General features: G+C 46.4%; 1 protein-coding gene across 1 annotated transcript; it reads right to left on the bottom strand.

Annotated features, from left to right (window-relative positions):
* Positions 1–29,087: 29,087 nt before the first annotated feature.
* Positions 29,088–104,228, bottom strand: LOC140189151 (neuroblast differentiation-associated protein AHNAK-like). The gene is made up of 5 exons (XM_072245849.1): positions 104,092–104,228; positions 66,453–66,561; positions 56,786–56,939; positions 53,503–53,693; positions 29,088–49,230 (listed from the first exon to the last, which is right to left on the bottom strand). Exons 3-5 carry the CDS (start codon positions 56,937–56,939, stop codon positions 30,445–30,447), a joined length of 19,131 nt encoding a protein of 6,376 aa, XP_072101950.1. The 5' UTR covers positions 66,453–66,561; positions 104,092–104,228; the 3' UTR covers positions 29,088–30,444.
* Positions 104,229–122,138: the final 17,910 nt, after the last annotated feature.

Below are 122,138 nucleotides of genomic sequence, written 5' to 3'. Positions count from 1 at the left end.
AGGCTAGGCAAACGCTTCTCCGAGCACCTGTCCCATATGGTCAAGAAGGCTCAGCCGCTCGGCATTCAGGATGAGGGAGTAAATTGGATTAGGCGTTGGCTTTGTGGGAGGAACCAGAGAGTCAGGTTCAGGTTTAAATTTGTTAACTTAGTGGCAGCAGTACAATGCAATACATGATAAATAGAAAAAATCAATTATGGAAAGTAAATATCTGTATATTAAATAGCTTAAAACAGTGCAGAAACAAAAATAATTTTAAAAAAAGTATTGGGGTAGTGCTCATGGGTTCGATGTCCGTTCAGGAATCGGATGGCAGAGGGGAAGAATCTGTTCCTGAATGGTTGAGTGTGTGTCTTCAGGCTCCTGTACCTCCCTCCTGATGGTAGCAATGAGAAGAGGGTGATGGGGGTCCTTAATGAAGGACGCCACCTTTTTGAGGCATCGCTCCTTGAAGTTGTCCTGGATACTACGGAGGCTGGTGCCCATGAGGGACCTGACTAAGTTTACAACTTTCTGCTGCTTATTTCGATCCTGTGCAGTAGCCCCCACCCCCCCCACCCTGTACCAGATGGTGATGCAGCCAGTTAGACAGTTAGAATGCTCTCCACAGTACATCTGCAGAAATTTGTAAGTGTTGTAGGTGACAAACCAAATCTCCTGAGTCTGCCAATGTAATATAGTCTTCTTTATATGTTGCGACCAGGTTAGGTCCTCAGAGATCTTGACATCCAGGAAATTCGTCACTCTCTCCACTTCTGATCCCTCTATGAGAATTGGTTCATGTTCCCTCGTCTTACCCTTTCTGAGGTCCACAATCGGCTCTTTGGTCTTACTGACAATGAGTACAAGGTTGTTGCTGCAACACCACTCAACCAGCTGGTACCTCTCGCTCCTGTACGCCCTCTCGTCTCCATCTGAGATACTGTCAACAATGGTTGTGTCGCCAGCAACTTTATAGATGGCATTTGCACTGTGCCTAGCCACACGGTCACAGACTGGCAGAAGATGGTTGCCTCTCTGATCGGAGGCCTGTGACTAGCGGAGTGCCACAGGGATCGGTACTGGGTCTGTTGTTGTTTGTCATCTGTATCAACGATCTGGGTGATAATGTGGTTAACTGGACTGGCAACTTTGTGGATGACACCAAGACTGGGGTGTAGAGGGCGACGAGGAAGATTATCATGGTTTACAGCTGGATCTGGACCAGCTGGAAAAATGGCAGATGGAATTTAATGCAGACAAGTGCGAGATGCTGCACTTCAGTAGGACCATCCAGGGTAGGTCTTACACAGTGGAGCACTGAGAGTGCAATAGAACAGAGAGATCTAGGGATACAGGTACATATTTCTTGAAAGTGGCAGCAAAGGTAGACAGGGTTGTAAAGAAGGCACATTGGCCTTCATAAATCAAACTATTGAGTACAGGAGATGCGATGTTATGTTGAAGTTGTATACGATGTTGGTAGGGCCTAATTTGGAGTATTGAGTGGTTACCTACCTACAGGAAAGATGTAAATAAGTTGGAAAAAGTACAGAGAAATTTTACAAGGATGTTGTCAGGTCTTGATCTGAGTTATAAGGAAATATTGAATGGGTTAGGCCTTTGGTATTCCTTGGAAAGTAGAAGATTGAGGGAAGATTTGATTGAGGTATATAAAACTATGAGGGGCGTAGACAGGGTAAATGCAAGCAGACTTTTTCCACTGAGGTGGGGTGGGACTACAACCAGAGGTCATGGGCTAAGGGTTAAAAGTGCAGAGGAAGATTGAAACATCAAGGCAAATGTGGAGGAGAGCGAGCGATTCTTGGAGAGGCCACTGGTTCGAGTCACTACCAACAGAGGGGCCGCTAGTTTGATTTGTTGCTATTGGAGGGGCTGCCGGGTCCTGATGCTCTTGGAGATGTTATCAAAATTTTGGGATTTATGGATTGGACTGTTGTTCATATTGACCTCTTTCAGTTATATTATTTTGTGTGTTCCCGCCCATTCTTTCTTGTTGCTGTTTGGGTGATCTGGTAGTTTTTGTGCAAGGGGGGGGTTGTGGGTGTTTGGGATTTGCGCGGTGTGGGGTGGGGAGGAATTGGCTATCTGGAGAATACAAATCTCAGTTGTATTCTGCATACAACATTTGATAATAAAATGAAGCTTTGAACATTTGAAGGGTGAAAGGTGAAAAGTTTAAGGGGAAAATGAGAGGAAACATCTTCACTCAGAGGATTGTGAGAGTGTGGAATGAGCTGTCATCCCCTCCCAGCCTCTCTTTCTCTATTCCCCTCCTCCATCTGGCCATCACCCCTCCTCACCTGGATCCACCCATCACCTCCCAGCCTCTGTCACTATTCCCACTCTTCCCTCCTCCATCTGCCCATCACCCCTCCTCACCCAGACCCACCCATCACCTCCCAGCCTCTGTCACTATTCCCACTCTCCCCTCCTCACCCGGATCCACCCATCACCTCCCAGCCCCAGTCACTATTCCCACTCTCCCCTCCTCCATCTGCCCATCATCCTCCTCACCTGGATCCACCCATCACCTCCCAGCCTCGGTCTCTATTCACACTCTCCCCTCCTCCATCTGCCCATCGCCCCTCCTCACCCGGATCCACCCATCACTTCCCAGCCCTTGCTCCACCCCCTTACCCTCACCATAAGCAGAATTAGGCTGTTTGGCCCATTGAGTCTGTTCTGCCACTCCATCATGGCTGATTTATTATCCCTCTCCTACCTTCTGCTCGTACCCTTTGATTACCTGACTAACCAAGAACCGACCAACCTCCCCTTTACACTTTTGAAGCGGGTAATAGTAAAAAGTTCTGTAGTTATTCTTTACTGACTGGATACTGTACTGTATATTTTCCGTAAGTTTAATTCTCATGATGAACAGAACACTGCAGGTGTATGTAGAGCAATATGATATGGATTACTGTTTCTGACATTCCAGACTTACAGACAGACAGAAACGTAACCCTTACTAGCCTGAGAGCTGTCCCTTATTGCTGAATCTTCTAAAGTGGCATCTCATCATCCATTCTCACAATCTAACTCACATTCTACCTCACTGTGGCCCTTGCTCCTGATTGCATACCTGCCTTGCACTTCCTCTATAACTGAACACTAAATTCTGCGTTCTGTTACTGTTTTTCCCTGTTCTACCTACATGATCAGTATGGATAGTCTGCAAGAGAAAGTTTTTCACTGTATCTCAGTACTTGTGACAATACCCTTTCAATTCTATCCTTACCTTACAAATTTCGGTGTGTGCAACCCCACCTTGACTATTTTCTGTGGAATAATTTGCGACCAGTCAAGAGGGTTTAATACATCCTGGAAGTGAAGGCACCTCTAACAATGTGGTGCTCTTTTCCCCAGTAGTGTTGCAAGGGCAGTTTCAGTTTCGTACTCGAGACTGTAGGCTCCTGCCGCTGGTTTGACCTCCCCCAGCAATGGCGGTATGGCCGGTCCCCCCTCCAAAAACTCCAGCCTGTGTGCACTTCCGAGCTGTATTTTTATTCACTGTTGAAAGTTTCAGAAACCTGCTGAAAAGCACAACTGCATATTTTTGAACTGTATTTCTTTCCTTCTGAATTCAGGTTTCTCTGGAACACAAAATCCTGCTTCACCCTCGTTACTTCGGGCCCAACTTCCTCAATACCGTCAAACAGAAGCTGTTCACAGAGGTGGAAGGAACCTGCACTGGGAAGTGAGTGGCCAACGGGTCCTGTTCAAAGCTGTATTTAAAACAGTACATGTCAAAAACAGCAGAAATCTCTCATGTTTGTCACAGTTTTTTCCATTGTGGTTACTGTGTTTGCAATTAGATTTAAAACTGCCTGCGTAAATTTCCCAGTTTGATATTTTATGTGTTTTCTTTCGATTTGTTTATCGATGTTCTGGCAGGCAGCCGTTCACTAGCGTTCCTAGATGTCCAAGTGAGGGTGTGAGTGGGCCACCAAATGAAATTGGTGCAGTTTGTGTTACAAAGATGCTGCTGTTTCTCTGGTAGCTGAAGACTTCCAGTTTATGCATGCGCCTCCTGTCCCATAAGAGCAGAATTAGGCCATTTGGCCCTTTGAGACTGCTCTGCCATTCCATCATGACTGATTTATTATCTCCTCAATCCCAGTCTCCTGCCTTCTCTCTGTAACCTGTCAGAGGAGGTAAGGAGGAGAAGATGGTGGTGTGACGGCAGCGCGCACGACCTCTCCGGTGAATGATATCAGTAATCTGTCAAGTAGGGGACCGTGCACAATTCTGATTTGCTGGAGACAGACGTGAGAGTATGGAGGAACATCTGGAGAAACTTCTGGAATGCCCGCTTCGCTGCTGCTGCTACTGTGTGGTAACCGGAATCTCTGGAGCAGAAGGCCCCGAATCTTCAGCTTTGCTTGTTTCAGCGGCCGGGGCGAGGTCGAAGGCGCTCGGCAGAGGATGGTGCTCGGGAGGCTGTATCGGAGGGACTGGTCGGAGGCTCGAAGTTTTCGGATGGACGGACTCAGTGTCGGCTGTGGTCGGCTGCTTCCAAGGCATCGGCAAGTTGACGGTGCCTGGAGGTTTATGGCAGGGAGTTTCTCCCTTTTGCCACCTGCTATCGGGGACTCGGGAGTCAATCGACTCAGGGACTTTGAGACTTTTTTTTTACTGTGCCCATGGTCTGTTCTTTATCAAATTATGGTATTGCTTTGCACTGCTGTAACTATATGTTACAATTATGTGGTTCTGTCAGTGTTGGTCTTTGGATTGTCCTGTTTTTCTGTGATATCACTTGGAGAAACATTGTATCATTCCTTAATGCATGTATGCATTTCTAAATGACAATAAAAGAGGACTGAGTGTTCTCATAATCTAATCTAACCTCCTTACTAATCAAGAACCTATCAACTTCTACTTTAAATATACCCAATGACTTGGCTTCCACAGTCAATAGCAGCAATGAATTCCATAGATTCCCCACCCTCTATCTAAAGAAATTCCTACTCATCTCTGATCTAAAAGGACATCCTTGTATTCTGAGGCTGTTTCCTCTGGTCCTAGACTCCTCCACTACAGGAAACATCCATGTCCACTTTATCTATGCCTTTCAATAGTCCATAGGTTTGAATGAGAACACCTCTCATCTTTCTAAACTCCTGAGAGTACAGGCCCAGAGCCATCAAGTATTAACCCTTTCATTGCTGGGGTCATTCTCATGTACCTCCTTTGGACCCTCTCCAATGCCAGAGTATCTTTCTTCGATAATGGACTGAAAATTGCTCACAAAACTCCCCAGCTCACCTCTTCACATGAGCTATCTACCCTCTGTCTTTCAGTCCAGATGAAGAATCATCTGTCCATTCCCCCGCCCACCACGCCACCCTCCCATAGATGCTCCCTGTGAGATGAGTTCCTTCCAGGGTTTGCACTTCCCTTCGGGCTCCTTGTGTCTCCGGGTTGTATCCTGATTGTTATGGAATTACAAGAATTAATGATTGATCATGCAGTCCTCCGTAACCCTGTGGTTAAGTGATGGGTTCACTCATGTGCCTGCTGGCCGAGATGGATAGTTATACTGATGTGTACACCATATGACACATAAACCGCTCCCACGTCATCTCGTTGTGGTGGAATCCAATGGTTGGAGTGGCTGAGATAATAAAACCCAACAGCAAAGTGCTTGTGACACCACCTACATAAGGGGGCCTTGGATATGCCATCGTTGTGATCTTCCTCAAGATACGGTACAGGTCTGATTGCATGAACTAGAATAGTCAACAGAAGAATTTGGCTAGGACTAAGTGCGTCATCTGCCGAGCAAAGGTCTGCTTTTCAGAGCAATGCACAAAATGCTGGATGAGCTCATCAGGTCAGGTAGCTTTTGTGGAGGCAGATAGACAATTGCCATTTTGGAGCAAAGGGTCTCGGCCCAAAATGTCGACTGTTTATTCCCCTCCGAGGATGCTGCCTGACCTGCTGAGCTCCTCCAGCATTTCGTGTACACATTCTTAAGGAACGGAGTCTCAAGAAGGCGGCGTCCATTATCAAAGACCTCCAGCACCCAGGGCATGCCTTTTTCTCATTGTTACCATCAGGTAAGAGATACAGAAACCTGAAGGCACACACTCAGCGATTCAGGAACAGCTTCTTCCCCTCTGCCAACCAATTCATAAATGGACTTTGAAGCTTTGGACACTACCTCACTTTTTTAAATATACAGTATTTCTGTTTTTGCACATTTTTAAATAATCTATTAAATATACGTAATTGATTTACTTTTTATTTATTATGTTTTATTTTATTTTATTTTTTTCTCTCTCTGCTATATTACGTATTGCATTGAACTGCTGCTGCTAAGTTAACAAATTTCACATCACATGCCGGTGATAATAAACCTGATTCTGATTCTGATTTCCAGTATCTGCAGAATCCCTTGTGTTTACAATTGGCTACTCAGGACTGATCTGCTCTACCATTCAACTACATCACAACCGATCTATCTCAACACCATTTCTTACCCAATTGTCACGTAGCAGTAATCCTCCATTATCTATTAAACCCTACAGCCCCCCAGGGCACAGAATTTCATATGTTCACCATCTTCAGAATAGGGGAATTTCCTCCTTTTCTCAGTCCTGAATGGCCAACCCTTGTTCCACAAATGGCCATAAGACATCGGAGCAGAATTAAGCCCCTCAGTCATTCTTCTAAACTCCAGTGAGTACAGCCCAGAGCCCTCAAACACTCCTCGTATGTTAACCCTTTCATTCCTAAAATCATTGTCATGAACCATTTCTAATGACAGCTCAAGCAACACACATCAAAGTTGCTGGTGAACGCAGCAGGCCAGGCAGCATCTCTAGGAAGAGGTACAGTCGACGTTTCAGGCCGAGACCCTTCGTCAGGACCCCAACCTCGTGTTTGCCTAATGACAGCTCATTGTTTTTTCTTAGATAAGATGCCTTATAAAGTCTTAGCATCACATTCTTGCTTTTTCATTCTTGTCCTCTTGAAATGAATGCTAACATTGCATTTGACTCCTTTACCACTGACTCAACCTGCAAGTTAATCTGTAGCGAATCCTACACAAAGATTCCCAAGCCCCTTTGCACCTCTGATTTTTGAAATTTCTCCCCATTTAAAAAATAATCTACAGCTTTATTCTTTCTACCAAAGAGCGTGACCATACATTTCCCTACCCTATATTGCATCTTTCACTTCTTTGCCCACTCTCCCAATCCATCTAAATCCTTCTGCAAACTCCCTGCTTCCTCAACACCACCTGCCCTTCCAACTGTCTGCAAACGTGGCCACAAAGCCTTCAATTCTGTCATCCAAATCATTGACATAGAACACAAAAAGAAGCATTCCTAATACCAAGTCCTGCAGAACATCACTGGCCTCCAGCAGTCAACCAGAATAGGACCCCTTTATTTCAAGTCTTTCCCTACTGCTGATAAACCAGTCATCTGCCCATGCCGGTATCTTACCTGTAATACCATGGGATCTTATCTTGTTAAGCAGCCTCATGTGAGGCACCTTGTCAAAGACCTTCAGAAAATCCTAGTAAACAATATCCACTGACTCTCCTTTGTCTATCCTGCTTGCTATTTCCTCAAAGAATTCCAACAGATTTGTCAGGCAAGATTTTCCCTTTAAGGAAGCCATGCTGACTTTGGCCTACTTTAACGTGCGTCCTGAAAACTCATCCTTAATAATGAATCCAACATCTTCCACACCCCTGAGATCAGGCTAATGGGCATATCATTTCCTTTCTTCTGCCTCCCTCCCTCCCTCCCTTAAAGAGTGGAGTGACATTTGCAATTTTACAGTCTTCCGTGACTATTCCGGAAACTAGTGACTGTTGAAGATCATTACTGATGCCTCCACGATCTCTTCAGTCTCTCAGAACTCTGGGGTGTAGCCCATCTGGTCCAGGTGACTTATCTACCTTCAAACTTTTCAGCATCCTAAGCACCTTATCCTTAGTAATAACAACCACGCTCACTTCTGCTCTCTGACGCTCTCGACTTTCTGGCATACTATCAGTGTCTTCCACAGTGAAGACTGACGCAAAATTCTTATTAAGTTCATCTGCCATTTCTTCGTCTCCCATTCCTAGAAGGAACCCTTGCGAGGCAGTGATTCAGTTTTATTGTCCAGAGTCAGAATCAAGTTTATTATCACGGCATGTGTTGTGAAATTTGTTAACTTAGCAGCAGTTCAATGCAATACATAACATAGAAGAAAAATAATAATAATAAATAAGTGAATCAATTACAGTATACATATATTGAATAGATTTAAAAATCATGCAAAAAACAGAAATAATATATATTTAAAAAGTGAGGAAGTGTTCAAAGGTTCAATGTCCATTTAGGAATTGAGTGGCAGAGGGGAAGAAGCTGTTCTCGAATCGCTGAGTGTGTGCCTTCAGGCTTCTGTACCTCCTACCTGATGGTAACAGTGAGAAAAGGGAATGCCCTGGCTGCTGGAGGTCTTTAATAATGAGATATGTAGGCTAGTACCCAAGATGGAACTGACTAAATTTACAACTCTCTGCAGCTTCTTTCGGTCCTGTGTAGTAGCAGTGCCCCCTCCCCATCCCCATACCAGATAGTGATGCAGCCTGTCAGAATGCTCTCCACGGTACATCTATAGAAGCTTTTGAGTGTATTTGTTGACGTGCCAAATCTCTTCAAACTCTTAATGAAGTATAGTCGCTGTCTTACCTTCTTTGTAACTGCATCGATATGTTGGGACCAGGTTAGGTCCTCAGAGATCTTGACACCCAGGAACTTGAAACTGCTCACTCTCGCCACTTCTGATTCCTCTATGAGGATTGGTATGTGTTCCTTTGTCTTACCCTTCCTGAAGTCCACAATCAGCTCTTTTGTCTTACTGACGTTGAGTGCCAGGTTGTTGCTGCAACACCACTCCACTAGTTGGCATATCTCACTCCTGTACGCCCTCTCGTCACCACCTGAGATTCTACCAACAGTGGTTGTATCGTCAGCAAATTTATAGATGGTATTTGAGCTATGCCTAGTCATGAGTATGTAGAGAGTAGAGCAGTGGGCTAAGCGCACACCTCTAAGATGCACAAGTGTTGATCGTCAGCGAGGAGAATATGTTATCATCAATCCACACAGATTGTGGTCTTCTGGTTAGGAAGCAGAGGATCCAATTGCAGAGGGAGGTACAAAGGCCCAGGTTCTGTAACTTCTCAATCAGGATTGTAGGAATGATGGTATTAAATGCTGAGCTATAGTCAATAGTCCAGTCGTCCAATATCCCCTCTTTTACTCTTTATATATCTGAAATAAACTTTTGCTATCCTCTTTGATATTTTTGATTAGCGTACCTTCATATTTCATCTTTTCTCTCCTTATAGTTTTTTTTAGTTGCCTTCAGTTGGTTTTTTAAAACTTTCCAATTCTCTAACTTCCCACTATTTTTGCTGTATTATATGTCCTCTCTTTGTCTTTTATGTTGGCTTTGACTTCTCTTGTCAGTCATGGTTGCCTCATCCTCCCTTCAGAATTTTTCTTCATCTATAGGATATATCTAATCTGTGTCTTCTGAATTGCCCCCAGAAACTCCATACATTGCTGTTCTGCTATTAACCCTGCTAATATCCTCTTCCAATTAACTTTGGCAAGCTCCTCTCTCATGCCTCTGTAATTCCTTTTACTCTACTGTAATACAGATACATCCAACTTTACCTTGTCCCTCTCAAACTGCAAGATGAATTCTATCATTTTATGATCACTGTCTCCCAAGGGTTCCTTTACCTTCAGCTCCCTAATCAAATCTGGTTCATTACACAGCACCCTATCCAGAATAACCTTTCTCCAAATGAGCTTAACTACAAGCTGCTCAAAAAAGCCACCTCGTAGGCATTCTATAAATTCCCTTTCTTGGGATCTAGCACCAACTTGATTTCCCCAATCTACCTGCATGTTGAAATCCTTCGTGACTATTGTAACATTGCCCTTTTGAAATGCTTTTTCTATCTCTCGTTGTAGTTTGTAGCTCACATCCTGGCTACTGTTTGGAGGCCTGCATGTAACTCCTATCTTTTTACCCTTGCTGTTTCTTAACTCTACCCACAATGATTCTACAAATTCCAATCCTATGTCACCTTTTCATAAAGATTTGATTTCTTTTTTTTGCCTGCCCTTTTGATACAACGCGTATTCGTGGATGTTACCCTGCCAAGTATGAACTTCTTTCAGCCACGACTCAGTGATGCCTATAACTTCATAACTACTGATCTTCAACAACGCTACAAGATCATCTACATTGTTCTGTATACTGTGTGCATTCAAGTATAGCACCTGCAGTCCTATATTCATCACCCTTTTCGATTTTGTCCCCATGATACACTTTAACTCAAACCACTGACTGTAAGTTTGCCCTATCATCTGCCTGTCCTTCCTCACAGTATCACTACACACTGCATCGACTTGTATATCAACTGCCCCGTCCTCAGCCCGATCACTCAGGTTCTTATCCCCCTGCCAAATTAGTGTCAACGCTCCCCAACAGCTTTAGCACACCTCGCAAGTATCCCACAAGGATATTGGTTCTCCTTGTGGTTCAGGTGTAATCCGTCTATTTTGTACAGGTCATACTTTCTCCAGAAGAGATCCAATGATCTGGAAGTCTGAAGTTCTGCACCAGTTTCTCAGCCGTATCAAACTATTTTTACACAATCCAGAATTGCCTTTCTCCTAATGGGCTCAAACTGCTGTTCTGAAAAGGCTTCTTGTAGATATTCTACAAATCCCCTCTTATGGGATTTTCCCAATCTACCTGCATATTGAAATCCCCCATGACTATCGTGACTTTGCCCTTATTAATGCATTTTCTATTTTCCATAGAAATTTATATCCCACATCCTGGCTACTGTATAGCTCTCCTCAGAGCCGATTTACTCTTGCAGTGTAGAAAATTCTTGCCTGACCTAACAATGGAAAGAGAATCATAGGGGGAGCAGCCGAAAACCCTGGGGCCAAGAACATACATTGTTCAGAGAAAATGTATGATAAATGTACTTCAATAGTTCAGAGTAATAGAACACTACAGCACATAAACAGACCCTTTGGCCCTTCCATTGACCTGCACTTGCACCAAAACCCTCTATAGCCCTCTCATCTGTGTACCTATCCAAATTTCTCTTAAATGTTTAAATCAACCCTTGTGCTGGCAGCTCGTTCCACACTCTCACCACACTCTGAGAACCCCCCCCCGATGTTTCCCTTAAACTTTTCACCTTTCACCCTTAACCTGTGACCTCTATTTGTAGTCTCACTCAACCTCAGAAGAAAAAGCCTGCGTGTGTTTACCCTATTTATGCCCCTCACAATTTTGTATACCTCTGTCAAATATCCCCTCAATCTTCTATTTTCCAGGAAATAAAGTCCTAACTTATTCAACCTTTCCCTATGCCTCATGCCCTCAAGTCCTGTCAACCTTATTTACATCTTTCCTGTAGGTAGGTGCACAAAACTGCACACAATACTCCAAATTAAGCCTCACCAACATGATATACAATTTCAACATAACATCCCAGCTCCTGTATTCAATACATTGATTTATGAAGGCTATTGTACCAAAAGCTCTCTTTACTATCGTATCTACCTGTGACACCACTTTCAAGGAGTTATGTACCTGTATTCCCAGATTCCTGTGCTCTTCCACACATCTCAACGCCCTGCTGCTCACTGTGTAAGACCTACCCTGCTTTGTCCTCCCAAAGTGCAACACCTCACACCTGTCTGCATTAAATTTCATCTGCCATTTTTCAGCTCATTACACCAGCTGGTCTATATCCCGCTGCAAGCTTTGATAGTCATCTGCAAATTTGTTGATCCATTTTACCACATTATCATCCAGTTCGTTGATATAGATAACAAAAAACAAAGGCTCAGTACCGATCCCTGCAGCATGCCACATCTTGAATGCCGAGCAACTGAATCTTCTTGACTAACCTCCCATGTGGGACCTTGTTAAAGTCCATGTAGACAACATCCATGGGTTTGCCTTCATCCACTTTCCTGATAGCTTCCTCAAAAAACTCTAGAAGTTTGGTTAGACACGACTTACCACACACAAAGCTATGTTGACTATTCCTAATCAGCCCCTGTCTATCGAAATACTTATATATCTGGTCCTTTACAATAGCTTCCAATAACTTTCCCACTACAGATGTCAAGTTCACCAGCCTGTAATTTCCTGTCTTATTCTTAGAGCCTTTCTTAAACAATGGAACAACTTTGGCTATCCTCCAATCTCCGGCACCTCACCCATGGCTAAAGATATATTAAATATCTCTGCTAGGTCCCTTGCAATTTCTGCCCTAACCTCACAGAGGGTTCAAGGGAAAACCTTGTCAGTCTCTGGAGCTTTATCCACCCTAATTTGCATCACTACCGCAAACAGCCCCTCTTCTATAAACCATGACCTCGCTGCTGTAGTGCCTCACATCTGTAGACTTTGTGTCCATCTCCTGAGTAAATACAGATGCAAAAATTCTGCTTAAGTTGTCCCTCACCTCTTTTGCCTCACACATAGATCATCACTCTGATCGTCCAGAGGACAAACTTTGTCCCTTGTAATCCTTTGGTTCTTAATATATCTTGATATATCAGCTCTCACCTGTGGCTCCCCGTAGCTGTTTGCATGTGACAGCGGCCACACCCCGGGCAATGGCTTCGACAAGCTGGCTAAACCAGGTGAGGGTAGCTGACGGGTCTCAAACCCTCGGTGAGATAGGAAGTTGTCTATCCCAGCATGTGAAGGCAGACTCCGGCAGATTGAGCGGTCGAGACCAATGGAAGGTCCAGTGGTGAAGAAAGCGGTCTCTGCAAGCGTCTTGGAACGTGTAGAGCACGACAAGACACAGAAGGCATTCTGGTCATCCACTGCGCCTGGTCCCATCTCCAGCCGTCTTAATTCTGTCTTGCCACTGGATCCAGATGGGAATTGGGAAGAGAGAGTGTGGCAACTCTCCCTCACTTAAATCCAAATCATGTGCTACTCCCTACACCATTCTAATGGTAGCAACGATGGACAAACACAAATATATCTGTAGAAGTCCTTGAGATTCTCCTTCATTGTGTCTGTTAGAGCAACCTCATGCCTTCTTTTAGCCCTCCTGATTTCCTTGTTGTGTTCTCTTTCATTTCTTACACTCCTGAAGGACCTCATTTGTTCCTGTTTGCCTATACCTGCTCTGCACCCCCTTCTTTTTCTTAACCAGGGCCTCAATATTTCTTGGAAACCAAGGTTCCATATACTTGTAATCCTTGCCTTTTATTCTGACAGGAAAATAGAAATCCTGTACTCTTAAAATTTCACTTTTGAAGCCTCCCAATTACCAAGTACATCATTGCCAGAAAACAACCCATCCCAATCTATACTTGCCAGATAATTTCTGATACCATCTAAATTGGCCATTCTCTAATTTGGAATCTCAACCTAAGGACCAGACGTGTCCTTCTCCATAATTATCTTGAAGCTAATGGCATTTCCTTGTCTCATTCCCTAATAGCAGATCTAGCATCACCCTCTCTCTAGTTGTACTGATTGAGGAAACTTTCCTGAACACATTTGACAAACTTTTCCCATCCAACCCTTTTACAGTAAGGGAGTCCCAGTCAATATGTGGGAAGTTAAAACCATCTCCTTTCACAACTTTATGTTTCTTGCAACAATCTGTGATCTCTCTGCAAATTTGCTCCTCTAAATCCCGCAGACTATTGGATGGTCTATAATATAATCTCATTAGTGTGGTCATACCTTTCTTAGTCCTCAGTTCTATCCACAAAATCTCATTAGACAAGCTCTCCAGTCTGTTCAGACTGAGCACTGCCATGACATTTTCCCTGACGAGTAATGCCACCCCTCCTCCTTTAATCCCTTCTACTCTATCATGTCTAAAACAACAGAAATCTGGAACATTGAGCTGCCAGTCCTGCCACTTCTGAAAACAGGTCTTACTAATGTCTCACAGTAATTCCACATGCTGGCCTATTTTCTAAACTCATCTGTCTTTCCTACAATGCTCCTTGCATTTAAATAAATGCAGATCGGAACATTAGTCCCACCACGCTCAACATTTTGATTCCTAGCCTTGTATGTAGGCTTAACAACACCTTTCCTCCACAACCATTCCACTACCTGTTCTGGAGCTCTGGTTCTTATCCCCCTGGAACTCTAGTTTAAATCTCCCCGTGCGGCTCTGGCAAACCTTCCTGCTAGGATATTAGTCCCCCTCCAGTTCAGGTGCCAACCGTCTCTTCTGTACAGATTTCACCTTTCCTGGAGAAGAGCCCAATGACCAAAAATCTGGAGCCACACCATCTCCTTAGCCACATGTTAAACTGTATAATCTTCCTAGTTCTGACCTCATTGGTATGTGACACGGGTATCAATCCTGAGATCACAACTTTGGGGGTTGTGTCCTTTAATTTAGCACCTAACACCCTGAGCTCATTTTGCAGGATCTCACCCTGCCTATGTCATTAGTACCTACACAGACCACGACCTCTGGCTACTCACCCTCCCACTTCAGAATGCTGTGGACTTGATCTGATAAACAGGAATTTTGTTTTCATCCACAGAACTTCCTTTTTGTTCCCCTAACCAAGGAATACCCTATCTCTACAGCTTACCTCTTCTCTCCACTTCCCTCCTGACCCACTCTCAGTTTGATGAGGGGCATATTTGCTTATTTACTTATTAGGATTCAGCACAGTATAGGCCCTTCGAGCCGCACCCCCTGATTTAATCCTAGCCTGATCACGGGACAATTTACAATGATCAGTTAACCTACCAACCAGTAGGTCTTTGGATTGTGGGAGGAAACCGGAGCACCAGGAGGTTACAGGGAGAACGTACAAACTCCTGACAGGCAGCGGCGGGAATTGAACCAGGGTTGCTAGTAAAGCGTCGTGCTAACCACTTCGCTACTGCGATGTCCAGAAGTCAGTTCCAGAGAGCAAGTCTCTGCTGAAGGGCTCTGAGCAAATGTTAGAAACCTGAAATGTAAACTCTGTTTCATTCCATAAGTACTGCCTGACATGTTGAATATTTCCCGAACATTCTGCTTTTATTTCAGATTTCTAGCATTTGCGTGTTTTGCTTTGATAGGAATGTAATGAGCATTGTTAGTTGGAGCAAATAATTAGGGCCAGAATTCAGTAAATGAAATCCCATTCTGCAGCAGTTTCCAACCTGCTCTCTCTCAATTGTCAAATGCGTTTGCATCACCACAATGTCTGCTTGATCACAATGACAGGATAAAGCACATTTACACGCTGACTTTGGCAACATGCATTGAAACGTCGATTAATCATTCCTCTAGTGTCTGTCTTTACTTGCTTGTGCCTTTCCTCCTGCCTTGTGCTTCTGCATGGGTGTTGCATAGATGGGAAAGGGGCTGATTTTACGGAACAGAAATTTTTTTTTGGGAGTGTTTCTTCCTCAGAATTTTTTTTTGTTTGACTTGAAGCTGAATACAAATATAATTTCAGACTACTTGTATCATGAAGGAACTTGGAGAAGTAAGACTCACAACATGCTGGAGGAACTCAGCAAGTCGTGCAGCATCCGTGGAAAAGATGGGTCGACGTTTCAGGCTGGAACCCTTCATCAGGACTGTAGAGGGAAGGGGCAGAGGTCCTATAAAGAAGGTGGGGGGCGGATGGGAAGGAGAAGGCAGGTAGGTTCTAGGTGAAAAACTCTGCCCCCTCCCCCAGCTGCCTATCACCTCCCTCATAGTTCCGCCTCCATCTACTACCCATTGTGTTTTCCCCTATTCTTTCTTCACCTTTCCTGCCCATCACCTCCCCGCCTCCTCTCCCCCACCCCCTTTATCTTTCCCCTTACTGGTTTTTCACCTGGAACCCACCAGCCTTCTCCTTCCCACCCTCCCCCCACCTTCTTTATAGGGCCTCTGCCCCTTCCCTCTACAGTCCTGACGAAGGGTTCCAGCCCGAAACGTTGACACATCGTTTCCATGGATGCTGCCCGACCTGCCGAGTTTCTCCAGCGTGTTGTGAGCATTGCTTTGATCCCAGCATCTGCAGATTATTTTGTGGGGAAGTAAGAAATGTTTTTCTGTCATAAATTCTTTGGGTTTTTCTCTCTGTTTTGTGGATGTCTCTGAAGAGTAAGAATTTCAGGTTGTACATTGTACACATTCTGTGATATTAAGTTGAACCATTGAACCAGTGAATATAATGTGTTTAATTGCATAGCGTGCTGACATATTGCAATATTTCAACTCAGCTAAAAATGTTTTGTTGATAAGTTTTGTTTATATTCAGTGTCTGAGGCTTCTTGCTTAAGAGTCCAACAATAATCAGCCATCATTGATGGATTCCAGTTGCTCTGGTACTATTTCTCCATGACGGCAATGCCCTGGTGAAACCTTTCACCATGCTCGTCACTGACAGCACCAGGGTTGGCAGGGAAGCAATCTAAGTGGGAATGCGGAAAATGAATCTTTAGTGGCATGTTGCACTTCATGGTTTTGTATCAGATGCTGCACAAAGGTCGCTTCTGTAAGTGTATTCTGGAAGATTTGCAAGATTAGAGCTGAACTCTGCCATGCTGGTTTATATTCGAGGTACATTTCTGAAAGTCCAAAGCAAATGTATTATCAAGGTATATATACATTACTACATACTACCCTGAGATTGATTTTCTTGCATGCATTTGCAGCAGAACAAGGAAATACAATATAATCAATGGAAATCTAGGTTTGTTAACATACTAAACATTTTGGCATGAATACCCATCAATAGTCTTTGGTGGATCTTCTCATCAAGATCCCTAATTGATTCGTAGGCACCAAAAACACTCTGTTATCTTGATAATTGATTCATGTTTACTCTTTTTTCCTTGTGCTTGACATGCAGTTTCTTTCTGTGAGATCTGTTAATATCAGATTGAATAGTGATGTGCCTTTGTCCCTCATGCCTCTTAACCACTTGAATCAGGTTTATTGTCACTGACATCTGTTGTGAAATTTATTGTTTTGTGGCAGCAGTACAGTGCATCAGACATAATAAATTACCACAAGTGTCAGGGAAACTAATGAACTCAAGTGCAGGAATCACAGAGACTTTGGCTATTCAAACAAAACAAAAGATTTATTACAGAATTTAACCAGCAAGACTAACATGAACTCAGGCAAGCTATGCAGAATCCTGAAGAACTGAAATCACTCACAATACACAGAAGAACTCGGTCAGAGTTTCACCAGATAAGGATCCACAACAACCAAGCAAAGAGCAGTTGGCAAGCCCCACTGAAATACACCTGGGAGCACATAGGAATTCAGGATCCATCAGACAGCCACGGTGCTGAGATGAAACAATAACAACCAAAGACTACAAGTACAGTACAAGCCATTGAAAATCCCGCGCTAATTCAATTACCCCAAATTGGGTAAAAGTGATAGAAAGAGAGTTTAATAATCCCATGACCCCATATGAGGCACCTGATAAACAATGTGAAAAACCCAGAGCTAGCCCAAAGACAAACAATTAGACCTAAAAGGTAAACTATCCAAGGACAAGGCATACCCACGAGGTGATACTGAGAAAATACAGCCCACATGCTGACTGGGAAATATAAAACGACCTCCAGTTGTGACAGGAAGTTACATTAAAACTAAAATAAATAGTGAGTGCAAAAGCGGAATAGTGAGGTAGCGTTCATGAGTTCATGGGCCATTCAGCCATCTGACGGCAGAGGGGATGAAGCTATTATGAAAGCATTGATTATGCGTCTTCAGGCTCCTGTACTCCCTTCCTGATGGTAGTAATGAGAAGAGGGCATCTCTTCACATAACAGTTATCTATGCTGTTTGGAAGTACAGGTGTCCCCTGCTTTTCGAACGTTCGCTTTACGAAACCTCACTGTTACGAAAGACCTACATTAGTTACCTGTTTTCATTAACAGAAGGTGTTTTCACTGTTACGAAGAAAAGCAGCGCGCAATAAAAAAAAGCAGCATGCACCCCGAGCAGCCGCTCTCCCCCGGATTCGAAATTGCATTCTCGCCGGCATTGCTTAAACACGTGCCTGTGAGCAGCCGTTTGCAAGATGAGTTCTAAGGTATCGGAAAAGCCTAACAGAGCTCATAAGGGTGTTACGCTTAGCGTAAAACTAAACATAATTAAGTGTTTTGATCGTGGTGAACAAAGTAAGGACAAAGTGAGTTTGGCTTGTGGAAGATGACGAAGATGATGTTGAAGAGGTTTTGGCATCCCATGACCAAGAACTGATAGATGAAGAGCTGATGCAATTGGAAGAAGAAAGGATAACAATCGAAACCGGATGAGTAATGATAAAGTACGACTTTAATTTTGAAAGGGTACGTCAGTTTGGGCATATTTGCAAGATGGTTTGAGTGCTTACAAAGAACTGTATGATAGAAGAATGCGCGAGGCTGAGCAGTCAAGCAAGCCTTCCTCATCAGCCACAGTAGACGACAAACCTCGACCTTCGACGTCGAGGCAGGCAGTCATAGGAGAAGATAACCTGCCTGCCCTGATCGACGATGAGGTGACACCCCAGTATTCCACCACCCCAGCTCCCGGGCCACGGACAGTTACCGATTCGCGGAGAATGCAGCAGTAGCCGGGAGGCACACAGCGCATCTTTAAGAAAAAAGCCGAAATAAACATGCTAATTAATTAGGTGCCGCCTGGCACATAGTCGGCGGCCCAGTTCAGAGGCGATTGCCGATTGCATCGCCTCTGATCTGGGCCGACATTTACATGCCGGGCAGCACCTAATTAATTAGCTTGTTTGTTTCGGTTTTTTTCTTAAAGATGTGCTGGATGCGTCCTGGCTGCCACTGTACCCCTGCATGCTTCGCGGATCGGTATCAGTTCACTGCCTGGGGGGGGGGGCGGGGGGTGCCACTGCACCACCCCAAGCTGCGACGACTCAGCCTAACACACCACCATCAGTGTGCTCTATGTCTTCCCGATTTCCGTAAGTGATACTACACTGTACATACATTATTTCTACTTTATATCAGCTTTGTATTTTTATGTGTTATTTGTTATGATTTGGCAGCTTCATAGCTTAAAGGTTACTGGAGAGCGCTTGCACCGTGTTTTTGCCGGGAGCGCTTACGTGAGATTTTCGCTACGGAGAACAGTTCAGGCAATGATTGTGGAAAAGTACTTCTATTTTATATAGGCTGTGTATTTATCGTATCATTCCTGCTTTTACTATATGTTACTGTTATTTTAGGTTTTATGTATTATTTGTCATGATTTGGTAGGTTATTTTTTGGGTCTGCGAATGCTCACAAATTTTTCCCATATAAATAAATGGTAATTGCTTCTTTGCTTTATGACATTCCGGCTTACGAACCGTTTCATAGGAACGCTCTGCCTTCGGATGGCGGAGGAAACCTGTAATGGCATGCAAACCTCTGCCACAGCTGTCATGCATCCAATTGCGTCTCTAATTTCACACATAGTTGCCTTTTTGCTTTTGTAATAGCCTTCCATAAGTTGAATCTAAACTTCTTGTAGGGTTCTGGTTCACTAGACTTTAATGCCATAGACCTAGCCCTCAACAGAGTGCAGATCTCTTGATTCATCAGGTTTGGGTATGTCCAGTATGTTTTGGAAGACACACACTCATCCACCCAAGTCTTGATGAAGTCGGTGATGACTGTGACGTATTCATTCCTAACCAAAGAATGATCCTTGAATGTGGTCCAGTCCACAGATTCAAAGCTATTTTGTAGGAGCTCTGTCAACTCTCTTGACCGTACCTTCACGGTGGGGTTTATGGGGTGTCAGGGAGGGGTAGCACCTCTGGTGGGGGAACATGTCGCATCCTTTTCAGGGCGATTAGTCCACCTTTGGTCCCCACCTGGCACTCAGCTCTCACCTGTGGCTCCCCGTAGCTGTTTGCATGCGACAGCGACCACACCCCGGGCAACGGCTTCGACAAGCCGGCTAAACCAGGTGAGGGTAGCCGACGGGTCTCAAACCCTCGGTGACATAGGGAGTTGTCTATCCCAGCATGTGAAGACAGACTCCGGCGGATTGAGCGGACCAGACCCATGGAAGGTCCAACGGTCAAGAAGGCGGTCTCTGCAAGCGTCGTGGAACGTGTAGAGCAGGACAAGACACAGAAGACGTCCTGGTCATCCACTGCGCCTAGTCCCATCTCCAGCCGTCTAGACTCTGTCTTGCCACTGGATCCAGATGGGAATTGGGAAGAGAGAGTGAGGCTGACGCTGCGCAACTCTCCCTCACTTAAATCCAAATCACGCGCCAGTCTCGACACCATCATAATGGTGTTGAGGTCCTCATCGACGTCTACGATGGACAAACAACAACACCTTCATGGTACACTCCACTGGTGCTGTGTTGGTCTATCTGACCAGGTGAGCTCTATGCCTCTTTGAAAGGAGATTGGCACAAGTGTGGGCTGTGTTCAGGGCATGAGAGATGTGAGAGCTACATATTTATATTCAGTGGTTTATAAATCATAAGGGATTATTTAATGGAATAAGCCCTTCCAGCCCTTCAAACCCACCACCCAGCAATCACCCGATTTAAATCTAGCCTAATCACGGGACAATTCACAATGACCAATTAACCCACCAACTGGAATGGAATGTGGGAGGAAACAGGAGTACCCGGAGGAAACCCACGCGGTCACAGGGAGAACGTACAGACTCCTTACAGGCAGCGTTATGAATTGAACCCGGGTCACCTGTACGGTAAAACGTTGCGCTAACTGCTGCACACCGTGCCACCCTTCTGAATGATGAATAAGTGGAATGTATGAGAATTATACCTGAGCGCACAGCAAACAAAAGAGCTGATCATGGAATTGGAACTGGTTTATTATTGCCACATGTACCAAGGTACAGTGAAAAACTTGTCTTGCCTACTGTCCGTACAAATCAATTTATTGCACTGCACTGGATAGCTGGACACTCCCCACAAACTAAAGGAAAGTTATACACAGGATGAGGCTACTTAGTCTATTGTGCCCTTCCATACCAGTAAAGAATAGACATTAGGGCAATTCCTACCTTCAAGTTCCTGATCCATACCCAATCAGATTATGTCTTTTCAAATCATCATTGTAGTACTAATTACATGTGAGGGTTTCTGCTATCCTGTCAGAATGAGATCTACTAATTGGAAAATAAAATAGCCCCTTCTCAGCTTCTCTCTTACCAATTGCTTTAAATCTGTCTCCCAGTGGCTGACTTCGTGAAATTCATCCTTTTTTATTTCTCCTTTTTAGATTTCTCATAACTTTATTGATTCTATTAGTCATAGTAGTAGTCATAGTCGATCCTGGGGGATCAATAAAGTCTCTCCCCAGTCTCCTTTGTTCCAGTGCAAGCACTTTCATTGTGGCCAGTCTCACCGTACAACTATAATTAAATTATGCCTTCCTGGAAGCTTCCTTGTAAATCTTCTTGACCCACTTTCTCCAAAATAAACATTATGCGTTCCTTTGGAAAAAAAACTGTTGAGTCTTTATCCATAACCTGGGATCTGGGGCATTTTATTACAGGAAAAGTACAATAGACAATAAGATATAGGATGCAGAATTAGGCCATTTGGCCCATCAAGTCTGTTCCATCATTTCACTGTGGCTGATCCATTTCCCGCTCAGCCCCATATCTCTTCATGCCCTGACTAATCAAGAATCTATCAACCTCTGCTTTAAATATACCCAATGACCTGGCCTCCCCAGCTGCCCGTGGCAATGAATTCCACAAATTCACTGTTCTCTGATTAAGGAAATTCCCCCTCATCTCTGTTCTAAGTGGACGTCCCTCTATTCTGAGACAGTGTCCTCTGGTCTTAGACTCACCCACCATAGGAAACATCCTCTCCACACATCCACTCTATTGAGACCTTTCAACATTCAACAGGTTTCAATAAGATCACCCCTCATTTTTGTGAACCTATGTTGTGAGATGTGAGTGTCTTGAGAGGGTATAGTAAAGGTTTAGTCGAGTTGTCTTGGGAGAGACTTTAGTGAACAGACTGCAGAAGCTGGGATTGTTTGCTTTGGAGGAAAGGAGAGTAGTTTCAGTCCTCCAAGAGGACCACAACCTTGTTGTAGGATTTGGAGGCTTGCATGCCTCAATGAACCAGAGAGCTATGTTGACCAGAGTCAGGGCTTTGTGCTTTGGCTCTTGGCAGGGTCACCCATGCCAAACAGGTACAGGGTAGAGGCCAGACTAGGCTGATCCACCGGTCCTCCAGGTTCAGGGCTAACAACCCTGACGGGTCAAAAACAAAAATGATATGGAAACAGCAATGAAGAATCCTTCTTTATCTGTGTGTGACTGTATGGACAGACAGAGATGGAGGTCCTTCACTGCTGCACTAAACGCCAGCGGTGCAACAGGCCGTAAGTATGTAAATTGGTCCAGGTGCAATTTAATAAAAGATTGAGACCAAGTGAATAAAGGGACAATGTTAGCATTGGAAGAAGTATCAAACAGCACAGTGGGTTTTAAATGATATAAAGGATTTAATTGAATCTTGTAACATTTTGAGAAACTTAGGAGGAATAAAAAGGATTGACTTGCTAACAAAGTGGGTGAAGAAAATGTTTAAACAGCAAACAGTCATTGTCTTGCACTCACATAGTGATGAAAACATTTAGTCGCTGCTTTTGAAGGGGAATTGGATATGTATTAGAGGGTAAGATGTTTTAAGGCTTCATCAGAAGAGTTGGGGAATGGATGTATCTGCTTTTCTCTTGTAGGCAGACAGTTTAACTTCCCAAGCAGTAAAGCTGATCGAAACCTCCACCCATCACCCCATCCCTCCACACTCTCAACTGCCACTACTTTATCATTGTCAGAGTGTTCGGATATAGCCCAAGTGCGGGGGTGGGAGGGAGGGAGAGAGAGAGAGAGAGAGAGAGAGAGAGAGAGAGAGAGAGACAGACAGACACAGACACATTGAAGCAGGTCAACAGTTCACTGGTTTTAATGAGAACTGTAGAACCTAAAGGAAAAGGAAAACAATAGCCAACACAGCCATTTACTAAATCTCTCAAACTGAAAGTTAAATACCACCATTGCCCCCGCACGGAGGCAATACCTAAATACTAAATGAGTACCGTTGCTTTCCGGCATCATTCAAAGTAATAGTCCTCTTTCCCAGGCAAGCAGGGAGCGTAATGTTGATGTGCTTTGGGAAAAGTCTCGACAAGAAGGGAGTTAAATACTGTCGTAATGAAATGGTAATTAGCTCAAACATGCATGCTCACGAGTGTAATTGCCGAACCTGTTGCACAGCTCTCCACCACCAGAGTCTGTGATTGTGACAATCTTTTCCTGTCAGTGCAGACACTCGTGTGCCTGTGTCACTTTATGGACATACAATCAATCTAGGTATATAAGTTAAGTATTTATATTTATTGTGCTTTTATTGTTCTTTTATCTTATTGTGGGTTTTTTTTGCATCGCTTCAAATCCAGAGCAACAATTATTTTGTTCTCCTGTACACTTGTGTATTGGAAGTGCCATTAAACAATCTTTTATGTATTGTTTGAGATGCAGTGTGGAATAGGCCCTTCTGGCCTTTGAGCAACACCACCCAGCAAACCCCCTGATTTTCTTCTAGGGCAATTTACAATGACTAATTAACCTACCAACTGGAAACAAGAGAAAATCTGCAGATGCTGGAAATCCAAACACATACAAAATGCTGGAAGAGCTCAGCAGGCCAGGCAGCATCTATGGAAAAAAAGTACAGTTGATGATTTGGGCCGAAACCCTCAGCAGGACCCTTCCTGTCGAAGGGTCTTGCTCAAAACATCGACTATACGTTTTTCCATAGATGCTGCCTGGCCTGCAGAGTTCGTCCAGCATTTTGTATTTGTAACCTACCAACCGATATGTCTTTAGACTGTGGGAGGAAACTGGGGCATCTGCAGAAGAGGGAGAACATACAAACTCCTTGCAGGCAGCGGCAGGAGTTGAACCTGCGTCGCCTGTTCTGTAAAATCATTGTGCTAGCCATTACACTAGGTGCCTGGTGGAATTAGTAGAATCTTGATTTCACTCATCAAGATTCATGATTCAAGATCTTGATTAGTGGAATGCTGTAAGCCTCCTCGGATACTTAAAAAAGGACAAATTACATCTGTAAGTTAGGTCCAAGGTGCTTTGTCAGAACTGGGAATGAGAGAAAAAAAATAAATTTCATTTGTAGAGATGGTTGGGGAGAATGGGTATAACAAAGGTAATTTCTCAGACGGAGTGGACAAAAAAAATGTAATGTGGCAGCTAGAAGCAAATAATGATTCTTTGTCTATGTCATAGCAAGCCCCACGGATAGTGTTGGGAAGGCCCCAGCAAACCATAGGAGAAAGAACATCTGGCCACAGTTACAAGTGAACGACCGGCTGAAATGCCTGTTTCTGATACAGACAGAAAGATAGAATGGGTTACTTAAGGTTGAAGAATTTGATATCGAGTCCAAAGGGATGAGCTGTGCCCAGGTGGAATTTGAGGTGCTGCTCCACAGATTTGAACCGAGGTTTATTGGAACAATGCAAGAGTCCACACAGTCAGATAGGTCAGAGTAGGATAAAGTATTAAATTCACGGGCAACCAGAAGGTTAAGGTCACTCCTGTGGACCACGAGATTCTCTTTAGAGCAGCCAGCAACCTGATTCGGCTACTTTGATGTGAAGTCTGAATAGACTACACTAGGTTGGAAGAAGTTCAAGTGACGAATCACTGCTTTGAGTGGAATGGCTCTCTCAATCCCTACACTTTCAACGACTCTACAACTCATGTTCCCGCCATGTAGCTATAATTGATTGATTGAATGATTGATTCATTTATTTACTAAGGATCTATCTATTATTTATTTATTTGTCTATTTTTTTGTATTTGCATAGTTTAACTTCTTTTGAACATTTGTCAGTCTCTGTTGATATGTAGTTTTTCATTGATTCTATTGTATTTCTTTGTTCTACTGTAAATTCCTGCAAGAAAATATATCTTTTTATATAATAAATTTACATTGAACTTTACATGGTGGGAAAGGAAGAGATGAAATGACAGGTTTGGCATCCTATGGTTTGTCAGGAATCTACCACAAGATGGGAATTGGTCGGTGGAGATAGAAGGGTGCACCAGAGAGCTGCAAGGGAGTGGCCCCTGTATGATGGAGAGGGGATTGTGTGGCTGGCGATGGAATCTTGTTGGGACTCCTGGAAATTGTGAAGGAAAATTGGTTGAATGTGGAGACTTGTAGAGGGAAGGTAAGCAGCAGGGGAACTCTGTTCTTGCTCCATCCAGGAGGAGAGGGGATGAGAAAAGAGGTGCAAGAAGTAGATGAGATGCAGTCCATTATGGCTGAGGGCAACCCCCATGGTTCAGGAAGAAGGAAGACATTTCAGAGGTCCCTGTGTGGATACACTCAATGTGGAGTAAATGTGCTGGAGATAAAGAACTGGGAAAATGGTATGAAGACTCTGATTCTCTCTCGACGAGGAAGTTTCACAGCCTGAGTTCCGCTATCCCAAATGGTCCATTCCTTAATCCTGAAACTATGCCACCCTAGTCCTAGATTCCACCATAAGGGAGAGAACCCTCAGCATCTATTAATTTGTTATTTGAATAAGACCATCTGTCATCTCAGGAAACAACCTAGTGAATGTTCTTCCATTAACTTTCAGTGCAAGCATATCCCTAATTGAATCAGAATCAGGTTTAACGTCACTGAAATTTGTTGTCTTTGTGGCAACAGAACAATGCAGTACACAATAATAGAGAAAAAACAGTGAATTAAATTTATTTATATATATTAAATAGTTAAATTAAGTAAGTAGTGTAAAAATAGAAATTAAATAAGTGTCCACTGAGTTCAGTGTCCATTCAGAAATTGGATGTCAGAGGGAAAGAAGCTGTTCTTGAATCATTGAGTGTGTGCCTTCAGGCTCCTGTACCTCCTTCCTAATGGTAGCAATGAGAACAAGGCATGTCCTGGGTGATGAGAGTCCCAAATGATGGACATCGCCCTTCTGAGGTACTGGTTCTTGAAGATGTCCTGAATACTACAGAGGCTAGTGCCCATGATGGAGCTGACTGAGTTTACAACCATAAATTGTTCATGGTAGCCCAGGTTTGGTATCACCTATTCCAGGTATAATTGTAGCAAAATATTCCTATTTTTATAGCAGAAAAAAAACCTGCTGGTCAGCAGCATATGGAATGGACAATCGATATTTCAGGTCAAACTCTTTATGCGGACCAGGTGACTTGGCCTATTTCATGTATAAGGAAACCATCTCTCCATACAGCAATGTGCTTCAGTTTTCTTCTATTTAAAAAATAATTTTGCCTCTCACTTACTTGCATTATTCTCAGGTACGCCAAATTTTAATCCGTTATAGAACTTCGCAGACTCTTTAATAAAAAACTTGGATTTCGTTATGTTTGTTAGTGCTGGTTGTGTTTTGTGTGTGCTCTTGGTGTCAAAGCAAGGGAGTTACTCAAAAAAAAAGATCAGGCTCCTGAACCAGTGTGGGTTACTCAACACACCTCAACTCCGAACTGATTTCACAATCTATGGACTCACTTTCAAGAATTCTACAACTCGTGTTCTCAGTATTATTTATTTACTGATTTTTTAGTATTTGCCCATTTTATCTTCTTTTGCCTATTAGTAGTTTGTCAGTCTTTGTGTGTAGTTTTGCACAGAACGTAGAACAGTATAGCACAGGAACAGGCCCTTAGGCCCATAATGTTGTACCAAACCAGATAAAGAGTAAATCAAAAGGCCTCAAAAACTGACGAAGGGTCTTGGCCTGAAATGTCAATTGTACCTCTTCCTAGAGATGCTGCCTGGCCTGCTGCATTCACCAGCAACTTTGATGTGTGTTGCTTGTTGTTTGCCTCAAAAACTAATCCCTCTTATCTACATGATGTCCATTTCCCTCATCTTCCTCACACCCATGTGCCTATCTAAACGTCTCTTAAAAGCCTCTACCACCACACCAGGCATTCACCACTCTCTGAGTAAAAAACTTTACCCCTCACATCCCCCCTCTCACCTTCAATGCATGCCTCTTGTATTAGACATTATCAACCCTGGAAAATAGATACTCCCTGTCCACTCTATCTATGCCTCTCATAATCTTATAAACCTCTATCAGATCTCCCCTCAGCCTCCAACGTTCCAGAGAAAACAACCCAAGTCTATCCAGCCTCTCATTATATCTCATGCCCTCTGAGCTGAGCATGATTTAGTGACAGGCATGCAAATACTTGTAAAGCTAAATCATTGGCTTTTGAATTTGAAATCCAGAGAGTAGGCACTTTGCTGTTGGGCTGGGTGACTGAATCTCTATATACTTTAAGTATACACACACTCAATGATTCAGGAACAGCTTCTTCCCCCTCTGCTGTCCGATTCCTAAATGGACATTGTTTTTTTATTTGTTTTTGCACTACTTATTTAACTATTTAATATACATATATATACTTACTGCTATTCAGTATTTTTTTTTACCGTATTTATCATGAATTGCATTGTACTGCTGCCGCAAAGACAACTAATTTCATGACATATGCCGGTGATATTAAACCTGATTCTGATTTACTGAAAACAAAAATGAAAATTCTGATTCACTTCTTTCCCTCATATGAATGCAATTCTTTCTTAATTTATTATTTCTATTTTCTTGTAATGTATCACAAGTGTTTGGGAAGCAGGTGAGAAGGTTCTTCATGGGGTAGTGTAATGGTTAATGGTGAGCCGAAGATTTTGGTCTCACCTTCCCTTACTGCTGTTAATTGTCTGATTCCTGCATTCCACACAAAAAGACAAACTGCTTCCATTACTCATTCCTGAATTGGATATGAGAGTGGAGAGTGAAATTGTCAGTGTAAAGTGGATATTTTGGGGAGGATGTGTTGAGGATTGACTTACTAGGTTTTATGACAATGTTAGATAATTCAGACTAGAATTGCAGTTTCTCTTTCTGCTACAAACATCAAAGTTGCTGGTGAACACAGCAGGCCAGGCAGCATCTCTAGGAAGAGGTAGTCGACGTTTCGGGCCGAGACCCTTAGTCCTGACTAAGAGATGCTGCCTGGCCTGCTGCATTCACCAGCAACTTTTATGTGTTGCTTGAAATTCCAGCATCTGCAGATTTCCTCGAGTTTGCGTTCTCCTTCTGCTCTCTATTTTTGATTTCACCGTTGGCATCAGGTGGGGTTTCAGCATACTCACTCCTGAAATCCCAACTGATTCTTGTGACCAGCTGAAAATGTATCTGTGTTGGGATATACCTGACAAGATGATATTTTATCCTCAGCACCCAACTTCCTGTGGTTCTCACATTTACATTCTGTGCCCTTATAGTGAAGATATCTTTATATTTGGTAACTCCCAACTCTTCATTTCTACTACCCACTGACGCTGTCGAGATTTTGAACAGGGCCAGATTTCAGAAGTTCAAACATGAGAAAACCTGCAGATGCTGGAAATCCAAAGCACCACACACAGAACTCAGCAGGCCAGGCAGCATCTATGGATCAGAGTAATCAGTCAACGTTTCGGGCTGAGACCCCCCTTCAGGACTGCTGAGTCCCTCTAGCATTTTGTGTGTGTTGTCAGAAGTTCTAATTGCGGAAAGGGGTTCCATGAATCTTGGGCCCCAGGTCTTGGAGGTTACTCAAGACATGAAAAATGCTCTGGTCAAACTAATTTCTTCCTCAAGTAATGAAAGTAAATGTTTCATTCCTTCCGCAGACTTTACAGAATATACAGAGGTTGATAGGTTCTAGATTATTAAGTACACTAATCCAAAGGTTAGAGGGAGAAAACAGGAGAATGAGGTTGAGAGGGATAATAAATTAGCAAAATGGAATGGCGGAGCAGACTTGATGGGCCAAATGGCCTAATTCTTCTCCTATGTCTTATGATTTTATATTCAGCAAGACTTCCTGCCTGAATTATTTTTTCCACACTTGAGCGTGAATAACAGCTGCTTGCTTCCTTAGCAAACACTACATCCTTTATCGCTCAACTTTGATAAAATAGAGGGAGACAAACCAGCTTTAAAGGTAATGAATGATTTATTTGATTTTTACAAGGAACACGCTTGTCTTACATTCCCGTCGTCTACTGTTTGCTGCAAAAGTGCAGACAGAATTATGGAAAAGAGTTCTATTAACATTTTGAGTGAAACAATGAAACGATAAGAAAAATAGGTCACAATTCTCGCCATTCATAACAAAAGAAAATTACTTATTATGTTACAAGGATAATAGGTGCTTCCTGTGAACTCAGCAAGGCGTTGCTTTACTGTGAGACTTCATAACACATGCAGGGAAGATGGGCTCTCATATTGTGCCTCATAATGCAAGGAATCAAATATTCCAGACTCCTGCATCAGCACACATACACAATCAGCTAACTTGGCTCAGACTGGCCAATCCAGCCTAAACATCCATAAGGCTGTGTTTTCACATGAGGCAGGGCTCTTTGACGATAGGGACAGAAGGTGAGTGGCTTTGAGAAGACCAGGACGAGATGGGAAACCTGGTTTACAATTTTGGTTATTGTTGAGTCGTGAGTAATTTTCTAATTTCATTCACACGTGTGGGGATAATAGATTAGCACAACAGCAGCAGCATAATCAACACAAATGAGTGTGGTGGGGGGGGAGGGGGTTAGAGATGTGATGACCGTGATCATAATGTACTAATTCACAGTAGAAATACGCCCTAACCAGTTTCACAGACCACACTTAGACGTTTACAAAGCTGAAGAATTTAAGCTGCCCGGAACACAAAATGTGTTTTGCTAATTTACAGAGTAAAGATACAGGCCAAACTGACTGTCATTGGATTCTGAAAATACTGTAATTATGACAGGATACACAGTTTATTCCGCCAGATTTCACCTTATATTGGGTAAAGTATCATGTGTTTGTGTAAAGACAGCTTAAAACTCTTCCTCTATCACTGTCTTGGTACATTTTCTTCAGATATCAGATTTCAGTAAAATCTCTCATACTGCAACTCCATTGAATAAGGTAAGCCAGAGACAGCACCAGAGATTAAATGTCTTAACACCTCCATTTTGCCAATATAATGAAAATAATAAACTGCTACATAGAAAATGTATCAAAATAGGTTTTATTGTTTTTCCTGCTAGTAAGCTATTGCTCTCAGCTTGTAGTAATAGAGCTTTAGTTTGACTTTTTAGCTGATACAGAAGTGTACTGAAATATTCGCAGGTCCTGCTCCTTGCACTAAAGGAAAAGCATCTCAACCGTTTAAATATTCCATCCTATTTTTGACCTGCAAATGAGATAGGGATGAAGTCTAATGGATATCCATGCCTTGGCTTATCAGTAGAAAGTTATGCAGTTAATTTCTATTTACAGTGATTCTTGAGTATTTACATAATTATTCTTTGTCTTTATTGATATTTAGTTCTACTTTAGGAAGTCGCAACCCTACTTTAGATCCGCTATCGCTGCTGGAAGTGGAGGATACACGGGACTTTTTGGAAACCAAAGAGGTTCCACTGCCCTCAACTCCCGCTTCACCTTCATCGAGAGTGACCTCATAGGAGCCCTTTGATTTAGCCCCAAAGCCTCCAAATGTTCCAAATTTCAATTTAGCCTTTTTGCCTTTGCTGCCTGCAGTCCCTTCTCCAAATTCTAATTTCCCCGTAGGTGAGGAAGGTGAATGTTCTTGCTCATCACTCAGAGACGCTGATCTGTGACGTTCTGACCTTTTGCCTTTAAATAAAGAGAAATCTAGTGTTCCTGACTTCCCTTTTGGGGAGGTGTTAATGTCCAAACTGGAATCCTTCCCGGCGGTTGACATTTCTGATGTCTCCACCTCAATGTTACCAAAACTCAGATTTCCTTTGGAGCCCTTAATTTCAGTCTTTGGTCCAGATGCACCAAAATCCCCTTCTGATCCTTCACAGCTACTTTTCCCCTTAGACTTGGAGAAATTAAATTTGGGCAGTTTAATTCTACTTTTTTTTACTTTTACCCCAGATGTTTCCACCTCTCCTGGCAGATTCAAACTAACTTCTGGTCCTTTAACATCTGGACCTTGCGCAGCTGAAGCATGTAGCTGAATTTCAGGACTTCTGACATCTGCTGCCGCTTCTGGCTCTTCTAAATTCGGGCCTTTCATTTTAAATTGAGAATGCTTGAATTTGGGTATTTTCATTTTGTCCAGTGCAACATCTAGGTCGATCGTTGGTGCTTTGACATCTGTACTTACTTCAGATGCCTTGGCATCAAACTCTGGATCTATTAAACCGGACATTCCAATGCCTCCTTTTATTGAAGGTCCTTTTACGTCAAGTTTCACATCAGCTGAAGGGACTTTCACTTCAGGTTGTGGTACATCAGCACTTAGACTACCTAGGCTGACATTTGTGTTCACACCTTCAACCTCTGCACCAGGAAGTTCAATATTGGGTTTTGGTGCAGCTAAACCAATGTTGGGAAGTTTTCCTTTCAGACTATCAATATTGATGTCCGCTCCATTCAGTTTCATACTCGGGCCTTCGATGTTCATTTTTGGGCTTTTTATGTCAATGTCCGTCTTTGCTCTGGATAAATCAGGTGCAGAAACTCCAGATCCTGCAATGCTGATATCAGCTTCTGGGATGTGGATCTGAGGCATCTTTACTTTTCCACCCACACCTTTAATGTTAAAATCTCTGTCACCAGCATTGATAACAGGACCTTTCACATCCACTTGTGGTCCTTTAAAGTCTCCTTTGATACTTGGACTAGGAAGGCTGATACCAAGTTGTGGAGTCTTTAAATCAACACCCACATCGGGCGCTGAAATACCAATTTGTGGGCCTTTGAATTTGCCATCAGCATTTATTCCCACATCTGGTACTTCAACAGTTGCTCCTAAACCTGGTGTCTTCAAGTCACCTTCTATTTTTGGTGCACGTATATCAAGATTCAAACCAGATCCTTGGAGCTTATTATCAGAGGTGTCCATTTCTGGCATTTTTACACCAGGAGCCCTAATACTGATATCTGTTGATGGCATATCAATATTACCTTCCAGCTTTGGACTTGAAAGTTCTGCCTTTGGAAGGCTGACGTTAATATCAGTATCTGTTTCTCCTAATTTACCGTCCACCCCAAAACCTGGGAGTTTAACCTTAGGTATTTTTAATTTTCCTTCTGCATCACCCGATGTATCTAGGTTTATATTTGGTCCTGAAATATTTGGCTTCTTGACTTTCATTTTTAATTTGCCCTCTGGTTTTTCAATATCCACATTTGGAGCATCAACATCGAAATCTATTTCTGGCCTCCTTGCGCCAATTCTTGGGCCTTCCATGTTTCCCGATGCATCACCTTTTATTTGCGCCCCCTTCAAATTGATATCCATGTCTGTTTCAGTCATTTTGGGTGACTTGATGTTTACTGCAGGGAATTTTAACTTGGTGCCTTTTATTTTAAGACCAGGCCCTTTAAGGTTTGTACCTGTATTGACATCTATTCCAGGTGCTCCAATGTCAACCTGGGGACCTTTTATACCTTCAGATGAAAACTCAACATCAGGTCCTTGCAAACCGCCTTCAGCCTTTGCAGTAGGTAACTCGCCTTTAATCTTTGGTGATGCCAAATCAAATTCAACATCTGGAAATGACACCTTGACTTTTCCAAATAGTGGTTTCTTTACTTTCGATGGCTTAATATTTAGTTGTCCATCAGATGCACCAAGGCTTACATTTAGATCTGGGGATTTCATATCTACATCTGGCTTGGATAAATCAAGGTCACTCTTTGGAACATTTGCCTTCATGTCTCCTCCAGGCTTCTTTGACTTGATATTGAGTTTAGGCAATCTGAACTTGCCTTTTTTCCCCTTAGTTTTAATACTTGCATCTGGAGATTCTACATTAACCTCCACATCAGGACTTGCTACATCCAGAGAATGAGCATTTATATCTCCTTGACCTTTAACTCCAAATCCAAATCTTGGTTTCTTTACTTTTGGCATTTTTAGATGTGCTCCTTCACTGCCTATTTCCATGCCAGGAGCATTAACGTCAATACCAAAACCTGGAGGTTTAATATCAGCTGAGCCTTTCAAGTCAAGATTCATACCTGCAGAAGGAGCTGAAATGTCTAGTGAAGGTGCTGAAAACTTGTGCCCATTTCCTTTTAAGTCAGGACCCTCGATGTTCATGTCACTTCCCTCAATACCTACTTTGGGACCTTTCATTTCAAACTGTGGACCTTTGAGTTCACCCTCCAAATTAGGATCAGGGGCATCAATGTGGCCTCCCAATTTTGGACCTTTGAGTTCCAAATTAAAATCAGGCATTTCTATCTTGGGTGCTGAGATACCCAATCCAGGCAATTTAAATTTCGGGCTTTTAGAGGCTCCTTCAACATCAATATCTATGCCAGAAATGTTACCACCACCAGACTTGGGACCAGAGAGCTTACCACCTATCTCAGGAACAGTGGTATCAATACCCACATGGGGACCTTCAATTTCTCCTCCCATTTTTGGCCCTTTAAGCTCTAGATTAAAATCAGGCATTCCTATCTTGGGTGGTGACATACTGAATCCAGGTATTTTAAACTTTGGACTGTTGATTTTACCACTTCCCTCAACATCTAAGTTTGGTGTTTTAACATCTCCTTCTATCTTAGGTCCAGATAGTTTAACATCTGTCTCAGGAAGATCAGCATCAATGCCCACATCTGGGCCTTCCACTTTATGCCCTCTCAATTGGAATTTGGGCATTTTAAATTTCGGCATGCTGAACTTTCCACCTCCTTCAACGTCAACCCCTGGCACATCCACATCAACATCTACTCTAGGTCCTTTGATTTCTCCCTCCACCTTTCCAGAAGGCACATCAATATCATAGTCTCCTTTCAAATTTGGACCCTTCAAACTGAGATCAATGTCTGGTGCCTGAATCTTGGGCAAGTGAATTGAAGGCATTGAAAACTTGTGCTTGCCTCCTTTTACATCAGGTCCCTCAATATCAACTTCAGGGCCCTTAATATCAACATTTGGGCCTTTAATATCACCTTCCAGTTTAACGTCAGGGACATCAACATCTCCAGACAACTTGGGACCTTTAAAGTCCAGATTAAAATCAGGCTTTCCGATCTTGGGGCCTGAGATATTGAATCCTGGCATTTTGAATCTTGATCCTTTAACTTTACCACCTCCTTCCACATCCACATCTACATCTGGCATTTCAACATCTCCTTCAATTTTGGGTCCAGACACTTTAACATCTGCTTCAGGAATATTAGCGTCAATGTCGACATCTGGGCCTCCCACTTTAGGCCCTCTCATTTGGAATTTGGGCATTTTAAATTTTGGCATGCTGAACTTTCCACCTCCTTCAACATCAGCCCCTGGCACATCCAGATCAACATCTACTTTAGGTCCTTCGAACTCTCCCTCCACTTTTCCTGATGGCACATCAACATCATAGTCTCCTTTCAATTTTGGACCCTTCAAATTAAGATCAATGCCTGGTGCCTGAATCTTGGGCAAGTGAATTGAAGGCATTGAAAACTTGTGCTTGCCTCCTTTTACATCCGGTCCCTCAATATCAACTTCAGGGCCCTTAATATCAACATTTGGACCTTTAATATCACCTTCCAGTTTGACATCAGGGACATCAACGTCTCCAGACAACTTAGGGCCTTTGAAGTCCAGATTAAAATCGGGCATCCCTATCTTAGGGCCCGAGATATTGAATCCTGGCATTTTGAATTTTGATCCTTTAACTTTACCACCTCCTTCAACATCAACATCTACATCTGGCATTTCAACATCTCCTTCAATTTTGGGTCCAGACACTTTAACATCTGCTTCAGGAATATTAGCGTCAATGTCAACATTTGGGCATTCGACTTTAGGCCCTCTCATTTGGAATTTGGGCATTTTAAATTTCGGCATGCTGAACTTTCCACCTCCTTCAACCTCAGCCCCTGGCACATCCACATCAACATCTACTTTAGGTCCTTCGAACTCTCCCTCCACTTTTCCTGAAGATGCATCAACACCATAGTCTCCTTTCAAATTTGGACCCTTCAGACTGAGATCAATGTCTGGTGCCTGAATCTTGGGCAAGTGAATTGAAGGCATTGAAAATTTGTGCTTGCCTCCTTTTACATCAGGTCCCTCAAGTTCAACTTCAGGGCCCTTAACATCACCTTCCAGTTTGACGTCAGGGACATCAACATCTCCAGACATCTTAGGACCTTTGAAGTCCAGATTAAAATCGGGCATTCCTATTTTTGGGCCTGAGATATTGAATCCTGGCATTTTGAATCTTGATCCTTTAACTTTACCACCTCCTTCAACATCCACATCTACATCTGGCATTTCAACATCTCCTTCTATTTGGGGCCCAGACACTTTAACATCTGCTTTAGGAATATTAGTGTCAATGTCGACATCTGGGCCTTCGACTTTAGGCCCCCTCATTTGGAATTTGGGCATTTTAAATTTCGGCATACTGAACTTTCCACCTCCTTCAACATCAGCCCCTGGCACATCCACATCAACATCTACTTTAGGTCCTTCGAACTCTCCCTCCACTTTTCCTGAAGATGCATCAACACCATAGTCTCCTTTCAAATTTGGACCCTTCAGACTGAGATCAATGTCTGGTGCCTGAATCTTGGGCAAGTGAATTGAAGGCATTGAAAATTTGTGCTTGCCTCCTTTTACATCAGGTCCCTCAAGTTCAACTTCAGGGCCCTTAACATCACCTTCCAGTTTGACGTCAGGGACATCAACATCTCCAGACATCTTAGGACCTTTGAAGTCCAGATTAAAATCGGGCATTCCTATTTTTGGGCCTGAGATATTGAATCCTGGCATTTTGAATCTTGATCCTTTAACTTTACCACCTCCTTCAACATCCACATCTACATCTGGCATTTCAACATCTCCTTCTATTTGGGGCCCAGACACTTTAACATCTGCTTTAGGAATATTAGTGTCAATGTCGACATCTGGGCCTTCGACTTTAGGCCCCCTCATTTGGAATTTGGGCATTTTAAATTTTGGCATGCTGAACTTTCCACCTCCTTCAACATCAGCCCCTGGCACATCCACATCAACATCTACTTTAGGTCCTTCGAACTCTCCCTCCACTTTTCCTGAAGATGCATCAACACCATAGTCTCCTTTCAAATTTGGACCCTTCAGACTGAGATCAATGTCTGGTGCCTGAATCTTGGGCAAGTGAATTGAAGGCAATGAAATCTTAGGTCCCTTTCCTTTAATATCAGGTGTCTCAACATCAACATTTGGGCCCTTAATGTCAAGACTTGGTCCCTTCATGTCACCTGCTAGACTGACGTCAGGAACAGTAACATCTCCTCCCCACTTGGGACCTTTCAGATCCAGATTCATGTCGGGCAATCCGATTTTAGGGGCAGAGATATTGAACCCTGGCATTTTGAATCTTGATCCTTTAATTTTGCCACCTCCTTCAACATCCACACCTACATCTGGCATTTTAACATCTCCTTCTATTTGGGGTCCAGACACTTTAACATCTGCTTCAGGAATATTAGCGTCAATGTTGACATCTGGGCCTTCAACTTTAGGCACTCCCATTTGGAACTTGGGCAGTTTAAATTTCGGCATGCTGAACTTTCCACCTCCTTCAACCTCAGCACCTGGCACATCCACATCAACATCTACTTTAGGTCCTTTGATTTCTCCCTCCACTTTTCCAGATGGCACATTAATATCATAGTCACCTTTCCCTTTTGGGCCTCTGAAATTCAGATCAATGTTCGGAGCCTGTATCTTAGGCAAATGAATGGACGGCATCGAGAACTTAGCTCCACTTCCTTTTATATCAGGAGCTTCAATATCAACTTTTGGGCCCTTAACATCACCTTCCAGTTTGATGTCAGGGCCATCAATATCTCCTCCCACCTTGGGACCTTTGAGGTCCAGATTAATATCAGGCATTCCTATTTTGGGAGCTGAGATATTCAATTCTGGCATTTTGATTTTTGGGGCCTTGATTTTGCCATCTCCTTCAATATCTACATCTACATCTGGTAGTTCAACATCACCTTCAATTTGGGGTCCAGATAATTTAATATCTTTTTCAGGAAGTTTTGCACCAATTTCCAGATCTGGACCTCCCACATGAGACGCACCCATGTGAAATTTGGGCATCCTAAATTTTGGGAAGCTGAACTTTCCACTGCCACCTTCAACATCAGCTCCTGGGACATCTACATCAACATCTACTTTAGGTGCTTTGACCTCTCCCTCTATCTTTCCAGAAGGTACATTAATATCATAGTCCCCTTTTAGTTTTGGGCTTTTGAAACTCAAATCAACATCAGGTGCATGTATCTTAGGCAAGTGGAAGGAAGGCATTGAAAACTTAAGTCCACTTCCTTTTACATCAGGGCCTTCGATATCTACTTTGGGTCCTTTCACATTTGGACCCTTAATATCACCTTCCAGATTCACATCAGGGACATCAACATCTCCAGCAACTTTTGGACCTTTGAGGTCGACATTCACATCAGGCTTTCCTATTTTGGGTGCTGAGATACTAAATCCTGGAAGTTTGAATTTTGGGCTCTTGAGTTTACCAGATTCCCCAACATCTATATTTACATCAGGCATTTTAACATCTCCTTCTACCTTAGGTCCAGATACTTTGACATCCGCATCAGGAAAATTACCATCAATATCCAAATCTGGCCCTTGCACTTTGGGCCCAGCCTTCCGGAATTTGGGCATTTTAAATTTTGGGAAGCTGAACTTTCCACCTCCTTCAACATCAGCCCCTGGCACATCCAGATCAACATCTACTTTAGGTCCTTTGATTTCTCCCTCCACTTTTCCTGAAGGTACATCAATATCAGAGTCTCCTTTCAAATTTGGACCCTTCAATCTGAGGTCAATGTCTGGTGCCTGAATCTTGGGCAAGTGAATTGAAGGCATTGAAAACTTGTGCTTGCCTCCTTTTAAATCAGGTCCCTCAATATCAACTTCAGGGCCCTTAATATCAACATTTGGGCCTTTAATATCACCTTCTATTTTAACATCAGGGACATCAACATCTCCAGACAACTTGGGACCTTTGAAGTCCAGATTAAAATCAGGCTTTCCGATCTTGGGGCCAGAGATATTGAATCCTGGCATTTTGAATCTGGATCCTTTAATTTTACCACCTCCTTCCACATCCACATCTACATCTGGCATTTCAACATCTCCTTCTATTTGAGGTCCAGACACATTGACATCTGCTTCAGGAATATTAGCGTCAATGTCAACATCTGGGCCTTCCACTTTAGGTCCTCTCATTTGGAATTTGGGCATTTTAAATTTCGGCATGCTGAACTTTCCACCTCCTTCAACCTCAGCCCCTGACACATCCACATCAACATCTACTTTAGGTCCTTTGATTTCTCCCTCCACCTTTCCTGATGGGACATCAACATCATAGTCTCCTTTCAGTTTTGGACCCTTCAAACTGAGATCAATGTCTGGTGCCTGAATCTTGGGCAAGTGAATTGAAGGCATTGAAAACTTGTGCTTGCTTCCTTTTACATCAGGTCCCTCAATATCAACTTCGGGGCCCTTAATATCAACGTTTGGGCCTTTGATATCACCTTCCAGTTTGACATCAGGGACATCAACATCTCCAGACAACTTGGGACCTTTGAAGTCCAGATTAAAATCAGGCATTCCTATCTTGGGGCCTGAGATATTGAATCCTGGCATTTTGAATCTTGATCCTTTAATTTTACCACCTCCTTCAACATCAATATCTACATCTGGCATTTCAACATCTCCTTCTATTTGAGGTCCAGATACTTTAACATCTGACTCTGGTAGATTACCATCAATGTCAACATCTGGGCCTTCTAATTTAGGCCCTCCAATTCGGAATTTGGGCATTTTAAATTTCGGCATGCTGAACTTTCCACCTCCTTCAACCTCAGCCCCTGGCACATCCACATCAACATCTACTTTAGGTCCTTTGATTTCTCCCTCCACCTTTCCTGATGGCACATCAACATCATAGTCTCCTTTCAAATTTGGACCCTTCAAATTGAGATCAATGTCTGGTGCCTGAATCTTGGGCAAGTGAATTGAAGGCATTGAAATCTTAGCTCCCTTTCCTTTAATATCAGGTGTCTCTACATCAACCTTTGGGCCCTTAACGTCAAGACTTGGTCCCTTAATGTCACCTTCTAGACCGACATCAGGAATATCAACATCTCCTCCCCACTTGGGACCTTTGACGTCCAGATTAAAATCGGGCAATCCGATTTTAGGGGCAGAGATATTGAATCCTGGCATTTTGAATCTTGATCCTTTAATTTTACCACCCCCTTCAACATCCACATCTACATCTGGCATTTCAACATCTCCTTTGATTTGGGGTCCAGACACTTTAACATCTGCTTCTGGAATATCAGTATCAATGACGACATCAGAGCCTTCCAATTTAGGCCCTCTCATTTGGAATTTGGGCATTTTAAATTTCGGCATGCTGAACTTTCCACCTCCTTCAACATCAGCCCCTGGCACATCCACATCCACATCAACTTCAGGTCCTTTGATTTCTCCCTGCACTTTTCCTGATGGCACATCAATATCATAGTCTCCTTTCAAATTTGGACCCTTCAAACTGAGATCAATGTCTGGTGCCTGAATCTTGGGCAAGTGAATTGAAGGCATTGAAAACTTGTGCTTGCCTCCTTTTACATCAGGTCCCTCAATATCAACTTCAGGGCCCTTAATATCAACGTTTGGGCCTTTAATATCACCTTCCATTTTGACATCAGGGACATCAACGTCTCCAGACAACTTGGGGCCTTTGAAGTCCAGATTAAAATCAGGCATTCCTATCTTGGGGCCTGAGATATTGAATCCTGGCATTTTGAATCTTGATCCTTTAATTTTACCACCCCCTTCAACATCCGCATCTGGCATTTCAATATTTCCTTCTACTTGGGGCCCAGATATTTTAACGTCTGTCTCTGGCAGATTAGCGTCAAATTCCATATCTGGTCCTTTCACTTTAGGCCCTCCAATTCGGAATTTGGGCATTTTAAATTTCGGCATGCTGAACTTTCCACCTCCTTCAACATCAGCCCCTGGCACATCCACATCAACATCTACTTTAGGTCCTTCGAACTCTCCCTCCACTTTTCCTGAAGATGCATCAACACCATAGTCTCCTTTCAAATTTGGACCCTTCAGACTGAGATCAATGTCTGGTGCCTGAATCTTGGGCAAGTGAATTGAAGGCATTGAAAATTTGTGCTTGCCTCCTTTTACATCAGGTCCCTCAAGTTCAACTTCAGGGCCCTTAACATCACCTTCCAGTTTGACGTCAGGGACATCAACATCTCCAGATATCTTAGGACCTTTGAAGTCCAAATTAAAATCGGGCATTCCTATTTTTGGGCCTGAGATATTGAATCCTGGCATTTTGAATCTTGATCCTTTAACTTTACCACCTCCTTCAACATCCACATCTACATCTGGCATTTCAACATCTCCTTCTATTTGGGGCCCAGACACTTTAACATCTGCTTTAGGAATATTAGTGTCAATGTCGACATCTGGGCCTTCGACTTTAGGCCCCCTCATTTGGAATTTGGGCATTTTAAATTTCGGCATACTGAACTTTCCACCTCCTTCAACATCAGCCCCTGGCACATCCACATCAACATCAACTTTAGGTGCCTTGATTTCTCCCTCCACCTTTCCTGATGGCACATCAATATCATAGTCTCCTTTCAAATTTGGACCCTTGAAACTGAGATCAAAGTCTGGTGCCTGAATCTTGGGCAAGTGAATTGAAGGCATTGAAATCTTAGGTCCCTTTCCTTTAATATCAGGTGTTTCAACATCAACATTTGGGCCCTTAACATCAAAACTTGGTCCCTTAATGTCACCTTCTAGACCAACATCAGGAATATCAACATCTCCTCCCCACTTGGGACCTTTGAGATCCAGATTAAAATCGGGCAATCCGATCTTAGGGGCAGAGATATTGAATCCTGGCATTTTGAATCTTGATCCTTTAACTTTACCACCTCCTTCAACATCCACATCTACATCTGGCATTTCAACATCTCCTTCTATTTGGGGCCCAGACACTTTAACATCTGCTTCAGGAATATTAGCATCAATGTCAACATCAGGGCCTTCAACTTTAGGCCCCTTCATTTGGAATTTGGGCATTTTAAATTTTGGCATGCTGAACTTTCCACCTCCTTCAACCTCAGCCCCTGGCACATCCAGATCAACATCTACTTTAGGACCTTTGATTTCTCCCTCCACCTTTCCTGATGGGACATCAACATCATAGTCTCCTTTCAGTTTAGGACCCTTCAAACTGAGATCAATGTCTGGTGCCTGAATCTTGGGCAAGTGAATTGAAGGCATTGAAAACTTGTGCTTGCCTCCTTTTACATCAGGTCCCTCAAAATCAACTTCGGGGCCCTTAATATCAACATTTGGGCCTTTAATATCACCCTCCAATTTAACCTCAGGGACATCAACATCTCCAGACAACTTGGGACCTTTGAAGTCCAAATTAAAATCTGGCTTTCCTATTTTAGGGCCTGAGATATTGAATCCTGGCATTTTGAATCTTGATCCTTTAATTTTACCACCTCCTTCCACATCCACATCTACATCTGGCATTTCAACATCTCCTTCTATTTTGGGTCCAGACACTTTAACATCTGCTTCAGGAATATTAGCGTCAATGTCAACATCTGGGCCTTCGATTTTAGGCCCCCTCAGTTGGAATTTGGGCATTTTAAATTTCGGCATGCTGAACTTCCCACCTCCTTCAACATCAGCCCCTGGCACATCCAGATCAACATCTACTTTAGGTCCTTTGATTTCTCCCTGCACTTTTCCTGAAGGTGCATCAATATCATAGTCTCCTTTCAAATTTGGACCCTTCAAACTGAGATCAATGTCTGGTGCCTGAATCTTGGGCAAGTGAATTGAAGGCATTGAAAACTTGTGCTTGCCTCCTTTTACATCAGGTCCCTCAATATCAACTTCGGGGACCTTAATATCGACATCTGGGCCTTTGATATCACCTTCCAGTTTGACATCAGGGACATCAACATCTCCAGACAACTTGGGACCTTTGAAGTCCAGATTAAAATCAGGCTTTCCTAACTTGGGGCCAGAGATATTGAATCCTGGCATTTTGAATTTTGATCCTTTAATTTTGCCACCTCCTTCCACATCCACATCTACATCTGGCACTTGAACATCTCCTTCTATTTGGGGCCCAGATATTTTAACATCTGTCTCTGGTAGTTTAGCGCCTAAATCCAATTCTGGTCCTTTCACTTTCGTCCCTCCGATCCGGAATTTGGGCATTTTGAATTTCGGCATGCTGAACTTTCCACCTCCTTCTACCTCAGCCCCTGGCACATCCACATCAACATCTACTTTAGGTCCTTTGATTTCTCCCTCCACCTTTCCTGATGGCACATCAACATCATAGTCTCCTTTCAGTTTTGGACCTTTCAAACTGAGATCAATGTCTGGTCCATGAATCTTGGGCAAGTGAATTGAAGGCAATGATATCTTAGGTCCCGTTCCTTTAATATCAGGTGACTCAACATCAATATTTGGGCCCTTAATGTCAAGACTTGGTCCCTTCATGTCACCTTCTAGACTGACATCAGGAACATCAACATCTCCTCCCCACTTGGGACCTTTGAGGTCCAGATTAATGTCGGGCAATCCGATTTTAGGGGCAGAGATATTGAATCCTGGCATTTTGAATCTTGATCCTTTAATTTTCCCACCTCCTTCCACATCCACATCTACATCTGGCATTTCAACATCTCCTTCTATTTGGGGTCCAGACACTTTAACATCTGCTTCAGGAATATTAGCGTCAATGTCGACATCTGGGCCTTCCACTTTAGGCCCTCTCATTTGGAATTTAGGCATCTTAAATTTTGGCATGCTGAACTTTCCACCTCCTTCAACATCAGCCCCTGGCACATCCACATCAACATCAGGTCCTTTTATTTCTCCCTCCACCTTTCCTGATGGCACATCAATATCATAGTCTCCTTTCAATTTTGGACCCTTCAATCTGAGGTCAATGTCTGGTGCCTGAATCTTGGGCAAGTGAATTGAAGGCATTGAAAACTTGTGCTTGCCTCCTTTTACATCAGGTCCCTCAATATCAACTTCAGGGCCCTTAATATCAACATTTGGGCCTTTGATATCACCTTCCAGTTTAACATCAGGGACATCAACATCTCCAGACAACTTGGGACCTTTAAAGTCCAGATTAAAATCAGGCTTTCCGATCTTGGGGCCTGAGATATTGAATCCTGGCATTTTGAATCTTGATCCTTTAACTTTACCACCTCCTTCCACATCCATATCTACATCTGGCATTTCAACATCTCCTTCAATTTTGGGTCCAGACACTTTAACATCAGCTTCAGGAATATTAGCGTCAATGTCGACATCTGGGCCTCCCACTTTAGGCCCTCCGATTCGGAATTTGGGCATTTTAAATTTCGGTAGGCTGAACTTTCCACCTCCTTCAACATCAGCCCCTGGCACATCAACATCAACTTTAGGTCCTTTGATTTCTCCCTCCACTTTTCCTGATGGCACATCAATATCATAGTCTCCTTTCAAATTTGGACCCTTGAAACTGAGATCAATGTCTGGTGCCTGAATCTTGGGCAAGTTAATTGAAGGCATTGAAATCTTAGCTCCCTTTCCTTTAATATCAGGTGTCTCAACATCAACCTTTGGGCCCTTAATGTCACCTTCCAGTTTGACATCAGGAATATCGACATCTCCTCCGAACTTAGGACCTTTGAAGTCAAGATTAAAATCGGGCATTCCTATGTTGGGAGCCGAAATATTAAATCCTGGCATTTTGAATCTTGAGCCTTTCAATTTCCCACCTCCTTCAACATCCATATCTACATCTGGCATTTCAACATCTCCTTCTATCTGGGGCCCAGATATTTTAACATCTGCTTCAGGAATATTAGCATCAATGTCAACATCTGGGCCTTCTAATTTAGGCCCTCCAAGTCGGAATTTGGGCATTTTAAATTTTGGCATGCTGAACTTTCCACCTCCTTCAACATCAGCCCCTGGTACATCCACATCCACACCAACTTTAGGTCCTTTGATTTCTCCCTCCACCTTTCCTGATGGGACATCAACATCATAGTGTCCTTTCAAATTTGGACCCTTCAAATTGAGATCAATGTCTGGTGCCTGAATCTTGGGCAAGTGAATTGAAGGCATTGAAAACTTGTGCTTGCCTCCTTTTACATCAGGTCCCTCAATATCAACATCAGGGCCTTTGATGTCACCTTCCAGTATAACGTCAGGGACATCAACATCTCCAGACAATTTAGGGCCTTTGAAGTCCAGATTAAAATCAGGCTTTCCTATTTTAGGGCCTGAGATATTGAATCCTGGCATTTTGAATTTTGATCCTTTAACTTTACCACCTCCTTCAACATCAACATCTACATCTGGCATTTCAACATCTCCTTCTATCTGGGGCCCAGATATTTTAACATCTGCTTCAGGAATATTAGCATCAATGTTGACATCTGGGCCTTCTAATTTAGGCCCTCCAAGTCGGAATTTGGGCATTTTAAATTTCGGCATGCTGAACTTTCCACCTCCTTCAACCTCAGCCCCTGGCACATCCACATCAACGTCTACTTTAGGTCCTTTGATTTCTCCCTCCACCTTTCCTGAAGGTACATCAACATCATAGTGTCCTTTCAAATTTGGACCCTTCAAATTGAGATCAATGTCTGGTGCCTGAATCTTGGGCAAGTGAATTGAAGGCATTGAAAACTTGTGCTTGCCTCCTTTTACATCAGGTCCCTCAATATCAAGTTCAGGGCCCTTAATATCAACATTTGGGCCTTTAATATCACCTTCCAGTTTGACATCAGGGACATCAACATCTCCAGACAACTTGGGACCTTTGAAGTCCAGATTAAAATCAGGCTTTCCTAACTTGGGGCCAGAGATATTGAATCCTGGCATTTTGAATCTTGATCCTTTAACTTTACCACCTCCTTCAACATCCACATCTACATCTGGCATTTCAACATCTCCTTTAATTTGAGGTCCAGATACTTTAACATCGGTCTCTGGTATATTAGCGTGAATGTCAACATCTGATCCTTCCATTTTCGGCCCTCCAATTCGAAATTTCGGCATTTTAAATTTTGGCATACTGAACTTTCCACCTCCTTCAACCTCAGCCCCTGGCACATCCACATCAACATCTACTTTAGGTCCTTTGATTTCTCCCTCCACTTTTCCTGAAGGTACATCGATATCATAGTCTCCTTTCAATTCTGGACCCTTCAAATTGAGATCAATGTCTGGTGCCTGGATCTTGGGCAAGTGAATTGAAGGCATTGAAAACTTGTGCTTGCCTCCTTTTACATCAGGTCCCTCAATATCAACTTCTGGAGCCTTAATATCACCCTCCAGTTTAACCTCAGGGACATCAACATCTCCAGACAACTTGGGACCTTTAAAGTCCAGATTAAAATCAGGCTTTCCGATCTTGGGGCCTGAGATATTGAATCCTGGCATTTTGAATCTTGATCCTTTAATTTTACCACCTCCTTCAACATCCACATCTACATCTGGCATTTCAACATCTCCTTCGATTTGGGGTGCAGACACTTTAACATCTGCTTCTGGTAGATTAGTGTCAATGTCAACATCTGGACCTTCAACTTTAGGCCCTCTCATTTGGAATTTGGGCATTTTAAATTTTGGCATGCTGAACTTCCCACCTCCTTCACCTTCAGCACCTGGCACATCCAGATCAACATCTACTTTAGGTCCTTTGATTTCTCCCACCACTTTTCCTGAAGGTATATCAATATCAGAGTCTCCTTTCAAATTTGGACCCTTCAATCTGAGGTCAATGTCTGGTGCCTGAATCTTGGGCAAGTGAATTGAAGGCATTGAAAACTTGTGCTTGCCTCCTTTTACATCAGGTCCCTCAATATCAACTTCAGGGCCCTTAATATCAACATTTGGGCCTTTAATATCACCTTCCAGTTTAATGTCAGGGACATCAGCATCTCCAGACAACCTGGGACCTTTGAAGTCCAGATTAAAATCAGGCATTCCTATCTTAGGGCCTGAGATATTGAATCCTGGCATTTTGAATTTTGATCCTTTAACTTTACCACCTCCTTCAACATCAACATCTACATCTGGCATTTCAACATCTCCTTCTATCTGGGGCCCAGATACTTTAACATCTGACTCTGGTAGATCAGCATGAATGTCAACATCTGACCCTTCTAGTTTTGGCCCTCCAATTCGGTATTTGGGCAGTTTAAATTTCGGCATGCTGAACTTTCCACCTCCTTCAACATCAGCCCCTGGCACATCCAGATCAACATCTACTTTAGGTCCTTTGATTTCTCCCTCCACCCTTCCTGATGGGACATCAATATCATAGTCTCCTTTCAAATTTGGACCCTTCAAATTAAGATCAATGTCTGGTGCCTGAATCTTGGGCAAGTGAATTGAAGGCATTGAAAACTTGTGCTTGCCTCCTTTTACATCAGGTCCCTCAATATCAATTTCAGGGCCCTTAATATCAACATTTGGGCCTTTAATATCACCTTCCAGTTTGACGTCAGGGACATCAACATCTCCAGACAACCTGGGACCTTTGAAGTCCAGATTAAAATCAGGCTTTCCTAACTTGGGGCCTGAGATATTAAATCCTGGCATTTTGAATCTTGATCCTTTAATTTTACCTCCTCCTTCCACATCCACATCTACATCTGGCATTTCAACATCTCCTTGTATTTGGGGTCCAGACACTTTAACATCTGCTTCTGATAGATTAGTGTCAATGTCAAAATCCGTGCCTTCGACTTTAGGTCCTCTCATTTGGAACTTGGGGATTCTAAATTTCGGCATGCTGAACTTTCCACCTCCTTCAACATCAGCCCCTGGCACATCCACATCAACATCTACTTTCGGTCCTTTGATTTCTCCCTCCACCTTTCCTGATGGCACATCAATATCATGGTCTCCTTTCATTCCTGGACCCTTCAAATTGAGATCAAGTTCTGGTGCCTGAATCTCGGGCAAGTGTATGGAAGGCATTGAAATCTTGGGTCCACTTCCTTTAAGTTCGAATGAACCTATGTCAACATTTGGGGCTCTAATGTCAAGGTTTGGGCCCTTAATGTCACCTTCCAGTTGGACATCTGGAACATTAACATCTCCTTCTATTTTGGGACCTTTTAAGTCAAGCTTAATATCGGGTCTTGAAATTTTGGTTTCTCTTGCTTTTACATCCAGTCCGTCTACATGAATTCTGGGGCCCTTAATATCACCTTGCAGTTTGACATCAGAGATATCAATATCTTCTCCCACTTCTGGTTGTTTGATGTCGAGATTCACATCGGGCCTTCCTATCTTGGGTACTGAAACGTTGAATGCTGGCATACTAAATTTTGTGCCTTTGGTTGTACTGGCTCCCTCAATACCCATGTCTACCTTAGGCATTTCAACTACTCCTTCTACTGTTGGTTTAGTTATTTTAACATCTGCCTCAGGAAGGCTGGCATGAATGTCCACATCTGGGCCTTCAACTTTTGGCCCACTTGTTCGGAATTTAGGTATTCTGAATTTTGGTACTTTTACACTGCCCCCTTCAGTTTCAGCCTCTGGTATGTCCACTTCAACGTCCATCTGAGGACCTTTGATCTTTCCCTCTAACCTTCTAGAAGCCACATCAATACCGTGGTCTTCTTTCGCTTTTGAGACCTTCACACCCAAATCAATGTCTCTAGTCTTTATCTTGGGCAAATTCATGGCTGACCCTGCCAACCCGTGCCCGCTTTCTTTTACATCAGTTGCCTCAACATCAATTTTAGGACCTTTAATGTTCACACTTGGAACTTTGATGTCACTCTCAAAACTAACCTTTGGTGCATCAAAATCTTCTGTCACCTTTGTATGTTTGATTTCAGTGTCAGAGATAATCTGTTTGGATCCTGAAAAACTGACTCCTGAAATTTTAAAAGTTGGGTCTTTGATCTTACTGGAAGCTAGATCTTTATCTGACAGTTCAATGTCCCCCTTGATCTTGGGTCCAATTGGTTCAATATTCCCTTCTGGGAGTTTGCTGTGAATGTACATCTCAGGTCCTTCTGGTGTTCTCCATTTTATTTCTCCCCCATCCATAGAAACGTCCTTACCAATGGATGCTGATATATTAAGTTTTGGTTCTTTCAGTTCGACACCCCGTTTCCCATCTTGCATATTAAAACCTGAATTTTCAACATGTACTTTTGGTGTCTGAACATCAAATATCGGATCTGTAGAACGATTCTGATTTCCAGATAGATTCAGATCAACCTTTGGAAGAGCAACACCTGATTTGACTGCACCTGTGTCGACAACAGCATTTGGACTTCTCACATGTGATCCAGAAATGGCAACTTCTGGCATCTTGACTGAAGGCATGCTGATTCTTCCATCTGAATCTCCAATATGAACACTTTGTATTGCAATCGATGGATTGATGGCAGGCACTTGCACACCCATTGTAACGTGTGGCGCAGAGACATCAATACTTGACTCAGGGAGACTGATTTTAGGTGCTACATCCTCGCCAACAACATTTGAGTCCCTGACTGTCTTTGCAATTTTGACATCAAAGTTGGATGCTTCACCTCCTATGCTGATCTGTGGCATATGAAATGTAGTCTTGCTCTGTTCTGTATCTGGTCCAGTTACCTCTACTACTTTTGTTTTTACAATGTGCATAGTATGTGTTGTCCGTTGGCTGTCTCCCATTTGAAATCTTAAACCTTCAGAGCCAGCAAGACTAACATCTACATCCATCTCCGAAGTTTCCTGTGAGAATCCTGGTCCCTCAGCAGTGACTTGCTCGTGCCGTGGAACTTTAATTTTAAACTCTGGACTGTGGATGTCTACATCTGTCATAATTGTGGGACTTGTCACATGAACTGTGCGTGTAATGACCTTCCTGGTGACACGTACGCCGGAAGATCCGTCATCTTGAACTGATGCCTCTGCGCCATCTTCTGACTTTAGGTGAGGTTTGATTTTCTTCCTAAAAATTCTCTGATAGTCTTCATCATCTCCACTCTAGAGGAAATTAAAAAAAAATCTGTATCATACCCTGATTCATGATGTCTTACTAATATCCTTAGAGACCAGGAAAATTCTAGATTCAACCTATCTCATTTAGGGAAATTCAATATGATGATGTTTATTAAAGATAATGTCAAGTTTAGATATAGTAACTGATGAACATTGTCTAGACCTCCTCCCTCCCATGCCCTTCTTTCCCTCTCTTCTCCCTTCCATGCTGACCTTCATCCCGTTCCATCTACCACTGTCTGTGAGACGTTTGTACGATCTCCCCATGACCATGTGGGTTTCCTCTGGGTGCTCCAGTTTCCTCCCACATTTCAAAGACATACAGGTTAGGGTTAATGAGTTGTGGGCTTGCTAGGTTAGCAAAGGAAACACTGCTACACATGCAGGCTGCCCCAGCTCATCCTCGATCTGTGTTGGCCGTTTACGCAAATAATGCATTTTACTGTATTTTTCGATGCTCATGTGACAGGACGAGCTAATCTTTGTTTTATTAGCTAATCTGTTGTAGAAATCCTCCTCCGTGTCTGTATTACAGTTCCAGTGACCCAGGTTCAATTCCACCACTGTCTGTAAGGAGTTTGTACGTTCTCCCCATGACCACGTAGGTTTCCTCCAGGTGCTCCAGTTTCCTCCCACAGCCTAAAGATGTACGTGTCAGTAGGTTAACTGGTTACGTGGGTGTAATTGGGTGGCGTGGGTCCATTGGACTGGGAAGGCCTGTCACCATGCTTGTCTCTAAATGAAAATAACTAACCAATACACTTGCTTTGTGTACAATTTCAACTGATGTGACTCCCAATCTAAGGGAGCACTCCATGCGTTATGGCAATGTCTTTGAAGTCCTTCACAATAAACTCTCCTTTTGCACCCCGGTTTCTGGCTACGTTTGTTGACACTCAGATAGCTTCTTGAAACATTCTGCCGTAATTTCAGACAGCTCTTCCCTGCCGCTAGGCATCCATATTCCTGTGATATTGTCTTGGTGAAATATCACCTTTCTCAGACGAAGTGTGACATTTTCCAGGTGAAGCTTGACCTTTTCCACATGAAATGTGCCCTTTCCCAGGTGAAGTGTGCCCTTTCCCAGGTGAAATGTGACCTTTTCCAGGTGAAATGTGACCTTTCCCAGGTGAAGTGTGCCCTTTCCCAGGTGAAGTGTGACCTTTCCCAAGTGAATTGTTCTGCTGCTATTTATTTGTGAAAAGTTGCCACTGAGTAAGAGACAGAAGCCATAGATTGTAGGGAGAAAATTTGTTCATAAGGATAGAACATAGGGGAAAAGGCAGGATAATGATGTTGAGAGAGATAATAAATTAGCAGTGATTGGCAGGACAGATTCAATAGGCCAAATGGCCTAATTGTGCTCCCATGTCTCATGGTCTACAGCATAGTGCAGGCCCTTCAGCCCACAGTGTTCTGCTGACATTTTAACCTACTCTTAAGACCAATCTTAAAACTCTCCCAGTGGCCACACACTCTAATTCCACATCCCATTCCCATTCTGACATGTCTATCCACGGCCTCCTCTACTGTAAGGATGAAGCCACATTCAGGTTGGAGGAACAACACCTTATATTCCGTCTGGGTAGCCTCCAACCTGATGGCATGAACATCGACTTCTCTAACTTCCGCTAATGCCCCACCTCCCCCTCGTACCCCATCTGTTATTTATTTATATACACACATTCTTTATCTCTCTCTCCTTTTTCTCCCTCTGTCCCTCTGACTATACCCCTTGCCCATCCTCTGGTCCCCCCCCACCTTGTCTTTCCCCCGGGCCTCCTGTCCCATGATCCTCTCATATCCCTTTTGCCAATCAACTGTCCAGCTCTTGGCTCCATCCCTCCCCCTCCTGTCTTCTCCTATCATTTCAGATCTCCTCCTCCCCCTCCCACTTCCAAATCTCTTACTAACTCTTCCTTCAGTTAGTCCTGACGAAGGGTCTCGGCCCGAAACGTCGACTGTACCTCTTCCTAGAGATGCTGCCTGGCCTGCTGCGTTCACTAGCAACTTTGATGTGTGTTGCTTAAGACCAATCTAACTCTTTTCTCCTTCATAATACTCCATTGCTCTATCATCCATGTGCCTATTTAATGTCCCTAATGGATCTACCTCCAACAATATCTCTGGCAGGGTGCTGCATTCACTCACAAGGCACTGTGTAAAATACCTACCTCTGATATCCCTCCCCCCACACTTTCTTCCAAACACCTTAAAATTATGACCCTGGTATTAGCTTTTTCTGCCTTAGGGAAAAGTCTCTGATCTATGCCTCTTGCCATCTTGTACACCTCTATCAAGTCACCTCTCATCCTCCTTCGCTCCAAGGAGACGGTCCTAGTTCACACAACCCATCCTTGCAAAACAAAGAATAAGTTAAAATAACTAGTCATTACTCAAGCTGTTTCTGTAACAATCAGCTATGTTAGAGATGGGTTATAAATTTTGGAGCAGAAACATTTAAGTTCGAATTTATGGATTTGAATTAGGGCATCGTGCAATCAAAACCTCCAGATGAGGGTTTTGCCATTAAATTTGCTCTCTATTCCATCACAAACAAGAGAAAATCTGCAGGTGCTGGAAATCTGAGCTACACACAAAATGCTGGAGGAACTCAGCAGGCCAGGCAGCACCTATGGAAAAGAGTATTGTCGGTGTTTTGGGCCGAAACCCTTCAGCAGGACAGATAGTTTTGGCCTGAGACGTCCACTGTTTACTCTTTCCATAGATGCCTGGCCTGCTGAGTTCCTGCAGTATTTGGTGTGTGCCTCTGTTCCATCTATTACTTACCTCAGATTTTTCTCCCTTCCTGTCTTTCGACAAGAGACTACGCCCCTTTATGACTGACCATCTTTTAACTAGTTCAAGGCACAAGTTAGAGTCATAAAACAGGCCCTTCAGCCCACCTAGTCCATGCTGAACCATTTAAACTGCCTTCTCCTATTGGCCTGCACCCACACCATCACCCTCCACACCCCTACCATCCATGTACCTATTCAAACTTCTCTTAAAAATTGAAATTGAGCTCACATGCACCATTTGAGTGAGCAGCTTATTGCATACTCTTACAACCCTCTGAGTGAAGATGTTTCCCCTCATATTCCCCTTAAACCTTTCACCTTTCACCCTTAACCCACAACCTCTACTTGTAAGCCCCATCCAACCTCAGTGGAAAAAGCCTGCTTGCATTTACCCTGTCTATACTCCTCTTAATTTTGTATATCTCTATCAAGTCTCCTCTCCTACATTCCAAGGACTAATGTTTCCTATTCCTATTCAATCTTTCCTCATAACTCAGGTCCTCCAGATCCGGCAACACCTTTGTAATTTTCTCTGTACTCTTTTGGACCATATTTACATCTTTCCCGTAGGTAGGCACACAATACTCCAAATTAGACCTCACTGACATCTTACGCAGCTTCAACGTAACATCCCATCTCCTGTACTCAATACTTTGATTTATGAAGGCCAATGTGCCGAAAAGCTTCCTTTATGACCCGATCCACCTGTGACACCACCTTCAATGAATTACGGACCTGCGTTCGCAGATCCCTTTGTTCCTCAGTCCCTTACCACTCACTGTCTAAGATCTACCCTGGTTGGACCTACCAAATACAACACCTTGCACTTGTCTCCACTAAATTCCACCTGCCATTTTTCAACCCTGCAAGCTAATCTTTTGTCTTTCAGCTGTTGACTAAGCAGTTTATCACTGTGGGACAAAAACAGAATAGTATCTAACAGATCAGGCAGCATTTGCAGACAGAGGAGTTTTAGGTTCACAAATCCTGCCTAACCTGCCACATTTATTTCCATTTCCTGCTTTTTATTTTCGACTTCCAGTGTCTACAGCATTTGCCATGCAAGTGTGGACGCCCTCGCAGCCAAACCCAACCATGCTTGCATACCCGTGCCCAGTCAGTGTACGTGTTTCAATTTGGAATATGAACACTTGCCATTTTAGCCTTCCATCATCTAAATTGCTATTAGTTTTGGAATATTTCCGATTGCTGCTCCTCAAAGCGTTTCTGTAATGTACACAAGAGATTCTGCAGGTGCTTGTAATCCAGAGCAACAGACACAGACTCACAAACGCAGGAGGAACTCAGCCGGTCAGGAGAGGAATAAAAGAGTCGACATTTCGGGCCGATACCCTTCCTGCACTTTGTGTGTGATACTCTGTAACGTACAGACAGTGTCATCTAGCAACTGCAAACCACAAAACAAAACCTTTATGCGATACTCCAGTGCACATACCAATACAGCATCCGGACTTGTGGCCCCATATCGTTCTGGGTCCCAGGAATAACTTCCCCCGGGAGAAAGCCTCTCCCCTTTCCGATGTAACTTCAGTCCCACTGTGTGTCGATCCACTGTCTGTAGTATTTTCTGTGCTTCTTCATATCCCATTTCATCAAAGTAAATAGTTGCACTTACGATTTGGTCACCTAGACAGAAGAGTGTAAGAACTTGTATTTATACAAGTACAGCACATCACAGGTAAAGCCCTCCCAACCACTGAGCACATCTACATGAAATGCTGCCGTAGGAAAGCAGCATCCATCATCAGAGACCCTCACCACCTCTGTAGTCTAGTTGAACCTTTGTTGATCTTGTTTACTAAGTATGCCCACAGGAAAATGAACCTCAGGGTTGTAGGTGGTGACATGTACATACACTGATAACAACATTTACTTTGAATTTTGGCTGCATCGCCACCTGGTCTAGGGCAGGGGGGCCACTGCACAGGATCGAAGTCAGTTGCAGAGGGTAAACTTAGTCAGTTGCATCATAGGTTCATAGTGTCCAGGAGATCTTCAAGCAGTGGTGTCTCAAAAAGGTGGTGTCCATCATTAAGGACCCCCATCACCCAGGACATGCCCTCTTCTCATTATTACTGTCAGGGAAGAGGTACAGAAGCCTGGAGGCACACACTCAATGATTCAGGAACAGCTTCTTCCCCTCTGCCGTCTGATTTATCCGATTTCTAAATGGACATTGAACCCATGAACATTACCTTACTACTTTTATTTCTGTTTTCGCACTACTTATAATAAAGGCATCCGCTAGTCTTCCGAGACCATGGATCTGCGCCTGGAAAGTCTTCACTCTCCAAGGCGCAGGCCTGGCCAAGGTTGTATGGAAGACCGGCAGTTGCCCATGCTGCAAGTCCCCCCTCTCCATGACACCAATGTTGTCCAAGGGAAGGGCATTAGGACCCATACAGCTTGGCACCAGTGTCATCGCGGAGCAATGTGTGATTAAGTGCCTTGCTCAAGGACACAACACGTTGCTTCGGCTGGGGCTCGAACTCACGACCTTCAGGTCGCTAGTCCAATGCTTTAACCACTTGGCCACATGCCCACACTTATTTCCGCAATTTGCGATTTGTTTCTCAGTGTACTGCTGCCGCAAAAGTCAACAAGTCTCACGACATATGCCAGTGATCTGATTCTGATTTATAGTTCCTTTTAGTTCTGTCATTTTCAGGGCTTTGACCTCCCAACCTCACAGAGCTTAAGGTACATTATTGACCTGATTGGGAAACCTGATTCGATAGGAGTCAAGGGCAGTAGATACTAAGCAGGAAGGGACTGTGTTTATAAGGATCTGCTAATGCTACAAACTATTCCCTAAGTAGAAGATGGATTGAAAATTTATGTATTCACATTTGATGACACTGCCTAAAGGACGACATATTAAAAAAAAAACAGATCAAAAGATTGAAAACTAATCAAAAAGGTTAATAGAATGCTGGCTTTTATGTCTCCTCCAAGAGGACCACAACCTTGTCGTTGGGTTTGGAGGCTTGCCTGCCTTAATAACCCAGAGAGCTGGAGTCCGGGCTTTGTGCTTTGGCTCTTGGTAGGGTCGCCCATGCCAAACAGGTCAAAGGGTCAAGGCCAGACTAAGAGTGCACCAGGTTCAGGGCTAACGACCCTGACTGGTCAAACAAAATTGTTCATTCATTCTCCATCTGAGTGTGACGGTATTCCTGAGGCTCCAACCGGGACTTGCACGGCTGACAGGAGTGAAAACCGAGAGGAAGCTACTGACACGATGAGGGAAGCCCCGAACCCCACCAGAGATTTCTAAACATTCCCTAATTCAATTTAAAGTTGTCCATAGAGCACATATGTCTAAAGATAAATTAGCTCGTTTTTATTCTCATATTAACCCTCTTAGTGACAGATGTCACGGGGAGATAGCTTCCTTAACTCATATGTTTTGGTCTTGCCCTACTTTGAAAACTTTTTGGAAAGACATTTTTAATATTATTTCAAAGGTATTGAATATAAATATCTCTCCCCATCCTATTACTGCTATCTTTGGATTACCTAAAATTTCCAGCAATCTTTCCCCTTCAGCCCGTAGATTGATTGCATTTCTTACTTTAATGGCGTAAAGATGTATTTTACAACATTGGAAGGAGATTAACGCTCCAACTATGTTCTTTTGGTTTTCCCAGACGAAACTATGTTTAAATTTGGAGAAAATTGGAAGTAATCTTTATGATTCTTCAGTTAAATTTGAACAGACCTGGAGATCTTTTATTCAACATTTTCATTGCATGTAACTTTTTTTCTTTCTCTGGCCATATTTACATTCCCTTCTTGCTTTTTAACTGTTTTTAATGGAGGTCGGGTTTGAGGACGTGATTGTTTTAAGTTGTTTAACTCTACTTGATACCTAGTCAGCCCATTGCTTTGCTTTGCTTTTTAGATTAGTTGCACGGTGGGGTTTCTTTTGTTTTTTTTTTCCTTATTGACATATATGAAAATTAGTATACTATTATATTACCTTGTTATTTTATATCTAAACTGCACTGTTTGTATTAACTTCTTTTTGTGTATTAATATCTCTTGTAGAGTTATATTGCAACGGTGTATCAGTGCCGATATGGTTTACCTTTTGTGTACTAATTCAATAAAAAGATTTAAAAAGAAAGAAAGCAATGCCAGAGATGGAGGACCTCGTTGCTGCTCTAAACGCCAGTGCAAGTGGTAGATGCGGATTTGATTTCTATGTTTAAGAGAAGTTTGGATAGGCACTCTGTGGTTCACATTATGATGTGTTTCTGGTCGCTGTTTCTCTCGTTGCTGTTTTGTGCGATTTTGATCGGGGCGGCCAGCGGATAATGTAAGATTGGGTTGGGCTGAGCTGAGCTGAATGTGACGTGACGCTTGATGACTCTGTGGGTTGGTATTTTGTATTCTGTGTTTTTCCCTCGCTTTTTTTTCTGCCGTTTGCGCAATTTTTTTCTTTAGCGCGTGGAAGGGCGGGTTGGTGTTTTTCTTCAAATGGGCTCCATAGTTTTTCTTTGTTTCGTGTCTGATGTGGGGAAGATGCATCTCAGGGTTGCATACTACGTACACACTTTGATAATACATGTACTTTGAATCTTTGGATGGGAGGGGTATGGAGGGCTTTGGGCTGGGTGCAGGTCGATGGGACTAAGCAGAATAATAGTTTCGCATGGACTAGATGGGCCGAAGGGCCTGATTCTGTGCGGTGGTGTCTGATGACTCTATGACCATACCTTCTTTCATCACTCCACTCTTCCCAGCTGGCGAATTCTCTATCACGTCCTTGATGAAGATCCCATCGTCACTACCACTTATGGTGAACCCGTGTGCAGCAGCTCCCGACCAGTTCGGGAGCAAGACATCCAGATCATCGTCTTTTTTAGCCATCTGCGGAAACAAGACGGCACACAGTATCAGTTAACTACTCGTGCACTGCGGAGAAAAGTCCTGACTGGGAAGATACGGCTGGCATCAGGCATAGGAGCTCCTGCAGATGCTGGAAATCCAGAGTAACACAGCAGATCCGGCAGCATCTATGGAGAGGAATAAACAGTCAACGTTTTGGGCCAAGACCCTTCATCAGGACTGGAAAGGAAGGAATCAGAATAAGACTGTGGGGAAAGAGGAAGACGTACAAGGTGACAGGTGAGTCCAGGTGAGTTTAGGCAGAGGCAGGTTCCCAGGAAGGACCTATAGCTGTGGTAGCAGGTCTGGAGGAATGCATAGTTGAAATGTCAGTGACTAGCAGAGACTGTAGAGGGCGAGCAGAGAGAGAGGGTCTCAATGAACTCCCATCAAGTTTAATGTCACTTGACTGAACATATTAACCGCCAAACGGAACAGCCTTCCTCCAGATCATGCTGGGTCCACAAAACAGACATCACACACACAGCACACAAACTAAAATACTACCAAAAATAAGCTGATAAAATATAATTCAAAAGGCAAGTATGGTGCACCACAGGTAAAACAGTGAACAGCTCGCTTTCCTAGTGATGAGACCTCGGGGGTGCCAGGGTACTCATTAGTCTCACCGCCTGAAAGGAGAAGTTGTTACCACCGCCTGAGGGGAGAAGTTCAGTTGCTGTTCAGACCAAACATCAGAATGGGGAAGAAATGTGATCTCAGTGACTTTTTGTTGGAACGATTGTTGGTGCCAGACAGGGTGCTTTGAGTATCTCAGAAATTGCTGATCTCCTGGGATTTTAATGCACAACAGTCTCTAGAGTTTACAGGGAATGGTGCAAAAAGCAACACCCAGTGAGCAGCAGTTATGTGGGCGAAGACGCCTTGTTAAGGAGACAGGTCAGAGAAGAATGTCCAGACTGGCTCAAGATGACTGGAAGGCAACGGTACCTCAAATAACCACGCGTTATAACGGTGTGCAGAAAAGCATCTCTGAACGCACAACATGTCGAACCTGGAAGTGGATGGGCTGTAGGAATCAGAAGACCATAGACATGCACTCAGTGGCTGCTTTATTAGGTACAGGAAGTACCTCATAAGGTAGCCACCGAGTGTAAATGCTGCCTGACCCTCGATCGTACCGGAAAATTTTTCCTCTCATCGTATACTGCTCAGCTCAGTCTTCTAATATACAGAAACAAACTCCAACAAATTCAGAGTGGATCAAACTATAGGCATATTTATTGTTTTACTTGCAAGGGAAGTTCAATCTCCAGACAAGTGTCTGGAAAATAGCTTCAATCTCATGATTCATACAAAGCACTTTCATATGTTTTACAGAGAACAGTAATTAGGTTGCTCAATTTTATACCATTCCATAAGACCATAAGATATATGTGCAGGATAAGGCCATTTGGCCCATCAAGTCTGCTCTGCCATTTCATCAAGGCTGAACCACTTTTCCTCTCAGCCCAATCCTATATCCTTTCATGCCCTGACCAATCAGGAATCTATCAACCTCTGCCTTAAATATACATAAAGACTTGGCCTCCATAGGTGCTCGTGGCAAAGAATTCCACTGATTCACCACTCATTGGCTAAAGAAATCCCTTCTCCTTATCTCTGTTCTAAAAGGAGGCCTCTCTATTCTGAGGCTGTGTCCTCTGGTCTTAGACTCTCCCACCACAGGAAACATCCTCTCCATATCCACTCTATCAAGTGTTTTCACCATTCAATAGGTTTCAATGAGGTCACCCCTCATTGTTCCAAATTCCAGTGAATACAGGCCGAATCATCAAATGCTCCTCGTACAACAAGCCGTTCAATCCTGGAATTCCTCCATTATCTTGTTCTGACAGTTGTTCTTTAGAAGCTGTGTCCTGTTTACCTCTGTTGTCAAAGCACCCACCCCACCATAAAATACACAACTCCTGTCATAAAAAAGCACCGCTTCCTAATATAAAACACACAGACTTGTCAGCCTCCCATCCAAACCAGCAAAGCACTCTGGGATTTCATAGGTTCCATTTTGTTACATTGCATTTTACAAAAGTTACACATTCATAAAGGCTTCAGGATTACAGATATATTCCTACATTCTGCTGCCTGCCTTATTGTTCAACAAGGAAAGGTGTCGGGTGATTTGAGAAACGAAAAGCAATACAAATTAAACAGTACACTTCTAAAGAGAGCACAAAAGCAAAGGGGCCTTGCTGTGTTTGTGCTTAAAACTCGCAATAGGTCACCAGAATACTCAATGAAGCTTGTCGAGGATATTTGACTTGTAAACAGAAACCGCATGTTAAAGTAAAACAATAATTCAACTGCAGCTAAAGTTCTAGCCAAGAGAATCAAGTGCGAGCCAGCTCTGTCATGGGCACTAGTCTCATCAGCATCGAGGATATCTTCAAAAGACAATGCCTCAAAAAAGGCACCATCCATCATTAAGGACCCCCACCTACTATCATCAGGGAGGAGGTACAGGTACCTGAAGTCACACACCCAACGATTCAGGAATGGCTCGTCCCCTTTGCCATGAGATTTCAGAATGAACAATGAACCAACCCATGAATGCTACCTATAATTTTCGCTCTCCCTTTGCACTACTTTAATTTTATTTTTTATATACATTTCTTATTGTAATTTATAGTTTTTTGTGTATTGCACAGTACTGCTGCCGCAAAACAACAAATTTCACGACATACACCAGTGATATTAATTCTGATGGTTATGTCACCAAAACCACTCGTAAATTTCTACAGAGGTACCTTGGAGAGCATTCAAGCTGGCTGCATCACTGTCTGGTATTGGGGGTGGGGGCCATTATTAACAGGATCAAAGTAAGCTGCAGGGAGTTCCATCATGGGCACCAGCCTCCGTAGCATCCAGGACATCTTCAAGGAGCAGTGCCTTAGAAAGGCAGCGTCCAACATTAAGGGCCCCCCTCACCCAGGTCATGCCCTCTTCTCACTGCTACCATCAGGGATGAGGTACAGGAGCCTGAAGGCACACACTCAACAATTCAAGAATAGTTTCTTCCCCTCTGCCATCCAATTTCTACCTCATTTTTTTTAATTTCTATTTTTATACAACTTACTTAACTATTTAATATAAATATGCTTACTGTAATTCACAATTTTTTTCTCTATTATTATGTATTGCATTGTACTGCTGCTGCAAAGTTAAATTTCATGACATATGCTGGTGATATTAAACCTGATTCTGACCATTAGGGTATATTGTTACAGGGATATAACTTGAATTACTGGGCTCGTTTGATGCATACATTCCGATTAAAATGTGTTATGTATAACCTGTTCTGAGGATACCCAGTGGCTGTGGACGTGAATAAGCCCATGGAGTGACCGAAGGACAAGATTGTGGCATACGAGCTGAGATGATCAGTGATCACCACATCTGGCAGGGTGTTCTAAGCAAACGCCACTCGCTGTGTAAGAAACCACCCCACACCTTTCTCCAATGGCATTGAAATTATGCCTTTGATATTAACTATTTACCTTCCAGGGAAAAACAATGTCCAATTGATCTATGCCTCTTATCACCTTGTATACCTCTATCACGTCATATGAAGAGCGTTTGATGGCTCTGGGCCTCTATTCACCGGAACTCAGAAGAATGAGGGGTGACTCTCATTGAGACCTATCAAATGTTGAAAGGCCTCGAAAGAGTGGGTGTGGACAGGGCGTTTCCTATGGTGGGGGAGTCTAAATCCAGAGGACACAGCCCCCAAAATAGAGGGCTGTCCTTTTAGAACGGAGATGAGGAGGAAATTCTTCAGCCAGGGAGTCGTGAATCTGTGGAATTTGTTGCCACAGGCGGCTGTGGAGGCCAAGTTATTGCTCATATTTAAGGCAGAGGTTGGTGGATTCTTGACTGAAGAGATACAGGGAGAAGGCGGGAGATTAGGGCTGCGAGGGAAAATGGATCAGCCATAGTCATAGTCATACATACTTCATTGATCCCGGGGGAAATTGGTTTTCGTTACAGTTGCACCATAAATAATAAATAGTAATAAAACCATAAATAGTTAAATAGTAATATGTAAATTATGCCAGGAAATAAGTCCAGGACCAGCCTATTGGCGCAGGGTGTCTGACCATCCAAGGGAGGAGTTGTAAAGGCAGGAATAACTTCCTATCATGCTCTGTGTTGGGTTCTATGATGAGGAGTGACCCCATTGAAACTGGATGGACTCCAACCAGGGATGAAATGGCGGAGCAGACTCAATGGGCCAAATGGCCTAATTCTGCTCCTATATCCGACGGTCTCTCATTCTCCTTCGCTCCAAAGGGGGGGGGGGGGGGAACCCTAGTTCACTCAACCTATCCTCAAGACATGCTCTCTCATCATAAACGTGAACTCCTAAGCAGAATGAAAATGGTTGCACAGAAGTCGGCAAAAAATGCGCGCGATATCAAGCATCGTGATTAAGTAAAGCAACTCTTAAAAAGGTAAGGAATAATTAGACCTAATTACCCTTTGTTAATCTTCCTCACATGTTAAATGAAAGTTTTTATCAAAGACCAACCTTATTCACCAGATTCATTAATTGTTCTCCCTCTCCGCGCCTTGTGGGCGGTAACCGTGCCCGCTTTGTTAGCAATTGTTTCTCACAAGGCCGAGTTGTTGGCTTGACGCTCAACCCAGCACAGAGGGACGGCGTGCGAGGAGCCAGCCGGATCCCATCCTGGGACTGCTCACCTCAAAGTGAGTGCCACTACACCACCGGCAGGCTAACAGTACACTCATATGTATCAGGGATTGTCTACGGTGTGGTATGTTGGTTGGAGCAAGAGCTCGGAGGATAGGGAAGGGGGAGGAGCACTAGAGGGAGGTAATGGGCAGGTGAGGGAGAGAGAAATGGGTAAAGGGAATGGTGAAGGGGGGGTGCGATTATCAGAAGCTTGAGAAATCGATGTTCATGCCATAAGAACACAAGAAATAGGAGCAGGAGTCGGCCATCTGGCCCGTCGAGCCTGCCCCAACGGCTGATCTGACCACGGACTCATCTCCACCCATCTGCCTTTTCCCCACAATCCTTAATTCCCCTACTATGCAAAAATCTATCCAACCTTGTCTTAAATATATTTACTGAGGTAGCCTCCGCTGCTTCACTGGGCAAAGAATTCCACAGGTTCACCACCCTCTGGGAAAAGCAGTTCCTCCTCATCTCCGTCCTAAATCTACTGCCCTGAATCCTGAGGCCATGTCCCCTGGTTCTAGTCTCACCTACCAGTGGAAACAGCTTTCCTGCCTCTATCTTATTCATCCCTTTCATAATATTACGTGTTTCTATAAGATCTCCTCTCATCCTTCTGAATTCCAGCAAATACAGTACAGTCTCCTCATAGTCTAACCCTCCTCAAGTCTAACCTCCATCGGGTTGGAGGCTGCCCAGGCGGAATACAAGGTGTCGCTCCTCCACCCCGATCATGGCCTTGTCGCGGCGGTAGAGGAGGCCGTGGACCGACATGTCGGAACGGGAATGGGAAGTAGCACTGAAATGGGTGGCCACCAGGGGATCCTGCTTTTAATGGCTGATGTGAGGATGCTTTCTACGCTGGCAGTGTAGAATTGCACCAGGACGCCCTGGGGCAGACGGGATTTTACCAACTGCTGCTAAAACTACATCGTCTCCCGAGCCTTTGTGTTAATGAAGGAGATATGGTTCTTCCAAGTGAGGTCCTGAAAAATAATGGTTCCTTGAAACCCGAATGTTGAAACGTTGCCACTGGTAGAGCTAACGATGGGTATGTGGAGAGCCACTTCATTTTGTAGGAGTTTACATTACTACGTGTGCTAGAATCAATTATTTTTAAATGTTTTTAATAAAGTATTAGTTCAATTAATGTCAGACTAAAATTGTAGCTTTTACCAACACGCAATTTTCTAACTCATAGTTTTCACGATATAGGAAGAGGTACAGTCCATGTTTCGGGCCGGGACCCTTCATCCTGACGAAGGGTCCCGGCCCGAAACGTGGACTGTACCTCTTCCTATAGATGCTGCCTGGCCTGCTGCGTTCCACCAGCATTTTTTGTGTGTGTTGCTTGAATTTCCAGCATCTGCAGATTTCCTCGTGGCTGCATTTTCATGATATGTGGTGTTTGCCTCCACCTACTGGCAAAAAGGTGGTATAGCTGTTACATGCCAGGCAGCATCTATAGGAAGAGGTCCAGTCGACGTTTCGGGCCGAGACCCTTCCTCAGGACTAACTGACCTCATTTATGCGTGTTGCTTGAAATTCCAGCATCTGCAGATTTCCTCTTGTTTCAGCTGTGACATAACAGGTTACCAACATTTCCTTTCTCATTGACTAAGCATCAGCACATGACACACATGGCTGTGATTGTGCATCTTTTAATTGGTCCTTTGCTTAACTCAGGAATTGGCCTTATCTTATGTATAGAAGTGTCAGGCTCTCAGTCCTGAAGAAGGGTCTCAGCCCGAAATGTCGACTCCTTTCCTTTCCCTTTCTTCCACTGTCTTCTGTCCTCTCCTATCAGATCCCCCCTTTCTCCAGCCCTTCATCTCTATTACCAACCAACTTCCCAGCTCTTTGCTTCACCCCTCCCCTTATCCCAGTTTTACCTATCACCTACCACCTTGTACTTCCTCCTCCCCTCCCCCTCCCAGTTCCACCTATCATCTACCGCCTTGTACTTCTTCCTCTCCCTCCCCCTCCCAGTTCCACCTATCACCTACCACCTTGTACTTCTTCCTCCCCTCCCCCTCCCAGTTCCACCTATCACCTACCACCTTGTACATCTTCCTCCCCTCCCCCTCCCAGTTCCACCTATCACCTACCACCTTGTACATCTTCCTCCCCTCCCCCTACCTTCTTACTCTGACTCCTCCCCTTTCCTTTCCAGTCCTGATGAAGGGTCTGGACCCGAAACGACGTGGCTGCCTGACCTGCCGAGTTCCTCAGGCACTTTGTGGTGTGTTGCTCTGGATTTCCAGCATCGGCAGATTTTCTCATGACCGAGACTATGCAAAGATCACCACCTTGCCGTTGTCTTTCCCTGAGGCTCTTCCCTTAGCTTCATACGTTCTGCATCTGTCCCCTTGTCTAAATTTCAAGCTAAACGGCCGTGAGGCAACAAGTTTCCAATTATTCATGGGCTCCTAAAAGATCCCACGCTTGTTAGGTCTGGCAGAATTTGGGAAGAATTGCTGAAACTCCCCAGGCAACGAAGGCAAAGGGGTCAAAAGGCATAGATCGAGGAACCGTTTTGGTAAAGCTGTGCAATTAAGTCATGACAGCACTGGAGGCAATTCTACAACAACAGCACACAGGGGCAATTAACAGATTTCTCCCCCTAACAGGCATTTAGACCATAAGACATAGGAGCAGAATTAGGCCATTCAGCCCATCGAGTCTGCTCCACCATTGCATCATGGCTGATCCCGGATCCCACTCAACCCCATACACCTGTCTCCTCTCCCTATCCTTTGATTCCCCGACCAATCAGGAATGATCAACTTCCGCCTTAAATATACCCACGGACTTGGCCTCCACCGCAGTCTGTGGCAGAGCGCTCCACAGATCCACTACTCTCTGGCTAAAGAAATTCCTCCTTACCCCTGTTCTAAATGGTTGCCCCTCAATTTTGAGGCTGTGCCCTCTAGTTCTGGATACCCCCGCCCTCTTCACATCCACCCTACCTAGTCCTTTCAACACTCGGTAGCTTTCAATGAGATCCAGGAGCCAGTTGGGTTTTAAATCATGGTTTGGTCGTAATCGCCACTACTGAGAAGACCCTTTCTGTTAAATTTCTGGTTATTTATTTAAATGACTGAATTTAAATTCCCTATCTCCATATGTGAATTTGACCATGTCTCAAGATCACTCTTCTGTTGAAGGCTTGGGTCTCACTTTGAGGTATAGATAGACAAATACTTTATCGATCCCAGAGGAAATTACAGTTTCAGAGTAGCATTACAAGTGCACAGATATACAAATATTAGAAGAGAAGTAAGAAAAAATAAAAAATAAGTTACCTTAAAACAGTCTAACAGGAGGGAAGGGGTAGGTCATCACTTCCCCGGTGATAGGTTGACTCATTATCAAGCCTAATGGCCGAGGGCAAGGATGACCTCATATCGCGCTCCTTGGAGCAGCACAGTTGTCTTAGTCAGTTACTGAAAGTGCTCCTCTGTTCAGCCAAGGTGGCATGCAGAGGGTGGGAAACATTGTCCGGAATTGCCAGGATTTTTCGTAGGGTTCTTTGTCCTACCACAGCCTCCAGTTTTTCTCCTATAACAGAGCCAGCTTTTCTAATCAGTTTATTGAGCCTGTTGGCATCACCCGTGTTGATGCCATTGCCCCAGCACGCCACCGCATAGAACCCGTGAAGGAGCAGCCTGCATACGCCAAAGGACCCCAGTCTCCTCAGGAGTGATTGCTTTAGGGAAAAGCCTCATTAACACAGCACGGTAGCCTAGTGGCAAGCACGACGGTTTACAGTACCGGCGACCCGGGTTCAATTCCCATCGCTGTCCGTGAGGAGTTTTGTATGTTCTCCCCGTGACCGCGTGGGTTTCCTCCGGGTGCTCTGGTTTCCTCCCACAGTCCAAAGACCTACCAGCTGGTAGGTTAATTGGCCACTGTAAACTGTTCTGTGGTTAGGCAAGGGTTAAATCAGGGGTCGCTGGGCGGTGCGGCTGCGCAGTATCTCAATAAATAAATAAACAGGAATAGGAACTGAAAACTGTACTGAGGGACTTGGTAGAGGATATGGCAGAATGAGAGAGGACGATGGCGTTAGATTTGGAGGATTTTGTGAGGATCATATTCATAGCTTTCATATTCCTGCTACAGGCAGTCCAGGGTTCAGGAGGTCAGAGGTCACTGCTGCCCAGTAGAGCGTAACTACTGAATACCGAAAGTCCTAGATAGAGTGGACAGAGAGAGAGGATGTTTCCAATAACGGGGAGAGTCTAGTACCAGCGGGCACAGCCTCAGAACAGAAATACCTCCCTTCAGATCGGGGGTGAGGAAGAATTTCTTCAGCCAGAGGGTGGTGAATCCGTGGACTTCATCGTCACAGACAGATGTAGAGGGCCAAGTCATTGGGTAGATTTAAAATAGAGGCTGATAGTCAGGGCAGCAAAGATTATGGAGAGAAGGTAGGGGGATTAAGAGGGAAAGTAGATCAGCCATGATCGAATGGTGGAACAGGCTCATTCTAATTCTGCTCCCCTGTCTTATGGCGAAGTGGTTTTTGGACAACTCAACCAATATGACTGGCCTCTAACTGTCCTTAAGATAAGTATTTTAAACCGTCTAGGTTTTAGTTCAAAATCATACTGACACGAGCACATTGCATGACATTATATTGCTTTTGTATTCGTGCAAAACCATGCAATGCACGTTGGTGTTAATGAAATATGCAATGATTTCAGAGCGATTTGTTCACAAATTCACTTCTGCGCCATGCACCTATACAATCAAAAGGAGAGCGCACGTACCTTTGTGTGATTTCTTTGTCTCTTAAAGAAGGAAACAAAATGGCTGCCTCTTCTTCGGCTGGGAATATAGATCTTCTACTTCACTTGTGCTTGCTTCAGGCTCACGGCGCTGGAAGAGAAGCAGCAAATGGTCAAACTCAGCAAAGTTCCAAAGCTAGAGGACATCATAGACGCTGGAAATCTTAGCAACGCACGCAAAACGCTGGAGGAGCTCAGCAGGCCAGGCAGCCTCTAGGAAAAAGAGTAAACAGTTGACGTTTCGGGCTGAAACCCTTCGACAGGACTGGAGCAAAAAGGTCCTTGATTAGTCAGGGCAGCGAAGATTATGGGGAGAAGGGTGGGGAATGCGAATTCTCCAGTCCTGCTGAAGGGTTTCCGGATGAAACGTCGACTGTACTTTTTTCCATAGATGTTGCCTGGCCTGCTGAGTTCCTTCGGCAGTTTGTGTGTGTCGCTTAAAAGTTCAAAAGCCCTGTGTCTGTACTTGCTGGAGTTTAGAGGAAGGGGAGGGGGATTCTCATTGAAACCCATCAAATGTTGAAAGGTCTAGATAAAGTGACCTTCCTAAAGTGGGGGAGTTTAGACCAGAGGGCACAGCCTCAGAATGGAAGGACGCCCCTTTTGAACGGAGATGAGGAGGAATTTCTTCAGCCAGAGGGTAGGGAATCTGTGGAACTCATCGCCACAGGCAGCTGCGGTGGCCAAGTCGTTGGGTTCATTTAAAGTGGAGGTTGTCGGGTTCTTGATTAGTCAGGGGAAAAGGCCGGCGAATGGGGTTGAGCGGGATAGTAAATCAGCCATGATGGAATGGCGGAGCAGACTCGATAGGCCGAATAGCCTAATCTACTCCTCTGTCTTATGGGTCTTCTAGTCATCATGCTTAATCTCCACTTCAGCTATTAACTTAGTTACTGAATGAGCACTAGGCCCAGGCAGAAACTCCGACAGGTACAATGAGTTCAGTAGTTAGCCTTTCAACACGAAGGCCGAATCATCTTTAAAATAGTATTAAGATTAGTTTTACTTATAATGTACACATCATAACATACAGTGAGATATGTTATTTACACCAACGACCGACACAGCCCGAGAGCATGCTGGGGTGGGGCAGCCCACAAGTGTTTCCACATACTCTGGCGCCAACATAGCTTGCCCACTGCTCGCAAGACAGTACTGTGTAAAAGCCTTGAACACACGTACAGCTAGGGGGCCTGAGGCTTTCGTATTCGTCAACGTGGAGTGGGGAGTGCCTCTATCAATCCGGCGGGAGCAAAGGATGCTGGGAATGGCGGAGGGTGGAGCGCCAGGGGCTGGGGGTGGCACGCCCGGCCCTGAGACACCGGGCAGGGTCATTTGATTCCAAACCACTGATCATTACAGAATGTCTCCCTGGTGCTTCCCCTTTTCCCAACCCTAATTCCTCTCTCCCCACCCCCTTCCCACTCCTAGTCCACAATAGAGACCCATATCAGAATCAGATTTATCATCACTCACGTGTCATGAAATTTGTTTTCTTTTGTGGCAGCGCTACAGTGCAATACATAAAATTACTACAGTACTCTGCAAAAGTACAGCTAAGACCGGAAGGGCCTGCTCCCCACTGAACCCTTTTCTTGACAGATGTTCATGTCGGAAAAGAGAATATTCAAGAACCGAATTCCCAGCGAAGCTCGCTGAGCAGCAGGGTTCTCAAAATCCTTGCCAGCTCCCCCCTTCCAGCACTCAGCGCCTGAGCAGCAAAACGCACCCCCACAGCTGGAATTCGTCCCGCACGCAAGAAAGAACCACCCCAACAATCCCACTTTGAAGGAGAATGAACCTCTCGCTGTTCTGAGACATAAGAGGCTGTGTTTTGACAGCTGCGGAGGAAGTATGGCCTTCTGAGGGCTGAACCGCTGATCAGCTAGTGATTCCTTCATAAATCACAGCAGATCCGGGCCAGTCTCATTGATGAAGCTGCTTTAATCTGATTAAAACATCCACAGACAATCTTTAAACAACTTGTTGGGAGTTTACAATCTCTCACCCTGATATAGCTAAAACAATCTATGTGTTTGTTTATTGAGATACAGGCTCTCCCGGTCCTTCAAACTCTCGATTTAACCGTAGCCTAATCATGAGACACAGACCAATTGATAGCCTTTGGACTGCAAGAGGAAACCCTCATAGTCACAGGGGAGAACATACAACATATAACCATGATCCTTACAGGCAGTGACGGGAATTGAACCCTGAGCCGCTGGCACTCTAAGCCAGTGTGCTAACCACTACCCTACCGTGCCATGCCACAGAAGTTTTATTCCAGGGTGATCGGCTAAGACCAGGGAGCACAACTTTAAAGTACGCTTGTGAGAGTAAGAGCTCGGCACGGACTAGAAAGGCCGAGATGGCCTGTTTCCGTGCTGTAATTGTTATATGGTTATAGTATAGGGGGGATATCAGAGGTAGTTTTTTTTTTCCAATCACAGAGAGCGGTGGGTGTGTGGAACGTCCTGTCAGGGGTGGTGGTAGAGGCAGATACATCAGGGACATTTAAGAAAGTCTTAGGTGCGTGAATGGCAGGAAGTTGGAGCGCTGTGTCGGGGGGAAGGGTGAGATTGATCTGAGCATAGGTTAAAAAAAAAATCGGCATAAAATCAAGGCCTGTAGCCTCACTCATTCGTTCAATTCATTCGTCTCACCCCTGTCCTGTGAGTTTTGCAACCATCCACATCTGGAGGAGGTATCCTGGCGGTCAGTGGCAAAATTGTCCATTCGTATCAGGGGTGAGGAGGAGGAATTTCTTTTGTCAGAGGGTTGCGAATCTGAAATTCATTGCCAAGTTGTTGGGTATATTTAAAACGGAGCTTGATAGGTTCTTGATTAGTCAGGGTGTCAAAGGTTACAGGGACAAGGCAGGAGAATGGGGGTTGAGAGGGGTAATAAATCAGCCATGATGGGATAGCAGAGCAGACTCGATGGGCTGAATGGCCTAATTCTGCTCCTATATCTTACGGTCTTATCTACAAGGAGGCTTGTGTACATCCCTTGTCATCTTTGCCTGTAAGCTCGCTAGGAGAAGTAAAGGAAAGAAAACAAGAATTCACCGACGAAGGAATTTGCTCACACAGACCAGGAATTATTCGCCATTCCCACTCTCGATCACTAAGCAGAAACACGAACAGGACCCGTAATGCGCCCCGGGGCGGAGGGGCGGACAGGGACATATCACTGTGGACACTACCTGGCCAACAAACTGGCTTTCCCGGAAAGCACCTTAGGGCTATCAAAACGAGAACCTTGCACCGCCTTAGAAGTTTCTTCCCAGAGGAGGTGTCACCTGATCGACCATTTTAGTCAGCCCTCTATCTCTTACCCACGTCTCTGCACTGTAAACACTTCAAACCACTTTCTGTAACGCTGTTTACATTGTAAATTCATGCTGAAATGTATGTATTTATAGGCATTTTATTCCATATCTGGATTTTAACCCCTAACTTTACTTTCCATATAATTCTTTACAATTGTGGAATGTTGTTTCTCGACACCCTAACCAACACATGGCAGCAAATTCCTAACACATATAAAAGGTGCAGTACAGCGGGAAGAAAGCTGAATAAATGATGCTGCAGTCCTCAGTCGGGAGGGCATTGGCGTGGCCTTCCACGGAGGGAAAAGCGCGGTCGACGTTACGGGTCGAGACCCCTCATCTAGAGATTTTGGCTGGCTCACCCCGCCCTCCCGCACCCCTCCCTGCAGGCAAACACGGTACCAGCAGTCACCGTCTGAGGCTGTTTGTGAGCACAGCCGGCTGAGGTATGAAAGAGGACTTCCTGTGGACCAAGGAGCGAAGGAGGTAGTGAATGGAAATCCTTCAAATATTCAAAGAGAGAGTCAGCAAGCTCCAAAATAAATACGTACAGGCAGGCCAGCCAGAACCGTGGCCCCAGTGACTTTAGGAATGAGGCGAGGGTATTTTTTTTGAAAACTTGCAGCAAGTGGGAGTGGTCGCCCTGATACACCTAGTTACCTCTGTTTGTTTTTTCTGTGTCAGTCTTGGCTGAGTAGAGCAGTCACTGGTGAGTCAGGAAAGAAGGGTTCACATCCTATACCAGAGACTAAAACACCCAGCAGAGTGCTGAAGCAGCGTCAGTTATTTATTGCAACGCAGGCAAGGTCACCGCCCAGCACTCCCACCTTTCCCCCCCCCCCCCCCGATTTAATCCCAGCCTGGCCACGGGACAATTTCCCAACAACCGGTACGTCGTTGGACTGTGGGAGGAAACCCACGCGGTCACGGGGAGAACGTACAGACTCCTTACAGTGGCAGGAACCGAACCTGGGTTGCCGGTACCATAAAGCATCATGCTGGCCGCTCGGCCACCGCGCCACGCCCCATGACGCTTCCAGGTACCAGGCCAACGAAAAGACGGCAGAAGAATCTCTCGGCGCACAACCAAATTCTTTGGCTGTTGAAGACTTGGAAGTGCCCAAGAAGGGTGTGATGAGAAGCTACATCGATTAAATGCTATTTATTAAGCAGGGTTCGCTTGCTCAGTCTTGCCCGATTCCCCGACTGCCTTTGTTTGTGAAGCCCACTACAGAGCACATTCCAACAACATGACAGAGGCATTACAGAGCTTTAGCTTTACATCTGAGGCTTATCTCCGTGGATCATTAAAACTATACCAGCTGTAAAGGCCTGTTCCCTTTGTAATCTTGCAATGCCTCCCAGTACAACATGTGCAGTAACTGTGAGGTAATGTTACGACTATATAAGACCTTGGTCAGACCCCACTTGGAGTACTGTGCTCAGTTCTGGTCGCCTCACTACAGGAAGGATGTGGATACTATAGAGAGAGTGCAGAGGAGATTTACAAGGACGTTGCCTGGATTGGAGGGAGTACCTTATGAGAATAGGTTGAGCGAACTTGGCCTCTTCTCCTTGGAGCGACGGGTGACCTGATAGGGGTGTATAAAATGATGAGGCATTGATCATGTGGATAGCCAGAAGCTTTTCCCCCAGGGCTGAAATGGCTAACACGAGGGGGCACAGTTTTAAGGTGCTTGGGGTAAGTTTTTCACACAGAGGGTGGTGGGTGTGTCAAATGCACTGCCGGCGGCGGTGGAAGTGGACACTATAGGGTCTTTCAAGAGACTTTTAGATAGGTACATGGAGCTTAGAAAAACAATTTATTGCTCATCCCTTCTTGAACCTGAGGTGTAGGGACACCCACAGCGCTGTTAGGGAGGGGAATTCCATGATTTGGACCCAGCGACAACGAAGGAACAGCGATTGCGTTTCCGAGTCAGGACGGTGAGCGACTTGGAGGGGATCGCCAAGTGGCGGTGTTCCCGGCTATCTGCCGTTCTAGATGGTGGTGGTCGTGGGTCTGCAAGGTGCTGCCTTGATGCAGTGCATCTTGTCCATAGTACACACTGCGCAAATGTCTGTCGATGGGTTAGGCTAGGGCTAAATCGGGGGATTGCTGGCTTAGGGTTAGAAAGGGCCAGAAGGGCTTATATGCCAATAGAGTCATAGAGAAGTACAACACAGAAATTAGCCCTTTGGCCCATCTAGTCCATGCTGAACCACTGAAGCCATCTACTCCCATCAACCTGCACCAGGTCCTTAACCATCCAAGTACCTTCCAAGTATTAGTTAATACCTGCACTCTGTTTAATAAGTAGCTTATCGGATGAATCACTTTACCACACCCTTTCAAGGCATTTCCAAGTCTTAACAATGGATGTGAAATCTGAACTGTGGTAAAGAGTGAAAAGGCAGCAAGGAATAACTTTCTCTCTCTCTCTCTCTCTCTCTCTCTCTGTCTCTCTCTCCCTCCCTCCCCCTCCCCCCCCCCCGAGGGACTTTGTGGTCGCCGGCCACGATAAACCCACACTATTGTGTAAAGTGGGCGTAGGCCCAAAGGCACTATGCACACAGGGAATGGCCCCCACCTGCAGGGAAGACACAGGTTGCTCAATATCAGGGAGCTCAGCCAGGTAAAAAAAAATATATATCCCTTGGTAATCAAAGTTAAGCAGAGCAGAGATGTGGAACGCAGACCAGTGTCAACATGAAGTACATAGCAAACTGAGCGAAAAGCCCAGGCAGCAGGTGATTGACGGAGTCGAAGCACCCCTCCTCGTGACTAACCAGACTTTCTGACATCAATGCTGAGGCAAAAAGCTCCCCTCAGTCAAATTCCGTGTACCGCCGAGAGCATTTTAACTGGACGCATCACCGTCTGGTATGGGGGTGTGGTGGGGGCTACTGCACAGGATCGAAACAAGCTGCAGAGAGTTGTAAACTCAGTCAGCTCCATCACGGGCACCAGCCTCCGTAGCACCCAGGACATCTCCAAGGAGCGGTGTCTCAGAAAGGCAGCGTCCATCATTAAGGACCCCCGTCACCCAGGTCATGGCCTTCTTCTCACTGCCACCATCAGGGAGGAGGTACAGGAGCCTGAAGGCACACACTCAACGATTCAGGAACAGCTTCTTCCCCTCTGCCGTCTGATTCCTGAATGGACACTGAACCCACGAACACCATCTCAGTCGAATTCAGAAGAAACATACAAAATTTTGAAAGGGATAGGTAAGATAGAAGTAGGAAAGTTGTTTCCATTGGTGAGACTAGAACTAGGGGACATTGCCTCAAGATTCGGGGGAGAAGATTTAGGACGGAGATGAGGAGAAACTGTTTTTCCCAGAGAGTGGTGAATCTGTGTGGAATTCTCTGCCCAGGGAAGCAGTTCAGGCTTCTTCACTAAATGTATTTAAGATACAGTTAGACAGATTTTTACATAGTAGGGGAATTAAGGGTTATGGGGGAAAGGCAGGTAGATGAAGCTGTGTTTATGGACAGATCAGCCATGGCGGGGTAGGCTCGATGGGCCGGATGGCCTACTCCTGCTCCTATTTCTTATCCTCTTATGTTCTCAGTACTTCTTTTATTTCTGTTCTTGTACTACTTATTTAAGTATTTGATGTAAATATACTTAACATAATTCACAGTTTGTCTCCCTATCATTATGAATTGCATCGTACTGCTGCGGCTAAGTTAGCAAGTTTCACGACTCACGCCGGCGATATTAAACCTGATTCTGACCATGACGGCGTACCAGATGAGCACTGGTACAGGGCGATAACTTGAACCGCTGGCTTGTTTGCCGCCACTGGAGCTGTGTTTAGCCAGACGGTCGTGAGTGTAAAGTGGAAATCGTGGAGATGTTGCTGCCAGTCCAAACCAACTGGGGCTGGCAAGAGAGGACATCGAGGATCCGACTGCACGGGGGAGCTACTGAGGGCAGGGTCCTGAAGCTTACTGATTAGTCTTGAGGGGATGATACGCTGATTGCCGCGCTGCAGCCCACAAAGAGCATCCCAATCTCGGCACCTTCGCTGTCCGGATGTTCTGGGGTTGAGCGATGGGCCGGTGAAGTGGCCCCCGCCTGTGCTGCCAGGCAAACTGGGAGCGGATCCGAGCCGCTCCGCGGGCAGGAGTTGACAGGTTTGGCCGCCGACCACTCAAAAGCGTTCCACCACAGCGGATGCGAGTGCTCCCGGGCGATAGTCATCGAGGCAGCTCACTGCGTTCCCCTCAGGCACCGCGATGAGCAAGGCCCGGCCGAAGCAGGCGGGCGCCTCATACTCCTGCAGCGCGAGGTTAAAGTACACTCCAGCCAGTTGACCAGCACGGGGAACGCATGCTACAGTGCGATTTCGGCTTCCCGTACCTAACCCGCGGAGGTGAACTACAGCAGTCCCTAACTAGCTTGCAGGGCAGGGGTCAGACCTACTGCCTTGTTGGTTTGGAAGGAGGGAGGCCAAATCCTCACGTAAGATCAGCCTAGGCAGTCCACGCGTTCAATGCCGTCTACTGGACCTTCTAATTATTTGGCATGTTACCAAAAACACTCGAAGATTTATACAGATGTACCATTCTAACTGGCTGCATCACCATCCGGTATGGGGGGGGGGTGGGACTACCACACAGGATCGAAGTTGTAAACTCAGTCAGCTCCCTCACGGGCACCTGCCTCCGTAGTATCCAGGACATCTTCAAGCAGCGGTGCCTCAAAAAGGTGGCGTCCATCATTAAGGACCCCCACCACCCAGGACATGCCCCCTTCTCAACAGGGAGAAGGTACAGGAGCCTGAAGACACACACTCAGCGATTCAGGAACAGCTTCTTCCCCTCTGCCATCCGATTCCTAAATGGACATTGAACCCGTGAACACTACCTCACCACTTTTTAAAAAATGCTTTTCAACTTCCTATTTAACTATTCGATAGACACATACATACTTCCTGTAATTCAGTTTTTTTTCCTATATTTATTATGTACTTCTGCCGCAAAGTTAACAAACTTCACGACATATGCCAGAGATATTAAACCTGATTCTGATTACGAGACACTTGAATTACTCAGAAGCACAAGATAATCTGCAGATGCTGGAAATCCAGAGCAGCACACACACAAAATGCTGGAGGAAAGTCTTCTTCAGCCCTTTACCTTTTCCACCGGTCACCTCGTAGCTTCTCACTTCATCCTCTCCTCCCAACACCCCCACCTGGTCTCACCTATCACCTTCCCAGCTTGTACTCCTTCCTCTCCCCACCCCCCCGCACCCTCTTATTCTGTCTTCTGCCCCCTTCCTTTCCAGTCCTGATGAAGGGCCCCGGCCCGAAACGCTGACCGTTTATTCCCCTCCATAGATGCTGCCCGACCTGCTGAATGCGTGTTGCTTGATAATTACTTACAGGACTTCTGACGAACAAGCAAGCCAACGTTTTTAAATACCAGAGATTTAATTTGCCCGGGGTATAATCCAAAATCAAAGTAAATGTATTTCTGTCTCTCATTTCAGATCTTTGATCTGAAGGTACAGCACTGTGCAAAGAGTCTCGGGCACCCGAGACTTTTTAAAAAGTGGTTTCAGATGCCATGGCCCTGCTCTCGACATCATCGAGGCTGTCTGGGATTATCTGGAGACGCAGAAGCAAGCTAGACAGCCAACGCCTGCGGAGGTACTGTGGCAAGATCTCCAAGATGCTTGGAACAACCTAGCAGCTCATTTTTTAAAAAATAAAACTACACGACAGTGTAAAGTTTGAGGTAAAATTTATCATCGAGTACATGCACGTCACCACGCACAACCCTGAAATTCTTCTTTCTGCGGGCATTCTTAGCAAATCTATAGAACGGTAACTGTAAACAGGATCAGCCAACTGTGCAAAGGCAGATATTAAAAAAAAATCACAATAAATGCTCTTTATAGTCAATTCTTTGATATTTAGAAACTTTTCATTTGATCATTTTTGAAAGCATCTTCGCTTCATGGAGCGACACGCACAAAATGCCGGAAGAACTCAGCGGGTCAGGCAGCATCCGTGGAAATGAATAAACAGTCAATGTTTCAGGCCGAGACCCTCCGGACGAAGGAAGGGGGAGGACACCAGAATAAAAAGGTGGGGGAAGAGGGTAAGGTGACAGGTGAAGCCGGGTGGGTGGGAAAGGGCAAGGGCTGGAGAGGAAGGAATCTGATAGGAGAGGAGAGTGGACCATAGGAGAAAGGGAAGGAGGAGGGGACCCAGGGGGAAGCAATATGCAGGTGAGAAGAGATAAAAGGTCAGAGTGGGGAATGGTGGGGCGGGGCGTGAAATTCGATTACCGGAAGGAGAAATTGGCATTCATGCCATCAGGTTGGAGGCTACCCAAAATGGAATATAAGGTGTCACTCTACAGTAAACTTTTTTACATGAGCATAAGATTTTTGCACAGTACTGTCAGCTCTGCTTCTCTCCCCACAGGCATTTCAAGCACTTTCTGTTTTTATCTCAGATTTCTAGCATCTGCAGGGTTTTGTTTAGCCCTCCACAATAAAACATTCAACAGTCCTTCTCAGTCAGAGAATAAAGTAGATATCACAGGTAAATTTAAAAAAAATGGGGGAATAGATGGTGCAAGAGAGAAAAAGATCGACACCAGGGGGGAAATGAAGAGATAATTAACTTTGTTTTTGCCACTTGTCCATCCAAGCATACAGTGAACTGCATCATCTGTGTCAAAGACGAACAGTCCGAGGATTACCCTGAGGGCAACCCGCAAGCGTCGCCGTGCTTCCGATGCCAACACGTCACCGACCCTAACTGGTGCGTCTTTGGACTGTGGGAGCAAACCGGAGCACCCGGAGGAGACCCAGGCGGTCACGGGGAGAGCACACAGGCTCCTTATGGGCAGTGGCGGGAACTGGACCCCAGTCGAAAGCGTTAGACTAACACCTCAGCCACCGCGCTAAGGAGAAACACCAGCAGATGGAGAGCGAATAATAATTCAGGTAAGAATCGAGGGGGGCGAACCAGGGATGCAAAGATATGGAGAAAGAATCCATGCTGAAAAGCGACAGTGAGAGACATTATGAATATCGAAAGCCGGAAGAGAAAGTGCAGGAAGAGAGGTGGAAAAGCAGATACGGTCTTAGGACCAGAAAGTGCAAGTCAACAAAAGAAAAAATCTAGCTTAGTTAAAGACTGTCGCAAATTTCTACAGATGTACCATGGAGAGCACTCTGACTGGCTGCATCATCGCCTGATGCAGAGGCTCGAGTGGGAACAGAAGCTGCAGAGGGCTGTAGACTTAACCAGCTCCGTCACAGGCACTGGCCTCCTCAGCATCGAGGACACCTCCGAAAGCTGATGCCTCAAGAGGGTGGTGGTGTAATGTGAACAAAGTCACCGCAAAGATGCAGCTGCAGTCTTTCGTTCAGCAAAGGAAAAGGGTTGCTCGACCCAATATTACATGGCACCTTATACGCTGAAGGTCAAAGGGCAATTCTACAGTTACAATGTATTTACAATGCTTCCTGTGAATCACATGCAATCTTCACATCTCCTTCTTCGCGCCCACACCCCCAGACACCCAAAATGAATGCCAATCCGCATTCCAATTACCCGCCGACCACAGCTCCAAGAGCCTATTGACCGGCGCTGCACCTTAAATTTAACCTACAGTCCACATTCAGGTCTGAAGATTGGTTACTGAAGTTAGTGGCTGGAGTTAACATTTGCTACTACCCTTAATCCCAGAATATGCCCTGACAGGTGGCATCCATCAATACATTAATGACCCCCACCACCCAGGACGTGCCCTCTCCTCATTGCTACCATCAAAGAGGAGGTACAGGAGCCTGAAGGCACACACTCGATGACTCAGGAACAGCCTCTTCCCCTCCACCATCAGATCTCTGAACGGTCCACGAACACCACCCAACTATATTTTTGCTCTCTATTTGTATTGAAATTTTTTGGACATTTCCTGTTATAATTTATAGTATATTTTACGTCTTGCTCCGCAGAACAATGCATTTCACGGCATACAGTACATCAGTGACAATAAACTGGAGCCTGAACAAGATCTTGTTTACAAAGCATCCGGCAGCTCATCAAAGAAGCACATGGGATCTATCGTAATTGGTTTTAGGATCTCATTATTTTGATTAAGCTCGTGCGTTCTAGAAAATTGCCCACATTAGCTTCTCTTTGGGGTAACACAGAGGCCAGCTGTCAAAACAGTGATTGCAATTCTATTTTGCAATGGTCACAAGGACAACAGCAGGCTCAATGAGATAATATCATCTTTGTTAGCACTGAATACTTTGGAATTAATTGGTTTCATTCTGTCCTATATTCCCTTTCTTTCCCCCGCTCGAAACAGGAAATGTATTGCCCAGACTCGAGAATTCGACGTTTGGCACAGAGTATTCTGTCACATTTTTTCAGGTTTCGTCCTTCGAAAGTCAGGGGTCGCTCCCCAGCCCCCAGTGCCTCGTAGAGTCATAGAAAAGTACAGCACAGAAACAGGCCCTTCAGCCCATCTACTCCCAACTGCCTCCTCCCATCCATGGACCCCAGCTGTCCAGACCTCTCCTAAATGTGGAAATCGAGCTCGCACGCACCACTTGTGCTGGCAGCTCGTTCCACACTCTCACCACCCTCCGAGTGAAGAAGTTTCCCCTCGTGTCCCCCGTAATCTCTTCACCTTTCACCCTGAACCTCTGGTTGTCGCCCCGGCCAACCTCAGTGGAAAAAGCCTGCTTGCATTTACCCTACCTACACCCCTTATGATTTTGTACGCCTCTATCAAATCTCCTCTCAATCTTCTACGCTCCAAGGAATAAAGTCCTAACCTATTCAACCTTTCCTTATAACTCAGGTCCTCTAGTCCCAGCAACATCCTAGTAAATTTTCTCTGTACTCTTTCAACCTGGTTTACATCTTTCCTATAGATAAGTGACCAAAACTGCACACCACGCTCCAAATTAGGCCTCCCCAACGTCTTATACAACTTCAACATAACATTCCATCTCCTGTACTCAATACTTTTATTTATGGCCAATGTGCCAAAATTAGATTAGATTAGATTCAACTTTATTGTCATTGTGCCGAGTACTGATACAAAGCCAATGAAATGCAGTTAGCAGCTGACTAGAAATGCAAAGAATAATGTTATTTACAAAATAACTGCAAATAAAAAGTGCTACAGCACACAAATATAAAAGTACTGAGACAGTACAATATGGGTGCAATACTGCTTGGTGCTGTGATGTGAGGTTCAGCAAGGTCACAGCCTCAGGGAAGAAGCTCTTCCTGTGCCTGCTGGTGCGGGAGCGGAGGCTCCTGTAGCACCTACCGGATGGGAGGAGAGTAAAAAGTCCATGGTTAGGGTGAGATGCATCCTTGATAATGCTTTTCGCCCTGCCCAGGCAGAGTTTATGGTAGCTGTTCTCAATGGTGGGCAATTGGGTGCCGATAATCCGCTGGGCAGTTTTCACCACACGCTGGAGTGCTTTGCGGTCCAAAAGCTTTCTTTACGACCCTATCTACTCGTGCCATCACGTTCAACGAATCATGGACCTGTACTCCCAGATCCCTTTGTTCTACCGTTCGCTGTGTAAGACCTGCGTCTCTAGGAATGGCTGGGGTTTTTACAAGGAGCCCGGTGCAGCCCAGGCTCGGGTAGTGGCATTCCCGTTTTACAGCGTGTTCTTGTGTGAACAGAAAAGGCCATTTAACTGCGAAGGAAATCAGCAGGTCCGAACCCAGCACTCAGAACATTCCTGGGTGCATTCCACGCATTCTTGGGTCTGTCTGAAGCAAGCCGCAGGCAGATGTGGGTCCGGTGGGGGGGGAGGGGGCTCTCCCTTCTACACTTCCCAGCTGCACATTAGAACATAATCCCATCAACACAAAGCCCTTCTCGACTTTCCAGTCTCCAGATTGCCAGTCGTCCATAAAACAACAGGGGCTTCGAGTCTGCCCCTCCCCGTTCCTTCAGGGATGATCCCCCCTGGACCCCATTCTCCTGCCTTCGGCCCCCACATCTGATTTCCCACAGATTCACCACTCCCTGGCTGAAGAATCTTCTTAAAATTGAGATACAGCACAAATCGGCCCTTCCAGCTCTTCGAGCCGTACCGCCTGGCAATTCCTCCCCCCCAACCCCGATTTAATCCGAGCCGAATCACGGGACAATTTACAATGACCAAATTAACCTGCCAACTGGTAAGCCTTTGGACCGTGAGGAGAAACCAGAGCACGCAGAGGAAACCCACTCGGGTCACGGGGGGAGAGCGTGCAAACTCCTGACAGGCAGCGGGGGGAATTGAACCCGCGTCGCCAGTACCGTAAAGCGTCGCGCTGACCTCATCCCTGTTCCAAATGCAGACACGCATGAGGCGCTGCCCTTTGGCAGGGCAGGACTTTGTGAGTGAACGGTAGGGGCACCAAGGTTTGTGGTACAAGAATCAGAGCCATAATTCCTTGACAGTGACGCCACAGGTAGGCAGGGTCATAAAGAAAGCTTTTGGCCCATTGGCCTTCATAAAGTATTGGATACAGGTGTTGGGACGTTATGTTGAAGTTGTCTAAGACATTGGTGAGGCCTAATTTAGAGTGCTACGTGCAGTTTCGGTCACCTACCTACAGGAAAGATGTAAACAAGGTTGAAAGAGTACAGAGAAAATTTACAAGGATGTTGCCAGGACTTTGTCTCCTCAATACACAAATTTTCAAGATTCAAGTTCACATCGGAACATTTGCGCTAACAGCCAACACAGCCAAGGACGTGCTTGGGGGGGGGGGGGGGGGGGCGGGGTTGGGCAGCCCGCAAATGCCGGCAACGTGGGGAGGCCCACGCAGAGTTCCGTCTCGTGCTCGTCTCTCTGACCTCACCCGTCTCTGGCTTCGAAGGGCACATATCAGCACGAGCACGTACGCCGTGTACAACCCTGAGGTTCGTCTTCTGCACAGACAGCCGCGGAGCAAAGGGACACGGTGGAACTGGTTCAAAGAAGGGGAGAAGCATCAGACCTCCCCCCCTCAACGCGCAGAAAGAAAATCGCACGAACAGCAACAAAAAAATAGCCAGCGAGCAACGCAGGAGTTAAAACACAGAACCAAAGGGCATATTTCAGTTCAGCTCAGTATTCTGAAATATTTTCGACTTTGTGTTTCAAACTACATCCAAACCTCCTTAATCAGGCTGATCCTCTGAACCCAACCTTTAAAGGTTTCCTGCTTTTGTCTCCGACATTTCCTTCGCCTCACCTCAGGCCCTCTTTGAACCCCCACCTCAATGAGCCAAGTCGTAGCACGATCACTCGAGTTGAGTTTTGCATCCTCCTAAGGCTGGGCTTCCCAACCCTTCTCTAACCAGTGCCATTAATCCCCGGACCCTCGAGTTGGGAAGACCCCCTCCGCCATCTAAGGGGCAGTCTACTGGTGGGCCCTCAGCTGGTTCCAGAGGCCAGTCTGAGATCCCCACATTCTGGTGCAGAGCGGGCCTGTGGTGAGTTTGTGTTGTTCGGTCTCTCCTTCTGCACCTGCTGCTTGTCCTGTGGCCCAACAGAGGCCGTTCTCCTGGAAAGCGGCTCCCAGATTTCCTCCAAGCATACCTAAGCTGAATTTCCTCCGGGCTGGCTCTGACGTTACCTTTGCCCAAGCTGCCCGCCAGGGGCTCGCGCTCGGTGCCCGTGATGGCCCTGACCCATCCATTGGGGTCGGTGTTGCTTTATCGCGGTGGAGATGCTGGTGCTAGTGCATCCGTCCTCCCAGCTGATCCTCAAAACCCTTGCCGGTATTGTTCTGGAGCTTTCGAGTGACTCGTTCTCCGTTTCGACCAGAATCAGGTTTATACCTGGCGAAAAGTTGTTGCTCCGCGGTACGGTGCCAGGCTGGAAAAATACTTTACAATTAAGCGACCTCCTGCAGCCTCTTCTGTCCCTGTACAGTGGCCCCCTCCGGTCAGAATGCTCTCCACGGAACAACAGTAGAAACTGGCTGGAGTGTTTGGTGACGCACCAAATCTCCCCATGCTCCAAACGAAATACAGCCGCTGGTCTGCCTTCTTCTTGATTGCGTCGATATGTTGGTCCCAAGAGAGATCCTCAGAGAGACGGTGACGCCCGGGAGCTCGAAACTGCTCACCCCTACCACCACTGATCCCTCGATGTGCTCCCTTAGCATCTCCTTCCTGAAGTCCACAGCCAATTCCCAGCTTTTACCGACGTTGAGCTCCTGGCTGCCACCATCTCTGGGGATCCATCCTGGTCCCCACATATCGATGCAGCGACAAAGAAGGCACGACAGTGGCTCTATTCCATTTGGAGTTTGAGGAGATTTGGTTTGTCACCAAAGACACTCGACAATTTCTACACAGAGCATTCTGACTGGCTGCATCACTGTCTGATACGGGGTGGGGCGGGGGGCTACTGCACAGCAGAGAGTTGTAAACTCAGTCAGCTCCATCACAGGCACCAGCCTCCGTAGTGTCCAGGACATCTTCAAGGAGCGGTGCCTCAGAAAGGCAGCGTCCATCATTAAGGACCTCCACCACCCAGGACATGTCCTCTTCTCATTGCCACCATCAGGAAGGAGGTACAGGAGCCTGAAGGCCCACACTCAACGATTCAGGAACAGCTTCTTCCCCTCCGCCGTCCGATTTCTGAATGGACATTGAACCCGTGAACACTACCTCACTACTTTTTTATTTCTGTTTTCTTGCACTACTTACCTATTTAATAGAGATACTGTATATATACTTACTGTAATTCAGTTTTTCCTCTCGACTAATGCATCGTACTGCTGCCGCAAAGTTAACAAATTTCGCGACACGGGCCGGTGATGTTAAGACCTGATTCTGACTCTGACACCCTCCATCCTTAATTCCTGCAGGTTAACAAAATCTGCTGGCCTACCTCAGCAGTGAGGTGAGAGAGGCGAGTTGTTTGTGTTGATGGTGGTGTTGTTTACATGTACACACAATCTGATTATGGTTTACGTTATCTGACATAAGATGGTTGTCAGGGATGCACGCATCTAATTAAGGCGAGACGAATGAAATCTATGGGCGTACGCCTTTTAAGAACATGTTAACGTTAGGGAGCACATGACCTGATTTTAGAGGGAGATTTAGCCATGGACGAGGCTCACGGCCTCCTCTACTGCCACAACGAGGCCGCTCTCAGGTCAGAGGAGCAACGACTCAGATTTTCTGTGACCGTAAGCCTCTGAACATTGATTTCTCCAGCTTTCCGGTAATCTCCTCACCCCCTCCCCCCCTCATCTCCATTTCCAAACCCCGTTCTGGCCCTCTTCTCCCCCACTGCCCAACACCGGCCTCTGGTGCCCCTCCTCTTACCCCTTCTCCTCTCCTATCAGATTCCTTCTTCCTCAGCCCTTGACCCTTTCCACCAATCACCTCCCAGCTTCTTGCTTCATTCTCTCCCCACCCTCTCCCTTACAGCCCACAGAGGCTCTCAGCACAAAACATCGACAGTTCATTCTTCTCCGCGGATGCCACCTGACTTGCTGGGTTCCTCCAGTGCTGTGTGCTGCTGAAGAATTCCAACATCTGCAGAAACTCTTGTGCTTACGATTTAAACTGCAGCTGTCAACCAGCCAGTTAAAACTCACAAATGTGGAGCTGGAGGCAGCCCAAAACGATGGAGCGTCTCTATCGGGAAGGCAAACACCCCAACGCCGATTTGCGGACAAGTATCTGGATGGGGCGTCCAGGGAAGGGGCAGCACCTCTGGTGAGGGGGCTTGTCGTGTCCATTCCGAGGCAGCTCGCTCACCTTGGGCCCCCGCCTTACCTAGCGTGCAACCTCAGCTCCGACGGACCGGGCGGAGGGGAGCCACGGTGAGATCCAGCGGCCAAGGAAAGGGGCTATGCATCACCTCGCGGCCAGTGAAAGGTGCGACAGAGGAAGACATGGCCGCCCACCGCGAAACCAAGGAAGGCCCAAGTTGCGAAGACAACTGACACCACTGGACCTGACCTGCTGGGGTTGAGAGGGCGGACCCACCCCATTGCAATGGCTTCCCAGCTTCCAAAAAAACTCTGCCGCACGGGCTCCTCTCTCTGTGGTTCACGTCACGAATCGAACTGTTATTGTCAGGTGCGACCGAATCCAGGGAATTCATTGCGGAGACCTAGTCACTCCACGTCTAAAATGGTGGCTGATATAATTCCTGTTTAGTCAGGGCGTCAAAGATGGGAGCAGGCAGGAGAATGGGGCTCAAGAAGGGGTAATAGATCAGCTGTGGATTGGCGGAACAGACTCGACGGGCCGAATGTCCTAAAATCTAATCCCACGTCTCATGCAGAAAGCTAACGCTGGGCCTAGAGCAACGAAAGGGTTTAACTGTTCAGACCTTCAGGGATTGTCAGGCCACATCTGATCTCCCACAGACCTCGTACCTCAGGTGTGTCCTTAACCCTTCGATTACCTCACCTCGTTGGGAGAGACGGAGCGGGCAGCGGGAAGGTCACCTTAAAAGAATTAAGATTACTTCTCACGCGTGCATCGAGGCGTTCGAGGAAAAAGCGGCTTCATGTTGCCATCGTTCCCTTTGGGGCGATTCAGCTCACTGAAAACCTTCGGAAAGTCACTTCTGTGGTTCGTGTTTTATAAATATGCATGGAGTCTGGCCTGGGCCAGCTGGATGATTTACAGCCTGAGTCACACCTTTGTGGAAGTCAAAACTGGAATAGAAGTATGGAGACAGATTAATTTTCCTTTACAATCAGCGGCCACTTTATTAAGTACTGGAGCAGAGCCCAGTGTGGGCTTCGACGTGTTGTGCGTTCAGAGATGCTCCTGTTGTAGCGGGTGCTTATTTGAGTTACTGTCGCCTTCCTGTCAGCTTGAGCCAGTCTGGCCATTCTCCTCCAACCTCTCTCATTAACAAGGCGATTTCGCCCTCGGAACTGCCGCTCGCTGGATGTCTTCTTTTCCGCTTTCCGCGTTGTTCTCGAGAGACTGCCGTGCAGGAAAATCCCAGGAGTTCAGCAGTTCCGCCTGGCACCAACGATCGTTTCACGGTCAAAGTCACGTTTAGCTCGCATTTCTTCCCGCATTCTGACTCACTCCGGTCTGAGCAACAACTGACCATGTCTGCATGCTTCCAAGCACTGAGTTGGCTGGCAGAGGAAGATTTCCTGATGAACACGCGCCTTCACGAGGCAGATTCCATCCTCTTGATTGAATTTAGCTGAATTGTTTAACACAATTTGGAAGAGGTCGGAAACACAGTAAACAAGAAACTCGGCCGCGCGCTGGGCACTGGTCGGCGGGGAGTCTGTGGCTCAGCCATACTGAAGGAGGCTGTATTATTCCTCTTGGCTTCACCTTGCTAAGTTCCGCTGAAATTAGCTGGGGAGGAGTGCAGTGTGCTTGCCCCTTCAGGGCCAGTGTTAGTTAAAACTGAAGGAGAAGAGGCTGTAATTCCGAGGAAGCAGAGAAGAAATTTGTGTTTTTTTTTTTAAAATTCTGGAATTTCTTTTTTATCATCATCCATCTCTGGACTTCTTCTTACCTTTCCCCTTCCTTGTGGCCAGAACTGTTCCTGTTCTGTAAACCATTAGGTATCTTTTCCTGTCAACTCCCAGTGCCCACTTTATTGGGCTCGTTAATACAAACATCTAATCAGCCAATCATGTGATTGAAGTGACTTTCTGAGCATAGATTAACTGCTGGTGCCAGATGGGGGTGCCCCGAGTACCACCTTGTGGGCGGAGTGAATGGGTGCAGGCATTGATCCAGGCCTGACGGCTTGGAGGTGGGGAGGGGAGGAAGTAACTATTTTTGAGTCTGGTGGCCCCGGTGTGGAGGCTGCCCCGACGGGAGTGGGACAAAAAGTCCACGTGCAGGGCGGGCGGGGCCCCTTTGCGGCATCGTTGGCCCCTTTCCTGGCGCACCTCTCGATATGAGACCCCTCGCACGCTGGCAACCCATAAAGAGAAACAGACGGGTGCCACGGAAAGGGGAGCAATGCCCCCCCAGTGCGCCGCAGGGAGAGAAAAGGAACAACGACAATTCTGCAGAGATCATTCCTGACTTCCCACCTCAGACTCTGAGCTGCATCTTCCAGCTAGCCTCCTTCTCCTGCCCCGTTTTCATTCCAGCGTCTTCCTCCCTTTCCTTCTCAGTCCTGAAGAAGGGTCTCGGCCAGAAACGTCAACTGTACTTTTTTCCATAGACGCTGCCTGGCCTGCTGAGTTCCTCCAGCATTTTGTGTGTGTGTTGCTCTGGATTTCCAGCATCTGCAGACTTGCTCGTGTCTATAATCTTGTCAACGGGGAGAAAAAGAAAATTAGATGTCTTGAGGTCAAAGAACACTGAGGCTGTCTACAAGAAGGGTCAGAGCCGTCTCTATTTCCTGAGGAAACCGAGGTCCTTTAACATCTGCCGGACGATGCTGAGGATGTTCTACCAGTCTGTGGAGGCCAGTGCGATCATGTTTGCTGTTGTGTGCTGGGGCAGCAGGCTGAGGGTAGCAGACACCAACAGAATCAACAAACTCATTCGTAAGGCCAGTGATGTTGTGGGGATGGAACTGGACTCTCTGACGGTGGTGTCTGAAAAGAGGATGCTGTCCAAGTTGCATGCCATCTTGGACAATGTCTCCCATCCACTACATAATGTACTGATTGGGCTCAGAAGTACATTCAGCCAGAGACTCATTCCACCGAGATGCAGCACAGAGCGTCATAGGAAGTCATTCCTGCCTGTGGCCATCAAACTTTACAACTCCTCCCCTGGAGGGTCAGACACCCTGAGCCAATAGGCTGGTCCTGGACTTATTTCCTGGCATAATTTACATGTTAGTATTTAAGTATTTATGGTTTTATTGCTATTTAATATTTATGGTGCAACTGTAATGAAAAGCAATTTCCCCCGGGATCAATAAAGTATGACTCTGACTGTGACTATTGTGCACAGTGCCAAACCTGTCAGCGGCAGCAGTGGAAGGGAAACAGCACAGCAGATAATGCTCTTCATGGAAATATTTGGAAACAGAGAAGCAGATAGATTACACCTCAGCAGTTCTCGTTTTACTGCGCCTCAGCACTAAAACCCAGGGGCTCTGCCAGAACACCCTGCACCACAACAGCCAACTGCCGTTTAGTTCTCCCACTAAACCGTTCCGAGGCCCTTAATTAGACCCAAAGAAAGGTCACCGGCTCTAAGCAGCGGCGTTCCGTTAGGGTTCGTGCTCCTAACGAGCCCCCCCGACCGGAATTCTGGCGAGGACGCTGACAGGAGCTGCCAGACAGGAACGGAAGGCTGTCGACTTTCAGCGGATGCGAAAGCAGCAGGTACCGCCCGGTCCGTCGCAGGAAAAGAACTTTGAATTTTGAGGGCTGACCTCTTAGGTTAAAAAGGATGTCAGACACCTAAGGGGGGGAAAAATGAGAAAAATAGCAGGATCGTTGCTGGAAATCTCTCTGCCAATGATTACTCTGACTTGGATATACAACACCATTCCTCTATTCAGATTTGTTAACCACGTCTACATGTTTAATTCATTCCATTAGCAACCACCCATCCCTGCACCAAAGTAGCACAGCCACAACTTTCAGAGGATTTAGTTCAAAGTTCACAAAGTAAACTTCATTATCAGTGTACATGTACGTCTCCAGATGCAACCCTGAGGTTCATTTTCCTGCGGGCATACTCAGCAAACCTATAGAATAGTAACTGTAAACAGGATCGAGGAAAGATCAACCAGAGTGCAGAAGACAACAAACTGTGCAAACGCAAATATAAATAAATAGCAATAAATAACGGGAACATGAGATAAGGAGTCCTCAAAGTGAGATCATTGGTTGTGGGAACATCTCAGTGGATGGGCAAGTGAGTGTAGTTATCCCCTTTTGTTCAGGAGCCTGATGGTTGAGGGGTGGTAACTGTTCCTGAACCTGGTGGTGCGAGTCCTGAGGCTCCTGTACCTTCTACCTGATGGCAGCAGTGAGAAGAGAGCACGGCCTGGGTGGTGGGGGTCTCTGATGGTGGATGCTGCTTTCCTACGACAGCGTTTCATGTAGATGTGCTCAATAGTTGGGAGGGCTTTACCCGTGATGGACTGGGCCAAATCCACTACCTTTTGTGGGATTTTCCATTCAAACACCATTCAGATCCGGATTCTGGCACCAACGTACATTTACATGCATTAGAAATCATGCCGTGATGTGTTAGGCTGGGCACAGCAAACATTTTTTTTCCCAAATTTTATTTCTCCAAGATTTTTTAACCCTGAACCCTTGAGTCAGTGTTGGAATTATGTAAATCATAGCTTACAAAACATAAAATTATCCATAAAATAAAAACAAACATGGCAAAAATAAATATCAATATAATAACCATGTGTGTCTATTTAGACCTCTAATAACAGAAAAGGCTGCCATTCAGCAATATGCCTCACCACTACTTCGCCCCCAGGAAATCTAAATATTTGCCCCATTTTTGTGTATAAATGTCCAATCTATCAAACTGTTTGTAAGACATGCGTTCAAAAGCTGCCACTTTGGCTATTTCTATGGCCCACTCCTGAAATGATGCCCCCTCCCAAGTTTTTCTAACCTCTAAGTATAATTTGTCTTCCTACCATTATACTTGACTGGATCCAATTTTGAGAGTGTTTATCCCCAAGTAACCAAAATGTGTTTCCCAAGACAAAATGTCTGGGGCAAAAAGGGAGTTGAATACCTGAACCTTCATCAATATACTTATGTATCATAATCCAAAATCCTCAAACTCTGGGGCAGGACCAGAGAGCATGTACTAAGTCCCCTTTATCTGCCTCACAGAGCCAGTATTCAAGGGTGTACAACATTTTAAAAAATTCAAAAAAATAAAGTTATAGGTTAAAGGGTGGATATGGGATAAATGTGCATGTATGTAGAATGTAAGCAGCCCCTTGAAACACAGTTTAAAGTGTTTGCAGGGCAGTGCAAGGGTTAATAGAGGGGGTGGGGGTGGGCTAACTGGAATGATTGATCAAATTTCAGCCTGGGGGCAAAACTTTTTCAGATGGCATGCACTGTTTTTGTTTTAATAGTCCCACAGTGTGTTCCAGAAGGTAAACCACACACACACCACACACACACACACACAGAGTCAGGCCTCCAACACCAGGAAAGACTGCTTCCAGGCCTCCAGTCCTTGGCCTCAGACTCTCACTCGTCGTTTCAGGGTGCCCATATCCAAGCTCTTCCCAGATGGAGACTGGCCCCCTGATGAGGCACCTCCTCCTGGTTTGGCGTGTTGCGCATTCAGAGATGAGATGGGTGGTTATTTGAGTTACTGTCAGTTTGAACCAGTCTGGCCATTCTCCCCCGACCTCTCTCATTAACAAGGCGTTTTCGCCCACAGAACTGCCGCTCACAGGATGTTTTTGCTTCTCGCACCATTCTCTGTAAACGCTAGACCAGGGGTTCCCAACCTTTTTTATGCCATGGACCCCTGTCATTAACCAAGGAGTCCGTGGACCCGCCAGGCTGGGAGCCCCTGCTGTAGAGACTGTTGCGTGTGAAAATCCCAGGAGAACAGCATTTTCTGAGATACTCACCCTCCCCATCTGGCACCAACAACCGTTCCACGGGTCAAAGTCACTGAGATCACATTTCTTCCCCCATTCTGATGTTCAGTCTGCACGACAACTGAGCCGCTTGACCGTGCCGGCGTGCTTTTATGCACTGAGTCGCTGCCACGTGACTGGCTGATTGGATATTTGCATCAGTAAGCAGGTGTACCTAATAAAGAGGCCACTGAGGGTATTTACATTGCATCTGAGCCGATTGGATTCTCTCTGGCTCCAGGAGCCCAGAATAGAAAGACCATGTGATTGCATAACTGAACGCTAAATATAGATTAAAGTCCGTAGCTAACAAGGGCGAAAGTATCAGAGGAATTCTCATGCACTAAACAATCTGCTGGAGGAGCTCAGTGACTGTGGGTGTGGGGGGTGGGGGGGAGGAAACATCAACGTTTCGGGTTGGAACCCTGCACCCAGATGGAACCTACCGTGTACAAAACGCTGGAGGGACTCAGCGGCTCAGGCAGCATCCTCACACGGAGGGTCTCAGCCTGAAGCGGCGACCGGCTATCCGTCTCCAGAGACGCTGCCCGGCCCGCTGCGTTGTGCGTGGGCCGGCGTCCGCAGACGCTCTTGTGTTAACGGTTCAAACGTTCGAAGCACGTTCATTATCAAAGATTACATAGATCATACACCTTGAGATTTGTCTACTTACAGGCAGTCACAAAGCCAGGAACCCGAAAGAACCCAATTTTTTAAAAAAGGCCAAAGAGGGGTAAACAAACACACACGCACACACGCCAAAGAATAGGAGCAAACGACCGCAGTCCGAACCAGATCGAGCCCTCAGATCCGCTCCCCGGAGCAGCCGGCGCAGGAGGCCCGAGCCTCCATCTCAAGTACGTCACATCAGCGGGGCAAAAAAACGCCGCGGAGCTCGGAGAGACCTCGCAGTTCATGGCCTTGGTGCGACGGAGAGAGAAAAGCAGAATCCGCCCGACCCTCGCCTCCGGCATCAGTCCATCCGGACAGCGCAATACTCCTTCAGGACCCGGCGGGGTGCGAGCCGCAATATCCCGGAGAAGTACCTCACTTCATCGCGACAGTAGTAACTATGTATGGGGGCCCATTTTCGGGACAGTTGGAGCAAAATACTAGGGGTTCGTCCGCCAATTAAGCCTCTTTTTGTGACCACAGAGCACAATACTTCAACTTCCTAACATCTCCTGTAATGCCACGGTAGCACGACACTTTACACTGTGGCAGACCCGGGTACGATTCCCGCCGAGGGGTTTCTACATTCTTTTTGGGTTTCCTCCGCGTGCTCTGGTTTCCTCCCACACTCCAAAGACGTATCGGTTAATAGGGTCATTCTAAACTGTCCCATGATTAATTTTGGACTAAATTGGGGGGGGGGGGGTGCAGCTCAAAGGGCTGGAAGGGTTTGTGCCTCAATAAATAAGTAAATGGAACCCCCCCACCCCCCACCGCCGTTAACCACCATGCTCTTCTTGGTGGCCAGAGAACACAGCACTTTGTCTAAACTCGCCTGTAAAATCAGCCCCCACCCCCACCATTAGCCTCTTGCGACTGGAGAACATGGTATTTGTCTTCCTGACCTTTCCTGTAATATTAGAACAGTCCAAACCCCCCACCCACACCCCCCCCCGCCACCACCATTAACTCCTGTGCTCCTCCCGTGGCCAGAGAACTCGTTTCCTTGTAAACTGGCTTGTAGGTAACACCACAGCTCAAGCCCCCGCCGTGAGCCTCTACGCTCTTCCACCCCTTTTGGTGCCTCCCCCCTTCCCGCCCCTCTCTGGAAAACGCTGACTTTGGCGAGTGCAGGCATTCCTGGAGTAGTCGGCATTCCCTGCATCCCCCACTGGCACAATCATAAATTGATCCCCAGCGTAAGTGAGCTGCCGGGCTCGGAGGAGAACACTGCAGGGCACTCAGTCCCGACCTTGGCCCGTATCCAGTTGCCCATGTGTGTGTCCTGCTAGAATCGCCAGAGAGGCAACAGAGGGCCCCTCGCGCTGAATTTCACCTCACACAAATGCCTGCATACCAACAGGGTAGTCGAGGAACCATCCCGAAGAAGGGTTCTTGTCCCTTTCCCCGCCTTGCGGCGCATCGGGTGGCATTTCTGCCGCTCCCGTAGCATTCATCTGTCTTTTTTTTTTTACAAGGCCCAGCTGCCAGCTCGATGCTCAACCCAGCACAGATGGGAAGCGCGCGAGGGGCCGGCCGGATTTGAACCCGGGACCATTGGCCTCAAAGTCTGGTGCTGATGCCACTGTGCCAACAACGGGAGAAGGGTGTTGGCCCCAAAATGTCGGCTCTTTATTCCTTTCCACGCTGAGTACCTCCCGTAGAGTGTGTGTGTGTGTGTGTGTGTGTGTGTGTGTGTGTGTCTGTCTGTCTGTCTGTCTCTCTCTCTCTCCAGATTCCCAGCACCTGCACAAACATCTTCCCTCAGGAGAAACCTCACCCAAAGTCACTATGACAAAGTGTCCTGATGAAGGGTCTCGGCCCAAAACGTTGACTGTTGATTGTCTTATGCTACCCCAACCTACATTTTGCCTTTGTAGCTTTATATTCACTAGGAGTGTTGGGGATTTGATGGAGGTAAACAAAATTATGAGGGGTATAGACACGGCAAATGCAAGCAGGCTTTCTCCCCACTGAGGTTGGGTCAGACTAGAAGTAGAGGTCATGGGTTAAGGGTGAAAGGTGAAAGGTTTAAGGGGAGCTTCTTCACTCGGAGGGTGTCTGTCAGTCTTTGTGTGTAGTTTTTCCACTGATACGATTGTATTTATCGTTCTACTGTGAACGCCCGCAAGAAAACCTGGTGACATATACAGACCGCGACAGTAAGTTTACTTTGAGCTCGGTCAACTGTGGGACCGAGGGTGGGTACGGGTTTGACTGCAATACTTAAGAGAAGCTGGGATAAGTCGATTGGCCGGGGAGGATAGGATGAGGCAGACGGGCTGAAGGGCCTTCTCCTGCGCTGTACTGCTCTACGATTCCGCGATCCTCATTGCGGGGGAGAGGGGGCAGACCCTCCCACTGTCCCTCCCCTGACACGTTGACGCACTGGCCTTCACCAGTCAGGGCACCGAGCGCGCAAACTGGGGACGTCGCGTTGCAGTTGTACGAGAGGCTGGTGAGGCCGCATTTGGCATACTCTGTGCAGTTCTGGCCACCCCGCTGCTGCAGAGATTCCGCTAATCAGGAAAGAATGCCGAGGGAAGTTGCCAGGACCCAAGTTATGGACAGAGGTCAGGACTTTTCTCACTGGAGCGCAGGAAAACGAGGGGCCATCATAGGAACATCTCAGATTATGAGGAGCCTAGACGGGGGTGAACGCCTGTCGAAGTCTAACCCCACGCCCCCGTCATGAGAGGTGGAAATGGGCAAGGCCGGGCAATGGGGCTCTGGTGAAGCTGTGTAAGCCAATCCCCTGTCCAGAGGATGCAAAGGATTGCAGAAGTATCAATGAGCTCCATTGCAATGCCAACAAAATCCCTGGAGAGACGCTGAAGTTAGTGGATACACAAGTGTTTTTAGATTTAGATTAGATTAGATTATGAGGACACACGGTCCTCGTTTATTGTCATTTAGAAATGCATGCATTAAAAAATGATACAACGCTCCTCCAGAGTGATATCACAAAAAAAACCAGGACAAACCAAGACTAAAACTGACAAAACCACATAATTATAACATATAGTTACAACAATTCAAAGCAATACCGTAATTTGATAACAAGCAGACCATGGGCACGGTAAAAAAAAAAAGTCTCAAAGTCCCCATCGACTCATCATCTCACGCAGGCGGCAGAAGGGAGGAACTCTACCCGCCATAAACCTCCAAGCGCCAACTCGCCAATGCGTTGGAAGCACCCGACCGCAGCAGACTCTGAAATTTACTCAACAAAATGAGACACTCTCAGCGGAAGAAGCCTGCTTGACCCAACATTACATGGCATCTTACGTGCTAAAGATCAAAGGACAATTCTATGGATACAATGTACCTACAGTGCTTCCTTTAAATTACATGTAGTTTCCACACTCCTTCTTCTTTGCGCCCACACTCCAGACACCCTAAATGAATGTCAATCAGCATTGCCTGGTGTCCATAGCTCGGGGAAACTATCGTCCAGGGCTACATTTTAAATTTCACCCGCAATCCACAATCAGGTCTAAAGAATGGTTGCTGAAGTTAATACTGTGATATATATCCTACGGAAAACGCCCTAACAAAGTCCAACCACACCACCGACCTCAGGGGACACAAGGTCATTGATGGCCTAAGTTCCCCTGGGGGTTAAGGGCCCAAGTATTAAGATTAGGAGGTGGCGGCAGTGTAGCACAGAACCGATGGGCTGAAAGGCCTCTCTCCCTGCCGTCACGGCTCCCTGAATCACGTCGCTTTAAACTCCACCGAATTGAGCGAGCTCGTGGCACGGGTTCCCTCGCCAGGGAACGGCACTGAAGATTTGAAGAGCGTTTCCCACAGTCAGTGCTCAGAAATATTCCCAAGCAGAGCCCTATTTTGAATCAAACTGATGTTGTTTTTAGGAACAATTCCCAAGCCGCTGGACGATCGCAACATTCCTGACTGATTCTCAAACGCTCGCTGGAGAATCTAAAAAGTTTACGCTCTCCGGTTAGTTTCTGCATCTGGCATCCTCACCACCCCCCACACCCGACCCAAAGGCACAGGAGCAGAAATAGGCCATTCGGCCCATCGAGTCTCCTCCGCCATTCCATCATGGCCGATTTATTATCCCTCTCAACCCCATTCTCCTGCCTTCTCCCCTGACTAACCAAGAAACTGTCAACCTCTGCTTTAACTCTACCCAATGACCTGGCCTCCACATCCATCTGTGGCAATGAATTCCACAGATTCACCACCCTCTGGCTGAACAAATTCTTCCTCATCTCCGTTCTAAAGGGACGTCCATCTATTCTGAGGCTGTACCCCCCCCCCCCCGGTCTTAAGACTGCCCCGCTGTTGGAAACATCCTCTCCACGTCCACTCGATCAAAGTCTTTCAATACTCGATAGGTTTCAACGAGATCCTCCTCCCCCTCATTCTTCTAAACTCCAGCGGGTACGGGTCCAGAGCCTCCTCATAGATTAAACCTTTCACTCCCAGAATCATCCTCGTGAACCTCCCCTGGACACTCCCCCAGTCACGTCCCAAATCTTTTTGTTAAAATATCTCCTGAAGCTAATATGCTTTTTAAGGAAGGCCCTGTTTCTATTTAGCATCTTTATCAGGTATCTCACAACAAGTCCCAAACTGCACCAAAATACCCGGTGAATCCTTTGTAAAGTTGATTAACTGCTTGGCGCACATTCCTGGCCTGAAAGTATTTGGAGTGTTGTGAGACGTTTATCTGGGAAAAGATGTGCTAGCATTGGAGGGCGTCCAGAGGAGGTTCATGAGAATGATCCCGGGAATGAAAGGGTTAACGTTTGAAGGCTCGGGGCCTGTACTCGCCGGAGTTTAGCAGAATTGGGGTGGGTGGGGGGATCTCACTGAAACCTATCGACTATCGAAAGGCCTGGATAGAGTGGATGTGGGGAGGGTGTTTCCAATAGCGGGGAACAGCCCAGGACCAGGGGGCACAGCCTCAGGATAGGTTAGGAGTTTATTCCTCGCAGTGTAGAAGACTGGGGGGAGATTTGGCTGAGTTATACGAAATTATGAGGGAGAGAAACAGAAGGTTTTCACCCCCTCTGAGGCTGGGTGAGTCGCGAACTGGAGGCCGCGGGTTAAAGGTGAAAGGCGAAGCTCTCCAGGGGAACTGCCTCCCTTGGCAAGAGGTACGGTGGGGTGGGGGGGGGGTGCCAGTGGCAAGTGGCCGGTGCGGTTTCTGCTTTGACTTTCGAAGAGGAGTTCGGGCAAGTGCATGGACGGGGTTGACGGGACCGCAGCCTGGCCTGGACTAGATGGGCTGAAGGGCCCGCTCCTGTCCTCTGCTTTCTCCCGCCGCCCTTCACAAGCCCGTTCAAACCACTACGTCTGTGTATACTCGCAGGGCGACCAAGGCTGGCTCGGGCTGACTTTCTGGGCGGAAGATAAACGGCTCCTTTTGTTGAGTAAACAAATTCTCTAGATCTCTGTTTAAAGTGCATCATGCCACAAGTGTCCCTGTAATTACTGACAACACTCGGCCTCCCCGTTCCCCTCTGTTAAAAACCGACACCTCAGTCGTGCGCGGACATCTTTGCTCTACGTCCTTCCGTCTTCGACCACCCCCCACCCCAGGATCCAAACCAGCTTTAACATCGCTGACAAACATTTAGTACACTTCTATTAGATACCTCCCGGACCTAATAAAGAGGCCACTGAGCATACGTTCGTGGTCTTCTGCTGCTGTAGCCCAAGGTTCGACCTGTTGTGCATTCGGAGATGCTCTCCTGCACACCGCTGTTGTAACGGGTGGCTATTTGAGTTACTGCCACCTTCCAGTCAGCTTGAACCATTTGCCCCTGACCTCTCTCGTTAACATTTTCACCCAAAGAACTGCCGCTCGCTGGATTTTTTTTTGTTTCTTGCACCCGTTCTCCATAAACTCTGGAGACTGTCGTGTGTGCAAATTCCAGGAGATCCGCAGTTTATGAGATACTCAAACCACCCCATCTGGCACCAACAATCATTCCACGGTCACCTCTTCCCCATTCTGATCTTTGGTCTGAACAACAACTGAACCTCTTGACCACGTCGGCGTGCTTTTACACATTGAATTGCTGCCACATGATTGGCCGATTAGATACTTGCATTAACAAGCAGGTGCACCGAATAAAGTGGCCACTGAGTGTTATGTTGTGAAATTTCTTGTTTTGTGGAAGCAGAAAATAAATTATAAATCACAATTTTTTAAAAAAATAAATAATTAAATAAGTCGGTCAAAAAGAGGGCAAAACTATTGAGGTAGTGTTCACGAGTTCAATGTCCATTCAGGAATCGGACGGCAGAGGGGAAGAAGCTGTTCCTGAATCATTGAGTGTGTGTCTTCAGGCTTCTGTACCTCCTCCCTGATGGTAACAATGAGAAGAGGGGTGATGGGGGTCCTGAATGATGGACGCCGCTCTTTTGAGGCATCGCCTTTTGGAGCTGATGTTGAAGGAGGCCAGTGCCCATGAGTTTCAGGCTCACTGAGTGACTGCCCATCGTGCCTCCTGCTCGCAGAGGCACCCTACCCCGGGGCTGTTTGTCAGTCAGTATTTCTTCCCTTCGCTTGCTGTAGTACGAGAGAGAGAGACAGAGCACGGAAATAGGCCCTCCGGCCTACCGAAGCCAGGCTAGCCACCCAGGACCGATTTTGACAATAATCCTACCTGATAGTGTAGTGGTTAGCACGACGGTTTATAGTACAGGTGACCTAGGTTCAATTTCCACTGCTGCCTGTAAGGAGCGTGTACGTCCTTCCCCCAGCGATTGTTTGGGTTTTCCCCGGGTGCTCCGGTTTCCTCCCACAGTCCAAGGATGTAGGTTAATTGGTCATTGTAAGGGGTAAACTGGGGGATCGCTAGGCCTCGAAGGGCCGATTCTGCGCTGAATCTCAATCAGTAAATACATAAGATATCTTATTAACCCCACATTTCCGGGAAATACCTCACAAATTCACAACTTACAGCAATCACCTGATCGAACGCGAGAGAGAAAAGGGACATAGGAGGAAACCCGTGCGGTCACAGGAAAATCAGGCTCCCCACCCACAAACAGCGCCAGGGGTCAAGATTGAACCGGTGGGGAGGGCAGGACCTTGTACTTCAGTGTCCCACCCGCTACAAGTGGAGGGGGTATTGACCGGCCTGGTGTGGGAACACCAGTGTCTTTGAGCGGAAAATCCCACAAAAGGTAGTGGATTTGGCCCAGTCCATCACGGTTAAAGCCCTCCCAACCATTGAGCACATCGACATGAAACGCTGTCATAGTAAGGCAGCATCCATCATCAGAGATCCCCACCACCCAGGCCGTGCTCTCTTCTCACTGCTGCCATCAGGTAGAAGGTACAAGAGCCTCAGGACTCTCACCACCAGGTTCAGGAACAGTTACCACCCCTCAACCATCAGGCTCCTGAACAAAAGGGGATAACTACACTCACTCGCTCATCCACTGAGATGTTCCCACAACCAATGATCTCACTTTGAGGACTCCTTATCTCATGTTCTCGTTATTTATTGCTATTTATTTATATTTGCATTTGCACAGTTTGTTGTCTTCTGCACTCTGGTTGATCTTTCACTGATCCTGTTTACAGTTACTATTCTATAGATATGCTGAGTATGCCCGCAGGAAAATGAATCTCAGGGTTGAACGTGGTGACATGTATGTACTCTGATAATAAAATTTACTTTGAACGTCCCTCGGTGTTCCTCTCTCAATGCAAACCACATGTTAGTTGATCGGGACAACATTGTGGCCCACTGCTGTACTGATCGAGGTTCTGTACCCCTCCGGCGGCTCACCCTACCCAGCCACCACCCTTGGCGTTGAGCGTTTGCTGGCTCTGGGCCTGTACTCGCTGGCGTTTAGAAGAACGGGGAGGGGATCCTCATTGCAACCCATCAAGTATTGTAAGGCCGAGACAGAGTGGACGTGGAGAGGATGTTCCCCATGGTGGGGGGAGTCCAGGACCAGAGGGCACAGCCTCAGAATAGAGGGAAGGAGACAAGGAGGAACCTCTTTATCCAGGGTGTGGTGAATAAGTGGGAATCCGTCGCCCCAGGTGGCTGCGGAGGCCAAGACATTTTAGATTTAAAGCGGGGGTTGACAGGTTTCTTGATTAGTCGGGGGCGCCAAAGGTGACAGAGAGAAGGCAGGAGAATGGGGTTGAGAGGGTAGGAGAAGATTTGATGGGCCGAACGGCCTGACCATGCTCCGACAACGAATGGCCCCATCCCCTTCAGCCAGCGTGCTCCATGTCTGCCTGTTTCTAACTGCCAGCTCTCACAGAGAATTTCTTTTCCATCTCACGGTTAATTTTTGGACCGCTTGTGGGGGGCGGGGGGGGGGTGGAATGCCAGCGCGCAGCAAGCCAGAATTTTTTAGCTCAGTAACTTTTCTCAGAATTTCCTGGAACCGATCGCTCTTGTGGGCTGCCAATAGCAAAAGCTCGGAAACGTGGACGCAACAAACCAAGGCTGCTGCTGCGAGATAGTCCTTGTGTGCGCTTAATCACCAACGTAAGAAATCCATCAACTCTAATTAGAGCCCTTGGAGTGCGATTCGCCATGCCAAAGCTCTTGAAGTGTTTACAATCAAAATGTCATGTCAACAGACAATTACGTCTTATTATTCTCCCCAGTGCAACTTTCTAGCGCCACACTTGTCTTTCGTAACACTGGCGTACAAATGCTGTTCTTACACTACAGGCTAAAAAAGGGTTAAGGGCGTTCAACCTTGGTCACGCCCCACAGGAAAGAAATCCCCCTCAATATTGTTAACTCCGGAAGTCTGACATGTAGCAGATCTGGTTTCATCTATTTCCCTCTCTCTCCCTCCCTTACTCCTTCTCAACTTCCCTTCTCTCTCTCTTTCCAACACTTCTCTCTCCTCCCTCCCCACTTGTTTCTCAAACTCTCCGCCTCTCTCTCCTCCCTCTCACTCTCTCCCCCACCTCTGTCTCTCTGCTTCTCTTTCCCCTTCTCCCCCTGCCTCCCCTCTCTGCCCTGCTTCTCTCTCTCTCTCTCTCTCTCTCTCTCTCTCTCTCTCTGAGTGCCCTGCTTCTCTCTTCCCTCCCCACCTTTCTCACCCAGCTTCTCTCTCTCCTCTCACTCCCCCTCTCTCTCTCCCACCTCTCTCGTCTCTCTTTATCTTTCTCTCTCTCCCCTGCCTCTTCCTCTCCCTCATCTGCTCTTTCCCTTCTGTTTCTCTATCTTCCCCGGCTTCTCTCCTTCTCTCTCCCCCCCCCTTCTCTCTCTCCCCTCCCTCCCTCAATTCTCCCTCCCCCCTTCTCCCTCTCCATGCATTCTTCATACAGATTTCTTCGTCCATTGACTCTGCTCCCTCTATTCTCCAACATTGAGCGATCTTCACTTATTTTCTGAACATCACCCTCAGGAACACTGAGAAGAACAGAACCCGATTGTTACCCGGGCTGGCCTGTGGGGGTGTGCTTCTTTGCCCAGGCGCTGTGGGGGACGTCCAGAAAGGGTTCCTGCCCTTAGCTGTTTTATAAAGCCAGGATGAAAGATTTTTTTAAAAAGTTAATCGTTTCCTCACAGCACCATAATCCAATCCGACATTTTCCCTTAACTGCGTACAGGCGGACCGGCTGCTATCCAGAGATTCCGCTGGAAACCCAGCGCAACACGCACTCAAAATGCTGGAGGAGCTCAGCAGGTCAGGCAGCACCTACGGACGGAAAGACTTTGGCTGAGTCCCTCCATCAGGATTGGAAAGGCCGGTTTGGGGGTGGTGGGGGGGAACAGAAGCCAGAATAAGGAGGTGGGGGCGGAGAGGGAGGTGTACGTGCTGGCAGGTGATAGGTGAGACCAGGTAGGTGGAACAAAGCGAGAAGCTGGGAGGTGATTGGTGGTAAGGCGCCGGAGGAGGAGGGATCTGATTGGAGGAGGGGCCACCACAGGGAGGTGACGGGAATCCCTTAACACTGGAGCGTGGGACCGATTTCCGGCCTTTGTTGGGATCCGGCGCCGGGTCTGCGGAGTCGTCGGCAGCGCGGAGACCGAATCCGCCGTGTCACACGCATGGCTCATGCAGCCTCACCAGCCAAAATCTGCTCATCCGCAAGCTCCTTTCGGGCATCCCTGCTCTTCCTCAACTTCCTCTGCAGAAGAGGGCTCCTTGAGGGATCATACACTGGGTGGCCACTTTCGCGCCCACCTCCACCCCTAATAAAGTGGCCATTGAGCGTACGTTCACTGTATTTTGCTGCTGCTGTCCTTCCACTTCCAAGTTCTACACGTGTTTCTACATTCAGCGATGCTCTTCTGCACGTAACGGATGGTTACTTGAGTTACTGTCAACCTGAAGCCGCCCGCCCGCTCTCCTCTGACCTCCCCCTCGTTAACAAGGCGATTTTCCCCCACAGAGCCGGATGTTTTATTTTGGCTTTGTTTCTCTGTGCCGACCTCTGCCAACGCCAGAGGCCGCCGTGCAGGAAAGCCCCGGGAGATCAGCAGTTCCACCCGGCACCGGCGGCCGAAGCCGCTTCGGTCGCGCGTTTCTTCGCCCGTTCTGAGCCTCCTGACCGTGCCGGTGTGCTTTCACGCACCGAGTTGCTGTCACGTGATTGGCCGATTAGATATTTGCATTTTTAACAAGCAGGTGAATGCGCCTACCTCATACAGTGGCCACTGGGTGTGTCCTCCTTTGAGAATCATTCTCTTGGGGCATTTACCGGAAAATGAGGAACTACAGTAGGATTTATGAGGAAACAAAACTGTGTGTGGAAGGCACTACCAGGGGTGGTGGTAGAGGCAGATACATTAGGGGGCATTTGGACAGAATAGATAATCAGCAGATTCCCCCTCCCCTTCCCCCAGGGTGGTAATGGCTAATTCCAGGGGTTCATTCTCTTAAGGTGATTGGAGGAAAGTTTGGGGGTGGATGGATGTCAGAAGCAGGTTGGCACTTGGAATACTCTGGCAGTGGAGACAGAAATGTTAAGGACACTGAAGAAACTCTTAGATAGACTTAACAATGATAGAAAAATGGAGGGCAATGCAAGACCAGAAGACCACAAGATAAAGGAGCAGAATCAGGCCATTCTGCCCATCGAGTCTGCTTCACCATTTCATCACGGCCGATCCATTTTCCCTCCCAGCCCCCAATCTCTTGCCCTCTCCCCATATCGCTTCATGCCCTGACCAATCAAGAATCTATCAACCTCTGCCCTAAATATAAAGACCTGGCCTCCCCATTGCCTGTGGCAAAGAATTCCAGAGATTCACCACTCTCCCTAAACAGATTCCTCCTCATCTCCGTTCCAAAAGGGCGCCCCACCATTCTGAGGCTGTGCCCTCTGGTCTTGGACTCTCCCAAGTCCAGAGGGAAGGGTTAAGTTGATCTTAGAGTAGGTTAAGTTGATCTTAGAGTAGGTTAAAAGGGCTTTAATGTAACACATTCTAACAAAAATATGAGAACAGAAGTTGTAGAGGACTTGAAAGTGAGTCTGTAGGTTGTGGAATTGGTTCATTGTTGAGCTGAGTGAAGTTATCGTCGCTGGTTCAGGAGCCTGATGGTTGAGGGGTGATAACTGTCCCTGAACCTGGTGGTGTGGGACCTGATGGTTGAGGGGTGATAACTGTCCCTGAACCTGGTGGTGTAGGACCTGATGGTTGAGGGATAATAACTGTTCCTGAACCTGGTGGTGTGGGACCTGATGGTTGAGGGGTGATAACTGTCCCTGAACCTGGTGGTGTGGGACCTGACGGTTGAGGGGTGATAACTGTTCCTGAACCTGGTGGTGTGGGACCTGATGGTTGAGGGGTGATAACTGTCCCTGAACCTGGTGGTGTGGGACCTGACGGTTGAGGGGTGATAACTGTCCCTGAACCTGGTGGTGTGGGACCTGATGGTTGAGGGGTGATAACTGTCCCTGAACCTGGTGGTGTGGGACCTGGTGGTTGAGGGGTAATAACTGTTCCTGAACCTGGTAGTGTGGGACCTGATGGTTGAGGGGTGATAACTGTTCCTGAACCTGGTGGTGTGGGACCTGATGGTTGAGGGGTGATAACTGTCCCTGAACCTGGTGGTGTGGGACCTGATGGTTGAGGGGTAATAACTGTTCCTGAACCTGGTGGGGTGGGACCTGATGGTCGCGTACCTCCCATCCGATGATGGTAGCGACAAGGATACATGGTCTGTGGGGGTCTTTGATGATAGGTGCCCGTCTTGTAGGTGTGCTCAATTGTTGGGGAGGGCTCTACCTGCGACGGGCTGGGCTATATCCACCAGCCTTCTTCGTTCTGCCGCGCTCGGTACCACGTTAATCTCTGGGGGGGTCGGGGGGAGTGCGCTCCCCACAGGCAAAGCCCTCCCGGGAACATCTCTAAGCAAGCAGCGTCGCTCACAGCACAGGAGGGGGCTGGCGAGGGCAGAAACCGGCCGCACAAAAAACAGCCCGAGCTCGCACAGAAATTCCACCCGCCCAAAGCCCGGGACGGGACGGGGGGCGAACTCTCCGCCAATCTCTTCCCCCTCGCCGGGTTCGTGCGCGTACGGCCGCACCCTAACCAGCAGCCCCGCTCGCCCGCCCGCCTCACTCACTCCGGGGCTTCCTCCTCCCAGTCCCTCCGCTTCGCCGGGAAACCCGTCCTCCAGAGGGTGTGGGGAGGGGTGGGGCTGCTAATCTGACATCGGGTAGAGATCGGGCGCACCGCGCTCGTACGCGCATACAAAAAAACAAGGGGACAGATTTCCAAACTATTTTGCAATTTCCAACCGTGTAACGTTTCACTGTAGGCTGTGATTCTTTTTAAGAAAAGGACGCGTCTCTCTCCCTCTCTCTTTTGCAGTGAAAAATGCCAAATCTGGACTCGGGTGGGGTCACGAGCAGCCTGTTGCATAATCTCTGCTCGTTCACGCCGAACCTGCACGCAGTCACTTCACTGAAGCCCCAGCTGGGACACGGTGACACGCCCTTCTGCATTTCCTCTCCCCCTTGCACATCTCTCTCCTTCGCCGGACACGTAACGCGTGGGAAGTGTTCTGGTGCCTGACACTTAAAAAAAAGGTGGCTGGACTGAAACAAGGCGCAGATGCCTCTTAAAAAAAATAAATTTCTATGTATTAACCCAAACCCTGCCCGAGGCTGCACAGTCAACTCAAACTTTTTGGAAGGCGGAACTTTTCGCAAAAGACCCTCACAGTGCGATCACAATATAAAAACACAATCTCCACAATAACTCCCCACCACCCTTGGTGTCTCACGGCTCCATGTATAATTCTGTAGGTTTAAATCTTCGAAATAAAAACCCCGCCACACCCACTCGGAATACTTTTCACGCCCGTCCCTCGCCCATGCTGAGTTAAGAGTCGGTGCGTGATTTTTGTCTCTGTCTCTCGTTCCTTCACGTATAGGTTCTCTCTCCGCCCCCCATTCCACCCCCCCTCTCCCTTCTCCACTCCTTTTCTTCCCCCCACCCACCCGAGTCTTGCTTTAAGTTGCCTAGTCTCTGGAACCGCAACCACGAATTCCAAGGTTTACACCCTGGCTCGCCGCCCAGAGGTTGGACGAGGGAAAAGGAAAGGCTATTTTCCCCCCGTCTGCTTTCTCCCACACCCAATTTCAAGCACGATTCAGAAAACCTCCAAAAGATCAGCACCTTTAACACTTGCCAACATCCTCTGAAACACTTTTTTGAACAAATCCCAACGTCTGATTTTTCCACTCTGGTTTTCTTTCCAAAGAAAAAAGTTCTGCAACTTTAAATAACTTTCTGACGTATTTGCGTTTTTATTTCTTCGGGCTGAGATACCCCCCCCCCCGCCTTGACAGTCCCCGTGTTCTGGGTCACTGTTTGTCCACGCGTTAAGGCGATCAAACCTAACCAAGATTAGGGGACCCACCCCCCACGAGCAAAAAGTTTCCTTTAGCAAACACGGCAGCCAACACTGGAAAACATTTTCCCCCCTCAACGCACACACGATTAAAAAAACACCTCGGCAGTCAATCCTTGCCTCCACTTAACGAAGTTTTCTCCAAGTTAAAACTTTACACAAAGTATGCATTAATTTTTTTTTAAAAAAAAGTAACTGTCGGAGGTTTTTGTGTTTACCTGGTGGGCAGCAATTTGCAGGCTAAAGCCGCCGCCGTCGCATCGTGCCGGGGCACCCCAATGCGACCTAGCCCGTTGCTGAATACAGAACACAAGCGTAGCTCCAGCCTCCTGATCTCGATAATAAGGCTCGTCTGTTACGGGGCTGGGTCTCTTGTACACAGCCGGGTGTGTCCCGCAGGGGTGGAGACTCGAGAGGCGAAAAAGGAGAAAATTATATTAGCATGTGTCAGAGCGGTCATGCGCCGTGGCAAGTTTAACTCGCCCGACGCCGGGGCCGAGAACACCCCCGAGCGGAGTCGCCGCTCACGCAGGGCGCCGCAGTACTACCTGGCTCCGAGATACGGCCCAGTCCCACCACGGGCGAAGGCCCTCCCCCCATCTACGAGAAAGCAGCATCCACCAGCAATGACCCCCATCATCCAGGCCACATGCCCGCTCCTTGCCGCTGCCGTACAGGGGCCTTAGCTTCCACCCCAGCGGGTCCAGGAACAGTTATTCTGACTGTATGAACACACAACCAAACAAAACAACGTTCCTCCGGACCATGGTCGCCATATATCACAAAAACAAAATATTACCATAGATGAGTTAATAAAATATAATTTAAGATATGCGTAGTGTGCGGCTCAAGGGGACAGTAAACTTCTCGCAGCCCAAGGGACGGTGATGCATTCGGTCAGCATGCTCTCCGCGGTAGCTCAGCAGAAACCCGCGAGCGTCGATGGTGATGTATCAAATCTCCTCAAGCCCCTGATGCCACCGTCGTGCCACCTCTGAACCCCGGCCGCTGGCGCTGTAGAGCTAACCACCGCGCGAGTGTGCCGCCCTGACCGCGGGAGAAGCGCTCTGCCCATCATTTAGTCCCCGCCGAAGAGAGCGAGAGGTCCACTTTGCCTTGAAAGTCTCATGGTTTCGCCGTGTGTGCCAGTCCCCGGGCCGGGACTCGAACCCAGCTTGGAAGGGAGCTGAAATTTACATCAGACATCTTCTCCGTGCCGCCGTGTGCCGAACGCTCCCAATACTGCTGCAGGTGCATTGTCGTGACTACAATCGAAGTCACCAAGAGACGCTGAAGCTGCTGATTATAGTCTTTATTCAGCCCAGCAAGCAAGCATCCCTGGCCCAATATTACATGACATTTTTAAAGATCAAAGGTAACGGCAGGACAGTTAATTCTATCATTACAATGTATCTACAATACTTCCTTTGAATTACATATAGTTTTCAAACACCTAGATCTTCACACCAACACTCCAGACACCCAAAATGAATGTTAATCACCACTGACTCTCGGTTGCTTTCATGCATATGCAGACGTTTCAGGTGTTTATTGCATTCATGCATGTGCAGACAACTCAGGTCAGTGGGATGTTTATTGCATTCCTGCATATTCAGACATCTCAGGTCAATTGGGTGTTTATTGCATTCATGCATACGCAGACATCTCAGGTGAATGGGATGCTTATTGCATTCATTCATATGCAGACATCTCTGGTGAACAGGTATTTATTGCATTCACGCATATGCAGACATCTCAGGTAAATGGGATATGTATTGCATTCATGCATATGCAGACATCTCAGGCGAATGGGGCATTTATTGCATTCATGCATATCCCAACATCTCAGGTGAATGGGTGCCTACTGCATTCATGCATACGCAGACATCTCAGATCAATGGGGTGCTTCTTGGTTTGCAATCAACCACAATCTGGAACTTCAGGAAGACCACTGTTTAGAACTGCATTTTAAAATCAATCTACAATCCACATTCGGTCTGAAGACTGGTTGCTGTTGAAATTAACATTTGCAATATTCCATAATGCCAGAATATGCCCTAACATGTACTAAAGTTGAAGGCAATTTATTATTGAAGTATGTATGTCTCCTTATAAGACCCTGAGATCCCACTGCTGTGTGTAAGGGCCATAAGACATAGGAGCAGAATTAGGCCATTCAGCCCATCGAGTCTGCTCCGCCATCCCAATATGACTGTACCCGGATCCCACCCAACCCCATACACCAGCCTTCTTGCTGTATCCTTTGATGTCCTGACTGATCAGGAATCGATCAACTTCCACCTTAAATATACCCACGGACCTGGCCTCCACCACAGTCTGTGGCAGAGCGTTCTACTGATCCACTACTCTCTGGCTAAAAACGTTCCTCCTTACCTCTGTTCTAAAAGGTCGCCCCTCAATTTTGATGCTGTGCCCTCTAGTTCTAGATACCCCTACCATAGGAAATAACATAGAAACATAGAAAATAGGTGCAGGAGTAGGCCATTCAGCCCTTCGAGCCTGCATCGCCATTTATTATGATCATGGCTGATCATCCAACTCAGAACCCCGCCCCAGCCTTCCCTCCATACCCCCTGATCCCCATAGCAACAAGGGCCATATCTAACTCCCTCTTAAATATAGCCAATGAACTGGCCTCAACTGTTTCCTGTGGCAGAGAATTCCACAGATTCACCACTCTCTGTGTGAAGAAGTTCTTCCTAATCTCGGTCCTAAAAGGCTTCCCCTCTATCCTCAAACTGTGACCCCTCGTTCTGGACTTCCCCAACATCGGGAACAATCTTCCTGCATCTAGCCTGTCCAATCCCTTTAGGATCTTATACGTTTCAATTAGATCCCCCCTCAATCTTCTAAATTCCAACGAGTACAAGCCCAGTTCATCCAGTCTTTCTTCATATGAAAGTCCTGCCATCTCAGGAATCAATCTGCTCCTATGTCTTATGGCCCTTACACACAGCAGTGGGATCTCAGGGTCTTCTCTGTACTCCCTCTATGGCAAGAATGTCTTTCCTCAGATTAGGGGACCAAAACTGCACACAATACTCCAGGTGTGGTCTCACCAAGGCCTTGAACAACTGCAGTAGTACCTCCCTGCTCCTGTACTCAAATCCTCTCGCTATAAATGCCAGCATACCATTCGCCTTTTTCACCGCCTGCTGTACCTGCATGCCCACTTTCAATGACTGGTGTATAATGACACCCAGGTCTCGTTGCACCTCCCCTTTTCCTAATCGGCCACCATTCAGATAATAATCTGTTTTCCTATTTTTGCCACCAAAGTGGATAACTTCACATTTATCCACATTAAATTGCATCTGCCATGAATTTGCCCACTCACCCAACCTATCCAAGTCACTCTGCATCCTCTTAGCATCCTCCTCACAGCTAACACTGCCACCCAGCTTCGTGTCATCCGCAAACTTGGAGATGCTGCATTTAATTCCCTCATCCAAGTCATTAATATATATTGTAAACAACTGGGGTCCCAGCACTGAGCCTTGCGGTACCCCACTAGTCACTGCCTGCCATTCTGAAAAGGTCCCGTTTATTCCCACTCTTTGCTTCCTGTCTGCTAACCAATTCTCCATCCACATCAATACCTTACCCCCAATACCGTGTGCTTTAAGTTTGCACACTAATCTCCTGTGTGGGACCTTGTCAAAAGCCTTTTGAAAATCCAAATATACCACATCCACTGGTTCTCCCCTATCCACTCTACTAGTTACATCCTCAAAAAATTCTGAGATTCGTCAGACATGATTTTCCTTTCACAAATCCATGCTGACTTTGTCCGATGATTTCACCGCTTTCCAAATGTGCTGTTATCTCATCTTTGATAACTGACTCCAGCAGTTTCCCCACCACCGACGTTAGGCTAACTGGTCTATAATTCCCCGGTTTCTCTCTCCCTCCTTTTTTAAAAAGTGGGGTTACATTAGCCACCCTCCAATCCTCAGGAACTAGTCCAGAATCTAACGAGTTTTGAAAAATTATCACTAATGCATCCACTATTTCTTGGGCTACTTCCTTAAGCACTCTAGGATGCAGACCATCTGGCCCTGGGGATTTATCTGCCTTCAATCCCTTCAATTTACCTAACACCACTTCCCTACTAACATGTATTTCGCTCAGTTCCTCCATCTCACTGGACCCTCTGTCCCCTACTATTTCTGGAAGATTATTTATGTTCTCCTTAGTGAAGACAGAACCAAAGTAATTATTCAATTGGTCTGCCATGTCCTTGCTCCCCATAATCAATTCACCTGTTTCTGTCTGTAGGGGACCTACATTTGTCTTTACCAGTCTTTTCCTTTTTACATTATCTATAAAAGCTTTTACAGTCAGTTTTTATGTTCCCTGCCAGTTTTCTCTCATAATCTTTTTTCCCCTTCCTGATTAAGCCCTTTGTCCTCCTCTGCTGAACTCTGAATTTCTCTCAGTCCTCAGGTGAGCCACTTTCTCTGGCTAATTTGTATGCTTCTTCTTTGGAATTGATACTATCCCTAATTTCTCTTGTCAGCCACGGGTGCACTACCTTCCTTGATTTATTCTTTTGCCAAACTGGGATGAACAATTGTTGTAGTTCATCCATGCAATCTTTAAACGCTTGCCATTGCATATCCACCGTCAATCCTTTAAGTGTCATTTGCCAGTCTATCTTAGCTAATTCACGTCTCATACCTTCAAAGTTACCCCTCTTTAAGTTCAGAACCTTTGTTTCTGAATTAACTATGTCACTCTCCATCTTAATGAAGAATTCCACCATATTATGGTCACTCTTACCCAAGGGGCCTCTCACGACAAGATTGCTAATTAACCCTTCCTCATTGCTCAAAACCCAGTCCAGAATAGCCTGCTCTCTAGTTGGTTCCAAAAACCATCCCGCATACATTCCAAGAAATCCTCTTCCTCAGCACCTTTACCAATTTGATTCACCCAATCTACATGTAGATTGAAGTCACCCATTATAACTGCTGTTCCTTTATTGCACACATTTCTAATTTCCTGTTTAATACCATCTCCGACCTCACTACTACTGTTAGGTGGCCTGTACACAACTCCCACCAGCGTCTTCTGCCCCTTAGTGTTATGCAGCTCTGCCCATATCGATTCCACATCTTCCCGGCTTATGTCCTTCCTTTCTATTGTGTTAATCTCTTCTTTAACCAACAACGCCACCCCACCTCCCCTTCCTTCATGTCTATCCCTCCTGAATATTGAATATCCCTGAACGTTGAGCTCCCATCCTTGGTCACCCTGGAGCCATGTCTCTGTGATCCCAACTATATCATAATCATTAATAACAATCTGCACTTTCAATTCATCCACCTTATTACGAATGCTCCTTGCATTGACACACAAAGCCTTCAGGTGCTCTTTTACAACTCTCTTAGCCCTTATACAATTATGTTGAAAAGTGGCCCTTTTTAATGCTTGCCCTGGATTTGTCGGCCTGCCACTTTTACTTTTCTCCATAGTACTTTTTGCTTCTACCCTCACTTTACACCCCTCTGTCTCTCTGCACTGGTTCCCATCCCCCTATTGTGAACTAACCTCCTCACGCCTAGCCTCTTTAATTTGATTCCCACCCCCCAACCTCTGCACATCCACCCTATCTCGTCCTTTCAACATTCGGTAGGTTTCAATGCGATCCCTCTCACATTTTTCTAAAAAAGGAGTTGGTACGTTCTCTCTCCCCGTGACCGCATGGGTTTTCTCCGGGTGCTCCAGTTTCCTCCCACAGTCCAAAGACGTCCCGGTTGGTGGGCTGATTGGTCATTGTAAATTGCCCGGTGATTAGGCTAGGCTTAAACCAAGGGGTTGCTGTGCGGCAGGGCTCGAAGTTCTGGAAGGAACTTCCGCGTCGCATCTCAATAAATAAATAAAGATTTTAAAAGGGTCAAGGTTGCCCTTTGTCAATCTCCAGTACGCCAGTGGAAAGGGGAACAAAGTAGTTGTTAGTCCAATCCAGCATAAAAAACACAGTTATCATAAAAACGCTATAAAAACATCAAAAATATAAATATGTAAGCAATCTGATGGGAACAAGTACTTGTTCTGTGCACGGACTGATTGTATCGACGTAAACCGACTCTGGGTGACGTGTGTGTAGTGGTTGTGGGGTGGGGGTGTGTGGTGGGTTGATCAGCCTGACGGCTCCAGTGTGGGGGGAGTAAACGTTTTTGAGTCTGGTGGTCCTGGCACGGAGGGTGTGTAGCCTCCTCCCCTGCTGGGAGTGGGGCAGACACTCCAAGGGCAGGGTGGGTGGGATCCTTACTGGCCCTCGTCCGGCACCTCTCTGTGTATACGGTATGTCTTTGATGGCGGGGAGGGTGGGGCTGGTCCTTGCAGGCATTTGCAGGAAAATAGAGAAATATGATAGAATTTAGAAGAGTCAGGGTCATAGAAAAGTGCAGAAAACAGGCCCTTCGGTCCATCTAGTCCATGCCAAACCGTTTAAACTGCCTACTCCTATCAACCTGCTCCGGGACCGTACTCCGCCATACCCCTACCATCCGTGACCCCATCCAAACTTCTCTTAAAAGCCGAAATCGAGCTCGCATGCACCCACTTGCGCTGGCTGCCCGTTCCGCGTCCTCACGGCTCCCCTGAGGGAAGAGGTTTCCCCTCGCGTTCCGCTTGATACTTTTCACCCTTCGCCCTCGACCCACGGCCTCTGGTTGTAGTCTTGCCCGCCCACGTTGTCCGGTTTCTTAAAAAAAATCATGCGTGCAAATTTTTGGATGAGGTCAGGCCCAACTGGGAACGAGGTGGAACTCCCACATTCCCGAGAAGAAATGAGAAACACAAACTCCTGGATTTCTCCCAGTATAACCATCCCAGCTCCTCTGCTTCCGAGGAGACTGAAGGGCGGGAGGTGAAGTGACTATGGCAAAAATCTCAGAGATTAAAAGCGAGACTGCAGAAGGGACTAGGCCCAGGGATGAAGGAGAAAAGCATCAGAGGCCTTAGGGCACAAGCTGACATTCCGGTTCAGTAGGGTAATTAAAAATACACTCTGCTCTTAACTGCCTTGGGTGGTGCACAGTCTTTAGGTCACCCATTATGACTTTCTGAGTGCAACAATATATAAACATCTAAAGTACTTAATTGGCCATAAAATACTCTGGAAAGATCTCCAACTACGCCCCACTCCCTTCAGTATCGCCGAGGGGACAGGGCCACGATCATCATGAGGGAATGTCAGAGGCGGGCTGGGCACGGTGGCGAGAAGAGAGGCCAACTCTGTCATCGGTGGACCCCTGAAGGACGGAGGAAAGGCTGGAGGCCAAAGGCAGAGGCAGAAATGAGGACCCTGAACCACAAACGGGGCACGATGATGGTCAAGGACAGACAGAGACGGGGGGACCTTCATCTCTGCCCGAAATGCCCGCGGTGCAACGGGCACTTCGGTCCGTTTAGGAAAGTGTCATGGCAATATTTGGAAATTCTTTCTTTTCTGTCGTCCCTGTGGTGCCTGAAACCCAGGGGTAACTTTGAACAGGATTTCCCCTTCTTAGAGAAGTCGTGAGCTTGGGGCCGGGGTCCTCGTTCGCCGTGGCCGTCGATGCCGAGGGTCGGTCGGAAGTCCGGGACTCTGGGCCTAACGGGTAGAGCCCTGGCTCTGCGATGAAGGCCCCGATGGCTGCAAACCCGCAAGTCCTCCGGCGCCTAGAGGCCGGAGGCCTGCCCCTGTGGGGGGTGGGGGTGGAAGTTGGAGGACTGCTTGTGAGCGCGTGGCTGGGCGGGCGTGAGGGAGACACCGGACTTATGTTAGCTGTCGTTGCTAGGTGCTGTCGTTATTGCCTGGGTTGCTCTGCCGAGCATTGTGGGTAATGCTAAGCCAGCACCAGGGTGTGTGGTGATGCTTGCCCCCAGCACATCTGCAGCTTCCTCGGAACGACGCATTTTCATCCATACACGTAACAAATAAATTAACGCGAAATCTGCATATCAATATTGAACCCTTTTTGCTGAGAGTGTACGAAGAGTTGTGAGTTCCCCTTGGGACGATATCGGCAAACTCTAACCCTTCCTATCTACACCATGTCCATATCCCCAATGCCAGCACATCTTTTCTAAGATGAGGGGCCCAAAGCTGTTCACAATACTCAAGGTGAGGCCTCACCAGTGCCTTATAAAGCCTCAGCATCACATCCCTGCTCTTGTACTCCAGACCTCTTGAAATGAATGCTAACATTGCATTTGCCTTCCTCACCACCGACTCAACCTGCAAGTTAACCTTCAGGATGTTCTGCACAAGGATTCCCAAGTCCCTCTGCATCTCAGATTCCTGGATTTTCTCCCCGTTTAGAAAACAGTCTGCACATTTATTTCTACTACCAAAAGCATTTTCCAACATCGTATTTCATTTGCCACTTTCTTGCCCATTCTCCTAATCTGTCTAAGTCCTTCTGCATCCTACCTGTTTCCTCAACACTACCTGCCCCTCCACCAATCTTCGTGTCATCTGCTAACTTGGCACAAAGCCATCTATTCCTTCATCTAAATCATTGATACACAGTATAGGAAGAAGTGGTCCCAACACCGACACCTGCAGTCACTGGTCACTGGCAGCCAACCAGAAAAGGATCCTTTTATTCCCAGCCACTGCCAATCAGCCAATGCTCTAATCATGTTAGTAATTTTCCTGGGCTGTTAACTTGATAAGCAGTCTTGTGTGTGGTATCTTGTCAAAGGCCTTCTGAAAGTCCAAATATACAACATCCACTGCTTCCCCTTTATCTATCCTACTTGTAATCTCCTCAAAGAATTCCCACAGGTTCGTCAGGCAGGACTTTCCCTGAAGGAAACCATGCTAACTTTGTCCTATCTTGTCCTGTGTCACCAAATACTCTATCACCTCGTCCTTAACAATTGATTCCAACATCTTCCCAACCAGTGAGGCCAGGCTAACTGGTCTATAATTTCCTTTCTGCTGCCTTCTCCCTTTCTCAAAGAGTGGAGTGACATTTGCAATTTTCCAGTCCTCTGGCACCATGCCAGGGTCCAATGATTTTTGAAAGATCATTTCTAATGCCACCACAATCTCTTACACTACCTCTTTCAGTACCCTAGGATGCAGTTCATCTGGTCCAGTTGACTTATGTACGTTTAGGTCTTTCAGCTTTTTGAGCACCTTCTGTCTTGTAACAGAAACTGCACCCACTTCTCTTCCTTCACACACTACAACATCAGGCATACTGCTAGTGCCCTCCACAGTGAAGACTGACACAAAATACTCATTTAGTTCATCAGCCGTCTCCTCCTCCCCAGTTATTATTTCCCCTGCCTCATTTTCTAGCGGTCCTATCTCCACTCTCATTTTTCTTTTATTTTTAGCATACTTGAAAAAGCTTTTACTATCCACTTTGATATTATTCGTTAGCTTACTTTCATATTTCATCTTTTCCCTTCTAATGATTTTTTAGTTGCTCTCTGTAGGATTTAAAAACTTACCAATCCTCTGTCTTCCCGCTAATTTTTGCTTTGTTGTATGTTCCTTCTTTTGCTTTTACATTAGCCTTGACTTCCCTTGTCAGCCACGGTTGTACTATTTTACCATTTAAGTATTTCTTCATTTTTGGAAAACACATGTCCTGCACCTTCTTCATTTTTTGCCAGAAACACACGCCATTGTTGCTCTGTTGACATCCCTGCCAGCAGCTCCTTCCAACTTACTTTGGCCAACTTCTCTCTCAAACCACTGTAATTTCCCTTGCTCCAATTGAAATACTGCTACATCAGACTTTACTTTCTCCCCATCAAATTTCAAGTTGAACTCAATCATATTGTGATCACTGGTTCTTAAGGGTTCTTTCCCTATTCGCATCCAGTTCATTACGTAACACTCAATCCAGTACAGCTGATCCCCAGTAGGCTCAACGACAAACTGCTCTAAAAAGCCATCTCTTAGGCATTCAACAAACTCACTCTCTTGAGATCCATTACCAACCTGATTCTCCCAATCGACCTGCATGTTAAAATCTCCCATGACTATCATAACATTGCCCTTTTGACCTGCCTTTTCTATTTCCTGTTGTAACCTGTGGCCCACATCCCAGCTACAGTTGGGAGGCCTGTATATAACTTCCATCAATGTTCTTTTACCCTTGCAGTTTCTTAACTCAACCCACAAGGATTCAATATCCTCTGATCTTATGTCACATCTTTCTACTGATTTGATGCCATTCTTTACCAGTAGAGCCACACCACCCCCTCTGCCTACCTTCCTATCCCTCCGATGTAATGTGTAACCTTGGACATTCAGCTCCCAACTGCAACCATCCTTCAGCCATGATTCAGTGATGGCTACAAAATCATACCTGGTAATCTGTAATAGTGGAACAAGCCTTGGAGAGCAGGATTACGGAAAAGCCCAAGGCGTTCTACAAGTATGTGAGGAGCAAGAGGATAAGATGTGAAAGAATAGGACGTGTGACAGTGGGAAAGTGTGTATGGAACTGGAGGAAACAGCAGAAGGACTTAATGAATACTTTAATTCAGTATTCACTATGGAAAAAGATCTTGGTGATCGTAGTGACGACTTGCAGAGGACTGAAAAGCATGAGCATATAGATTTAAGAAAGAGGATGTGCTGGAGCCTTTGGAAAGCATAAAGTTGGATAAGTCACCGGGACCAGATGGGATGTACCCCAGGCTACTGTGGGAGGTGAGGGAGGAGATTGCTGAGCCTCTGGCAATGAACTTCCGGAGGATTGGAGGGTTGTGGATGTTGTTCCCTTATTCAAGAAAGGGAGTAGAGACAGCCCAGGAAATTATAGACCAGTGAGTCCTACTTCAGTGATTGGTAAGTTGATGGAGAAGATCCTGAGAGGCAGGATTTATGAACATTTGGAGAGGTGTAATGTGATTAGGAATAGTTAGCATGGCTTTGTCAAGGGCAGGTCATGCCTTACGAGCCTGATTGAATTTTTTGAGGATGTGACTGAACACATTGATGAAGGGAGAGCAGTAGATGTAGTGTATATGGATTTTAGCAAGGCATTTGATAAGTTACCCCATGCAAGGCTTATTGAGAAAGTAAGGAGGCATGGGATCCAAGGGGACAATGTTTTGTGGATCCAGAACTGGCTTGCCCACAGAAGGCAAAGAGTGGTTGTAGATGGGTCATATTCTGCATGGAGGTCGGTGACCAGTGGTGTGCCTCAGGGATCTGTTCTGGGACCCCTACTCTTCGTGATTTTATAAATGATCTGGATGAGGAAGTGGAGGGATGGGTTAGTAAGTTTGCTGATGACACAAAGATTGGGGGTGTTGTGGATAGTGTGGAGGGCTGTCAGAGGTTACAGCGGGACATTGATAGGATGCAAAACTGGGCTGAGAAGTGGTAGATGGAGTTCAACCCAGATAAGTGTGAGATGGTTCATTTTGGTAGGTCAAATATGATGACAGAATATAGTATTAATGGTAAGACTCTTGGCAGTGTGGAGGATCAGAAGGATCTTGGGGTCTGAGTCCATAGGACACTCAAAGCTGCTGTGCAGATTGACTCTGTTGTCAAGAAGGCATACGGTGCATTGTCCTTCATCAATCGTGGAATTGAATTTAGGAGTGGAGAGGTAATGTTGCAGCTATATAGGGCTCTGGTCGGACCCCACTTGGAGTACTGTGCTCAGTTCTGGTCGCCTCACTGCAGGAAGGATGTGGAAACCATAGAAAGGGTGCAGAGGAGATTTACAAGGATGTTGCCTGGATTGGGGAGCATGCCTTATGAGAATAGGTTGAGTGAACTCAGCTTTTTCTCCTTGGAGCGATGGAGGTTGAGAGGTGACCTGATAGAGGTGTATAAGATGATGAGAGGCATTGATCGTGTGGATAGTCAGAGGCTTTTTCCCAGGGCTGAAATGGTTGCCACAAGAGGGCACAGGTTTAAGGTGCTGGGGAGCAGGTACAGAGGAGGTGTCAGGGGTAAGTTTTTTACTCAGAGAGTAGTGAGTGTGTGGAATGGGCTGCCGGCAACGGTGGTGGAGGCGGATACGATAGGGTCTTTTAAGAGACTTTTAGATAGGTACATGGAGCTTGGAAAAATAGAGGGCTATGGGTAAGCCTAGTAATTTCTAAGGTAAGGACATGTTCGGCACAACTTTGTGGGCCGAAGGGCCTGTATTGTGCTGTAGGTTTTCTATGTTTCTAAGATCATCCACCTTATTTCTTATACTATGTGCATTTAGATACAACACCTTGAGTGCCGTATTTGCTGTCCTTTCTGATTCTGCATCCCTAATAATTTGATACTCAGCCTGTTGGCTGCAACTGAGTCCCATCACCTGCCTGCCCTTCCTGACCATCTGACTGCACGCTATCTTTACTTTTTTTTACCATCCGTCCTTTCCTGAGTCCCCTCGCTCAGGTTCCCACCCCACTGCCAAGTTGATTTAAACTCTCCCCAAGAGCTCTAACAAATCTGCCCGTGAGAATATTGGTCCCCCTTGGGTTCAGGTGCAACCTGTCACTTTTGACCAGGCCATATCTCCTCCAGAAGAGATCCCAGTGAACCAAGAACCATGTGATAGCACACGCTCCCTAAGCCAGACAGCATCCTGGAGAACCTCTTCTGCATCTGCAAGCAATAAGTAACGAGAACACGAGATAAAGAGTCCTTAAAGTGAGATCATTGGTTGTGGGAACATCTCAATGGATGAGCAAGTGAGTCTCGGGGTTCCACGATCGGCCGTTGCCGTTCGGCACGCCAAAGGCTTGGCCCAAGAGTCTGGCTCGAATTCGGAAGCCTAGGATCTCGGGGCTCTGGAGACGGGCAGATTGAGGGTCGGTGTCATGGCAGGAGACCCGTGTGTGATCAGGGGAGTCGGGTTATCTGCCACTGTGTGCCTGGAGACCCGGGATCTTTGCGATCTTCGAGGACAGAGCTCGGAAAAAAAGCGACGTGACGGACCTTTAACATCATAAACCCAGTGAGTTGTTTGTTATGTCTCCCAGCTCGCTGTGAAAACAGAGACACCTCTTTCTCCCTTATTAGAGAGAGAGCCTGTGGTATGTCGAATACTGGGTGAAACGCCAAGTCTTTGGGGTAACGCAAGGCTGCGTCTTTGCTATTGCTTTGCTCACGCTTGGGTGGCGGGTGCTGATGCTTTTCTTGCCGGTGGGGGGAGGGGGGGATCATTGCTTGCTGCCGCTTACACGCGGGAGGAAGGAGCCGGCGGGGGGGGGGGGGGGGGGGGACTTTGGCGATTTAACATTTAACAGTCATTCATTCTTTGGGGGCACTCCTCTGTTTTCTGTGGATGGTTGCGAAGGAAAAGCATTTTGGGATGTATATTGTATACATTTCTCTGACATTAAATTGGACCTTTGAACGTTTGTTTGGGAGCCTGATGGTTGAGGGGTAGTAGCTGTTCCTGAACCTGGTGTTGCGAGTCCTGAGGTTCCTGCACCTTCTACCTGATGGCAGCAGCGAGAAGGGAGCATGGCCTGGGTGGTGGGGGTCGCTGCTTTCCTACAACAGTAGATGTGCTCAATGGTTGGGAGAGCTTCTCCCGTGAAGGACTGGTCCAATGTAAGGTAAAGCTGTGTACCAGACGGGAGGGGGTGCTTTCTGGGGGCTATGCCGTGGACCAGCTGATCTTGCTTGTAAGGAAGTGCAGGCGGGTCTGGAAGAGGGTAGAGGGAGCAGTACAAGCTCAAAGGTGATTGGTGGGTGGGAGCGGCGGAGGGGTGAAGTAAGAAGCTGGGAGGCGATTGGTGGGAAAGGTCAAGGGCTGGAGAAGAAGGAGCCTGATTGGAGAGGAGAGTGGACCACGGGAGGAGTGGACCAGGGGGAGGGTGACAGGCAGGCGAGGAGAAGCGAGTGGGGAATGGGAAAGGGGAAGGAAAACTCCACGGGGACCTGAAACTTCTCGCATTGTGACGCCCAGGGCAACAGGAGCAATTCGGGTGTGGAACAACTTGTTTTGTGCATTGATGGGCAGTAAAGCGTCGGCCACGTATTTCTGGGTGTGCAGTTACCCTTGCAGGTTTCTGGCCTCACTAGCACCTGGAGCCCTGGAGGTCTTACCCTTTAACCTAGCACCTAACTCCCTCATCCGCTGGTACCTACACAGACCTCAACTTCTGGCTGTTCACCCTCCCACTTACGAATGCTGAGGATTCAGTCCGAGATATCCCAGACCCTGGCACCTGGGAGACAACATACCATCTGGGAATCTCATTCTCGGCCACAGAACCATTAACTTTCTTAGTCCTCAGTTGTACCCATAAAGTCTCACTAGACGAGCTTTCCAATCTGTCCAGACTGAGCACTGCCACGACATTTTCCCTGACTAGTAACGCCATCTCTCGTCCTTTAATCCCTTCTGCTCTCTCCGGTCTAAATCAACAGAACTCCTGAACACTGAGCTGTCAGTCATGTCCCTGGCACAACCAAGCCCCACTAATGGCTACAACGTCATAATTCCATTACTGATCCGTGCCCTGAGCTCATCTGCCTTTCCTGCGATACTTCCTGCATTGAAGTAAACACAGCTCAGAACGTTAGCCCCACCGTGCTCGACCTTTCGATTCAAGACTTTGTATGTAGGCTTACCAACATCTGTCTCCACAGCCTCTCCATTAACTGTTCTGGCACTCTGGCTCCCAACCCCTGTAACTCTAGTTTAAAGTTTAAACCCCACAGTGTAACATTAACAAACCTGCCCACTGGGATATTAGTCCCCATCCAGTTCAGGCGTGAACTGGACCTTCTGTACAGGCCCTGCCATCCCTGGAAGAAGGTCTGATGATCCAATAATCTGAAGACCGCCCCCCACCCCCTTACACCGACTCCTTAACCAGGTGTTAAACTGCACAATTTTCCTAGTTCTGGCCTCAGTAGCACGTGGCACAGGTAGCAAACCTGAGAACACAACCTGGAGGTCTTGGCCTTTAACCTAGCACCTAACTCCCTGAACTCCCTGTACAGAACCTCATCACTTGTCCTACCTATGTCATTGGTACCTTCATAGGCCATGACCCCCAGCTGTTCACCCTCCCATTTGGGAATGCCGAGAACTCAATCCGAGACATCCCAGACCTTAGCAACCAGGAGGCAACATACCATCTGGGAATCTTGCTCTCATTCCGAGTCCTTGGGAGTCCTTGTGCGGAATTTCCCTGAAGGTTGATTTGCAGTTCGAATTGGTCATGAGGAAGACCAAACTGTTAGCATTTATTTCAAGAGGACTAGCATATAAAAGCAAGGGTCTAACATTGAGGCTTTATAAAGCACTGGTGAGGTCTCACTTGGAGTATTGTGAGCAGGTTTGGGCCCCTTTATCTTGTTATATGAAGAGCAGTTGATGGCAAGAATTTGGCTATCGAATAGTGAAAGCCCTTGACAGAGAGGATGTGGAGAGGATGTTTCCTATAGCGTGGGAGTCTATGACCAGAGGGCACAGCCTCAGAATAGAGGGGTGCCATTTTAAAATGGAGACAAGGCGGAATTTCTTTAGCCGAAGGTGGTGAATTTGCCGAATTTGTTGCCGCAGGTGGCTGTGGAGGCCAGGTCTTTGGGTATATTTAAGGCGGACGTTGATAGATTCTTGATTAGATACGGGGGGGGGGAGAAGGCAGGAGATCGGGGCTGAGAGGGAAAATGGATCAGCCACGATAAAATGAGGGAGCAGACTGGATGGGCCGAATGGCCTAATTCTGCTGGTATAGCTCATGGTCTTACAGTGCTGGTAGTTCTGGTTCAGTTGCTGTCTCCGCCTGTAAGGCTGTTCTTGCAGAAGCGTGAACCCAGGACCAACATCCGCGCACCGTAAATCTACCGGCCGCGACACTCAGGGACTTGGGCTGCCTTATAATTATGTTTTACATACCTTTCTGCAACGATGCCCCTCTGCTGTCAGAACGAAATGCGCTGTGTGCTGCGTGCTGTTGGTACTGCGCCACGCGCCTCGGCCCCGGAGGAGCGGCGTTTCGTTCGGCGGCGCTCCTGTGTGTGGCTGAGTGACAATCGAACTCACATGTTCCCCCTGTGACCTTTGGTTTCCTCCCGCATTCCAAAGACGTTTGGGTTCGGGTTAATAAGCAGGAGCATGTGTTGATGATGGTGGAATTTTCTCCTCTGGACCCTCTCCAATCTGGAACATTCTTTCTTCGATAAGGGGCCCAGTTAGTCTTTCTTCCTCCGTCGGGTGCCCCTCCTCCTTCCCTTTCTCCCCAGGTCCACCCTCCTCCCCTATCAAATTCCTCCTTCTTCGTCTCTTCCTCATCATCTCCCAGCTTCCCGCTCACCTGGTCTCACCTATCCCCTGCCGCTTCCCCCAGGCTTCTTGTTCCGGAGTCTGCCCCCTTCCTTTCCGGTCCTGACGAAGGGTCTCAGCCTGAGATGGCAACGGTTTATTCCTCTCCGTGGATGCTGCCTGACCTGCCGAGTTCCTCCAGCATTTTGTGCGCGCTGCTCTCAAATGGGCCACGTGCCATTGTGCTTCTGGCGTGCCCAGCAGGTAGTGGAAAGGCTCAGAAAATGAATCACTTCTTCCGGGGTAGACTCTGTCAGACAGCATTATGCAAGGATATTCCTTAAACGTGGGTTACTTGGTTGCCCGAACATGTTCCATCTTTCCGTTGGATGGTCCAAATCCGGAAGGGAAAGCTACTTCCTCAGCCTTAGGGCTACAGACCCTCAGACCCTTTCCTTACGAAATCTCCAGCCGCCTCATTTTCAGACGTTTTCGGCGGCACAGGAGGCCAGGCGGAGGAAGGTATGGCAGACGCTTCATGTATTGAAGGCACTCACGTCTCGCAGAGGGAGAGATGATAACGCTGAGCCCTTATGAGACACCAGTCAGGCCGCACTTGGAGCATTGCCAACAGCTTTGGGGCCCCATATCTCGGATAGGGTGTGTCGTCATTGGAGAGGGGTCAGAGGAGGTTCACGAGGGTGATTCCGGGAATGAAGGGGTTAACATGTGAGGCGCATTTGGCAGCTTTGGGCCTGTACTCACTGGAGTTTAGAAGAAAGCTGGGGGACCTCATTGAAGCCTACTGAATGTTGAAAGGACGAGGTAGGGTGGATGTGGAGAAGATGTTTCCTGTGGTGGGGTATCCAGAACTGGAGAGCACAGCCCCAAAATTGAGGGGTGACCCTTTACAACAGAGGTAAGGAGGTATTTCCTTTTTAGCCAGAGAGTAGTGAATCTGCCACAGACTGCGGTGGAGGCCAAGTCCGTGGGTGTATTTAAGATGGAAGTTGATCATTTCCTGATCAGTCGGGGCATCAAAGGATGTGGTGAGAAGGCAGGTGTATGGGGTTGAGTGGGATCCGGGATCAGCCATGTTGAATTGTGGAGCAGACTTGATGGGCTGAATGGCCTGATTCTGTTGCTATTTCTTATGGTCTTATGGCCTGAGACTGCACAGGAGCATGAATGAGGCTTTCTCACCTTGGTGGTCCCTGATTTATCAGTGTAACGTACCTCAGACCTCACCTACTCCATTCCTTGGACAATAGTCTTGTTTGGGCAGTTGGAACATTCACTCAGGGGCCATTTTATTGGCTAACAAAGCAATCCCTGAGAGTATGTTCATGGTCTTCTGCTGCTGTAGCCCGTCCACTTCACGGTTTGACGTGTTGTGCGTTCAGAGATGCTCCTCCGCACACTGATGTTGTAACGGGTGGTTATTTGAGTTACTGTCGCCTTCCTGTCAGCTTGAACCAGTCTGGTCATTCTCTCATTAACAAGGTGATTCTGGTCCCGGTGTGGCTTCCTGTATATCAGTGAGACCCGACGTAGATTGAGACACCGTTTCGCCGAGCAGAACAAGCGGGATCTCCCAGTGGCCACCCATTTTAATTCCACTTCCCAGTCCCATTCCCATATGTCCATCCATGGCCTCCCCTACTGTCGTGATGAGGCCACACTGAGGTTGGAGGAACAACACCTTATATTCCGTTTGGGTAGCCCCCAACCTGATGGCATGAACATTGACTTCTCAAACTTCCAATCTTCCTTCACAATCAACTACCCGGCTCCTTACTTCGTCTCCCCCCTCCAGGTTTCACCTATCGCCTGGAGTTTCTCTCCCGTTCCCACCGCCTTTTAAATCTACTCCTCAGTCCTGACACAGGATCTAGGCCGGAAACGTCAACTGTCATCTTTACCATCGGCGCCGCCCGGCCATGCTGCGTCCCTCCGCCATTTTGCGCGTGATGCAAGAGTCTAGTTGGGATCCGGCCGTCTTGGGACCAGCACGTCAGTGACGCACAGCCACCGCCCCT

This window comes from Mobula birostris, chromosome 28, assembly GCF_030028105.1.
Source record: "Mobula birostris isolate sMobBir1 chromosome 28, sMobBir1.hap1, whole genome shotgun sequence".
NCBI lineage: Eukaryota > Metazoa > Chordata > Chondrichthyes > Myliobatiformes > Myliobatidae > Mobula > Mobula birostris.
Note: the sequence above shows the minus strand (reverse complement) of the source record. Positions and strands in the feature narration are given on the sequence as shown.

Excerpts from the sequence above, each read along its gene's own strand:
- LOC140189151 (XM_072245849.1), bottom strand. The coding sequence starts at position 56,939 with ATGGCTAAAAAAGACGATGATCTGGATGTCTTGCTCCCGAACTGGTCG. Across the intron at positions 53,694-56,785 it reads GAGTGGAGTGATGAAAGAAG|GTGACCAAATCGTAAGTGCA; the intron begins GTATGGTCATAG and ends TCTTCTGTCTAG. Across the intron at positions 49,231-53,502 it reads CAAGTCCGGATGCTGTATTG|AGTGGAGATGATGAAGACTA; the intron begins GTATGTGCACTG and ends AATTTCCTCTAG.